Here is a 134,578-nt window from a genome sequence, read left to right as displayed (position 1 = left end):
TGAGCCTGATGGAGATGTGAGGGTGTGTGTGAGAGTTAATGGCGTTGTTCCTTGAGGTGTGAGATCCCTTTGGATGTGTGATGGGTTTGTGAGTGTGAGTTGAGAGTGATGTGAAGAGTGAGTTAACCTGGTGGAATGGATGAGACCATTCATCCCGTAGCGACACTGGATGGCTGTCCTCTTTTGCAGAGCATTGACACTGATTAGCACTGCCACAGCTTCCAAGCCTGGTTGGTAATGCTGCTGCCCATCCTGTGGTTAGAGTTGGGGTAGAGGACATAGCGGTGGGCCTCCACGGCACCCAAAAGGCGTTCCAGTGATGCGTCACTAAACCTGGGGTTCTGCAGTCTTCTTGCCTTTCGTGGACACCTTTCCTTCAGTAATCATGGCCTGGAAGCCCTGAGATGTGTGCGCGTAGCTGGACTTTAAATATGGTGCCCTGCATGATGAAGTGGCGAGGTGATGGCGTAGCAGGCGAATGAGAGCCCGCTCACCATGGAAGTGGCGTGTTTCCCAGGAATGCAGACATAGTGTGGCGGGATTTGGACAATACGGCATGAAAACCCGCCATTGTGGCCGCGGGTAAAGCGTCGTTTTACCCACTCAGTACCACACTTAGTGCAAATTTGGGGCGATTCCGTCCATTGTGTCTCAAAGGAATATACAGTAAATGTTGCCTTAAAAGAATGTAAATATGTCATCTCAATATACTTACAGGCATATATAGAAAATGCTAGCTGTAGAAAATGGAATTGACTCAACTTCACACTGTACCTAATAAGTGATTATTCTGTCAAAGGCATTGTGTTATTTTGACAGCAGGAAAAACGTACGTATGACCAGTAGGGTGGGAAGGCTGTTAGTGGATTCAGGGGAAAATCAAGAATACATCAGTACATCCTGAGTCAACTGCCTGGTACTTTTCAGTTCAGGCTGCTCCACTGGATAAGAATCTGTAGCTCATTCAAACAGCCAGAAAAGGCAATTTTGGCCAAATGGCCCCTTTCTTCACTGTAAAATTGTATGACTCTATCAGTAAAATGCAGCTAGCAATCGGTAAGTTAAGCAAGGTTGTTAGGAATCTCAGATATTTACCTCAGATGTCGGAAGCTCCAGTTTCCTGAGGGCCTCAGGTCTCCTGCGTAAGCAGCGGCCAGGTAGTGGCCGCACATGTGCAGTTGGTGTCTTTTACTGTGTTTAGGCTGGGAGTCAGCCCTGCGTGCCTGAGCAGAGGCAAGGAAGAACATAAGGCATGAAATACAGGTCAGGTGGCTTGAACTGGAGTGTTATTACTGAGGAAGGTGTCCCAAGGAGCGGGACATGCAGAGGGGGACTGGGAGAGGTCCCAGAAGAAAGTTCCAGGCAGGAACAAAGACAGGGGTCAGAACGAGGTCCCAGGAATCAAATTACAAGAAAGGAGCAGAGCAATAGGCTCCGGGTTAAAGACAGAGCTGCAAGGAGCAGACTTGAAGCAAAGTGGGCTTGCGAGAAGCCCTGAAGATTCAAGGAGGCAGCTGAAGGTTGGTGACTCCTTACTGCAGGTTTTTGGAGCAGTGGTGTTCTGCTTGGCACTATTGAGGATCTGAAATTGCCCTTGAAAGGTGAAATTTGAGTGTACTCAGAGATCCAGGGGAAAGAACCTTCAGAAGGCAAGATTAAAACCCTGCGTGGTGGGCCATTGTTGTAGCTGTCCGAGTGGAAGCAGTGTTTAGAGAAAATTCCAAGGTGAGTTCTTCAAATGTGGAGATTGGGAACCGTTGTGAGAAAGATAAAGTTTCCTTGAGACTGGTTGGCTCACAATGTGACAAATGTCTGGATGGGTTATTGAGGAATCCATGGAAGCTGCTTTGGTCGCATCTGTCATTTACTTTGGAGTATGGTGTCTGACCACAGTTCGCTTGCTAATTTACATGTCCCTCAAACTCACCCTGAATATTGGAGTGTAAGATAGATATTGTAAACTGTTTTATCTTTCTGAATTTGTATGTGTCTGTCAAGATATTGCTGGGATAAAGGAACAGAGAATACTTGAATCATCTTCTTGTGTTTGTATTGAGATATTTTCCAACCTTTTTTGTCTGGTGTAAAATAATTCATTTTTCTTGTTTAATAAATATTTTATTTTTTGTGTTAAAAGTTTATCAGCAGGGTCCTGTGAATTTGTTCAGTAACTTTCCTCCACGGTTTCTAAAAGAAAGTTAGGCTCTATCAAGCCAGTTTCACTCTGGGATCTGACTTGTAAAGTATTAACATCAGCTGGGATCACAACGAGGTGGTTCAGTAATGTGGGCAAGTATAGCATATTCATTGTTCCACAATAAAAACTGTACTGATGAAATTCATGTGTCCATAATCACAAAACTTGCTTTGTTTGTTTACTTGTTGTGAAGTAAGATATTGCAACAATTTCTATCTGGCCTCTTCTCACCTCTCCATAAAAAACACACACAGGAATAAATTTCCATCTTCACCCTATGGAAGTTAATTGCTGATTTTTAAAAAGTATTACATAAAGCGCATAATAAATACATAAATTACATAAATTACACCAGCAGCCAATTTAAGATTATCAGTTGGGTTTGCAATGTAGCTCACTTATGCTTGCTAGAAGCAGCATATGATCATATACAAGGACCTGTCCTCTGCAGGCAAAGGGAATATGATTAGGCATTGCACTATTTTTGAATAAACAAAAGCATGGGGGACAATAACTCATTGGTGCATTAACCATGGCAACATCTCGACCAGTCTGAGCTGACTTGCCAACCAATCAGCACTCCTTTTTTCATGCAGTATAAGTTGAGTATTGCTGAAAAAAATTAACGTTTTTTGTTCAAACATATCATCTTTCACTCATCAGGACAATTCGCAAGAATACCATAGGTAAAGGGGACAACAATTTATACTACATGAGTAAAGAGTGCTGATTGGTTGGCAAGTGGACTCTGATTGGTAGAGGCATTGCCATGGAGAATGCACTGGTTGATGTTGACTGACAGTTAACTGTCAAGCATTGTTCAAAATTTAAACCAGGCAGCTTGACTCTGACTGGTCAAGGCATTGCCTTGAGGACTGAATCAGAGGATGGCTGTCACTTATTTTGTTTAGCTGAAACATATTCTTTCTGTGTGCAAAGACCTGTGTATTAATATATGTAGCTTCCAGTACATGCATATGTGCCACACTGTGAGCCTGACTGACAATCTTAAGTTGGTTGTCAGCGTAATTCTTACCACTGAGGATTATTTGGCAAGTGTTGTCCAATTGCAGAATCACATCTAATGTTGGACACTGTGTTTTGAGATTTGCAAGCATGGTTGGATGGGTACAGTCTGTTCCTTGCCTGCTGTGAACAGCGGAAGGGGCATGCTGTTTGATACGATCCGCGAGTCTTTGGGGCGTACGGTCTACATACCTAGCATCACACTAACACTGAAATTCATATACCACAATACTCATTTGTGTGATAGACAGAACATCCTTCTGGCTTGACAGCAGCATCCCATTAGTGATGAATGCCATTCATGTTGCTACTGCATAGTAGCAGTGTGAAACAGCTAGTTTCATCTGTTGCTCAATTTTTTGAGATACCTTGCCCTTTTAGGGCAACCTGAGGTAGACTGGGCACTTTTCAGGGCCAAAGTAATGGCCTTAGGTCCCTTCATGAGTTGGCGTGACATACAGCATGAAATGATCTGATCAGGGTAGCCATTATCCTGCAGGGTGCCTTTGATGTGCCCTATTTTGGCATCAAGCTTGCATGGTGAGCAAATGGCTTGGGCCCAATTTGTGAGGTTGCCGATAAGACCAATCTAATAGCATGTGGAACTGTAAGAATTCCAACGCGTAGATTGACCAGTGAAGGTAGGCTTGTAGGATACTGTGGTAGGAAACCCCCTGGCAAACTTCTTAACTAGTATGTCAAGGAAAGGGAGTTCATTTGACTGCTCCATTTCAAAGGTGAATTTGAGCGCAGGATGGAGCCCATTAAGACATGCAAGGAAATTATTACATGCAGCTGCAGATTTAAATATTGTAAACATATCATCCGCATATTGGAAATATGCAAGGGGTAGGAGGTTAGGTGTCACTCCATCGCAGACATGTTTCTCATGGAACCAAAGAAAGATGTTTGTGAGAGCTGGGCCTAGAGGGGATCCCGGGCATACATGGTGTCATTAAAACTGAACTCGACTGTGCGAGTTGCCGAGTTCATAAGTTTGATGAATACTGATTTAAGCAATGGTGGCGGGTCTATATCGCCATGATATAGTGCTGCAGCACAAATATCTATGGGCTTCCTTAAGTAGAGCATTGGTGAATAGGCTAGCCATGTCAAATGAGCACATGGACACAGCATTGTTATCGATATGCAAGTCCTGTATAGTCTTCACAAATGTGAAGGAATCCTTCACCATGTGGAAAACTTGCTCAAAACTGGTTGTAACAATTTGCCCAACCATCTGGCCAATTCAGGTGCAAAGGAACGCAAGCTCCAACAACTCATCGACACCAACGCCCATCCAGGACCCTCCACCCCTGCTCGTCCCTCAGTCCCCATCCCGTCTTCCATTCCCAGCCCTGGCCGTGTATTCACCTTCCCCTCTCTGATGCTGAACGTTCAGTGCTCAGCAAAGGACTCAGTTTCATACCCTTACCTCAATGAATTTCGGGCTCGGCATGATGCTGAACTCTTCTTCCCCCGCCTTCGTCTCCGTGCTCATTTCTTTGGGCAGGAGTTCTCTCCCCATTCAAAGGATCCTTTTACCCGCCTCCAATATTTTCCCTCCACCTGGACCCCTCCCTCTGCATTTTTACCTGGTCTTGATCTTTTCATTGAGAACTGTCGGCGTGACATCAGTCGTCTCAATTTCTCTGCTCCTCTCACCCGCTCTAACCTGTCTCTTTCTGAACTTGCCGCACTCCGTTCTCTCAAGTTCAACCCTGACTTTGTCATCAAACCCGCTGACAAGGATGGTGCTGTTGTTGTCTGGCGCACTGACCTCTACCTCGCAGAGGCTGAGCGTCAACTCGCAGACACTTCCTCCTACCTCCCCCTGGACCATGACCCTACCACTGAACATCAAGCCATTGTTTCCAGGACTGTCACTGACCTCATCTCCTCTGGAGATCTTCCCTCCACAGCTTCCAACCTCATAGTTTCCCAACCTCAGACGGCCCGCTTCTACCTCCTACCCAAAATCCACAAACAGGACTGTCCCGGCAGACCGATCGTGTCAGCCTGTTCCTGCCCCACGGAACTCATTTCTTGCTATCTTGACTCCATTCTCTCTCCCCTTGTCCGGTCTCTTCCCACCTACATCCACGATTCCTCTCACACCCTATATCATATTAACAATTTCCAGTTCCCTAGCCCCAACTGCCTCCTCTTCACCATGGACATCCAATCCCTCTACACCTCCATCCCCCACCAGGATGGTCTGAGGGCTCTCCGCTTCTTCCTCGAATAGAGGCCCGAACAATCCCCATCCAACACTACTCTCCTCTGTCTGGCTGAACTTGTTTTCTCACTGAACAATTTTTCCTTAAACTCGTCTCACTTCCTCCAAATAAAAGGTGTGGCTATGGGTACCCGCATGGGCCCCAGTTATGCCTGTCTCTTTATGGGGTATGTGGAACATTCCTTTTTCCAGTCCTACTCAGGCCCCCTTCCACAACTCTTTCTCTGGTACATCGATGACTGCTTTGGTGCCAATTCATGCTCTCGTCTGGATCTGGAAAAATTTATTAATTTTGCTTCCAATTTCCACCCCTCCATCATTTTCACATGGTCCATCACTGACACTTCCCTTCCCTTCCTTGACCTCTCAGTCTCAATTTCTGGTGATAGACTGTCCACCAATATTCATTACAAGCCTACCAACTCCCACAGCTACCTTGACTACACCTCCTCACACCCCGCTTCCTGTAAGGACTCCATCTCATTCTCTCAGTTCCTTCACCTCCGTCGCATCTGATGATGCCACTTTCAAAAACAGTTCCTCTGACATGTCCTCCTTCTTCCTTAACCGAGGTTTTCCACCTACGGTAGTTGATAAGGCCCTCAACCGTGTCCGGCCCATCTCCCGCGCATCCGCTCTCACACCTTTCTCTCCCTCCCAGAACCATGATAGGGTCCCCCTTGTCCTCACTTATCACTCCACCAGCCTCCGCATTCAAAGGATCATCCTCCGCCATTTCCGCCAATCCCAGCATGATGCCACCACCAAACACATCTTCCCTTCACCCCCCCGGCAGCATTTCACAGGGATCGTTCCCTCTGGGACACCCTGGTCCACTCCTCCATCACCCCCTACACCTCAACCCCCTCCCACGGCACCTTCCCATGCAACCGCAGAAGGTGCAACACCTGCCTCTTTACTTCCCCCCTCCTCACCATCCAAGGGCCTAAACACTCCTTTCAAGTGAAGCAGCATTTTACTTGCACTTCTCTCAATTTAGACTACTGCATTCACTGCTCCCAATGTGGTTTCCTCTACATTGGAGAGACCAAACGCAGACTGTGTGACTGCTTTGCAGAACACCTTTGGTCTGTCCGCAAGCATGACCCAGACCTCCCTGTCGCTTGCCATTTCAACACTCCACCCTGCTCTCATGCCCACATGTCCATCCTTGGCCTGCTGCAATGTTCCAGTGAAGCTCAATGCAAACTGGAGGGACAGCACCTCATCTTCCGACTAGGCACTTTACAGCCTTCTGGACTGAATATTGAGTTCAACAACTTTAGATCATGAACTCTCACCTCCTTCCTAACCCCTTTTCCAATCCCCCTTTTTCCAATAATTTATATAGATTTTTCTTTTCCCACCTCTTTCCATTATTTTTAAATGTATTTCCATCCATTGTTTTAACTCTATCTTTTAGCCTATTTCAATTCCACCCCCCCCCCCCACCCCACCCCTACTAGGGCTATCTGTACCTTGCTCGTCCTGCTTTCCACCCTTAATGTCACCTATTAGCACATTCCTTAGATAATATCACCACCGTCAACACCTCTTTGTCCTTTTGTCTATGACACCTTTTGGCAATCTCCACCTATCACCAGCCCTCTATCCATCTCTGCCTGTCCCGCCCCCCCTTAAACCAGCTTATATTTCACCTCTTCTCTATTTTTCCTTAGTTCTGATGAAGAGTCATACGGACTCAAAACGTTAATTGTGCTCCTCTCCTCAGATGCTGTCAGGCCTGCTGAGTTTTTCCAGGTATTTTTGTTTTTGGCAAATTCATGTTGTGCAGAGCTGGTCATAGGTAAGATAGGACAAAAGGGACCTTTGTGTATCTTGGGCAGCCCATATATATGTGGTTGCAGCGAGCTGTGAGGACGAACCCTATCATATATATCCCGTGGCAGCTCATCGCTCTTACACAAGTCCAGCAAGCATTTTTAGCTTACTTTTGAGCAAGGCAGTCCTGTCATGTTAAGAATGGCATGCATTTTGTTGATACAGTCACACTTGTTTAGGATGACTATTCCCGTCCCTTTGACAGGTTTACTGATGTGTATGTCTGTGTTGGTCAATGCTGTAAGGCATTCATGTTGCATGTGAAAATCAGATAGGTCATTCAGAATCCCGTAACATGCATGCACTAGATCAGCTAGGCGCACTTTCAAGGATTCAGTGTCTTCAGTGGATGCTAGTTTGTGACGGGATAGTTAGGAGCAGAGGAGTTCAAACTCAGCAAATACCTCTTCCTGTTTGATTTGGGATGAAGGCACACCAAAATTGAAACCATGTGCAGGGACAAACTCCTTGCTTTGTGAGAATACATGGTCAGAGAGTTTAGTTACGTGTTTAGTGGCATCGTTAATTGCGTTGCCAAACTGCTTCTGCTTAAGTGAGTTTATGGTGTGGATGTGTTTCAAATGGGTATTGTTTATGGTGCAGTCATCTATTGAAGCAATATACTGGTATAAACGGATCAAATCAAAAAATGAAAACAAGGTACTCTTGTGAATTGTCTCTTTTTTTCAGCAATACTCAAGTTCTGTACTACCAAACGACTAGCAGTATAAATTGTTGTTCCTTTTGAAATTTGGCATTCTTGCATCTGTCCTGATGAGTGCAAGATGAAAAGCTTTGACAGCATGTCTCTTTTTTCAGCAATACTCAAGTTCTGTAATACCAATAACTATTAGTTCTGCAGTCTAAATCTATTGTTCTAGTTCTCTGTCCCAGCCTGACTTGTTTTCTGAAAGAAAGGATGAAGTGTTGTTAATTAAAGATTTTGTCAAATTCATAATTGAAATTAATGGAATGGAAATGAAAATCAGCTGTGTTGTATAATGGAGGCAATCTACTTCACAATTCACTGAATTTATCCCATGATCTTTCAAATGAATATCTAGTTCAGATGCCAAGGGAGTATTTCTGTAATAAACTGGGTTACATTATCATATAAACATTGGACAGTATGGGAACTCCCCTTAAATGTAAGACACTCAGGCCACTTACAGAAGTGATTTGCATTACTCTATCTGAGAGAATACCAAAGGCAAAAACTCCTAAGTGGTATTAAGCTGCATTGGGACTGAGTAGGATGAATCTTTTTTCCACCTTTTGATTTTACATGTATTACATTTAGCTTGGTAAAATTTTTGTGGCCTTTTGCATTTGTATTGTTTATTGAGGGATAAATGTTTGTCAGGACACAGGACACCAGGAGAAACATTGCCATGGTGTCATTTTACATTCAACTGAAAAGGCTAATGGGATCCTCAATATCTGATGCAACACACAGCATCTTCAATAGTTCAACATTCCCTCAGTACTGCACTGAAGTAGAATGTGTACTCAAGTCTCATTTGAACCCACAACCTTTTAACCCTGTGTAGCAAGCACTACCTATCACTGACACATGGCAGGAACTCCTGCACATCAACATGCAGCAAGCAGCTGGGTTGTGTTATAATTACTTGTGATGCCCTTGGAAACGTGGCAAGGCTTTCAATTGTACAGTGCATCTGGGGGGTGTGCCTACCTAAGTCTCCTTGTGTATGAAATGCAAGATAAGGCCTGGTGGTTTGTGTGATGGCATGGCTTGGGTGAGAAGTAAATATGGAACAGTTTGTCATGCAATGTCTTGTGGGATGTAGTCCTGAGTTGTACCCCATATATGATACAGTTGGATAGCCTTAGCAGGAAAGATTCCTTAAAATTTGCAGTCTTCTTGTGCACCTCTTCCTAGTCTCTGGAGGCAGTGTACACAGCACTGAATCTGCTTGCCACTTGATACTTGGAATGGTGTACTCTTGTCCTTTGGGGATGGTGCGCTGAAGTCCCAAACTGGCCATTCACTTCATACGGCTGCACATCCATTTTGCCAGCCATTAAACAGTGGACAGAGTACATGCTGCATGTTGATTTGGATAGGGTACTATACTACTTTATCTTTCTTCACAGCACCCAGTTTGATCCTCTACCTCGAAGTAAATTATGCTTTATTTTTTCCTGGCATGTCATCTCTCCTACCTCACTTCTTCTCAAGGTTATCAAATGCTGACACATTTTTGTATTTCATTTTGAAACTTGAATGAAGCTTGGAACAATATTTGACCCCATACATGGCCAAGAATTCAAATGCACAAAATTCATTTGTGCAGCACATATGCAGGCTTACCTTCATTCCACAAAGGCTGCTACCTGCGTGTTTTGAAGTTGTTTTGGTCTATTTGCTGAGAGTGTAGGACAGGGATGACAGAGGAGTAGTTGACCTGTCTGCACAAAGCCTGCAATAACTATGGGGACAACAGTGATTGCCTCTGGGTCTGCAGCATGGCAGGGAGATGGAGCAGGGACTGCAGAGAAGGCAAGCTCTGTGCCATACCCACTGCTGGGTTTATCCATGCTCATTGACAGGGCCAGGAAGCTACTTGGCAGGCCAGACAAGGCACCCTGCATATCAGTATGCCTGCCCATTCAGCGGTCTCCTGTATGTCACTCTGTCATGGTTCGCATTTTAGTCCTACCCATCTGCCACCTTGCACAATGGTAAGCTGGCACACAAACTATCCTTCAACCCCAGCCTGCATGCAGCCCTTTTGTGCCAGTTGACTCATCAAATGTTGAACTCTATAGTACTCTCTAAAGTAAGTGCAATGTCAGTATCTGAGCTGGTGGCTGGTGGGACGAGGCCTTCTTCATTAGTGCTGTGCTGTTCTTGAGTATCTGACAGCAGGAAATCAGAAGGGGAATGCTGCTACGAAGGAAGAGGGTTGATGTGGGAAGCAATCGGCCCATCGGCGCATCACTAGCAACATGCTCATCATGTCAAATAGCAGAATGAGTTTGTGCTGGGAGTTGGGAAGGGGCCTAAGGCAGAAAATTGCCCTCATCCTCAATGTTCTCAGCAATGCAGATGCCGAAGGCACCGTTGCAGTCACCCCATAATGCAGAGACCTATCCCCTCCATAGGGCTTAGGAGATGCAGACGACCTTGTCCCCTGCTAGCTTTGCTCTGTTCCCTTCTAATGTATGCTACCTTGTTCTGCAAGAGAGAAGGCAGAATGCCAATGATTGTATAGCACTGTATTTGGGTGAGGTGCATGCCATTGCTGAAGGCTGGAGGCTTGTGGAAGCAGTGCAATGTGGGTGAGAGGCAGGGAGTGTTGGTAGGTGCATGAGGGAAAAATGGAGTACCTGGGAGTTAGGAATGAGTCCTGAGTGCCAGGGAGTGCTCTTGGATGACTGGTGGGGTGTTGTGCATTGAACAGTAAGAAAGGTTGCTGCAGAAGTGAGCAGGAGATGTTACATGAAGATGCGTTCACTGACATTGACCACTCTTGTGAAGTCATCGAAACTGTTATGACACTGCTGCCAGGTACTTGGGTCCAGGCACCAGCAGTTGACCTTCCTGTTCACCTGCTACCACTCCCACCTGATGATGATTCTCCAGGATCTCCTGCCACCTCTCCACCTCTTCTCGAGACTGTGGCATCTCTACTCCGGCCAATCGGCACCACGAATGGCTCCAGCGATGCACCTGTCAGTATTGATTCCTCTGTGTGCCCTGGTGTTCACTTTGCAAGAATTTATAATGCATCAATTTTTTCACCTCCTCTTTAAAGGGATACCTGCCTTTAAAGTAAATCACCCACTTGCAAGAGACATGACAACAGATTATAAACTTTTCTATAGTTATCTAAATAGAAAACGATTAGTGAAGGTAAACATGGGCCTATTAAGGCAGAGGCAAGTAAAATAATAATGGGAAATAAGGAAATTCCAGGAACATTAAAAAATTACTTTGCACTGAATTTTGCCATCCCGATGTGGGGCAAACCGGAAATTTGAAAATTGTGACCTGATTACCGCCAGCCACCAATTTGATTGGTGCAGGAAACATGGAGGATCACGACCCCACATGCAGGCAAACAGATGTCAGGTCTTCCATGCTGCTGTCTAACTCTATTTTCTATTTCCTGGAGTCTGAAAATTTCAATGAGGCAAGTTGTTTTCTGAAGCCTGAATGAACCACATCAGGTCTGATGTTCATGAGCCATGGAGGAAGACTGTTCTGAAATTTGGAATCTTTTGACAGGTAAGTTAAAAAGTTTTTAGCAACATCAGGTCATAATTAGATGCTGTATGATAGGGCAGAATTTTTCTGGTGTTGTGCAGGGGGCAGGATCCGCACACCATCGCGATATTTTGCTGGGCAGGTGCGCAACGATGTCCGTTGCGCGCCCGCCAGTAATTACCGGGCCAATTAAGGTAGTTGAGACTCCAATTATCGTGCAATAAGGCGCCCGTGCGATATTCGGCTCGCTGCACGGGCACAATGGGCTTGCGGCTATCCGAAACTTCAATGATCCTCATGCACCAGTGGGAAAGAAGGATCATTGCTTTTGCAAATCCAGACATTTAACAGTTAGTGCTCAGAAGTTATTGAAAGTTGCGTGTGTGAGGTGGAGAAGTCTCAAATGCAAAGCAACTGCTTGGACTGCACTCATTACCTTCAGATCAGCACTTTTCAGTGAGGATTTGTTTTGGGGCCTGTAGGTTTCAGCAAGCCTCCCTGAGCCTGGGAATGGGAGGTGATCTTTTCACTGAAGGCACCTTGCCTGAGGAGGAAGGGTGGGTTGTAGCGGGAGGAGGCCAGGAGTGCTCATTCAGCCTCCAGGGGAGCCACCTTTGGGAGGTCAGGCGCAGGCACAAGGGGTGCAGGGCCAAGAGGTAGTCCAAGGTGGAAGGGGCTGCAGAAGACGCCACTATCCTGCTGCCAGGGTCTACAGAGCACGAAGCATCTACCTCAATATGTCTGAGGTGCGGTGCCGAAGGAGGCTCCGTCTGTCAAGGGAGACAGTCAACACAATCTGTCAGATGATTGGTCCAGAAATATCAGCTAACTGTGTGGGTGGACACCGCATGCCCATGTCTCTAAAGGTCACAGCTGCCCTGAACTTCTATGCCTCCGGCTCTTTCCAGGGCTCAGTGGGTGATCTCTGCAGCGTCTTCCAATCGGCTGTCCACACTTGTATCAAGCAGGTTACAGACGCTCTGTTCAGGCATGCACTGACCTTCATCCACTACCGCTGGGACAGGGCCAGCCAGATACAGAGAGCCAGAGGCTTCGTGGCCATTGCTGGCTTCCCTCATGTCCAGGGTGCAATAGACTGCACACATGTGGCCATCAAGGTGCCAGCAGGTGAGCCTGGTGCCTTCATCAACAGGAAGGGATTCCACTCCATGTACGTGCAGATAGTGTGTGATCACAGGATGCTGATTATACAAGCCTGTGCAAGGTACCCAGGCAGCCCTCACGACGCCTACATCCTCAAATGCTCCCAGGTGTCAGGGCTCTTCAGTGCTCCAGCCCGGCTAGATGGATGGCTGCTGGGAGACAAGGGATATCCCCTCAGACGGTGGCTCTTGGCGCCTCTCCGCCATCCAAGAACAGAAGCTGAGCAGCGGTATAATAGAAGTCATGTCTCCACAAGGGCTGTGGTGGAGAGAGCCATCAGTCTTCTCAAAATGCGCTTCAGGTGCCTGGACCTGGGTGCACTCCAGTACCCCCAGATTAAGTGTCGCTTATAGTAGTTGCATGCTGCGCTCAGCACAATTTAGCTCTGCAAAGGGGGGACACTGTGGGTGAAGAAGATGTAGACGGAGTGGCTGGGGCTGAGCACGATGAGTCCAGCAGTGAGTCTGAGGATGAGCATGCACAGGGAAATGCTCAGGGGGCACAGGCTGACCCGGGCATGTTCCAGGGAGGCAGGGATACCCAGGGCGCTCTAATCCAAGGAACCTTTAGCTAGCACAGCACATATGGATCGGCAACACAAGCCTGGCATGTATCCTCCATCCTGGAGACCTCATCTGTCTGGATAGGAGGATTGGCGATGGGCGCAGTGAATAAATCTGAAAGGCACACAAATCAGCCATCAAACCTCAGGAATCCATGCACCATTCCAAAAAAAGAGGCACCCACAGCTATCTGAAACGACATAAATTTAATATTGTAACCAAAGTCTCTTCACATAACAGAAATAAAATGGTGTTGGACTTCACACAAAGTCCGAAACAACTCTTGGGGCTGGTGGGCAACAGAAAAGCACCAGTGATGAACCTGGGGTGTGCCTAAGGTGCCTTCATCTTTCATTTGCGAGTGCTACGTCTTTGTGGTGCCCCGTCGCTGGCAATGGCATCTGAGACAGCCTGCTCTCTCTGCTGCCCTGTTGGCCTCGATGGCCTTGGCGGACGTCCTCTGGCCCGTTGAGCCTGTGATGGACCCGCCTGGGAGGGAGCTGTCAGATCCACAGCTGGTATTTCCCCAGTCGTTGCAGCCTCATTGGGTGCCGCAGTCACTGGGCGAGGGGCGGAGGAGCTGCTGCCCTCATCTGCAGCGCCCTGAGAGGCGCCAGCAGAGACGACAGGCAGCTGCTCCACCGACGTGAGGTCCATTTGGCCCTCCCTGCTCACCGTAGATGGATGGGCAACGAGGTGGGGGTACCTGGTGGCCAAACCACCACCCACACGGGCACTGACCAGACGAGGTCAATGCCCCTGTGAGGGCGTGCAGGTCTGAGCGCAGCCCCAGGGAGCTCTGATCCTGTCCCTGGAGCTGCTTCTCCATGAGAGTCGCCAATCTCTCCACGGAGGAAGCTTGGCGCTCAGCCATGATGCTCAATGCATCGGCCACGGCCCGCGTAGACTCGTCCACCACTGACACCAAGCCAAGCAGAGCCTCATGTATCTCCACCAGATGTTCCCGAGCACCCGGCCGCATGTCAGCACTTGGCTGCATCGCCCACGACTCCAGAGGCTCATCATCTGCCACGGACTGAGCATGTGCCTGGGCTCCTTTAGTCCTCCGACTGCAGGCGCCATTGGCACTCTCTGTCTCCGCCAGTTGCTCCAGCGACTGTGAAGTGCCCTCACTGCTGTGACCCGGGACACTAGCCAAAGATATGATGCCCACCGAGGTGCCAGTGTCTGTGCTGGTGCCTGCCTGGCAGAGATGGTGTGATGCTTCTAAAGGTGCAACTTCATGGCCCTCAGCTGTCAGAGGGGGCCCCTGCTGCTCTGGGCCCCGGCCCTGCGCCGAAGATGCTGAAAGGAAGGGTAAGGAAATTCGATCAGTTAGCCTGCAGACAATGTCAATGTACATGCCTGTACCCTGGCTCATTATGCACTCATCATTCCACATGCACTGGGCAAGCCATGTTGGTAACATCACTCACTGAATAATCAGCAATGGCATGGATGTTGGGAGACTACTGGTGACATGAGCGCTGGCCATACATACCTGCCCGTGGAACGCCAACCTCTCCGGCTCCAGTGGACCTGGGCGCGTGCCACCTCTCCGGGTCCAGTGCCTCCTGCTCAAAGCAGCTGAGCATCAACATCTGGGCTGTCAGTCCTCAGCCGCTCGGCGCTGTTATGAGAATTGTTCTCCTGCAAATGAAAAAATTGCATTGATAAGTGATACTTCTACTGCCAATCTCCTCGCGGCCGGCCCATCCCAAGCCCAGTTGGCCATTGCAGGTCTGCAGTGTATCCTTCCCCCGTTGGTGGCTGACACTCACACAAATGCCTGGTATGTCCTTTCCCCAGCCACCCCCCCCACCCCGCCCACATGCTGCCCTCATCACAGTTGGCAGCACACAGTTGTACCAGCCATTGCAAGGAGGCACAATGACGTGGAGCTCAGAGGGCAGCACATCCACCTGTGCCATAGCACCTTGAAGATCACCTCACACCATGTCATCACCCTGACTTACACATGTCGTGGAGTTCAACCAGTGCACCTGGGTGTAGCTCCTCCAGGTTGAACCCACCACAATCATGTGGGTGTCACTGCACCACATCCTGTGGGTGCAGAACCCATCTCATCTCAACCCTCTCATGCTGATGAACGCATAGGCAATATCTGGTGGGCCCCCTAGCTAAGGACACATGCCGTCACTGACTTATTGCACTCAGGCCACTCAGACATGGGTGGTCTGCCAGCGGGGGAGGAGGTTGATGGGTGCAGTGAACGATGCCAACATGCTACTCACCCTTCCCCTGCGCAGCAGGTCGTTGAAGTGCTTGTGGCACTGGGTCCATGAGTGCCGCACCATGTCGTGGGAGCTCATGACCTCTGCAGCCTCCTCCCGCGCACGCTTGGTTAAGTGGGGTGGCCTCCTCCTCCCGTCCTCGGGGACAAGCACATCCCGCCGTGCTGCCACCTATTCGAGGAGGGCAGCAAGGCACTCATCGTAAAACCTGGGTGCAGAGTGACCACCCGCCCTACCCTCCTGCATGGCTATTTCAGATTTGCCTTGCCCCTAACCTCTGGCCATGTACAGCAGCCTTGGTGCGGCTGCAGCTTGGCCTTTAAACAAGCTGCCGGGTCGCCATTGGACCCGGCGGCGATTGCCGTTCCGCCTGCATCCACCCACTCCTGCCGTCTCTGGGAGTTCCCAAACACACTGGGCAGGCCTTAATTGGCCAGCCCGCACAAAATGGCGGCATGATCCCGATCACTGGCGGCGATCAGGACCGCGACTGCCAGCGTCTGCTCTTGCATGCTCCGCCCGATATGGGGAAAATTCTCCCCATAATTACCTCCACCACTGAAGGTGGACAAAGATAATGTTTTTGCTTGTTAGTCTGTTTGAGAACAATAAATCTCAAAAACTGATGGACAGATTTCAATGAAATTTGGAGCACAGGTAGGATATGGCCCAAGGATGGACTAATGAGTCTTTAGTGAAAATGCAGATCCAGATCTGGATCTTGGAATCTTTTAGAGAATCCATCAATGTTGGGAGATAGGACAAATTGACTTTTTTAGAATGTTGTTTTTTCTGTTTAGAATGTTGTTGATTGCTTCAGAACACTTTGGATTGTCTCAAATGCTGTGTTGGAATTTGTCAAAGATGTCAAAGCATGAGCAGAGTTTTCAGAGCAGGTTGTTGGATGTGGATTTGCCTGAAACCTCTTCAGTGAGATGAAAGGTCTTAATTAAAGAAAATTCTCTTTTCAGCTTTGTAGTTACAAAGCATCAACCAGGCAGGGAAAAGCCTCGAGGAAGATGTTGACGTTGAGTTAATACAGCATGGTGGAGATGTGCACTCTGCTGAGCGCCCTTTGCATTTGTTTAAATGTTTTTAATGCAATGATTGATGATTCAACTTTCAAATGCTTTATTATTTCTATTATGATTTTCAAGGTCATTTCAGGTGGTGGTGTTCCCATCTATCTGCTGCCCTTGTCCTTCTGGATGGTAGTGGTTGTGGGTTTGGAAGGTACTAAGGAGCCTTGGTGAATTCCTGCACTGCATCTTGTAGATGGTGCACACTGCTGCTACTGTGTGTCGGTGGTGGAGGGAGTGAATGTTTGCGGATGTGGTGCCAATCAAGCGGGCTGCTTTGTCATGGATGATGTCAAGCTTCTTGATTATTGTTGGAGTGCACTCATCCAGGCAAGTGGGGAGCATTCCACCACACTCCTGACTTGTGCCTTGTAGATGGTGGTCAGGCTTTGGGAAGTCAGGGTTATGTCCAATTCTGGGCACCACACCTTCAGAAGGATGTGAAGGCATTTGAGAGGATGCAGAGAAGATTTACTAGAATGGTTCCAGGAATGAGGGACTTCAGTTACGTAGATAGATTTGAGAAGCTGGGGATGTTCTCCTTCAAGAGAAGGCCAAGAAGGGATTTTAATGGAGGAGTTCAAAATCGTTAGGGGACAGGACAGAAGGCTTAAGAACCAGAGGACACTGCTTTAAGGCGAATGATGAATGACATGAGGAAACACTTTTTTGCACTTCAAGTGGTTAAAATCTGGAATGCACTGCCTCAAGAGTGTGTTGGAGGCACATTCAATCATGTCTATCAAAGGGAATTGGATAATTATCTGAAGAGAAAAAAAATTGCAGGGCTTTGGGAGAAGGTCAGGGAAGTGGGACTATCTGATTCAGCATGGACACATTAGGCTGAAAGGTCTCCTTCTTGCTTTAACTATTGTATGATTTTAGCAAACAGGTTACAGTTTGCACGTATGGAGCTTTCCAAGCTCCGGCTCCACCAGCAAAGTCTAGCAAACGGTGATGGACTGTTAGACAATTACAAATACTTTGCCTGCAATTTTCCATCCATTCAATTTAATAGATGAAAAATCAAGGGCAATATACTCAATTTTCTGATCAGCTACCCAATGTGTGTGCAGCCTTGTGGGTGAAAATTTCTGCTATTCTGAGTTCCTAGTTAAATGTCTGCTATTTTGAGCAAGAAGCTTAACAGTGCCTATAGTTTTTAATATTCTTTTGCACTCCCCCTCCCACCACCGATATTTCACAATATGACCTGGATAAAATAGATTACTAATGGATATGATTCTATTAGTATGCAGGTAGTGAACCCACACCTCCCCTCTTATACTCCTAACTCTAAGGTTCGGCCTGAACCTGTCCGTGTGGAGAAAATGGTCAAGGCTCACAACTCTTCTTAATAATTTATTGTGACATTGATACATGTACAGACATCAGTACCCTGCTACCTTTAAGTTAAACTGGCACCATACATTGTTCCCACAACTTCTGAGCTGCACTCACATTGCTAACCCTTAAAGAAAATGGTTGCTGAAAAGTTGCTGCTTCAGTCCCTGTTGTTCCTTTAGCTTCCTTCATCCAATCCCCTTATTAAACTTATTTTCTGAGAAGCTCCAGACTGTGCAGTTCTGCCACTGCCCTTTCTGCTACTGCCTTTTCTGATGTCTGTTAGTCCTGTTACTGCTATCTGCTACTAAACACGTTTCTTAAAACTACTACAAAATCACACCCTTGACAATGATTACCACAAACCTCCTCAAATCTGTGCCTTCTTACATAGTGTAACAATCTCACATCCTGGCGCATGAATAGTCCATTAACATATGAAGGTGATTTCAAAAGGGAGGACCCTGGTTATCATGTCAGACACTGTAATCAAAAGTTCTCTGGGATTTGCATTTCCTAGGAATGTGGGGATACATTCAGACAGTGGCTCCAAATCTACAGGTATTATTTACAGTTCTATAGTTTGGCCACAGGAGTTCAATGGTTAAGACAAGTCATTTAACTGGATATGCACTGACCCATTGCTGTGGTCTAATGGCTTCATTAGTTGTCTCTTGACTAGTACATTGAAAAATGTATTGTGTTCAAGTCAGGTTTCAATGTAATGTGGAATGCTCGGAGGCAAAGTTTGGCCAATTTCTGAAAATGGTCCATTACAAACGGCATTTTTGCCGTACCTTCTTTTGAGCTTTTAAATGTTGGCTTCTTTTAAATTAAATGCGTTCTTGCTGAAGTACTGACTACAAGTATTAGACTGCCAGTAAACAGTATTACATGTCACTGGATCGAGAATTCATTTGGTCCTTGTAAATGCATTCATAAATATTTCCTCTGATATTTGTAGCAAAGTTCTGTCTTGTTGAAATACTTAACAAGGATCATCTTCACAACTCCATTTGAGGTTAATATGCAAAGCAACCAGAGGGGTTGTTACCCTTATGTTGTACTCACCTTAATATAACAATCAAGATATTCTCTCTACTTCCCACTCTGCGACTTGAGGCATTTGCTCCAATGTGGGTAAAGCAGCTTTCTCGGAAGTTGCAGGAGTTTCAAACACACTGCAGATCTCATTAAACAGAACATAACTAATGATACTTGAAGTAAAATGATATTCAGAATTTTTGAAATCAATCCTTTATTACTGCGATCTTGCAAGTATATTTTTATCTGCGTACCAATTAAAAAAAAAACCAAGGATCACACTACTTATATGTTGTTAATGAGGATTCACTCAGGACATGCAACCCTAGTAGGAAAAGAAAACATGAATTAAAAATACTGCGGTTTGGTGAAGGGTCTGCAAAAAACAGCAGTACAAATCAGACAAAAGAAATGGGCAGAGTCTCAACTCCCACAATACATAACTTGCAAGTGACATTCTTCCATTGAGCAACATGCCAGAAGTACAGTATATACTTACAAAAACTAAGGGTGGAATTGTCCCAGATTTGCATCAAGTAGCGGGTGGTAAAACGACGTTTTATCCGGCAGCTGGGATGGCAGATTTTCATGCCGTATTGTCCCAAACCCACCACATTATTTATGCATTCCCGGGAAACATGCCGTTTCCACATTGGGCGGGCTCTCATTTGCCCGCCCACCATCACCTCGCCGCTTCAACACGCTGGGCGTTATATTTAAAGCCCAGCCGCGCACACATCTGTGCTTCCAGCCCACGGCTACTGTAGAGAAGACATCCACAATTGGTAAAAAGACTGCAGCCCCCAGGTTTAATGACGAATCACTGGAATGCCATTTGGATACCGTGGAGGCCCACCGTGATGTCTTCTACCCCGGCTCTGGCTGCAGGACGGGCAGCAGCAACACCAATCCAGTATGGCAGACAGTAGCATCAGTGTTCAGTTCCAATGCTGCACAGAAGAGATTGGCCATCCAATGCAGATAGAGGATGAATGATCTCATCCGTGCAGCCAGGGTATGGCACCCATCTCATCACCCTAAACTCTCACACTCAAGCCCATCACACATTCACTGGCATCTCACTCACTGCCAGCTCAAGGGCCATCACCACCCACTCTCACACACCTCTTACAATACATAACTTCACATCTGGTGGTTTCAACTTAACTCTCACTATCTTGAGGCCACTTGTACAGCTCAACATGTGCCCCCACATACCCTGGCTTACCGTCCTTCCCCAGTACAGCTCTTTTTCTGCAGCCTCTTCTCTTGCCTAAGGCCACTTCTCCCCCTTCCCCAAGCAAGTCCTAGCCCTGCAGCCATTGAAAAGCTAGCCACATATGGCTGATTTAGTAGGTAGAGACCTGCCTGTGAGCCCTCCCTAAAAGTGATGTGGTGCTGCCTGTGAAGCTTGGCGCTGGTGACTGCGAGTGCTAATCGAAGCAAAGTAAGCAAACAAACCTTGAAGCCCCGAGCGAAGTATGGCCTGTCAAGTGCACGTCGCTTATTTTCTGTTGTGAAACGCTTTGGTGTCTTTTCCCGCCAACGTGGGTGGACAATCCGGGGGGGTGGGTGCGGGGATGAGTCCGGTGGGCTGGCCTTATTATATGCTGATGTATTACAATGAGGTTCCTGATTTCTGATTGCAGGAAACGTGGCCCGCCATCGGTGGGCGGAGCAGACGATCGCAAGCTGGTTTCATGCTGTCATGAAACTGATTTTTGGCCTTCTTGCCATATTGTTTGCTCATGCCACCGAACACGCCAGACGCCGACAGGCAGGGAAAATCCCAGCCTAAAATTCTGTGGATGCTGAAAATCTGAAATATTAACAGAAAATGCTGGAAACACTTAGGAAGTCAGGCATTGAGCGAGGAACAAATGCAATGTTTCAGGTTGATGATCAGCCTGGGTATTTCCAGCTTCTGTTTTTATTACAGTATATGATTTTTTGTTAAGCTCTTTGAATGAAATTTTCTTGGTGTAATTGCATTTGTAATCTTTGTGAAGATGTTCAAGAATTCTACAGTTATTGTAAATACAGTTGTATCACCTACATACTTGGCAAATTTGGATATTGCTTTGAAAAGTTAGCTTCAGTTGACTGAGCCAGACTACAGAGGAAAGCACGTCTTAAACTGTGCCTTCAAGTAGGGAAAATACTGGTTCATGGCTAGTTCATGACTTCAGCTATGCAACAGTCACTCAGCTTGGTCAGAGTCGTTAAAAGACAAGAGTTATGTTTTTAGATTCTCATACTGAATACTTCCCTTGGATTCAGCATCACCACCCACTTCCGTAAGTGGACTTTGCATTTCCCAATAACTAGGGTGTGTATTCATTTGCTCAATATTTGGGTAAATGTAGCATGATGCCAGGATCAAAATAAAAAGAGAATGTTTGTCACAATGCCTTCCATAACCAAAAAAATGTCAGGCTATAAATTAGCAGAAAAATGTATCTATCATTAAACAGCTGAATGAACTATATTCTGCACAAGCAGTACATTTACAGTAATTACAAATTAGACTATTTTCTTTAATGTCTATATAACAGACATTTCAGCTGTGCTCTCACCATAAAGTAGTTTCTTGAAACATGATTGCTCACGTTTTCTGTGTTAAAATGTTATCTTTGAGCCACTGATTTTGGCTAGCCATTCTGCTGGCTTTGGAATGATTGCTGTTTGGGATAGACTCAGCAGATGACCTGAGACTGAGGCGGGGATGGAAGCATTTTTTTTACACAAGGAATAGAAGGCGAATGGAATTCTCTCCCCGTAAAGCCTGTGAATGCAGGATTATTTGAAATTTTCAAACAGATTTATAGATATTTGTTAGGTAATGGATATGAGTAGAAAAGTTAGTTAAAGAGATCAACCATGATTTACAGAATGAGGGAGGTGCTGAATATAGCCTACTCCTGTTTTTAAGCCTTCTATGTTTCTATCTCTGTAAACTCCTCCCATTCTACAGCTCCCCCCAAATGTTCTATTTCTCCGAATCTGTCCTTTTGCTCATCTTCATGCTTCTTGCCCCAATGGCAGCCTTGCCATCAATCATCTAGGTTCTATACTCTAGAATCTTCCTCCCTGAATCCCTTTGCTTCTTCACATCTGTCCCTTACCATAAGGCTCTTCCTAAAACCCATCTCCTTAACCAACCATTATTTGTGCTAATATTTCCTTTGTTTCAGCATTCATTTCTTTGAATACACCTCTGTGAAGTGCCTTGAGAAATTTTTCAGTGTTAAAGAAACTGTAGAAATGCATGGTGTCGTTAGATGCTGGTACATACAGCACTGAAATTCATTCAAATAGTCACTTGGTAGTACAGAACTTGAGTATTGCTGAAAAAAAGACATGTCTTAGCTTTTCGTCTTGCACTCAGGATGCTCGCAAGATTACCAACATAAGGGGAAAGCAACAATTTATACTATATGTGAAGAGAGTGCTGATTGGTTGGCAAGTGGCATTGCCATGGAGAAAGCACCAGTGATGGTGACTGAAAATTAACTGCCAAGCATTTGTTCAAAACCCTTGGAAACCTGTGGTGTTATTCTCTTAGTGAGTGTCTTGGATCTCAAATTTTGTCTACTTTAAACAAAAATTTACTAGTCCCTAACCAGATCGTACCAAAAACTTTGGAGTCTGGTCTTAGAAGTGCTTAATATTGGGCACAACAGCTTCCATTTAAAGTTGGGTGAAAGCAACTTGTAATCTCAAAAAGAAAAGATCGAGCACACTTCCACTGCTTCACTCCCATTTCTTCCTATCAAGATTTGTATCCCCAATTATAAATGCAAAGTATTGTTTAAGATGAATTATCTGAGGTCAATTAATCCAAGGTTTTCTTGGATTTTATTTTTCCACGTCACTAAAGTATAATAATTTTCATAATATCATTGTGACTTATTATAAAAGTAGGTTAATAGTGGGATTTGGATAGTTTCTGTGAGTGTGTGTGGGATTTAATTGAATTGGAGGCAGCTGCTCTGGAGGTTTGGAAACATCAAAAGAAGTTAGGTAGAGAGGGGTTTGAAATGCTAAATACGTCAACATGGCTGGTCTTAGAATGTGAGGAGAATTTGCATTTTTAGATAAATTGGGGCAGTTTGAATTTCGAAGAGATAGTAGGATGTTTACATCTAACAAGCGAAGCTAGGCCAAGCAGTGTGTTTATTTTTCAGAAAGGTAACTGACAATATTAGCACCATGGAAAGTTTTATATTATGGGAAAGTGCACTTTCAAGGACATATGGAACAATGGAATTTACAGATTAAAAGAGAGAAAACGTATATTATACGGGAGAATGAAAGGCTATGGAGACAGGCCCGGTGACATCCAGCAAAACATCCTCAGGAACGCCTCCAGCCATTTCTGCATGGGCAGAAATTTTGGGTCGGCAGGCGGCCGTGATCAGCGGGGCCCGGGGGTGTCCGGGGAACGGGCCGCTGACAGCAATCGGCCCCCGACTGGGATTTCATTCTGGTTGGCCAATTAACGGCTAGCCAGTTTGCAAGTCGCGCTGAAAGGCTCAGCGCTGCCGGGGTGGGAGGAGGGCGAGCGCTGAAGTCAGCGCGGGCGCCGGGGAGTGCGGAATGAAAGCCCCCTGAAGGCAGGGAGCTGACAAATTTAAAATCAATAGAAACAGAATGTAAAATTGGGAAAAAATGTTCATGCGTCAGAATGAGACACCTCAACATACGGAGGATGAAAATTTTTTCAAAACATTTTAATCTTTTTTTTAAGTTAATCACAGAAACCACATCACACCCTTGGGTGAGGTTTCCCCAAAAATGCAAAGGCCGCCTGGCAGATTCGCCCGCCCGCCATCCATTACGTTGGACGAGCAGTGAAAAATCACCATCAGTTGCTACTTTAATGGCCTTAGTAGGCCTCTTAATTTTCAGTGGGTGTGCTGCCGACTCTCACATGCGTGTGCTTGCTGACAGAAATATCGTGCAAGTGTGTGATGATGTTGGGACGCTCGCCCGACGTCATTGCGCGCTATTTCACGCTTCAGCATGTTGAGCACGTGCCCGCACACCGAGCAGAAAATTCTACCTCTCGAGTCTGTTGCTTCCAGCCCTTAAATGTGATAATTGTGCAGGCCTTTTTTTTTTTACTTTAAAGTCTAGTTTGGACTGTTGCCTTACAAAGGGGTGCATTTGGGAGTCAGGTTAGGTTGGAATTTTAGTATTGACTATAGTATTAAGTAACTGGAATCTTACGTATGTGTTTGACATCTTTTCTTTTATTGATAAATATTTTAATTTAGTTTACAAAAAAATCTCTAAAGGTCTCAGTGGATTTATCACTTCTGAATTCAATGCACACATTTCGAAATAAACACAAATTGTAAAATCGTTGCGATAGCGGGATCAAGTCTCCCTCATGGATTTGATCTGCCTGCCACGTCATAACACACAAAAGTACCTGTTTCTAGGCTAGCACCATAACCTTCTCAGCAGATGCACTTAATAATATTGGATCAGAAATGGTTTACAATTCCTCTTAAAGGAGACACCTCATATTTTGAGCATCCAGGAGGGACAGCAATATTAATATAGATTTGAACTGGGAATATGTATTTTCTGTGCCTTAAAAAAATGGAGGCACTTGAAATTTGGGAATACATATTTTAGGAAGCCTTAAGGAACGTGAGCAAAAGCAGGACATAATCATTGCATGGCTGTAATTTTGTTTGTACCTACCTTCGCCTGCAGACACTAGAAAGGCTATGATTTTCACTTGGATGCTTTCTACTTTCTCTGCTACCTGATGGAATTCATTATTAAAGGATCTCATGGTCCCAAGTATTTAAGTTCTGCTTTTCAACGAAACTGACACTCTGTCATCAGTATATGTAGCCACCGTGAGTGCAATAATTAAAACACATTGATATTATCAGGTCTTTAAGACCAATAGCAAATATAAGTGTGGACAATGGGCATATTAAGAGATTTTCTAAGTTATAAAAATGTGTCGACTTATTTAAGAATTGTATTACTTTGCAAATGGTAAAAGTAATTTTTGTAGCCGTTATATATTGGAGATAACTTACATTACAATGTTATGCTCAAGGATGCTTGGAATATTCAACATAGATCCATTAAATTTATGGATATAATTTTGACTTTAAGTAAATAAAGGCATGCAGCCCAGCGGCGCAGTGACAGCAATCTGTTCAAACAGCAAATGGCGGGATTCTGGTACTGAGCCTTCTGGATCTTTTCCCAGTTGGTTGAAAGACTTAATTAGGTTGCTTTTCTTTCTCCCCCTAGAGATCCCACGGAAATAAAGAAGGGCTGAAACATGCTCTTCGCTGTAAATTAGAGGGAACACCAAAAATTAGGAGAATCTATACATAAACTATGGCGAACAAAAAAAATTTACAGCTTGGCTGAAAATACACTTATCAAGGTACAAAGGGTAACAGTTCAAAGGAAATTCAAGGTGATGGCAGCAGAAGTAGTAAAGGAAGCTAAGTTGGAGTGGGATAGGAATTGGGTGGAGCAAACACCTGAAAGGAGAACTGAAAGGTGGCATAGAGATGAGCAAGGGTAAGGGTAAGTCAAAAGAGAAGCCTATCGTGGGAAGAGGGGAGGAGGTGGCGTAGTGGTAATATCACTAGACTAGTAATCCAGAGGCCCAAGAAAATGGTCTGGGAATAGGGGTTCAAATCTCACCATGGCAGCTGGTGGAATTTAAATTCAATTAATAAATCTGGAATTAAAAGCTACTCTCAGTAAGGTCGATCTTGAAACCATTGTTGATTGTCGTAAAAACCTAATGCCCTTTAGGGAAGAAAATCTGTAGCCCTTACCTGGTAATGCCTACATGTGACTCCAAACCCAAAGCACTGTGGTTGACTCCTGAAATGACCTAGCCAGCCACTCAGTTGTATCAAACTGATACGGAAGAGTCAATAGGGAGTGAAACTGGACGGACCACCTGGCATCATTTAGTCACCAAAAATGACAATGGCAAAGTCTTCCTTAGTAACATCTGGGGGCTTGTGCCAAAATTCCTAGTCAAGCAACAGCCTGACAGAGTTATATTCACTGAATCATACCTTACAGACAATGTCCCAGACACCATCACCATCATCTCTGGGTAAATCCTGTCCCAATGACAGAACAGACCCACCAGAGGTGCAGGCACAGTGGTGTACAGGTTAGAGGGAGTTGCCCTGTGAGTTATCAACATTAACTCTGGGCCTCATGAAGTTCAGGGCATCAGGTCAAACATGGACAAGGAAACCTCCTGCTGATTACCACCTACCGCTCCCATCCCTTCAGCTGATGAATCAGTATTCTTCCACGTTGAACGTCACTTGGAAGAAGGGTGGTAAGGGCACAGAATGTACCCTGAGTGGGGGACTTCAATGTCTATTGCCAAGAGTGGCTCGGTAGCACCATTACTGATTGAGCTAGCAGAGTCCTAAAGGACACAGCTGCTAGACTGGTTCTGTGGTAGGTGGTGAGGGACCAACAAGTGGGAAAAACCTACTTGGCTCAATGCAAACTGGAGGAACAGCACCTCATCTTCTGACCAGGCACTTTACAGTCTTCTGGACTTAATATTGAGTTCAACAATTTCAGATCATGAACTCTCTCCTCCATCCCCACCCCCTTTCCGATCCCCCCTTTTCCAATAGTTTATCATTTTTTTTACAAATATATTTTTCTTTTCCCACCTATTTTTAAATTTATTTCGATCTATTGTTTCATCTCCACCTTTTAGCCCATTTCGATCCCTTCCCCCCACCCCATCCCCACTAGGGCCATCTGCCACTAGCTTGTCCTGCTTGCTACCCTTAATGTCCCCATTAGCACATCCTTTAGATAATATCACCACCGTCAACACCCCTTTGTCCTTTTGTCTATGATATCTTCAGCAGTCTCTTCTTGGCCTCCACCTATCACTGGCCCCCTATCCAGCTCTACCTGTCCTACCCCCTCTACCAGCTTATATTTCATCTCATTTCTATATTTTTTAGTTCTGATGAAGGGTCATACGGACTCGAAACATCAACTGTATCCCTCTCCGCAGATGCTGTCAGACCTGCTGAGTTTTTCCAGGTATTTTTGTTTTTGTTCTACTTGGCCTCATCCTTACCACCTACCCATCGCAGAGTCATCTGTCCATGACAATATTGGTAGGAATGACTCTCCTTGCAGAGATGACATCATGTCTTCACACTGAGGATACTCCATTGAGCATGGTGGCAGTGCCAAGCAACACAAAGGGATATATTCGGAACAGATCTAGCAACTCAAGATTGGGTATCCATGAGGCGCTGGGCCATCAGCAGCAGCAGAATTGTACTGAGACACAACTTGTAACCTCATGGGCTTCACTCTATCATAACCATCAAGCGAGGGGGCCAACCCTGGGTCAAAGAAGATTGCAGGAGAGCATGTCAGGAGCAAAACAGGTCATAGCCAAAAATGAGGTGCCAACCTGATGAAGCTACAACACAAGACTGCACAAGGGGAGCAAGGTGCAATAGACAGAGCTAACCAATTCCACAAGTAATGAATCAGGTCAAAGGTCTGCAGTCCTGCCACATCCATTCATGAATGGTGGTGAGTAATTAAACAACTAACCGAGGAATGTGTCGTCATAAATATCCCCAACCACAAAAATGAGGGAGCCCAACATATCTGTGCAAAAGATAAGACTGAAGCATTTTTATCCATCTTCTGCCAGAAGTGCCCATGGATGATCCATCTTTGCCCTTGTCTTCACACTGAGGATACCCTCCATTGTGTTGTGTGGCATTAGCGGCGTGCTAAATGGGAACAGATTTCGAACAGATCTAGCAACTCAAAACTGGGCATCTATGAGGCACCATGAGTCATCATCAGCAGCAGAATTATATTCAACCACAATCGGTAACCTCATGGCCCTGCATATCCCTCATTCTACTACTGCCATCTAGCCAGGAGGTCAGCCCTAGTGCAGGAGGGCATGCCAGGAGCAGCACCAGACATACCTAAAAATAAGATGTCAACCTGGTGAAGCCAAAACACAGGACTACTTGCATGCCAAGCAGCGGAAGCAGCATGCGATAGACAGAGCCAAGCAATCCCACAGCTAATGGATCAGATCTAAGTTCTGCATTCCTATCACATTCAGTCGTGAATGGTGGTGGACAATTTAATAACCAACAGGAGGAGAAGGCTCCACAAATATCCACATTATCAATGATGGGGTAGCCCAACACATCAGTGCAAAAGACAAGGCTGAAGCATTTGCAACCATCTTCAGCTAGAAGTGCTGAGTTGATGACCCATCTCAACATTGATACCAGTGATTCACTCCATGTGATATCATGAAACAGCTGAAGGCACTGCATACTGCAAAAGCTATGGACCTTGATGACATTTTGACAGTAGACCTAAAGACTTGTGCTCCAGAAATAGCCGTGTTCCTAGCCAAGCTGTTCCAGTACAGGTATAACACTGGCATCTAGCCAGCAACGTGGAAAATTGCCCAGGCATGTTCTGTCCACAAAAACCCGGCCAATTACCACTCCATCAGTCTATTCTTGATCATCAGCAAAATGATGGGAGGGATTGTTGACAGTGCTATCAAGTGACACTTACTTAGCAATAGCCTGCTCATTGATGTTCAATTTGAGTTCTGCCAGGGTCACTTGACTCCTAACAGTCTTGGTCCAAACATGGACAAAAGTATTGAACTATGAGGTGAGGTGAGAGCCTTTGCTGCCTTTGACATCAAGGCAACATTTGATCGAGTGTGGCATCAAGGAGCCCTAGTAAAACTGAAATCAATGGAAATCAGGGGGGAAACTCTCCATTGGCTGAAGTTACACCTAGCACAGAGGAAGATGGTTGTGGTTGTTGAAGGTCAATCATCTCAGTCCCAGGTCATCACTGCAGGAGTTCCTCAGGGTAGTATCCTAGGCTCAACCATCTTCAGCTGCTTCATCAATGGTCTTCTCTCCATCATAAGGTCAGAAGTGGGGATGTTCGCTGATGATTGCACAATGTTCGACATCACTCATGACTCCTCAGGTACTGAAGCGTATCCATATGCAGCAAGACCTGGACAACAATCAGGCCCAGGCTGACAAGTGGCAAGTAACATTTGCACCACACAAATGCCAGGCAATGACCATCTCCAACAAGAGAGACTCTAAGTTCTCCCTTTGACATTCAATGGCATTACACATTGCTGAATCCCTCACTATCAACATCCTGGGTGTGATTATTGACCAGAAACTGAACTAGACCAGCCATATAAATACTGTGGTTTCAAGATCAGGTCAGAGTCCGGGAATTCTGTGGCAAGGAACTCACCTCCTGACTCCTCAAAACCTGTTCACCATCTACAAGCCACGAGTCAGGAGTGTGATCGAACACCCTCCACTTGCCCGAATGAGTGAAGCTCCAACAACACTCAAGAAGCTCGACACCATCCAGCACAAAGCAGCTTGCTTGACTAGCACCGCATTCACCAGGTTAAACATTCATTCCCTCCACTATTGGTGTACAGTGGCAACAGTCTGTACCATCTACAAGATACACTTCAGCAACTCACCAAGGTTGCTTCGCCAGCATCTTCCAAACTTGTCCTTTTCGGTGGTAGAATTGCAAGGGCAGCAGATGCGTGGGAACACCACTAACTGCAAGTTCCCCTCCAAACCACACATCATCCTGGCTTGGAATTATATTGAAATTCCTTCAGCGTTGCTGGATCAAAATCCTGGAACCTCCTTCCTAACAGCACTGTGGGTGTACATACGCCACATGGGCTGCAGCAGTTTATGAAGGCAGCTCACCACCACCAGGGCAATTAGGGATGGATGTTAAATTCTGGCCTAGCTAGTGATGCCCACATCCCATGAAAGAACAAGTGAAGAAAAAGAGAGAAAAGTATTGGGCTCAGGTTCAGCGCAGCAGCCAAAAACACATGCAAAGGAAGTTCAGGCTACGTGACAGAGATTAGGTGCAGTGTTAATAACCAGAGGGCAGGAAGGAGACAACATGAAACCTTACCTATATGAGAATGTTTATGATTAATTATTTATTAGCAAAAATGATCATAAATAATTTAAACAAATCTACGGTTTAAAATTGATGCGGGGACATTCCAGGGTCCATGAATCAAACATGTGCCTAAATTCTCAATATAAACTTTCAGCATACAAATTTCCATGTTGGGAGAGCTAAAGACAAAGAAATCATTAAAAACCCTCAAGTCTTAAAAGCATGTAAAGATGAATGGTACTATGCAGACCAATTTACCCGATATCTGGAAAGTCCATATATAATTTGTTCAGTTTTGTCTCAAGTTCATTTTCGTTTGAACCAATAAAATCAGACAAATCTTGAGTTACCGGAAAAAGCCACAAAGCAGTACTGCCCTGGAAAACAAAAAAGGTTTAGTTCACACATCCACACCCTAAAATTTATTACTTGTACAGATGCACTCTATAAACAATTTTTAAAAATTTGGCTTCTATCACACAGCTACTGATGATACTAAAACTTACAAGGCAGTAATTTATACGTTTCTGAATCAACATGACGAATATCTATATTTTTAGAATCAGCTTTTTAACCAGAAGTTGTCACGTGACTACTATGCTTTTTAGTTAACTGAATCATTTCCAAAAATAGTTATTTTATTCTGAGGAAGTATATTTATATATTTGTTCACTTCCTAACAACTCACTTGTTACTGTATTGTAATGATCAAATCTGCAAAGATATCCCTATTTTCCTTTAGTTGTCTGATACATTCTTTTGGAATTTGAGACAGATGTCTTTGAACAGTCAATATTTGCTTGGGATCTTTAAAAGCATGTTAATATTTTGCAAGGAATTCCCCAAACAAAAACGTTCATAAACTACACCTTTCATCAGGTTTGGCTAAATTTAGGAATGGTTTAATTTCAAAAATTAAAGGAACAATCAGTTATACAAAACTAGCAAATTATAAATAAGGCTAGAGTTTAGAACAGTATGAATATGTGAGCTAAATACAGGTTAGATCATTTAAAGCACTGTTTATTAATTACTTCATAATGCAGCTAACTGAATATCGATAGCCATCATAAATACCTAGAAAAACTCAGCAGGTCTGACAGCATCTGCGGAGAGGAATACAGTTAACGTTTCGAGTCCGTATGACTCTTCATCAGAACTAAGGAAATAGAGAAACGAGGTGAAATATAAGCTGGTAGAGGGGGGTGGGAGAGGTAGAGCTGGATAGGGGGCCAGTGATAGGTGGAGGCAAAGAAAAGATTTCCAAAGATGTCATAGACAAAAGGACAAAGGGGTGTTGACGGTGGTGATATTATCTAAAGGATGTGCTAATGGGGACATTAAGAGTAGCAAGCAGGACAAGCTAGTGGCAGATAGCCCTAGTGGGGGTGGGGTAGGGGAAAGGGATCGAAATGGGCTAAAAGGTGGAGATAAAACAATAGATCAAAATAAATTTAAAAATAGGTGGGAAAAGAAATATATATTTTTTAAAAAATGATAAATTATTGGAAAAAGGGGGATCGGAAAGGGGGTGGGGATGGAGGAGAGAGTTCATGATCTGAAATTGTTGAATTCAATATTAAGTCCAGAAGGCTGTTAAGTGCCTAGTCGGAAGATGAGGTGCTGTTCCTCCAGTTTGCGTTGAGCTTCACTGGAACATTGCAGCAGGCCAAGGACGGACATGTGGGCATGAGAGCAGGTTGGTGTGTTGAAATGGCAAGCGACAGGGAGGTCTGGGTCATGCTTGCGGACAGACCGAAGGAGTTCGGCAAAGCGGTCACCCAGTCTGCGTTTGGTCTCTCCAATGTAGAGGAGACCGCATTGGGAGCAGTGAATGCAGTAGACTAAATTGAGGGAAGTGCAAGTGAAGTGCTGCTTCACTTGAAAGGAGATTTTGGGCCCTTGGACGGTGAGGAGGGGGCAAGTAAAGGGGCAGGTGTTGCACCTTCTGCGGTTGCATGGGAAGGTGCCGTGGGAGGGGGTTGAGGTGTAGGGGTTGATGCAGGAGTTGACCAGTGTGTCCCAGAGGGAATGATCCCTGCAGAAAGCTACCGGGGGGGGGCGAAGGAATGATGTGTTTGGTGGTGTCATCATGCTGGAGTTGGTGGAAATGGCGGAGGATGATCCTTTGAACGCGGAGGCTGGTGGGGTGATAAGTGAGGACAAGGGGGACCCTATCATGGTTCTGGGAGGGAGAGAAAGGTGTGAGGGCAGATGCGCGGGAGATAGGCTGGACACGGTTGAGGGCCCTGTCAACCACCGGGGGTAGAAAACCTCGATTAAGGAAGAAGCAAGACATGTCAGAGGAACTGTTTTTGAAAGTGGCACCATCAGAACAGATGCGACGGAGGCGAAGGAACTGAGAGAATAGGATGGAGTCCTTACAGGAAGTGGGGTGTGAGGAGCTGTAGTCAAGGTAGCTGTGGGAGTCGATAGGCTTGTAATTAATATTGGTGGACAGTCTAACACCAGAAATTGAGACTGAGAGGTCAAGGAAGGGAAGGGAAGTGTCAGTGATGGACCATGTGAAAATGAAGGAGGGGTGGAAATTGGAAACAAAATTAATAAATATTTCCAGATCCAGATGAGAGCATGAAGCGGCATCGAAGCAGTTATCAATGCACTGGAGAAAGAGTTGTGGGAGGGGGCCTGAGTAGGACTGGAACAAGAAATGTTCTACATACCCCACAAAGAGACAGGCATAACTGGGGCCCATTCGGGTACCCATAGCCACACCTTTTATTTTATTTCTGGTGATAGACTGTCCACCAATATTCATTACAAGCCTATCGACTCCCACAGCTACCTCGACTACAATTCCTCACACCCCACTTCCTGTAAGGACTCCATCCCATTCTCTCAGTTCCTTCGCCTCCGTCGCATCTGTTCTGATGATGCCACTTTCAAAAACAGTTTCTCTGACATGTCTTCCTTCTTCCTTAACCGAGGTTTTCCACCCACGGTGGTTGATAGGGCCCTCAACCGTGTCTAACCCATCTCCCGCGCATCCGCCCTCACACCTTCCTCTCCCTCCCAGAACCATGATAGGGTCCCCCTTGTCCTCACTTATCACTCCACCAGCCTCCGCATTCAAAGGATTATCCTCTGCCATTTCCACCTACTCCAGCATGATGACACCACCAAACACATCATTCCTTCACCCCCCGACGGCTTTCCGCAGGGATCGTTCCCTCCGGGACACCCTGGTCCACTCCTGCATCACCCCCTACACCTCAACCCCCTCCCACGGCACCTTCCCATGCAACCGCAGAAGGTGCAACACCTGCCCCTTTACATCCCCCCTCCTCACCGTCCAAGGGCCCAAACACTCCTTTCAAGTAAAGCAACACTTCACTTGCACTTCCCTCAATTTAATCTACTGCATTCACTGCTCCTAATGCGGTTTCCTCTACATTGAAGAGACCAAACGTAGACTGGGTGACTGCTTTGCCGAACACCTTCGGTCTGTCCACAAGCATGACCCAGACCTCCCTGTCGCTTGTCATTTTAACACACCACCCTGCTCTCATGCCCACATGTCCGTCCTTGGCCTGCTGCAATGTTCCAGTGAAGCTCAACGCAAACTGGAAGAACAGCACCTCATCTTCCGACTAGGCACTTAACTGCCTTCTGGACTTAACGTTGAGTTCAACAATTCAGATCATGAACTCTCTCCTCCATCCCCACCCCCTTTCCGATCCCCCTTTTTCCAATAATTTATAATTTAAAAAAATTTTTTTTCTTTTCCCACCTATTTTTAAATTTATTTTGATTGATTGTTTTATCTCCACCTTTTAGCCCATTTCGTTCCCTTCCCCCCACCCCACCCCGACTAGGGCCATCTGCCACTAGCTTGTCCTGCTTGCTACCCTTAATGTCCCCATTAGCACATCCTTAGATAATATCACCACCGTCAACACCCCTTTGTCCTTTTGTCTATGACATCTTTGGAAATCTTTTCTTTGCCTCCACCTATCACTGGCCCTCTATCCAGCTCTACCTGTCCCACCCCCCTTTGCCAGCTTATATTTCACCTCATTTCTCTATTTCCTTAGTTCTGATGAAGAGTCATACGGACTCGAAATGTCAACTGCATTCCTCTCTGCAGATGCTGTCAGACCTGCTGAGTTTTTCCAGGTATTTTTGCTTTTGTTTTGGATTTCCAGCATCCTCAGTATTTTGCTTTTATCTATAGCCATCATGCCTGTTTTTGCCAACAACCAGAGATTGTTTTTTTTTACATGAAGAAAATGAGATGGAGGACACATACCTGGCTTTCAGCTGTACAGTCTGAGAGAATGTGATTTCATTTGTAGCAAAACTATTAACAGGATATCATGTTGAACCTTTAATAAAAGTCTATTTATGCTTGTCAAAGGAATAATAAAGCACTTTACCTCTGTAAATGTCAAGCCTTGAAAATCAAGTTGCGTAGTGAACCATTGTTTAGGAAAATGGCCGAACGCTGACAAGAAGGATATTTTGCTACTTCTAAGCACAGTAATGGAACATTACAAATATATTTTAGATAAGGGAGGAGGACTTCAGCATGCAAAGAGGATGCAAAGTACATGAATATATGACAGACAGGGTCACTGCTATATTTCTGACTGGTAGGTGTTCTGAAGGAAGGTTCATCCTTGAAAGTAAACAAAGATGAGGCATAAACTGGCCTGTACATGGTGGATGAGTAGCATTTGAAGAGGCTTTGGTTCACCAGGGGAAGTTAGGACGGAGGCATGCCAATTGGTGCATAAAATCTTTCAATGACTACTCAACAATAAAAACAAACATAAAATAGTTTATGTTACTTACATGTTCTTTATACATGCTCTGTATTGCTCCCAATTCTTCCCTTATCTTATTTGCTGCTGTGTCACGTTGTCCAGATGATTTGCAGTAAATATGCTGTTTCATGATTTGTGTAATGTACTCCTTAACAAACTGATAGTGGACACTAGATATCAGGACCTTTTATTTAAACAGAGATAATTAATTTGTACTTATTTATTATAGTCATTCTTTTTACAACATTTATTAATTGAAGTGTTCGATATTTGAAATATTAGCAGTATACCTGGCAATTGGCTTGTTTCATTTTCCTGAACTCTTCGCAATACTTTTCAGCAATGCTTATTATCTGATTAAAATCCTGATTACTGGAAAGCCATTTCTTTGTCATGAGTTTCTTAAAACAAAGCTAGAAAATAAAATTTCCAGTGCAGTAGCATATTATTGATGTATGAATGATTTGAGAACCCCGTTCCCAACATACCTTCGCTTGAAGCAGAATATCATCCGAGAGAATTTTATTGAGTTCTTGTACAACATTGTTCAATGTTTCTTCTACTTTGCCTGCGTGTACAGCATTGTTCTGCTTAAGTGACTTGACATATTCCCTGTGGTGGAGAAGAAGGGAGATAAAGACAATAAGAATTTCATGTGTAAAAATGACCATAAATGAGAGTTCAGTTGTTGGGTGTGGAGAATGAAATGTAAAATCTAATGGGTAGGCTTTATCCAATAGGTAGTTTTAGGTGTCAGCCTATGCTTTTGAGTGCCACCTGGTGTACATATTATGTTGCAACACCAGGTCAGATTTTCCTCTGCCTTTCTGCTAGTTCTTCCAACATGCACATTTTATTGCTTTTGTTTGAGATTAAGGGGCAATTTGGTCGAGGTATTTAAAATTATGAAGGTACGTGTTGGATCTTGTGGATCCTCGCCGCATGTTTGTTGTAAGTGATGGCCGAGTTGGTACTATAGACAGAGTTGATCAGCAGACACTTCTTAGGCGGAAAACAATATGTTTATTTACCAAGGTACTCAGCAGCAACTACTTGTGTGCTTTCATTTCTAACCCTATCTCTAAACTACTGACTACTAACTACAGAGATAGCCCGCACTACTCTTCTATTGGTTACTAAAGATCATCTGAACTTCCTTAGCAGCATTCTCCTTAAAGGTATATTACACACTAGATAAACCCATAATTACCAGTGTGTGGAACAGGGTAGATAGAAACAGAATGCTTCCAGTAATTGAAAAAATGAGAACAAGAGGACATAGATATGTTAACTGTAAGAGATTTAGAACAACAGCAAGAGGAACATTTTTACAGGCAGTGTGATAAAGTTGTGGAACATACTACCAGAATTAGTGCTGAAGCAAAGACCTAGTCAACATTTAATAGGTTATATGGCTACTTGAAAAATAGAGGATAAAAAGAATGACAACAAAGTTGGCACATGGGATTCTGACTACTGTTCATTTGGAAGATAAAGACCAGCATAAAGTGGTTAGGGTCAAAGGACCTGCAATGTTTTTAGGTATAAATGGGAAGGTAGCAGCAAGATGAAAATTTCCCTGGAGACATCCAAGACCTGTATACAGTCCAGAGAAGAACTGTACCACTGATCCTAGTGTTATTCAGCTGAGAAATGAGGGAAGATTAGAAAAACTTAGACTCTTCTGTTTTAAAAGGAGACAAGGAGGGAACCTTTTAAAAACAAATGGAATAAATTAGGCTAATCTGAAAACTGTTTCATTATACACCACAACTGCAGGACTTGGGGATATACATGCAAACAGGTAATAGGTAAGTTCAGGACTGATGTCTGGAAGTATTTTGTCACTTCTTCACACAAAGAAAGAGCTGGAATGGCCTTTCAGGTAGAATAATGGAAATAAAACCTTTGGAGTCAATAAAAAGACATGCTATAATGGGGGATTGTAGTTTTCTCCAGAAGAATGGACTACATGGATTGAATAGCATCATTCGTCTACACCTATCTACAAGAGCTTTATCTTTGTAATACACGACATGCACAACATTGGCATCTACATGACAATGTGGAAAATTGCCCAGGTATAGCTGTATACAAAAGCAGGACAAGTCTAATTCAGCCAATTATCACTCCATCAGCCTACCTTCAATCATCAAAGTAATGGAAGGTGTGGCTAACAGTGCTATCATGAGGCATTTACTGAGAAACAACCGGTTGACTGATGCTCAGTTTGGGTTCCACCCAGGCCACTTGGCTCCAGGCCTCATTTTGGCTTTGGTCCAAACATGGACAAAAGAACTGAATTCCAGAAGTGAGGCAAGAACAACTGAATTGACATCATGGCAGCATTTGACCAAATGTGGAATCAAGCAGCCTTAGCAAAACTGAAGTCAATGGGAATCGGCTAAAATTCTCCACTGGTTAGAGCCATGCTTAGCACAGAAGGAAGATGATTGTGGTTATTGGATCATTTCAGCCCCAGGATATCCCTGCAGAAGTTCCTCAGGGTGGTTTCCTAGACCCAACCATCTTCAGTTGCTTCATCAACAACCTTCCCTCCAAGATAAGATCAGAGGTGGCAATATTCACTGATGATTGCAAAGTGTTCAGAACCATTAACAAATTTTCAGTGCTTAAGCAGCCTGTGCCTATATGCAGCAAAACCCGGGCAGCATTCCAGCTTGGCTGATAAATGACAAGTAACATTCATGCCATGCAAGTGCCAGGCAATGGTCATCTCCAACGAGAATCTAACCAGCTCACCTTGAGTTCCTCTCTTTGACGTTCAATGGCATGAGCTTTGCTGAATTCTCCACCATTAACGCTGACCAGAAACATAACTGGACCTGTGCATAACTACAGTGACTACAAGAGCAGGTCAAAGGCTGGGAATTCTGCAGCAGGTAACTCATCTCCTAATTCCTGTCTACAAGACACAAGTCAGGAGTGTGATGGAATACTCTCCACTTGACTGGATGGGTGCAACAACACTCAAGAAGCTTGACTCTATCCAGGACAAAATGGCCTGATTGACATCCCATCCACAACCGTAAACATTTACTCTCTCCACCACCAGCACATAGTGTCAGGGTGTACCATCTACAAGATGCACTGCAGCAGCGTGGCAAGGCTCCTTCGGTAGCACTTTGCAAACCCGTGGCCTCTACCACATAGAAGGACAAGGTCTGCAGGCGCATGGGAACACCACCACTTGCAAGTTTCCCTCCAAGTCACACATCATCTTGACTTGGAACAATATCGCTGCCCCTTCACTGTTGCTGGGTTAAAATTGTGGAACTTCCTGCCTAACAGCACTGAGGGTATACCTACACCACATGGAGTGCAGCAGTGCAAAAAGGTAGCTCACCGTTACCTTCTAAAGGGCAATTAGAGATTGGGAACAAATGCAGGTCTTGCCAGCGATGCTCAAAAAAATTAAGCACTGCTCCAGGATTTGTAAAGACTATAGGTCATGCCTGGCAAACCTAATTGAATTATTTGAAAAGGTGAACAGAGCAGTAGACAGAGGAATATCTATGTATGTAATTTATATGGACTTCCAGAAGGCGGTTGAGAAAAGTCCCTCATAAGAGACTGTTAGCCAACATTGAAGCTCATGAATTTGAGGGCAATTTGTGATCTGGTTAGGAAATTCTTTGATTGGCAGAAGACAAAAAGTAGAGATAACAGGTAGGCACTCTAATTGGCAGGATGTAATTAGCGGTGTCCTGCAAGGATCTGTGTTGGGCCCCAACAATTCACCATATTTACTAATTATGTAAATGAAGAAATAGAAATACACATATGCAAATTTTCTGATGATACAATGATGGGAGTCATCGTAAGCAGTATTGGGAAACATGAAATGATGATGAAATATTGAAAGACTTAGTGAATGGGCAAAATTGTGAAAAATAGATTTCAATGTAGGAAAAAGTAAGGGAAAATAGAACAAAGTATTTTCTAAATGGTGAAAAGCTAGAAACAGTGGAGCTCAAAAGGGACTTGGAGGTCCAGGCATATATATCATTAAAATTTCATGAAAAGTTACATAAAATAATCATGAAAACGAATGGAATTTTGGCCTTTGTATTTAGAAGACTAGAATGTAAGTGGGGCAAAAGTCATGCTTCAGCTGTACCATGTCCTGGTTAGGCCACACATGGAATACTGAGAGTAGTTCTGGGCACCACACCTTAAGAAGGATATATTAACCTTGAAGTGAGTGCAGCGAAGGTTTACCAGGATGATACCTGGGCTCCAAGGGTTAAATTACAAGGAGAGATCTCGCAAATAGGATTGTATTCCCTGGAAGTTAGACGTTTTCAAGGTATTAAGGGGAACAAATTAGATAGAGAAAAATTATTTCCATTGTTTGGGGAGTGTAGGGCTAGGGGACTCAGTCTAAAAATTAGAGGTAGACATTTCAAGAGTGAAATTAGGAAACAGTTCTACATACAAAGGATAGCAGAAATTTGGAACAACAAACCGCAACAATTGATGATCGATAGTTTTTTGTTAACCAAAGGTAATAAGAGATATGAAGCAATGGATATATTGAATGAAGTTGCAGATCAACCATAATCTCACTGAATGATGGAACAAGTTTGAGGGGCTAAATGTTCCCATGTTCCTAGAGGCTTGATCATATAATCCTGACAGACAATCCAGTGCAGGACTTGGGGAGCGTTATATTCTTGGAGGTCCAATATGCTCTCTCAATTAGACGTAAAAGATTCCAAGGTACTATCTGGAGCAGAGGAAAGACGTTCTACCAGTGTCCTGGCAATACTTATCCCTCAATCAATATCAGCAAAAATGAATTATCGGGCATATATTTCATCACTCTTTGTTGGACCTAATAGTGCTAACTTTTCTCCTACATTGGAACTGCAACTATATTTCAAAAGTAATAAAAACAGAAAATTCCGGAAAAACTCAGCAGGTCTGCCAGCATCTATGAAGAGAGAAACAGAGTTAATGTTTTGAGCCCGTATGACTCTTCTTCACAGCTGAAGAGGGGTAGAAATGTTTTTTTTTCCATTCATGGAATGGGGGCGTCGCTGGCTAGGCCAGCATTTATTGCCCTCGAGAACTGAGTGGCTTGCTAGGACATTTAAGAGTCAACCACATTGCTGTGGGCCTGGAGTCACATGTAGGTCAGATCAGGTAAGGACAGCAGATTTCCTTCTCATTAGTGCACCAGATGAATTGACAATGGTTTCACGCTCATCGTTAGGCTTTTAATTCCAGATTTTTTATTCACCATCTTCCGTGGTGCGATTCGAACCCGGTTCCCCAGAGCATTACCCTTGGTCTCTGGATTACTAGTCCTGTGACAATACCGCTATGCCAATGGATTTTATACTGTTTAGGAGGGAGTGGAGCAGGTGGAGCAGAAAAGAAGGTCAGGGATAGGTGGGAGCTCAGAAGAGATTTGACAAAGATGTCATGGACACAAGGCGAAGGGAATGTTAATGGTAGTGTTAAAGAATAAAGAAGGCACCGATAGTGGCATAAACATAAAGCTACGGAATGTGTTAATAGCAGAACAAGGGTCAGCGCTCTGTGAAAACACAATGTAGAAACAAGTGACAGATGGCCCTGTCGGGGTATTTAATTGACCATGAAGTGCTTTGGGATGTCCTTAAATCTTCCTTTCTTTAAAACTGCATCTAACATGAATATATTAGAAAATTGTTTATGCTGTTTATATTAATCGTTAAAAAGATTTACCTTAAGTCAATGCAGCTGTTGATGCCTACTATCAAAAGTGGCAGCGGGTTTGAAATGCTCTTTTTTTTGTCCTTCAGATGCTGTTGATAGCTTCAAAAAATGTCCAAATTAGTCATTGTTTAATTCTAATGAAAATATATTAAGTGTAAAGTATAAGTAATAATCACGTATAAATAAAATTTCACTCAAGTTCACTCATCTTTAATAAGGTTCTAATTCACTAATAACAACCCTTATAAAAGTGAAATAAATTATATAAACATAAATAAGTGATTAAATGGAATACTACTATTCTGATAGCTGGAAACACTTATTTAATTCCAATATAGAATGGGTTAAAAATCCTGAATCTATATCTTTTTCCCCCTTTTCACAAGAATAATTGGTGTTAAGTTTTGTTTGATAACACTCCTAAGAAGTAGCTTAGGATATTTTATTACATTAAAAGCATTATATAAATTAAAGCGGTTGTTGATGACGATATTACCAAGGCCATAAACATGCAAACAAAGCAATTGAGGTTCATTTCTGGAGGAACAGAATTGAAAAGCAGGAAAGTAATGTTAAACCTGTATAGGCCTTTTGTTAGACCACACTTACTGTATACAGTTCTGGAATCCATATTAAAAAAGGATAAAGCGGCACTGAAGCTGGTGCAAAAAAAGATGATACCAAAACTGAGAGGTTCTAACTATCTGGAAAGGCTGGATGGTTTGCGCTAGAAAAATTAAAGGTGACCTACTGGAGGTCTTTAAAATTATGAAGGGGTTTGATAGGGTAGATGTAGAGAAGGTGTTACCCACTTGTGGAAGAACCAAATCTAGGTGCCATAAAAATAGGACAGTCACTCATAAACCCAATAGAAAATTCAGGAGGAAAACTTTACCCAGAAAAAGTGGTTAGAATGTGGAACTTAAGCTGAATAGCATAGATGTCTGTAAAGGAAAGTAACTACATAATGGAGAACGGAATAGAAGAATATGCAGACAGGTTTAGATGAATTAGGGTAGGAGGAGGCTCGTGTGGACCATAACACCAGTACAGACCAGTTGACCAAAGGGCCTGTTTCTGTGCTATAAATTTATTTCATAGAAACATAGAAATAGAGAAAGATTTATGTGCCCATACCAGCCAAAAAGACATAGCCTGAATAATCCCACCTTCCAGCTCTTGAGAGGAATGGCACCTCAAATGCATATACAAGTGTCTTTTTAAATGTGATGCAGGTTTCCACCTCTGCCACCCTTTGGACAGTGAGTTGCAGATCCCCACCACATTCTGGTGAAAAAAACACTCAAACGTCATAGCACTCAAATGTGATTCCATTATTTAATGAAGTTAAGGCATTGTCCACAAAAGGGGAGTAACATAAAAATGATAATAAGACTGAAAGTATGCAATCAGGATTAAAAAGCATTCAATAAGAGTATTCAAGATTTCCTGTGTTTCTAGCAGGGTAGCCACACTCATAGGGAGTATGGGTCAGCGATAGGGCTACAGGATTTTCACCTTAATTCTTTTCCCGTGTAGGAGTACAACCTCTCTCCTTTCTGTCCTTTAGGAACTGCTGCAAAGTCCCTGGCTGAACTTCCATACTGGTTCAGTAGCAGCATACGCTAATCATTGTGGTTTGAACAAGCACCTTGTGAAAACTTATTGGAGTTATACTGGTACAAAATCTCCAGGGCCATTGATGGTTGTAAACTTATGACTGTAAAGCAGGCTACAATGGACTTAATGTTATTATAAACATTACCAGTGTAGTAAATTTGTTAATTCATCCAAGGAGATTTGTAAAGCTTTGTCCTTCAGTTTATTGCTGATGTCGCCCGATTTATTCACATATTCATGAATCATCTGCAAAATAAAATCACAAAGGAATTAAATTACATATTATTGTGCAACCATACATTACCTTAATAGAGCTCACTAAAATCACAAACTTACATACATATTTATTGATTTTGTGGATCAAACTTAAAACTTTTGACTACTATACGAGAAACCAGACTCACACTCATTATGCTGGCACTAAATTGCATTAACAGCATTTTCTATATTGCATTCCATCAGTATAAGGTGAACGAGTCAGTCTCATGTGACACAAATAATTTAAGTAATAGGAAAAGAGAAACAGGAGAAAAACACTAATGACCTTGGAGGCATGTTGAAACCATTGGTTCCATGAGGTTTCACCTGACTTTGCCCATCTCAGCTCATCTGCTGCTGAAACCCTCATCCATGCCTTCATTACCTCTAGACTTAACTATTCCAATTCACTCCTGGCTGGCTTCCCACATTCTACCCTCTGTAAACTTGGTCATTAAAGCTCTGCTGCCCATGTCTTTACTCACAGCAAGTCCCACCCCCTTATCACCCCCATGCTTACTGGCCTACATTGACTCCCAGTCAAGCAACATCTTGGATTTTAAAATTCTCATCCATGTTTTCAAATTGCTCAATGGACTTGCCCCTTGCTATCTCTATAATCTCCAACCCCACAACCTTCTAAGATATCTGTACCCCTCTAATTCTGGCCTCCTGTGCACTCCCAGTTATAATTACTCCACCATTGGTGGTCATGCTTCAGTGGCCTAGGTCCCAAGCTCTGGAATTCCCTCCCTGCACCTCTCAGCCTCTCTACCTCGTTTCCTCTTTTAAGAGGCTTCTTAAAACATACCAGTTTGGCCAAGCTGTTGGTCATCTGACCTAATATGTCCTTATGTGGCTCAATGTCATACTTTGTTTTATAATGCTCCTGTGAAGCACCTTGGGCCGTTTCAGTATGTTAAAGACGCTACATATATATAAGTTGTTGGTGTTGTTCAAGATAAAATCCTCCCTTTGCTCGGTTGTGCTACTTTTATTTCACTCCTAGATGGCACTGTGGTGTTGTAGATTTTAGTTAGTTTGACCAAAAATGAATAAATTTATACTGGCAGCCTTTTAGGTGCCGAGTTAATATTGCCTCTGCTTCCCAAATGCTGCACATCACAAACATTTGAGAGAAAGGTGTTAAAAATAGGGTAGATACATTTAACTGCAGAATTAAAACAGAGAATGCTAGAAAACATTCAACAGGTCAAGTCTCATCTGTGGAGAGTCAATGACCTTTTATCAGAGCTGGAAGATGTTAGAGATTAACAGACTTTAAGCACAATGCAATGGAAAAGTGAGAGTGGAGGAGAAGCAAGGGCAAGAGCATTAAATAAACAAAAAGCGATGATGGTGCAGGGTAAAAGGGGTTCGCAATGGGACAAGTAAACAATCACAGAATCATGATAGTGCAGGAGGTCATTCGGCCCATCAAGTCTGCACTGGCTCTCTGAAAGAGCGTTCTACCTAGTCCCACTCCCCTGCCTTACACATTTCCTCTTTTCAGATAGCAATCAAACTCCCTTTTGAATACCTTGATTGAGTCTGCCTCCGTCACCCTCTCAGGAAGTTTGTTCCAGACTCCAATCACCCTCTGGGTGAAAAAAACTTTTCCTCACATCACTTCTACCCCTTTTGCCAATTGTTTTGAATCCGTGTCCTCTAGTTCTTGAGCTCTCTTGAGTGGGAACAGTTTCTCACTATTTACCCTGTCTATACCCCTCAGGATCTTCAATTCCTCTATCAAGTCTCCTCTCAGCCATCTTTTCTCCAAGCAAAGCAGTCCCAACCTCTCCAATCTATCCTCATAGCTACAGTTCTTCATCCCTGGATAAAGAAACAAAAGAGCTGTAAGTGACAACAGCAGAAGAGCAGAGGGGAGGGAAACATGGAAAATTGGGCCGTTTAACCTGGAATGTTAACCTGGGTCATCAACCTGGAATGTTACTGCTTCTCTCACTGCAGATTCTGCCTGATATAACTTATTCTTTCATGGAATATGGACATCGCTGGCAAGGTCAGCATTTATTGCCCATGCTAGTTACTCTTGAACTGACTGGCTTGCTAGGCAGTTAAGAGTCAATCACATTACTGTGGATCTGGAATCACATGTGGGCCAGCCCAGGTAAGGATGGCAGATTTCCTTCCCTTCAGGGCATTAGTGAACCAGATGGGTTTTTGCAACAACTGATAATAGTTTCATGGTCACCATTACTGGGACTAGATTTTATTAATTGAATTTACATTCCACCAGCTGCCACGTTGGGATTTGAACCCAGAGCATTAGTCTGGGCCTCTGGATTATTAGTCCAGTGACATTACCAGTTCAACAACCTCAGGCCATGAATTCTGTCCTCCCATTTTGTATGTTTCTTCCCTCCCCCTCCTCCCCCCCAAGTGCCAGTCTGCACCTTGTTTTCATGTTTTGCTTTCAAACAGCACTGATCTTTATCCTGCCATTAACATCTACTCTGGACCAATGCTTCGTTCCTTTATTACTACCATTCCCACTCCCTCTGTCATTTGTTCCAAGACATCTTTATAATTTAATCCCCCCTGCTCTCCAACCTATTCCTGACCCTCCCTCCTTTTCCAACAGCATTTTCCATCACACTTCTGCCTCTCTTCAGTTCCGATGAAGAATCGTATTGGACTTGAAACTTAACTCTGTTTCTCTAGCCCACAGATGTTGCCAGACTTGAGTTTTTCCAGCACTTCTGTTTTTATTTCAGTGACATTACCACTGTGCTACCATCTCCTCTCTGCCGAGTGCTTTCCAGCATTTGCTTTTGCTTTCATTTAAGTATAAACTTTTTTCTCTGGTGGGGGATGCAGAACAAGTCAAGTACAGCATGCCATTATGCTCCCCCAATCAGCTTTCTCCCACCAAAAGAAATGGCTCCTATTCACTTACCCTATTGGATTTCTTAATCATTTTAAACTTTGACCAGGGAAAGCCCTAAGATATGGAGTTAATAGTCAAGGACGAAAGGTTCCCAATGTTTGACTTCAGGAAATGACATCTCATCTAAGACTGGATATTGGAAGTTGGTCCTTCTAGGACACCTATTTTTATGTAATGAAAATAATATTGGTCCTCTAAACCATTCTAGCCACCCAGCTCTTAATCATATGTCACTCAGGAAGCATTTAGATTAGCAGTAGATTAAGTGTATGAACAAGTTACATAAATGGTCGACACAGTGTTAAGGAGTAGTCATGGATAGGGTGGTGGTGATTTTTGGCACTTGTTGAGATAATATGCGAAGTTAACATAGCTGGTGCACATAGTTTGAAGTTCAATTCTGTGTATTTTTTTCAGTTTTTGCAGGTTGAGATGATGGCACAGGAAATGTAGACTCGTATCACATGAAGTAACTTGTCAGAAATCTTTGACAGTGATGAATTTTGTGACGGCAGTGATAGAAAACAGGCAGCTGAGAATTATTTCATCTGGTGACTAAATATGTGGTTATTGAAAGCACCGGGCTATCAGTTGTACTCTCCTTTCTCTGGCTACTGTCTGTCCTTTCTCAGTATCTTTCTCATGCTGAACCAGCAGAAAAAGTCTTGACTGAACTTTCAAAGAAATATATTTGCTAACAAAATAACACCTACCTTCAGCAGTAAATCAGAAAATGGCGTTCCCAAATCATATACACCTCAAGGAAACCTCCTGCTGTTCCTACTGTCACTTATACACTGGTGGTAATTATTTGGGGAGGAAGTTGGGGAAAATGACACTACACCCTGGGTAGTAATGCAAAAGAAAATTCGGGCTAATATCTTGGCTTTGAGTATTAGAAGTATTAGTAATACCTAACATACTGAAATTTGAAACATGATAAAATTAAAATTAAGGAAATGGTGGACTTTTTGAATAATTATTTTGGGCAGGATTTTCACAACCAAGACTGGTAGCTTTCCCAACTCAGCACGCCTGCTTTGGTTTAAAGGGCCCTGTTAGACCCGTTATTCACTCCGGGCAGGCAGGGGTGGGATAGAACCAGGCCTGCCAACCTCAGAAAGAGATTCTAGGTGGCAAATGGGGCAGGCTAGTGGTGAGCTGGGCAGGTTAGAAGATCTGCCTTGGTTCTCTGGGTCTTCAGCCCAGTTGTTTTATACATTGTTAGACCTTCTACCCCTCATCCACCACCCCCCGACCCATAGCCACTCATTCACCCTGCCACCTCCATAGGCACTCACCCAGTATCCACCATAGGCAGACCTCAGAGGTCTTGTGGAGATGAAAAACAAACTTCCAACAATCGAATACAGCTCTCATACAAACTTGATAGTGAAATAACCTCTCAGTCAAGAGAATCATTCAAAGCTTTTAAATCTAATTAAGTGGTTAATCTCTTATAAAAATAAACTTTTATTCAGAACCCATAATAAAGACAGCTAATCCTTTAATCACCTCTTTAAATTGTCAATTAAACTGTGAACTCAGAATGCCTCTGTTGGGATAGTTGTACATTTTAAAACTCAGCCAAGCATTCACAATGACATAATAATAGCCATTGGGGAAATGGCTACAAAGACCTCTATTGAAACTGCATAATCAGATGGTAATATTTTATTCTAACTTATACCAGATGGCCTGTCAATCAAAGCAATCAAGCAGAGGGTTTTTTAAAAAACTCTCACTGACAGCTTCAGCCTTTTCTTCACATTTAAAAAGTGGGGTATTTAAAAAACTTCAAATCATGACACTTAAACAGGCCTTACCCACCCTTTTAAGAGTATTTATGTCTACTCCTACACTGCTGGTTAAGGCCCTTGCAACACCAAAATGTGGTCTGTTGGAACTCAGCACTAAGTTCAAATGGCTCTGCTGAGTTCAGGCTTCTCTCCTTTGTGAGTCACACCCTGCCCCCTCCCCCTGCTAGCAAAAATTGGATCTGTCAAAAATGGGAGCAAGGCTTCCAAATCCAGATCCTGTCAGCCATTTTTAAAGTCTGTGGAGTCTTCCCAATTCTGCGAAAGTTTGGCTCTCTGTGTCTGTCTTCACAGTATAGGAAGAGGGTAAAATACAGTTATTCCCTTGAAATTAATAACAATTCAAGGACTGGAACTCACTAAAGTTAATGCTAGCATGAAAATAGTATTAAAAAACTAATGGCACTAGAGATTGAAAAAATGCCCCAGATCTGTTGGTTTCCAGTTAATGGTTTTAAAGGAAATAGGTGTGGAAATTGCAGTGGCTTTAACCATGATCTTCCAAAGTTCTCACAATTCAAGAATTGTTTCTTTAGATTAGAAAACTGTAGCAAATGTAGCTCCATTATTTAAGAATGGCGAGAGGGATAATCCAAGAAATTATAGACTAGTTAGTCTAACATTTGTTTTGGGGAAGTTATTGGAATCTACAATTAAAAAAAGGGTGACTGAGTACTTAGAGAAATGAGAGCTGATTAGACAGTGCTCTAAAGGATAACATAAAGCATAGAACATGTCTAAGAAACCTATTTGAATATTTGAGGAAGTAACTAAGCAAGCCAAGGAATTGTCTATACGTGTATTTTATAACAGCAGGGCCCAAACTGCAGCTTGCAGACTGCTGGGGTGCTGTAGAGACTTTCCTGGGATCCACAAAATAATGTGAAAGTGCTCACTGAGCAAGTGCAACCTTGCAGGTGTATGACGCAGATGGCCACTCTGGGCACTGTGGTTAGGAGTAAGTGAATGATCAGCAACTGGAAGCAGGCTTGGTGCGAGCCACGAAGCAGGAGCATAGTGTGGCCACAACATGTTCAGCACAGAGTGAACTAGCTGTCTCACACAGGAATGGAGCTTGCATGCTTACACAGGGTGATATGAAAATCAGCAGAAAGACCCATAGTTACCAAGGCTGGTGGTGGGCACCTCACGAATTTAGCCTTGCTTGGGAGAGTGTTTCTTTAAATACTACATGCTTAAACTCAAAGAAAGGATACCAAAATAGAGGCCAGTTGACCCAACATGCTCCATTCAAATCTATAGTCTTTCCAAATTTAAATCTACCATCATAACTCTCTATTCCTCTCTCCCTCACATGCTTATCTAGCTTACCCTTAAATGTATCTATAGTATTCGCTTCAAGCACTCCCTGATGTAGTGAGTTCCACATTCTCACCATTCTTTGGGTAAATAAGTTTCTTCTGAACCCCCTACTGGATTTCTTAGTGACTACTGTATACTGATGGCCCCTACTTAGGCTCTTACCCACAAGAGGAAACATTCTCTCCTAATTTAATTAGTAATGGGTTGAAAGGTTATGGGGAAAGGGCGGGAAATTGGAGTTGAGGTCAAAATGAGATCAGCCATGATCGTAATGAATGGCGGGGCAGGCTCGAGGGGCTGAATTGCCTACTCCTAGTTCTTATGTTCTAATCAGCTCTATCAAAGCCTTTCATAATTTTAAAGACCTCTACTAGTTCACCCCTCAGCCTGCTTATTTTAAGAGAAAAGAGATCCAGCTGGTCAATCCTTTCTTGATACGTATACCCAAGCAATTCTGGTATCGTCCTTGTAAACCTCCTCTGCACCCTCTCCAGTGCCCCTATATCCTTTTTATAATATGTGACCAGGACTGCATGCAATACTCTAAGTGTGGTCTAACCAAGGTTCGGAACCGCTTTCGCATAACTTCCTCAAGATGATGAATGGAAACAGCTCTGTAATCAGATTGTCAAGATTCAATAGATGCCAAGACTGGTTGGATGAGAATAATGAAAACATCTCTCATCTTTTCAAACAGAAACCATTTGGCGCATGCAAATCTTCTAGCAGCCCCACAGTCATCAACTATCAAGCCTATAAAAATGCTAAACACAAGCTCCAGCATGCCTTAAGAGAAATGCAGAATAACTGTTGGAACACAAAAGCTGATGAGCTGCAACATCTAGCTGAGAGGCAAGATTCATGTTTTTACAATGTAGACTGTATATGGCCCACCTATGAGAAAATTATGCCTTAAGAACTACAATTTATAGAAGAATTAAACCATGTATTCAAATATGTAGCTTCACATGTCTATATGAGTTTAAACACTATAATGTAGAATTTAAGTGACCTTTTGTAACCATGCCTTGCATACTTGCTTTTAACTACATTAAGCTGCACCAAGCTAGTTAGAGCTGCTATAACTTGATAAGGTGTTCTGGATGCGTGAGAATCTTCTTAGGAATGTAATAGATTAGGGGCTAACATTAGATGCTCAGGCACAATTTCATGTCAATTATGTGCCCTAGTAACTGGTCAACTGGCTCAAATGGTTTGTAGAGGAGGGAACTAATTACAGTTTAGAGTATAAGAAGAGGTCGAAACCATGTCCTTTGCAGTGAAGAGAAAATAGAATGAGCAAGAAATACCTCTACCTAGGATCTAAGAAGTACAAGAAACTCCAACAGGATACAGAAATCCGAAGAGACTACAAAAATTTAAGAAGATGTCAGAGTCCAGGAAGGACAAGAGAGAGAAATTTACAAGATAAATCCAGTCCTGGTTTTTGTCCGCTCCATTGTCCATAGATGGGACAGGAAGTATAACTTGTTAATCTGTGTTAATTACTGCCTATGCTTTCTCTGGAAGGCATTCAGTAGCGTGTTGATGCTTTGCCCTTGCCTCAGGACACTTTGGCCTGACAATAAGTATGAAGGAGATAGAGGTCCTTTATCAAGCCGCTCCTGGCCACAAACACCAAGACCCCACAGTTACCATCAACAACACCACCATTCCATTCAGTACAGAAGTTTTGTTATCTTGAGAGTATCCTCTCCAATAACACTATGCTGGATGATGAAATCAACCAATTGCCTGGCAAAAGCAAGCTAGTATTTGGCCGACTCACTCACCGACTTTGGAAAGAACATGGAGTTTGTCTCAGAACAAATTGCCACAGTCTTTCAGGCAGTGGTTCTTATATCACTTTTATGTTGGTGCAAGGCTTGGACAACCAACCGGCATCACACAAAGCAGCTAGAGGCGTTCCATCTTTGTTGTCTGAGATCTATTTACAACATCAGGTGGCAGAACAAAATCCCCAAGATTGAGGTTCTTGCGAAGTCTGCATATCTGGCATCAACAGCATGCTCATCAGAGCTCAGCTTTGCTAGATTGGTCATATGGTTCGCATGGAGGAATATTTGTAATTATATCTTTGTTCCCAGATGATCTTCTATTCTCTCCTTTAGTAGGAATTCTATTATTTTTCCTACCACCGATGTTAAGTTGACTAGCCTAGAGTTCTCTGGGCATGTTCTATCTCCCTGCTTAAAAACAGGAATTATTTAGCTATCTGTAAATCACCTGGGCACTGCACGTTTGTCTAACAAGTTATTAAATATTTGTAGTGATACCTCTGCTATCTTTTCCCTACATTCTTTTAAAATACGAGGATGCAATCCACTTGGATCGGGGGTTTTATCCTCTTCGAGTTTGTGTAGTTTATTTGATACATCACCCTTTTTTATTATAAATGCGCTTGTCTCATTGTGCATCTCATTACAGTACAGTCCTGCCATTCACGGGGGTTACATTCCCGTGATTTCTCGCAAAGGGCGAAATCACAAACAACGAACACACTTTATAATGGGAAGGAATTAGATAGGTTCCAGTCATTGCAAAATTACTTGCCTGCTGTACATCTGAGCTTTGCTCTTCCACATGCGGAAAGCTCTACAACTCTTTACCTATCTCTCCTGAGCAGTGACAACCCTCAAATTCACACCCCAAACATTAAAAAAAGCATGTCCTTGAATGCAGTCATCATAAACAAAAATGCCATTGCAATTAGAGTCTTAACTTTACTCAGCATATAATTGTTCTGCAGTGCCAGCATGTTCTTTAGCAGCTTGGCTTTGAGCTTATTCACACTTCATAAAGAGCTTGATGCACGTTTAACCCTTTCACCCAAACAAGTCTAATTTCTGTTTCAACAAATTAAAACCTGCAAAGCATTAATCTAGGAAGTAGTTTACCAGCTGACAGCCCTCCCCCGCAATCTACTTCATTTTTCAAATTCGACCACTGACTACAGTGACAATCAGGCCAATCTATCTAGGAAGTCAAACCCTTGCTTTTACGCTTTTCCTCATTTGTAATCCCTTGAAGATGATAAGCAGATATTTTAAAATGAACCTCAATAGAAATCTTTCCAATTTCTGACAATATTTTGGGACTAATACCACGGATGAGTGAAGATTTGGGCCAGGATGGGCCATTAGGTGTACAAGCACATTCGCGAAGGTAAACGAATTCGCGAAAGGAAGCCATAAATGGCGGGAAGTTTACTGTATTCAATTTTAGGTCTACCTGTTCTCTCTCCATGGTAAATACTGAAGTAAAATGATCATTTAATGCTTCTGCCATTTCCAAATGGTCCTTTTCCATCACAGCCTTCCTTTTTTATTGATCTGCCTGTAAAATATTTTACTATTTTGTGTTGTTGATAATTTAATTTCATAGCTTTTCTTTACCTAATTGTTTTTTCTTTCCTAATCTCTGTATTCTCTTCTTTCATGTACTCCTTTGCTGTCTATATACTTAAGGTATACCTCTTTCCTAACCCTCAATTTTTCTCATGTCTTTATTCATCCATGGAATCCCACAAGAGTTTAATTTGTTATTTTCTTTTAGTGGAATATAATTTTCCTCATTCTGTTGAGCACCATTTTAAATGTTTCCCATTGTTGTTCTATATTGCTGTTTGTCAATGTAATTACCCATTTTACTTTCTGAAATTCTATTCTCTGCCCCATAAAATCAGTTTTTTGCCAAACTATTAATCTTGTTTTCATTATGCTTATGTTCTACTCCATCATCATCTTAAATCATATTATATTATGGTCACTAGTGCCTAGATGTTCCCTTACTTTTACTTCTCTATTCTGCTCAGGTCCATCCCCCATCAATAATAGATTCAATAGCAAATCTTCCCTTATTGGGCTTTTAATATACAGTATGCCCCATTTTACATTGTTTCACTTTAATGGTCAAGTAATGGGGCCTGTATTCTCATTTCATGTTGCAAGATTCGTTTTAATGTTGTTTTGTGCCTGTCTGACATTGGGCCACATGACTCTGTTTGTGCCATTTTGGAGCAGCCTCTCCTGCTCCCAAACCTACCTGCTCGCCGTCGACCTTTCAACTTGCAGCCTCTCGCGCTCCCTGACTCACCCTCTCCTCGATCCTTACTCTCGTTAAACCTCCTGTTCCCCAAATTTCCCCCTCACCGCTTCCGTGCCCTGAGCGTGCATTCTCATTCAAGGTCCAGATCTGATCCAAAGCTGGAGTTCTGAGGTTGTGAAAGTGTGGGTCCCAACGATGCAGAAGTACTGAGTTGGGGCTGTTATAATTGAATTTTTTTTAAAAACGTCCCCGTTTGGTGCTTTCCTCTCCTGACTCTCACTGTGACCAAGGGCTCTGGAGAGAGCCGCGAGAGACAGGAGGAACAGCTTTGACAATCGAAGCTTGCAGTGAGGGTTGAGGAGAGGGAGTCAGCAATTGGGAGAGTTGGGGAATGGGAGGATCGGAAAGAGGAAGAATATGCGAGGGGGTTGTCAGTGTGCGGGTGAGGCCACAAGTCGGAGGGTTGGCGGCAAGAGCATGGGTTACAGACCGGGAGAGGCCTCAAACTGGAGAGTGGATGGGAGGAAGAGTCCATAATGACTAGGAGGGTCAGGGAGCAGGATGTGGGTGAGTGGGAGGTTCAGGAAGCAGGGTTGGCAGCGAGCGGGAGGTACTGCAAATAGAAAGTTACCATATTTCTTACATATTTTAAAACTTATTTTAAAAGTTATTTCATGTAGGAATTTATCAATGTGAAGTATTTCAACTTAAAAGGTATAATGTTTATTGTTTCTTTCTCTGTTGAGGAAGGTCCTGCAGAACCTACAGATTTTACATTGGTTTTAATGGGAAAATATTATTTGCTTAATCTCCCAGTTTTCAGGAACGGAACTACAACTTTAAGTGAGGATGTTGCTATTGGGTTAGAAAGGAGCCCTGTACACATTGTAGGAACTTCATTCCTTTTTTATCTTTACCTAACTCTTCTGACAATTAATATCAGGGTAGTTGAATTCCCCCATGGTTATTATTCTATGTTTTATACTCAATTCCCTAATTTGTCTGCATTTTTCTTCCTCTACTTCCCTTCCATGGGTAGGTATTCTGTAGACCACAGATGGATCCTTCATTATCTCATCTCTATCCATATGGATCCTCTTGTTGTCCTGCTACATTGTCAAATGTCACATCAAAACAGACTGCAGTGAGAAGTAGGGACATCCATCTCACTGATATCTGGAAGTAAATAAATGTTTTCTTAAAAACATTATTAAAAGACTCTTAACATACGTGACTTCTATCATGTGAGTATTATAATTTAGATGGAAGATGTGTGTGATCACTGATTTATTTGAAAGGGGTCTTTCAACCAAAAGCTTAAGAACCAAAGAGTCCACATGAGAAACTATTAATTAACACACATGGAATTTAAAGGCAAATTATTGACTTGGTTAGGAAATTGGTTAGGTGGGAGAAATAGAAAGTAGGGATAACAGGTATGTACTCAAATTGATAGGAAGTGATGAGTGATGTCCCATAAAGGTCTGTGCTGGGACCTCAACTACTCATTATATTAATAACTAAGATAACACAATAGACAAATATCTAAGGATGCTGATGTCACAAAGATTGGTGGTATAGTAAATAGTGTAGGCAGGAGCACAAAATTACTAAGAGAAATTGATATATTAAGTGAGTGGGCAAAACTATGGCAGAGGGATTTCAATACAGGTAAGTAAATCATCCATTTAAGACCAAAAAAAGATGGATTTGAGTTTCACTTAAATGGTAAAAAGTTAGGAACAGTAGAGGCCCAAAGAAATTTGTGCACCTATACACAGATCATTATAGTAGTCAGGTACAAATCATAATCAAAAAGGCTAATGGAATGTTAGTCTTCATAACTAGGGGCTAGAATATAAAAGGGGTGAAAGTGTTGCTGCTGCAGCCATACAAAATCCTGGTATACTCCAAGGCCGTTTTTTCATAAAATAAGTAGCTCTTCCTGAATACCACAAAACTGTCCCACAGATTATTATAACTGTTGTTAACACAATGCAGCATGAACAACCAAGGTAGCTGATAAATTGGTAATTTATTACATGTAAATGCTGTACAGCACTTGAATATTGTGTATAGTTCTGGGCATCACACCTTAGAGGATATATTGACCTTGGAAGGGTGCAACCCAGATTCAAAAGCATGTTTTTATTTATTCTTTCACAGAATGTAGGTGTTGACAGCTAGGCCAACATTTATTGCCAATCCCCAATTGCCCTTGGAAAGGTGGTGGTGAGCTGCAGTCTATGTGATGTAGGTACACCCACAGTGCTGTTAGGGATGGAGTTCCAGGATTTTGAGCCAACGACAGTGAAGTAACAGTGATATAGCTGCAAGTAAGTATGGTGTGTAGCTTGGAGGGGAACTGGCAGGCGGTGGTGTTCCCATGCATCTGCTGCTTGTCCTTCTAGGTGGTAGAGTTTGCGGGTTTGGAAGGTGTTGTCAAAGGGGCCTTGGCGAGATGCTACAGTGCATCTTGTAAATGGTACACACTGCTGCCACTGTCTTTGGTGGTGGAGGGAGTGAATGTTTAATGTGTGGAAGGGGTCTCAATCAATTGGCCTGTTTTACCCTGGATGTTGAAATTCTTGTTGGAGCCGCACTCATCCAGGCAAGTGGAGAGTATTTCATCACACTCCTGATTTGTGGCTTGTAGATGGTGGACAGGCTTTGCAGAGACAGGAGATGCGTCACTCTCTGCAGAATTCCCAGCCTCTGACCTGCTCTTGTAGCAACAGTATTGATATACCTGGTCCACTTCAGTTTCTGGGCAATGGTAATGCCCAGGGTGTTGATTGTGGGCAATTCAACAATGGTAAGTCTATTGAATACAAAGGGGGGATGGTTTGATTCTCTATCGGCAGAATTTTGCTCTTGATGGGCGGGTGGGCAGCCAATCACCGCCGCCTAAACGGGCCCCGCTGCCATTTTAAGTGGGAGGGCCAATTAAGGCCTGTGACGGGAAGTGCAATGCGCTTCCTGTGCGGGGTGGGGGGGGGGTGGGGGGGGGGGAGAGATTCCCCGACTGTCAGAGTGCGCTCTTTCGCGCGTGCACGCACATCTCCCTGAGACTAAGTGCGGCATCAGGGAGAGCGCTGACAGTGTTTCAAACTTTAAAAATAGATTAATTAAAAAATTAACATGTCCCTCTCATGTGACAATGTCACACGAGATGGGACATGTTAATAAATATCACAAAAACTTTATTAAACTTTTTTAAAACAGACATGAAACCTCATCCCACCGGTGGATGAGGTTTCATGTTTTTTCAGAAGCCCGTAGGGGTCCCGGCCTGCCCATCAACCTTAAGGTTGGACGGGCAGGGCCTTTGATTGCCTTAATTATCCTGTCAATGGCCTCAATTGGCCATTGATAGGTCAGCAGGCGGACAGCTGATCGTGCTGTCCGCCCGCCTTCCTAAATATTTAAATGGGGCGGGATGACGTCGGGGGTTCCTCCTGACGTCATCCTGCGTCATTTTCGTGTCGGCGAGCGGGCCCCGCCCCCAGCTCGCCAATGGAAAAATTCTGCCCCATGTTACTAGTGCTCCAAGGGTTAGGACATGGAGAGATTACGTAAATTTGTTTATAATCCCTGGAATTATTTAGAAGGTTAAGATCTGATTTTATTGAGGTTTTTAGAATTATGAAAGTAATTTGTAGAGTAGATAAAAATAAACTTTTCTAGTGGTGAGGAGTTGAGGACAAACTAAAAGGCCATAACCATAAAAATCAGAGCCAAGCCATTTAGAAGAGAAATTAGGAAACATTTATTGCAGCATAGATGGAAGAAGCGTAGACCTTTTTCTCACAAAAAGGGGTAGATGCAGTAGATTGCAGATGTAGTAGATTGATACCAACCTGACAACATGAAAAATTGCCCAGGAATGCTCTGTTCACAAAAAGCAGGACAAATCCAACCTAGCCCTATTACTTCGCCATCAATATGCTCTGAATCAAAATGATGGAAGGTGGAGTTGACAGTGCTATCACGCAACACTTACAAAGCAATTACCTGCTCATTGATGGTCATTTTGGATTTTGTCAAGGCCCGTCAGCTCGACACCTAATAACAGCCTTGATCCAAACACGGACGAAAGAGCTGAATTCTAGAAGAGAAGTGAGGCATGACATCAAGGAGCCCTAGCAACACTGAAGTCAATAGGAACTAGGGAAAACTCTCCAATGGTTGGAGTCATACCTAGCACAAAGGAAGATGGTTGTGGTTGCTGGAGGTCAATCATCTCAGTTCCAGGACATCTCTGCAGGTGTTCCTGAGGGTAGTATCCTTGGTCCAACTATCTCCAGCTGCTTCATCAGGTACCTTTCGTCCATCATGAGGTCAGAAATGGGGATGTTTGCTGATGATTTTACAGTGTTCAGTACCATTCGCAACTTCTCAGAAATTGAAGCTGTACATACTCGCATGCAGCAAGATCTGAACAACATTCAGGCTTGGGCTGATATGTGGCATGAATGTTACTTGCCATTTAAGTGCCAGGCAATGATCATCTTCAACAAGGGAGAATTTAACCATCTCATTTTGATGTTCAGATTACTAAACATTACTAAATTCCCCTGCCATCAACATCCTGGGGAACTACCATTGATCAGAAACTTAACTGGCCCAGCCATATAAATTCTGTAGCTACAAGAGTAGGTCAGAAGCTGGGAATTCTTTAGTGAGCAACTCACCTCCTGACTTCCCAAAACCTGTCCACCATGTACAAGGCATAAGTCAAGAGTATGATGCAATACCCTTCCCTTTTCGGACAAATGCAGCTCCAAGGAGCTCGATACAATCCAGTACAAAGCAGCCCCCTTGATTGGCACCTCATCCACCACCTTAAACATTCACTTCCTCCATCAAAGGTGCACAGTAGCAGCAATACATACCATTAATGAATTGGGCTGCAGTAACTCGCCAAGTCTCCTTTGATAGTACCTTCCAAAGCCATGATCTCTACCACTTAGGCGAATAGGGCAGCTGATGCATGGAAACACCTACAGGTTGCCCTCCAAGCCACACACTATCCTGGCTTGGACATATAATCACCATTCCTTCACTGTTGTTGCAGCAAAATCCTGGAAGTTCATCCCTAACAGCACTACAGGCATTTCTGCCACGTAGACTGCAGCAGTTCAAAAAGGTGGCTCACCATCACTTTGAAAGGTAATTTGGGATGAGCAATAAATACTGGCCTTTCCAGTGATGCTCATGTCCCATGGCTAAATAAAGGCAGCTCAATTAATAATTTAAAATCTGAGATCGATAGATTTTTGCTGAACAAGCGATACGAAGACGAGACCAGGGATGGAATTAAGGTACTGATCAGCCATAATCTCACTGAATGATGCAATAGACTAGAGGGGCTAAATGGCTTTGTCCTGTTCCAATGTACTGAAATATATTCAGAACATTGAGATATTTACCTGAATTATGTGAAAGGCCATATCAGAATGGTAGTGACCCATCATTAATTCTGGTTCTTGTGCTTCAAATTCATGCCATTTTTTCTTCTCTTCCTCCAAAGTGTTTTTCATCAAGTTTGAAATTACTATCTGTAAATTCAAAAAAGACAGAAGTTATCTCGCTTAAAAACCTTGATTTTTGTAAGTGATTTTGTGAGTGAAATACTGCATATTCAATAATTTCAGATGATTATTTTTAAATTTGAGATTAGGTTGTCGAACACTGACTTTTTTTCATTTAGTGCCATAGCCTGCATACATAACTACTACTACTATCCTCTTATGAGCATACCTTACATTTCTCACCGGAACATCTCAGTATTAGAGCAGTTGAGCTGCAATGGCAGCCTATTACAAATGAGCAGCCCTTTAAAAATTAAGGTTTTTGGCCTTAGAAAAATAACTTAAAAATCTGGAATGATAGATCAAGAGGGGTGTGTTAGATTACAATAAGCATAAAAGGATGGGACTTAAAGAATCTCTTAAATATAAACACCCAATAGCTTCTGTTGCATTCTTCTTTTCTTCGGTGTAAACATGCCAATCACGCACAAAGATTGGTGAAACAATAATGTAGCTTCTTTACTTTTATTTGACACTGTGCCGTTCAATTGGGGGGAGCAAAAAGGAATGTAGTGGTAGTAGAGGGACAATATAGTGAAGGGGATTGACACTGTTCTCTACAGCACAGAGCCAGAGTCCAGGCGGCTATGTTGTCTGCCTGGTGCCAGGGTTTGGGATATCTGTTCAGGTCTGGAGAAGAACTTGTAGTGGGAGGAGGAGGATCCAGTTGACATGGTCCATGTAGGTACCTATGACATAGATAGAACTAGGAAAGAGGTTCTGTGAAGTCAGTATGAGGGGCTAGGTACCAAATTAAGAAGCAGAACCTCAAAGGTAATAATCTCTGGATTATTACTTGAGCCACGTGCAAATTTGCATAGGGCAAATAAGATTACAGAGGTGAATGCGTGGCTCAAAGACTGGTGTGGGAGAAGTGGGTCCCGGTTTGTGAGGCACTGGCATCAGTACGGGCAAAGAGGAGGCTGTACCATTGGGACAGTTTACATCTGAACCATGGTGGGATGAGTCCTCGCAAATCGCATAACTAGGGAAGTAGAGAGGGCTTTAGACTAAACAAGAGGGGTGAGGGATCAAGCTTGGGTAGAGGTAGCAATTCAATGTCTAGAGTCAAGACAGGAGAGCAAAATAGTAATATGAGAAATGAGGATTAGAGAATGGCAGGAAGGGACAGAGAGAAAAACCTAAGAATGCATCAATATTCAGGACTAGATGTTACAAAGATAACAAAAAGGCAAAACTGAAGGCTCTCTAATGCTATGTGCATTCAGAAAAGTAAAGAAATTGATGGCCCATATTAAAGTAAATAAATATGATCTGATATCAATTACGGAGAGATGGCTGCAGGACGACAAACATTGGGTCCTTAATATTGAAGGGTATATGACATACAAGAAGAATAGGAAACTATGTATAGGTGGAGGGGTAACATTGTTAATCAAAGAGGGCATTGGTGCAACAGTTAGAGATGGACTTGGTTCAGGAGATCAGGATGTAGTATCGATTTGAAAAGAGATGAGGAAAAGTAGGAGAAAAAAGTCATTAGTGGGAGTGGTCTACAGGCCCCCAAACAGTAGCCACAGTGTAGGACGAAGTATTCAGGAGAAAATATTGTGTGCTTATGATAAAGGGACAGCAATAATCATGGGTGATTTTAATCTACACATAAACTGGAAAAATCAGATTGGCAGTAGTAGCCTGGATGAGGAATTCTTAGAATGCTATCAAGATAGTTTCTTAGAGCAGCATGTTCTGGAACCAACCAGAGAGCAGGTTATATTAGACTTGGTATTGTGTAATGTGACAAGATCAACTAATGACCGAGAGTAAAGACACCACTAGGTAGCAGCGACCACAATACGGTTGAATTTTACATCCAGTTTGAAAGGGAGAAGAGTGGGTCTAAGACTAGTACCTTAAATTTAAATATGGGCAACTACGTGAGGATGAAAGCTGAGCCAGCTAAAGTGAACTGGGAAATTAGGCTAGAGGATAGATCAATAGAGAAGCAATGGCAGGCATTTAAGGGGATATTTTAGAGTATTCAGAATAAGTACATTCCTACTATAAAGATAAATTCTAAGGGGAGGACCCACCAACCGTGGTTAACTAAAGAAGTTAAGGAAAGCATCAAGCTTAAGGAAAAAGCATACAACTCCACAAAGATGACTGGCAGGACAGATGATTGGACAGAATATAAAGAACGGCAGAGAATGGCTAAAAGGTTAATCAAGAGAAAGAAATTAGAGTATGAGAGGGAGCTAGCTAGAAATGTAAAAATGGATAGCAAGAGTTTCAACAGGTACTTAAAAAGGAAAAGAGTAAGTAAAGTGAGTGTTGGTCCTCTAGAGAGTGGGGCAGTGGGGAGTTAATAGTACATAATGAGGAAATGGCAGAAGAAATGAACAAATATTTTGCTTGTGTTCACTGCAGAGGATACAAAAACATTCCAGTAATAGCTGCAAATCAGGAGGTGAATGGGAGAAGGGAACTTGGTGAAATTGAAATCACTAGGGAAATGGTACTGAGCAAATTCATGGAGCTGCAGGCTGGCAAGTCTCCGGGTCCCGATACACTACATCCTAGGGTCTTAAAAGAGGTGGCTAATGAGGTAGTCGATGCACTTGTGTTAATTTTCCAAAATTTGCTAGATTCTGGAAAGGTTCCATCAGATTGGAAAGTGGCAAATATAGCCCTTCTAATCGAGAAGGGAGGGAGGCAGAAAACAGGAAACTATAGGCCAATTAGGTTGACATCTGTCAAGGGGAAGATATTAGAATCGATCATTAAGGAGGGTATAGCTGGGCATTTAGAAGAGCTCAAGGCAATTGTGAAGAGCCAGCATGTTTTTGTGAAAGGAAAATCATGTTTAGCCAATTTATTGGAGTTTTTTGAAGGAGTAACATGCGCAGTGGCTAAAGGAAAGAACGTAGACGTACTGTACTTGGATTCCCAGAAGGCATTTGATAAGGTACCACATCAAAGATTATTACGGAAAATAAAAGCGCATGGTGTAGGGGGTAACATATTAGCATGGATAGAATATTGGCTGGCAGGCAGAAAGTAGAGAGTATGCATAAAAGGGTCTTTTTCTGATTGGAGGGACTTGATAAGTGGAGTCCCACAGGGGTCTGTACTTGGACCTCAACTTTTTACAATTTATATCAATTACTTAGATGAGGGGAGTGAAGACATGGTAGCTAAATTTGTAGATGACACAAAGATGGGTAGGAAAGTATGTTGTGAAGAGGACATGAGGAGGTTGCAGACGGATATAGATTGGCTGAGTGAGTGGGCAAAGATCTGGCAAATGGAGTTTAATGTGGGAAAAATGAAGCTGTTCACTTTGGCAGGAAGAACAGAAAAGCAGAATATTACTTAAATGGAGAATGGCTGCATAATTCTGAGGTGCAGAGGGATCTAGGTGTTCTAATACATGAGTCACAAAAAGTTAATCTGCAGGTACAGCAAGTAATTAAGAAGGCTAATGGAATGCTATCCTTTATTGCGAGAGGGATTGAACATAAAAGGAAGGACGTTATGCTTCAGTTGTACAGGGTATTGGTGAAGACCGCACCTCGAATACTGTGAGAAATTTTGGGCTCCTTACTTAAGGAAGGGTGTAATGCACTGAGGCAGTTCAAAGCAAGTTTACTAGATGGATACCTGGAATGAGTGGGTTGTCTTATGAGGAAAGGTTGGACAGGCTGGGCTTGTTTCCACTGGAGTTTAGAAGAGCAAGGGATGATTTCATTGAAGTATACAAGATCCTGAACGGCCTTGACAAGATAGACGTCGAAAAGATGTTTCCTCTTGTGGGCGAGTCCAGAACTAGGGGTCACTGTTTTAAAATTAGGAGTCACCCTTTTAGGACAGAGATGAGGAAAAACTTTTTCTCTCAGAGGGTTGTACGACTTTGGAACTCTCTGCCTCAGAGGTGGAGGAGGCGAGCTCATTGAATATTTTTAAGGCAGAGGTAGATTGATTCTTTTGCCTAACAAGAATCTAAGGTTATTGGGGTTAGATGGGAATGTTGAAATCGAAACATAAGATGATCAGCCATGATCTTATTGAATGGCAGAGCAGGCTCAAGGGGCCGAATGGTCTACTCCTGTTCCTATTTCTTATGTTTATTTGAAGATAAGACAATATAAAGATAGATTGACTAGGAGGCTAAGTATAGTACATCTGGGCCCATAACTGCCGATCCCCAGAGCATCATGCCTGAGGTGGGGGGTTGGGAGGGAAATGGGGTGTAATCCAAAGATGCGCTGGAGGACCACCCAGGAAGTCCCCACCTAAGGAGTGCACGACAATTATCCGGGAAGTTCAAACTTCCATTGGGCAATTGCCCTGCACTGGGAACCATCTGATACTCCGATTTAAATTGCATATTAAATCTGATGGTTCCAACTGTCTTACAGGAATAGTTACCCAAGAAAAGTTAGAAGAATTAGAATGACATCTAATTACTGGGTAACTACATTATTGACACCAACTTCCTCCGCGCCCCACTCTGCTCCACCCACCAACCCCCGACTACCTCCCCCCCCAACACATCCGACTATCCTGCTGACATTCCACAGGACTTAACCTGACTACTCGCTCTCCCCTCGCCCCCCACCACAACTATCCCCCCAACTCCATGACCACCCTCCCATCCCCTTGACTACCCTTTTAAGATACACACCCAAACCCCCACAGGACCTCCTCCCCCGACCACCCTCCCAACCCCTCGCTGGACCTCCCCAATACCTTTCCCACCCCTTGACCAACCCCAACCCCCCTAGATTACCCTCTTAGACCAGCCCCCGATTGATCACTCCACTACTGACCACCCAACACCCCCCCCACACTGACCAACCTCATTCATTGACCATCTGACCCCCCCACCCAATACACCAACTGAACCCCCCACTGACCAGCCCCTCCCCCCTGACCACCTGACCCATCCCCCATTGATCAACCCCTCCCACTGACCACTCAAAACCCCTCCTCCACACACCTCCCCCCGCCCTATGCTACCCACTTAGCTTACATGCATACCTTCTCCCTAGCTTCTCAAAGTGACTGGACCTTTAAACCTATCTGTTTTACAGCAGCTGGTGCTGTAACAAAGGGGGGTATGTCTTCCTGACCCTTGACCCCCATGCCCTCAACTGAAGGCCTCGGGAACCCGCTGTAGTGGACTGTTCTCACCCAGCCTGAGTTGGAAGGCTGGGCAAGAAAGGTACCCCTGCACTTCAGGGTAAGTAACTAGGAGCAGAGTGGAAATCTCAACTGAAGATTCGACCTTAATCTCTACCCTGCTTGCAGACTACATGCAAGTCACAGGAATATTCCATCGCATCCTGTTGAGGTGTGTAATGATTGACAGTAGTTTAAGATACGTGCCTTTAAAGGTTTATGCACACCATATCACAACAGCTTCTGCCATATATCACCCATATTCCTCAGTGATGAGAAATCAACTATTATAGAATTGTTTATTACTCCTACAACACAGGATAACTGCAAACATGTAAAAGCATTCATTACCCTTTCCATGTATTTATTTAAATAGCTTGACTGAAATGCAGAAGATGCAATTATCAAAGTGCTACTATTGTGGTTAATTCATTCTTCCAACAGTGCCACCATCTGTGGCACATTCTGAGACACTATGCTCAGTTGCCCGTACGAATATTTAATGTTCTATAAGCAACCTACTTTTAAATATAAATCCCCTAAGATATGGACAAGTGCCATCGGCGGAGAGTAGATATCTTCTTACACTTGGGCCAACGAGTGCCTCCTCACCCTTGACCTCCAGCACTTAAGTGACTCATACTCTGTGCGACACCTCATCTTCTTCAGGATTCAGGCTTACTTCCTATACTACCTGGATATCTGATAGAACTTGGAAGTGAGAGCAAATAGCAGCATATATACAAATATGTGAAGAGGGGGTGTGCAGCCCTGAAGCAGAGGAAGATTCCTCTTTCTGCTTTTCCTCTGCTTGTTGCTGTGACACATCTACAAGTGAAGGAAGCATGCGCAGCACAATGACCATAGCACTTTCAGAGCAGGGGATGACCATGTATTGTGCTGAAAGATTATGGACGGATTTTTGCCACGATGGAGAGGCTCTCCATCTCAGCAAAGATCCTGGAATTGGCCAAAAATTCTAGTCCCGCTCCTGAACCTGGCACTTCCCATCTTTGTGAGGGCAGAGCAGGAGTCAGGGGGGCATTTGTGCATGTGCGATTTGCGGAGGCAGCTGGCCATTTAAGTCACCAGCTGCCTTTACTGAAGTGATATTTTGAAAGAACAGGAGTGTGGAATCCAGAGTGTGCAGATTAGAACAGTAATAGGAGGTCCTGAACTAGGTGGATTCTTATGGAGAGCCAGGAGAGGCAAAGTACGACTTTGGATAGTGTCACAGGTCACCTTTAGGAGAGGTAAGGCACCCTTTGGGATTGTTAAATGTGAACATGATTATGTACTTTTTACAGAACTGTCCAGCTGTCAAACCTGTCAAAGTTATCCAGGAATTGTCAAAGAACTGTTCAAGGATGCTAGGTGAGTTGGCAAGAGCAAAGGGTTGTGGGTAGGGGGCATAAGTTGGCACTGAGTTGGCATAGGGATATGGGGGCAATGTGGACAGACAGAGAGGCACTAAGTTGGCATGGGGGTTGGGTGGGGACATGGGTTGGCATAGGGAGTGTGTGTAGGGGGAGGTGAAAAAGGTGAGGGCTGGAGGAATATTTTTTATTTTATTATTATTTAAACAGTGCTGGAGCACAGAGGCGGGCCTTGCACCCAGTAGCCTTCACGCTTGTTCCGGGGTTGCCTGCCCTGACTCTAGTTTCACGCCCAATCCCCCACCCCCATCCCCAGCCAGGAAATCTCCCAATTCTGCGAACCCAACCGGGGTAAAAAATCGGGCCTATGTTTATCCTCCAGAAGCTGAAGAGCACAAGACTAAGATGTTTAGAATTAACTTGCGTATTTGCCCAAATGTACCAGGGCTTTCTTTTCATTTGGGGAAAAAGGTTAAAAGTTAGTGGTTCCATCGCCAATAGTTTTGTTTTGTGCAGTTGGTAATGGGTCACTCTCTCCAAGAAGAATGTAGATGTCTGAAACATCTCTACTTGACAATATATGGAATTCAATCCAGCTATCAGTAATTATTTCTCAATGTGGATGATAATTGACGCAGGTTACGTGCTAATACCAATCGTGCAAAAGCGTTCAGTACTTTTTTTCATGTTAGGCTGTGAGTGAAGGAACACCTGCACAAGAAAAGGAGTGTGATGGGTTTCACGGCATCTTATGCACATCCATGATAAGGTGTAAAAGTTGGCGCTCAATGCAGTGAAGGTATGGTATCTACAAATGTGTGCTTATTAAGCTATGTCATTACAAGGTGGTCTGTCCCCAATTATTTTGGCTACACTGGTGACAGTATTTAATTTCTTCTGGTCACTAAATGTCAGGCAAGAGTTGGAAGAGATGGCAATGACTACTGAATTTTTGCTATACTGGAACATTCATAACATTTAGCTCGCTTCCCTCAATTGTAGATTACTCCATTGTTATTATTTTCCATTGTTTTAGCCAATGAAACCTCTGCGAAGAAGTGTGAAAATTGGCAGTTTCTGGGTCCTGTTGCACCATCCACAGATATAAAAGTATTTAATTGGATGTTAAGCATTTTGGGACATACTCAAGTTGTGAAACAGACCATATAAATGCCATTATTTCTTCATTACAGTCACTCTCCAACGTCCTTGTGCCCTCATGTAATAGAGGCAACTCACTCTTTGAAATTGTTGCAGACTTAAATTATGAAGCCGTGCTGGTTTCCTATCCCCACTACAATGCAAACTCCAGAGCATGAATAGTACGGAGTTCTCATGACCTTGATCAAAGAAAACACAATGGAGTCAGAGTGGAGATTGCATTGGATGCCAGACTTCCCACTCCAAAACACTGCAGATCCCTCATCCCCTACATGCCTTTAAGAAAATGCTTTTTTGCTGGTGACCTGCCTTTAATTCAAAGTTCAGTCAAGCTGAGAACAAACCACTCTTGCTCTGCTCATTGACCCACACCAGCAAGCCTTCCTCCAATTGCAGAAGAGCTGCCTAAAAAGAAATTGTGTCATGCCTTGTGCATGAGGGATCAGGTTTGGGAACAAAAGTACAGTAATCTGTTATGTAAAGGATTGTGACCAAAAAGGGGAAGACATTTTATACAATGTGTGAGGGACTCAATCTAAAACATATGGCACTTGTGTCAATGATTGCAGAATGTAGTTCACCTTCATTAAATCAGTTGATTAGTACCATTCATCACTTAATTCATACCTTCAATTCTTTAGCATATTTGTCCATGACATTTTCTATAACCTTTTGGTCTAACAAAGGACCAAGTTCTTGTACGTTTACTTCTGGTGAAAGATCAGGATGACTCATAACATCACCACTGCAACAAAATGGAATATTTTAGACACCTGATTTTCAGAATATGATACTCTTAAGCTGGTATACTATAAAATTACAATAGCTCTTTTTGAAGAACAAAGAGCTTAATTAATTTCAAGATTGAAGCAAAATAATGCAGATGTTTTAAATTAAAAATAGAAAGTGCTGGAAATAGTCAGCAGGTCTGGGAGCATCTGTGGAGTGAAGAATATGACTCTTCTTCAGAACTGAAGGAAGGTAGCTGCAGTGTTTCAGTGAAGCTCAAAACAAGCTTGAGGGATAGCACCTCATTTTCCGATTAAGCACTTTACAGCCTTCTGGACTCAATGAGTTCAACAATTTCAGACCAGGAACTCTGTCCCCCATTTCAAATCTTTTTTTTTGCCATGTGCTGGTCTGAATTTTGTTTTTCGTATTTTTGCTTTCGGACAGAGCTGTTCATTATCCTGCCATCTATGATCACTCTGGACAAATGCTTTGTTTCTATTTTTTTTACAACCATTATCACTCCCTTTGCCTTTTGTTCCATGGCACCTTTGTCATTTTATCTCTCCAACTCTCTATCCTATCCCAGACCTTCCCTTTTGTTCTTCCTCCCTGCACCCCCCAGCCCCCTTTCAACAACACAGCTCAAAACCTATTACATTGCTACCTTCTTCAGTTCTGAAGAAGAATTTCAAGATGTCGGCTGACATTTGAAATTAAATCTTTTGTGGCGGAAACAAGATTTGTTCCCACGGGTGAGAAGTATTAAGATGACAAGTCATCCTCGGCTACACTGACTCCCTTATTGTTGGCCACGTAATACAATTGGTCATGATCACGAAGTGGTTTCCCTACCCAGTTTCCTAGCCAAAGCATGATGGGGTGGGGTTAGAGGGTAAAATATTAGGATATGAAAAAGTACCATAACTAAAATAATAAAAGAAAGAAAACACACCTTCTTGAGGTGTTGTTATTAACCAGGTGTAACTAAAGTACATGCTTATTTTACCATTAAAAATATACTGAGTGCAAAATCAGAGACAATAGTGAAGTCAATGAAAAAGGAAATTCATCTACAGGAAAAAATATTTTTGATAAGAACAGACCAGAAACATTGTTCCTATAAGTGATAAAACGAATTTTAAAAAAATCAACATCAGATTCTCAAGCATACTTGCTGAGCCAACAAGTTTGCAAGTTTAGCTTCTTAAAGCAGCGAGACCAGTTATATATCGATTTACTTATACAAATTCAGTGCTGTCCTCCAGTGGTATTCTGTATAATAACTGTTCTGATGAAAGGCCATTGACCTGAAATGTTTACACTGCTTCTCTCTCCACAGATCTGTCTGACCTGCTGAGTGTTTCCAGCATTTTCTGTTTTCCTTTCCAGTTTCCAGCACCTGCCATATTTTGTTTTAATGATAATTGTAGCAGTTTTGTTATGGTTGTCATATAATTTCATGAACAATGCAATATTTTGAGTGTCAAATAATTGTTTCTCCTCATCATTTAATAAACCAATACAAAACAAAAATATTTAATATACCTTTTGTAGGTGTTAATAATCCAATTGAGAAATGCATAAAGTTCATTCAATTCAAGGTGTTTCTGTTGGATGCATTCCAGGTGAGATGATACACTTTCATGATAGCATTTTGTATACATGTTAAAAATATTGTATTTTTCTGGGTAACATTTTTGTACCAAATCTTTCACAATTTTCAGGTCTTCCAAAATAGTTTGTTGAAGATGTGCTAAGTGTAATGCAAGCCATGATGTCTCCTGCTCCTTTGTAGGTAAAAACACTTTGGCTATCCTTTCCTCCACACTTTTTCTAACTGTTTCTCTCCACAAATCTTGCCACTTCCGAGGTCTTCTGAAACAGTTAATGCTAGAATGATTCATCCTTTCTTGCCACTTTTTATCTGCTGCTTCTTCCAGTTCAACAACTTTCAATGCTAAACATAGAATGCTACTGTTTTGTTTAGATATAGTGAGTGAATTAGTGAATATGGACATTATTTGTTTAGCAAGCTCATCACAGAGCAAGTTGAAATCTCGAACACTTTTTATGTATTCTTGGTACGTCTCTTTATCTTTTTCAGGCTCTCTCTCATTGAGCAACTCTTCTTCCAATTTATTTATATTTTCATTTGCCTCCAATAAGTCGTTTTTGGAGATTAACTGGTTTATTTCCATTACTGCAAAACATTTAAACAGAATAAATAGATCAAAAACATGATATTTCATGCATTGTTTGCATCAACTTGTATTTTTCTAATTTTTATCTTTCTGTTGGGTTTCAGGGATATAACATACAGAATATACTACTGGAATGAAGGCCACAAAACATTTCAAATGATGAAATTTTCTACTGAATTAGAAACTATTTTCTATATGTAAATATGAAGTCATGAGTGAGTTCTTTAATGATGAAATTAGCAGGTTCCCTCAATGGCTTGATTTGTAAATGTGTGGTGTGGCGTTAAGTCTTAGAAACCAGTAAAAATCGAGGTTCAATTCTCAATTAAATAGTCATATTCAGGCAACACTGTGGTTTTGAAGTTATAACTAACTTCAGTGACCTTGAACTACAGGAAGGGGAGGGGGAAAATTACCCAGGGTTCCTGCATTTGATTCTTCAACCTTATAGAGGTTGAATAATTTCATATTCCACTTAAATGAGATAAGTATTTATTTCTACGCTGTTCTGAGGCACCTACGCCATATAGAAAGAATTCATTAGAATGTTGAAGGACACAGTCCAAACAGTCGATTACAAATCAGAAGAATGTGTGACCATGGTATACTACTTTGGTCAGAACACATTTCAAGAAGTCTCTGTTTCTTTGGCAACCAGAAATAAAGGAAACACTTCAGCGTTTTGGGCACTGCAAGGAAAAGTCACAAGACTGATTTGTGGGGGTTGAAATTGCTTCATATCCATGCATGCTAACAGTGCATGCTCAACCCAAGATTGGTCCTTGGGCTTCATTCATATTCTCCTACACATTTTTCATTGCACAATTTAATCATGAGGACTGTGGTATTGGTTGCACTCCTCCTCCTGGCTCCACAGGAATGCTTCTTCCAATTTAAAAAGAAATTAAACTTATTTTTTGTTGGTGGCATTGCTTTGTAACTTCAGATATTATGGCTAGCTATAGTGTTTAAGTTAATTGAAGAGATGAAAGATTATAAGAAAAATCTAAAGTAAGTAATGTGATGGCAACCCTGTTTTGATACAAATCATATGCAACACTTTGGTATGAGATTCTGAAATTAATTTCAAATGTAAATCCATGCAGAATTCTTTAACATTTCTGTCTCTTACCTGACAGTGGCAACTTGTTCTCAATTGTCCCTTTAACATCTTCGTTTTCTACTGCATTGCACTCTTCTTCCTGTTCTTTCAAGTTGTTTACTGTATTTCCAGCTGACACAGTCACTGTTTTATTTTTGTCTGTATAGGGAGAAGCTGAAAAACTAAACCTTTTGCTTAATCGCATTATACTTCTAAATATTCCAGGCTGTTCTCTTGGATTTGAATCAGGCACATTAACTTCCATGTTACTAGATTCTTGTGATATTTTCTTACTATTTCTGTGGAAGCCATGTTTCTTACTGGTCATCCCAGTTTCAACATCTGAATTATTATAGGCAGTCTGACTTCCATCAGGTGCATCTTCGCCTCCATGTAAATCATCATTTAACGCTATTTTTGGACTCAACATCTTTCAGGTGTTTTTTTCTGTTGTACTTCTTAATGAGAGCAATAGTGCAATGTCTCTTCTGTGTTTCAGAGAATAAAATTTAATATTTAAAAAAATAAATATATAGCTTGATACTCAATATATACTATATATATATATCAGTCAAATAATAACTTTAAATGGCAATACTGTATACTTGAACAAGCTTTTACAACTCAAAAGAAATGGAAAAAAGATCTATCATGGATAAAATATTTACTTCTAAGATGGTGGATTTGAAAGTAGTGTATTGGATTGTAATTCAGTAGTACTGCTACTGATTTCTCTGCAAGATAGGACAGTAACTATAACAAGCAAACTGTACAATCAATCATTGCTATATCAATTATATTCCATATATTTTTCACCAGTTTATCTGCCCAAATCAAAGCACTAGTATTTGAAACAGTTAGAATTATATGCAATGATTCTGACCAACCTTTGAGCTTATGGAGAAAAGCCAAAAAAGATTAAATCAACAGGTTTAATTAAAAGAGAAGATACAGTCTGAAGACTATTAATTGTACAACAAAACTGATCAATGTTTTTGTATTTAGCACAACAGTCACAGCTGACTGTGTCAAGCCTGAACTTCTGACTACTAACTCCACTTAATGATTGGGATTCTGATATTGAATAAGACAAATCAAAGACCCTGACATACTTTGCTCTACCAGTGGATTCTATGATGCCAGCAAACTTTCAGTTTCTTTGTGATTTCCACTTTCTGACGAAAGGAGGCTTATATGCTCTCCTTTTGTCAGATTTCTTCTTTCAAGCAAATATTCTACATGGCACTAATGGAGTCATTCTCCAATCTTCACCAGATATGTGAACATATGTAGTTTCTTTGCAACAATTCCAATCACATACTTCTTATCACCTAAGTGGTTTTTCACCATGACCTTCTGATAGCATTGAACTCTCTAAGTTGCATGCCTCATGTATCATGACTCATTTTCACTTTGTCTGCTTTTCTCTTACTTATCTCCATGTCAGGCTTAAGAAAACTAAACATTGCCCTGTGAGCATGTTTAAACACTAACCCATAAGGTGAGCAACCTGTTGTAGACAGTGGGGTTATTCTGTAAGTGAACAGAAAATTGTCTAGCCTTGTTGAAGAGAAATATGGAATTACTGCCTAGCTGGTCACCCAAAATATTTCGGCAAACTCTTCTTCACAATCTGCATACTTCTTTTTACAGCACCATTCAATGTTGGGTGATATGGTGATCTTAAAGTGTGTTTGACTCCATTCTTACTCAGAAATATTTCAAACTCTTCTGATGTAAACTGTGGCCCATTTTCTGAGACCAACACCTCTGGCAACCCATAAATTGCAAACTAACTTCTCAAAACCTCATTAATTTTGGCACTTGTGGTATTGGGCACAGACTCAAAATTTAGCCACTTGCTATAGCTATCAACTAAAACAAGGTACTCTTATCCTTCCACTTCAAAGAAATCAACCATGTACTCGTTCACATGGTTTTCTTGTGTTTGACCATGGAATGAAAGGACCCATGGTTGGATCATTTGTATTGAGACATACTTCGCAACTTTTCACCAACTCTTCAATATCTCTATCTACCATTGGATACGAAAAATAGCTTCTTGCTAATGCTTTCATTTGGACCATTGCTGTGTGCTCTTGATAAAGTTCCTCTAACAATCTCTCTCTTGGCAGAATAATGACTCTTAAACCCCATCGAATACAGCCTTGACCTACACTCAGTTCATTTCTACATTTAAAATACTCTTGCAATTTCTCATCATCACACTCTTTAAGCCAGCCATTCATGAGCATTTTACTGAGTACCATACCTTGCGAGTTTCTTCACTAATTTCTCTGGCAGACACTGGCATGCCATTTGTGTATGTAAAGTAATTCACAGGTAACTCTGTGGCTAAAAATTAATCAGTCTTCACAGGAAATCTTGAATGTCCACTTTTGTATCACCTGACTTACGATATTCAATCTCGTACCGATGGGCCATCAAAGTCAATGCCCATCTCTGAAGATGTGCTTCCCTTCTTTGAACCAAATATGATCATAAGGGCTTCTTGGTCAATCAACAAAGTGAACTTCCTACTGTACAAGTATTTATGGCATTTAGTCACACTGTATATGATTGAAAATGTTTCTTCTCAATTTGTGGGTAATTTTGCTCTGACTTCGTTAAAATGTGTGAAGCATATGCTACAGGCTCCTCCACACCTTCCATTATGTGAGATGACACCACACCTAACCCTGTGGTGAAGCATCGCACATTAAAACCAACAGTTTCTTGGGATCATAATGGGTCAAAACAGCATCATTAGTCCGTACTTTCTTCACTTTTTCAAATGCTTTGACACTCCACAGGCCATTCTCAATCTAATCCATCTTTGAACAGTTGATTCAATGGAGCTAATGTATTAGTTAAATCAGAGACAAACTTTAATAGAACATTCATCGGGATTGTTGCGCAAGTTCTTCTTTGTTCAACCTTCTCCTGTGTTGGGTGGATGCCATCACCATCTATTTGGTGGCCCAGGTATGTTACACTTGACACCATGAAGCAACACGTGTGCTTTTTAGCTTTGAGGCCATACTCTGGAAGCCAATCTAGGACTTTTAAAAACTTTATAATGTGCTCTTTCTCTGTCTTACTGCCAATTAGAATGTCATCTAAATCGTTCTGTTGTGTACTGCACTGAGTAAGACTAACACACGCTCCACTGCAGGTAACCATTATAGATTAACTTTATTTACACCTCTCCAACAGAGAGGGTAACAGAAAGGGTTCTACACTACGGAGAGGAAGACATCAGGTAAAAGGCTTTGAAACCTTGCATGAGAAATTGCCTCATGTATTTCTGTTTGTAGTGGTGCTGCTGAGGCCTTGCACCACTCTACCTGTGTTCCCATGCCGCTGACTGCTTCTTGCAGTCTGTACGACAGGTGTGTCCCTGTGTGCACCAAAAAATTTTGATTCGCCACTATATTGGTGCCACACTGGCTGATGGTGATGCCAGAATCCCAAACTTAGGCAATGAATGTCCAGGCAGTGTTGTGTTTTTGTTGTTTACGCGAGAAAAAACAAGCGTGAAGCTATAAATAGGGATTTTTCCACTATTGCAAAGTGTTAGTAATACTCTAAAATATTTTGAAAGTGTTTTGGTGAGTTTTTGGTTTTGCCTGTGTTGCCTCATCCTCACAGCAGTGGTGGGGGGAGGGGTGGCGAGGGAGGAGTAGCTGACAAGGGCACAAAGGCTGCATTATGTATGGGAGCTGCAGTAGCAATCCTCTGGGTCTGCAGAATGACAGGGAGATGGAAAGGAAACTGCAGAGAGTGCAAGCTCTGCATCATGCCTTCTTCCAAGTTGGAGCCAGTCTCCTTGACCATAACAGGAGATTGTCTGACAGGCCAGCCAATGCATCCAGCATCCTGGTGTGCATGCCCATTCACTGTTCTTCTGCAAGCTGCCGCATCATGGTCTTCATCCAGTCTTCTGCTGTAGTACTTGTCTGCAACCTCACCCTCCACACCCTTCAGTGAGCTAGCAAGTTAACCATCCTCTACCTTTGACCTGGCTGAAGCCATTCGTGCCTGCATGAGTCACCATGTGATCCCAACTCAATACAAAAGGTGCCTGCAGTATCTCAGCTGGTAACTAAGTGTCAGAGTTATGGAGCCTCTTTATTAATGCTGTACTTGCTCTCTTTCTTTCTCCTGGGGCTCCTGTGATTGAGCAGGTAACAGTGTCTGAAACCAGGATCTCAGAAGGGGAAAGTTACTGTGAGGGAAGTGGGGTGGGGTGGGAAGCAAAATGCCCAAGGTCACATCATGAACATGCTCATCATGACAGCTGGCAGGATGAGGGTGAACTGAGAGTCGATAATGCAGGAACATGCCATCATCTTCAATGTTTTCAGTGGAATTTCATGGCTCAATTGCAGCCTTCCCCATGACGCTGAGAACCATCTCCTCTGTAGGGCTCAGGAGATTCAGAAATCTTTGCCCCCAGCTGGCTTTGCTCTGCTGCCTTGTGTTGTGTGCCACCTTATCCTGCAGGACAGCGAGCAGATTGTCAATGATCGTGTGGTACTAGGTTTGGGTAATGTGCCTGCCATGGCTGAATATCTCCAAGTATGTGAGAGGTGGAGTGAGGCTAGGGGCATTGGTCCATGTGTAGGGGTGAGGGGAATATCTGGATGTTAGATGCAAGTCCCGGTAGTAATATCTGCCCTCACTTTGCAATAACTTACTTTGTAGCAATACTGTTGAATGTAGCTTCTCTTTAAAAGGTACTGCCTGCCTTAAAGAAGGGCAGGCTGGCTGCACCACATTGTCTGCAAACAATGTTGCCAGGCCCTCCTGTTGGGCGCAGGAGCTGCAGGCAGCATTTGGGAGCAGGCAGCTGTGCTGATGCTATTCAGGCCAATGCTAGAATGAGATTGGAATGGGTACATAAAGTTTGCATGGACATAGACTGGTTCTGAATTGCAACCCCTATGCCCTAAAAGTATGGCTAATCAATCTCTAACATGTTGCCACTAATGACAAACTTCTACAGGAAGGAGGTTGATTTTACCTTAGCTGATATACAAAGATGGTCTGGGACAAAGTCTTTAATAGTGCCAAATTTAGTTTCTGATTTGCCTTGCTCTGGCCTATTGATTATTACAGCCCTGAACACTCCCTAAAGTTCAAGCAGTGTTTATTCCCAGTTTAACCACCAAGTGATGGGCCAGAAGATCTAAGAACTGGATAAATTTGTAATAACGTTACAAATCCAGCAATTTAACTTCATGATCACCATTAAGTTGAATAAGGGGTCTCATGGCAAAAACAACAGTTACCTGGCTTTGCCTACACTCTTGGCAGTACAGCACTAGGCATCCCACAATTAACGGAGGATCATAGAGCATCTTTTGATATCTTACTAACAATGATGTGCAACATTAATGCATAATTCTGACTGTGCAGCTTCAGTGCAATTTCTTGCCCAGTCAAAATAATTGGGCTAGATTTTACAGTTAATTCTGAAGCAATGGTGTTTGCCACTGACCTTTGAGAAAGCTGTCCACAAAGATCTTGCGATCCCTGTGATGCTGACTTCCTCTATCCTGACAACATTGGAAATCTGGGAATCTCCAGGTGTCTGGCAACTGTGATATCAGTAAGTGGGGTAAGCAATCAATTACATCAATATCTTCTCACACACAATAAACCAAGAAGTTAAAAGCCCTGAATCCCTTCACTTTTAAATTTAAAATTTCAGATAGTGAAATAAATGATTATTTATCTTTGGATTTAGACATCTGCTAAAACAATCAAAGTTTTAAAATGGTAAAGCTCCACATTTAAAAAAAAAGAGATTTTGATACTCCACAAATAAAATTAGCTTTTCAGGGCCAGTATGTTTGGGAGTAATTATTTCACTACTATATCATTAAAAGCCCAGTTATACCTCACGCAATAAAGGTGTAACTTTTTCAGAGTTTTACAGTGTGACCATGTAAGAGCGGAAGTTTTCAAAAATTCACCGATTGATTCGGGGTTGCACTTTCGAAGGCATCAACAGCACAACCTCTGGAAAAGCATAGATTCAATGACAGTAACTTCTGAATTTCCACATACGCGGACTCCTGGAATTGCTGCTCATTTCAGTGGAGTAATGGTTGCAAAGGTAGGTGATTTCACTATCATCACCACCACAAAATCCAAGTCATTGTTAAGAATGCAAATACCCCACAAGCAACATATCACACTGGGTTGCAATGCCTCACATTAGTAATTCTCATTTAAAAAAATACAGCAAATTTCAATCAGTCACAACTTTTTTTTCCTTTTATGGTTATAATATTCACTACCGCCTTCTCAAGGGCAATTGGGGACGGGCAACAAATGCAGGCCTAGCAGGCGACGCCCACACCTTTATTTGTTAATTTGGAACAACACCTGGAAAATACACCAAGGGTCAATTCGCTTGTCAAAATTGCAAACAAATTCTTTTCAATAAACCTAAATGGAAGCTTTTAATGAAAATGAAACAAAAAGTGATCAACCAGGAAACAAAGAGGTAAGGTTGAACTTTTTTTAAAAACTTGCAGTTTAGAGGCAAAACAGAGAAAGAAAATGTAAACATACATAAAATGAGAACATTCGGCTTGGAGAGCGACGAGTTAAATTGAATCCCACTTACTGTGTTCTTCGGTGCCGGGCAAGGGTCGACGTCATTTAGGAAAACCGCCTGAGATCATCACCTGGGTCCCGAGATCACCTGGGCGGGTTCTGATTAACGTCCAGATGCTGATTGGACCGCGTGGAGCTTTGGGTGAGTGAGATTTGTGAGCGAACGGAGAAGGAAAGACGTATTTGTAACTACTGATGGTTTCAACCACCTTCAACGTCAAAGACCTTTCACCTTGGCCTCGATCTGGCAGGTTCAAAGAACAGGTAACGATGAAAAACAACACGAGATATGCACCGCTCAAATATTGACATTGCTGAGGTCGGGGACTGTAACTGGCTTTCACCTCACCATCAAAACATAAACGAGCCCTTTAAGTCGATACACTGTTACATCGCCTGTATAAGTATAACATAGAGTCATTATTGGCATAGGAGGTTATTCGATGCATAAACTTGTGTGAACTAAACAGGGAATGGGTGAATTATCAAAGGTGTATGCTTAAATATGTGAATTTCTTGACTAGTGTAAAAACGACTATTCAACTTTGGAAGTGTTGTTCTTAACCCACACAACTGAACGCCACCACATGACCGAAACAGGGAAATTCATGCATAACTTCAAGAATATACAAGTTTACAATATACAATATTTTCACTTTATATTATACTTGTGCACTCCCATTCAACTTAGTGCGCTGTTATATTGTCCACAAGTCCAAATATAAATTAAGATAATTTTAACGAGATATGTGCTTATTTTATACATCCTGCTTCTCAGGCAGGGGATTAATGCTTTATTGAGTTTTAATCATGTAAACCATCCAACTACAGTAAGGTCGTAATCCACTGGTAGGAGGGTCAGTGACCATGGACACAGAAGGGAAATGAGGAAAAACAAAAATACCTGGAAAAACTCAGCAAGTCTGGCAGCATCTGCGGAGAGGAACACAGTTAGCGTTTCGAGTCCAAATGACCCTTCAACAGAACTAAGTAAAAATAGAAGAGAGGTGCAATATAAGCTGGTTTAAGGGGGGGGGGTGGGGGGTGGGACAAGTAGAGCCAGTGATAGGTGGATATAACCAAAAGATGTCACAGACAAAAGGACAAAGGTGTTGAAGGTGGTGATATTATCTAAGGAATGTGCTAATTAAGAGTAGAAAGCAGGACAAGCATGGTACAGATAGCCCTAGTGGGGGTCGAGTGGGGTTAAGGAATCGAAAAAGGCTAAAAGGTAGAGATAAAACAATGGATGGAAATACATTTAAAAATAATGGAAATAGGTGGGAAAAGAAAAATCTATATAAATTATTGGAAAAAAAAAGGGGGATCGGAAAGGGGTGGGGATGGAGGAGAGAGTTCATGATCTAAAATTGTTGAACTCAATATTCAGTCCGGAAGGCTGTAAAGTGCCTAGTCGGAAGATGAGGTGCTGTTCCTCCAGTTTGCGTTGAGCTTCGCTGGAACAATGCAGCAGGCCAAGGGCGGACATGTGGGCATGAGCGCAGGGTGGAGTGTTGAAATGGCAAGCAACAGGGAGGTCTGGGTAATGCTTGCGGACAGACCGAAGGTGTTCTGCAAAGCGGTCACCCAGTTTGCGTTTGGTCTCTCCAATGTAGGGGAAACCGCATTGGGAGCAACGAATGCAGTAGACTAAATTGAGGGAAGTGCAAGTGAAATGCTGCTTCACTTGAAAGAAGTGTTTGGGTCCTTGGACAGTGAGGAGAGGGGAAGTGAAGGGGCAGGTGTTGCACCTTCTGCGGTTGCATGGGAAGGTGGCGTGGGAGGGGGTTGAGGTGTAGGGGGTGATGGAGGAGTGGACCAGCGTGTCCCGGAGGGAATGATCCCTGCGGAATGCTGCCGGGGGTGGGTGAAGGGAAGATGTGTTTGGTGGTGGCATCATGCTGGAGTTGGCGGAAATGGTGGAGGATGATCCTTTGAATGCGGAGGCTGGTGGGGAGATAAGTGAGGACAAGGGGGACCCTATCATGTTTCTGGGAGGGAGAGGAAGGTGTGAGGACGGATGCGCGGCAGATGGGCCGGACACGGTTGAGGGCCCTGTCAACCACTGTGGGTGGAAAACCTCAGTTAAAGAAGAAGGAAGACATGTCAGAGGAACTGTTTTTGAAAGTGGCATCATCAGAACAGATGCGACGGAGGCGAAGGAACTGAGAGAATTGGATGGAATCCTTACAGGAAGCGGGGTGTGAGGAGCTGTAGTCGAAGTAGCTGTGGGAGCCTGTAGGCTTGTAATGAATATTGGTGGACAGTCTATCACCAGAAATTGAGACAGAGAGGTCAAGGAAGGGAAGGGATGTGTCAGAGATGGACCATGTGAAAATGATGGAGGGGTGGAAATTGAAAGCAAAATTAATAAATTTTTCCAGGTCCAGACAAGAGCATGAAGCAGCACCGAAGTAATCATCGATGTACCGGAGAAAGAGTTGTGGGAGGGGCCGGAGTAGGACTGGAACAAGGAATGTTCCACATACCCCATAAAGAGACAGGCGTAACTGGGGCCCATGCTGTTACCCATAGCCACACCTTTTATTTGGAGGAAGTGAGAGGAGTTTAAGGAGAAATTGTTCAGTGTGAGAACAAGTTCAGCTAGACGGAGGAGAGTAGTGGTTGGTGGGGATTGTTCGGGCCTCTGTTTGAGGAAGAAGCGGAGAGCCATCAGACCATCCCGGTGGGGGATTGAGGTGTAGAGGGATTGGACGTCCATGTTGAAGAGGAGGCGGTTGGGGCCAGGGAACTGGAAATTGTTGATATGATGTAGGGTGTCAGAGGAATCACAGATGTAGGTGGGAAGGGACTGGACAAGGGGAGAGAGAATGGAGTCAAGATAGCAAGAAATGAGTTCCGTGGGGCAGGAACAGGCTGACACGATCAGTCTGCCGGGACAGTCCTGTTTGTGGATTTTGGGTAGGAGGTAGTCCGAGGTTGGGTGACTATCAGGTTGGAAGCTGTGGAAGGAAGATCTCCAGAGGAGATGAGGTCAGTAACAGTCCTGGAAATAATGGCTTGATGTTCAGTGGTGGGGTCATGGTCCAGGGGGAGGTAGGAGGAAGTGTCTGCAAGTTGACGCTCAGCCTCTGCGAGGGAGAAGTCAGTGCGCCAGACAACAACAGCACCACCCTTGTTAGCGGGTTTGATGACAATGTCAGGGTTGGACCTGAGAGTACGGAGTGCAGCAAGTTCAGAGAGAGACAGGTTAGAGTGGGTGAGAGGAGCAGAGAAATTGAGACGACTAATGTCAATGTTAATCTAATGTGCAGTAGGTTAGTCTGGCCATTGGGGACTTTCCTGGACTTGGAATGATGATGGACAAACCTGCTCCACAAAAAGACAAGAGCGATCACAGGTCAAATCAGAGTGGACTCAGGACCACGCTGTTCTGACTGGCTAATAATTGTGGTAGTCGTGACATCGTCTGCCATTTGGAGGAAGTTGAGGGCTACACAACCATCTCTGCTCAGAAGAGAGAGAGGCTGATTATGGACAATGTACATCAGTTCAACGATCTGTTTGCTGCTTCATATTGTATTTTCTCCATTGATCAGTTTTTCCTTTGCAGAATATAATTACCCTGTGCTACCTTTCAAGGTCGCATTCGATAATTGTGTTTCTGCCAATTGTTTTTGAAAGACCTCATGCTCTTTGGTGAGAACTTCTACCTTTGCTTGGTATTCCATGTTCTGGATTTTCTCCCCTTTGTATATCTCTTTGGGAATGTAGTGTTTTTCCAAGGTTCCTTCCAAATGTGCAACTGTTTGCTTCAGTGCTGCAGCCTCATTCTTGTACTTCTCAGCTCCCTCCCAGAATAGTGAACATTCCTCAGTCTTCTCTGAAAGCCGAGTTTAGAGTGGCACTCTTTTAGAGTGGCATTAAATTCATTTTGTCTCACTTTGTAAAGTTCCTGAAGGACAAACTTAGACCTGAAGGATCCTTGTAGCACATGATGGTCCTTCAACAAACAGGGTTTTCTTTTTGTTGCAAAGCTCAAGTGCTTCATTTTGAGTTTTCTTGTAATTTAGCAGAGTCTCGTTGAGTTAGTTCTGCCATTCTGCTGCTCAAGGTAACCTTTATTCCGTCATGTTGCCGAAGGGTTATATTTGAATAAAATTTATTTTTATTTTTAATTATTTTTATAATCATTATTTTTGAATCTGGTCCTGAAGGACAATTAACTGCTCTTTCAACTATTTAATTTCTTGTTCAGCTCCTGTTTTCTGAATGTGTGTGTCAGTGTATAGCTTTGTCATTGCTGATAGTTCCAACACCATTTTTTCCTGAAGTAGCATTCATCCTCTTTTCCCACTCCTCATGTTTTGCCAGGGGCACATGTTGGTTGGTCAAAGTGTCTTTCAAGGCAACGAGCCCTATGGATGCCTTTTTTGTCTGCTGTCATGCCTGGTTCTACTTGAGGTTAAGTTCATTCAACTCAGCTTTGATGAGACCATTTTCTGAGTGAATCTCTGCTTTTCCTTGGTCCTCCTGGCACAGAAACTTCTCCTTGTTATTCACTACCAGCCACTGATACAGTTCTGGAAAAGTGTCCACATCTTCGAAAAGTAAATTATTTGGGACTTCCGCCTAGGTCTTTACACATTTCTGTTCATCTCTAGATAGCTCCTGGCTCAGGGTCATGTACCCTCTTACATCACTGTGTGGGCAGTACTGTATTCAGTCCCACAATAACCCTATATGTACCAGACCCTACTATTATACTAATATCTCAACAACTTGCACTTCTACAGCACCTTTAATGTTGTAAAACATCCAGAGGCATTCTCAAACAATATTTGGCACTGAGCCATGTGAGATATTAGGGTAGTTAGAGGTTGGTTTTGAAGAGTGTCTTACAGGAGGAAAAAGGCACAGAGAGTTTTAAGGAGTGGTGGATTGAAATCGAGGGATTTGCAAAAGGCCAGATTTGGAGGAGTGCAGAGATCTCGGACGGGAAACTACAGAGATGGACTGTTGTGGTCAGGAAAGGATTTGAAAACAATAATGAGAATTTAAAATTGAGGCATTGCTGGACTATTGAAGTTCAATGAACGCAAGGGTAATGGGGAATGGGACTTGTTGTGAGTTAGAATATTGTAATGACTTGACGGACCAGACAAGTTTCAACAAGAAACAGATAAACATTATTACAGAGAGCTTTTCAGGTGCTACATACTCGATCAGGACTCTCTTCAGGAAGCCCCGCCCCTCTGAATTACCCACGCTTAGGGCTCATTGGTCAGAGCCTCCAAGAACATCACATGACCCCTAATAGACAGCAGGAGAGGCTAAACCTTCAGTTACTATATTTCCTCCCCCTTTAGTTTTTTTATGGTTTCTATTTACTGAGACTATTTGAATATCCAAAAACATATGTACAACTTCAGATGTTTAAAGATTAAGTCTCTGAGGTGCTTTCCTTATCCAGTTAGAGCAGTGTAGCTGAGGTTCCTCCACAGGATCAACATGATCAGGAACAGCAGCATAAGATATATCATTAGAAAGTGGCAGTTCTGGGTTAGGCAACTCTACAGAGACATCAGGCATGTCTATTTTAGGTCGATCTGTCACCTCAGAGATTGATGGTTCGATGTTAATCACTGGTGGGATAGTTGGTTGTTGGAATGTCTCTTTATCACAAATACGGTCCTTTTTTATTTTGAACAATTCTTTCTTCCACTTGGAAGGATAAGGGACCAGTCTCTGAGACAATGGTTTCAGGAACCCAACAAGGCCCACTCCCGAAATTCCGCATGAATATTGTGTCTCCTACAGTAAATGTGCGAGCTTTGCTATACATATCGTGATTCAATTTTTGATTAATCTAATTCCTCTCTCCCTTCTACTCTAAGTTTGGAAACACCAGACTTAATATTATACGTGGGCAGCGTTTCATCAATAATTCAGACGGTGTTGAACCTATAATCGAATGTGGCGTTGTACAATAACTGAAAAGAAAACAAGAAAGTCGAGTTTCTAGAGTACTTCTGATAACCTCTTCATTCCAGATTTGAAAGTTTGCACAACTTTCTCAGCTAAACCATTTGATGAGGGATCGTATGGGGCTGTTTTAAAATATGTCTGATTCCATTTAAATTCATGAATCTCTGAAACTCTGTATTGGTAAAGCCTTCACCATTATCAGAAACAATGCTTTCCAGTAGGCGTGTAATCTAAAACAATGACGCAGCTTCTCAATAGTTGCGCTTGATGTTGGTAACCTGACTTCATATGCATCCATCCATTTAGAATGTGCACCTACAATCAACAGAAGCGTGGTACCTTAGAATGGTCCTACATAATCAATATGTAGTCTAACCCAGGGTCGACCAGGCCACTTCCTTGGATGTAGTGGAGCTGAAACAGGCAACTTCTGTTGTTTCTGACAATGGAGGCAGTGCTTGACCATGCTTTCAATGTCACTGTCAATCAATGCCTGGCCACCAGATGTAGCTTGGCGCAAGCATTTTCATCTTCAATATGCCTGGATGCGCACTGTGGAGCTCTGTCAAGAGTGGTTCTCTTCCTTGCAAAGGGACGACAACTTTTGATCCCCACAACAAAATTCCATCCTGACAACTTAACTCTGTTTTTCAGACATGGAATGGTTTCATCTCTTCAGATACAGGTGAATTTGACCACCCTTGCAAAACGAAATATTTGACTTTCAAAAAATTGGATCTCTGTTCACCAAATTTCTAATTTGCTTCGCACACACAGGCAAAGAATCCAAGTAATTTAGTACTAGCACAGCTTCTTGTGGCACTGGAGCATGTACAGTGCTGTCTGGTAACGGGAAATGACTGAGTGCGTCTGCATTTGCAATATGTAAACCAGGACGGTGCATAAAGGTATATGCAGGTAATATCAAAGCCCAACGTTGTATTCTTGCTGATGCTATTGGCGGAATGGCTTTATCCTCACTGAATAAACCCATTAATGGTTTATAGTCTGACACTATGGTGAAATGTCATCCATGCAGACACAGGTGGAATTTCTTCACTCCGAATATCACCGATAAACCTTCCTTTTCTAGTTGGGAATAACCCTTCTCAGCTGTGGAGAGGGTTCTGGAGACATAGCCAATTGGACTTTCTGATTCATCTTCCGTTCTATGTGATAACATAGCTCCTACACCATAAGGAGAAGCATCGCATGTTAATACCAATTCTTTTGAGGGGGCGTAGTGTACCAATAGACACGATGAATGCAACAGTTTCTTTACTTTCACAAAGGCTTCTTCCTGTTGTGAATCCCACGACCGAAGGTGATTCTGTTTTAACAAGTGTAATGGTGCTAACACAGTTGATAAGTTTGGCAAGAAGTGGCCACAGTAGTTGATCATACCCAGGAAAGACTTGAGTTTGGTTACATTGGATGGTGAGGGTGTACCTTTGTTGCCCAAACATTCTCTTTTACCGTCTGCAAACCCATGGCATCCACCCTGTAACCCAGGTAAGTAACTTCAGGTGCTTGAAATGTACGTTTTTCTTTCTTTAATCATATTCTGGCTTCCATGAATCTTCTCAGCACCTCCTCCAGGTTGGCCAAGTGTTCGGTCTCAGTTGACCCTGTGATCAGAACATCATCTAGATATACTACCACTCAGGGAAGTCCTTTAAAAGACTTGTCATTGCACATGCAGATGACACTCCAAGGGTAGGCGAATATACTGATAAAGACCTTGTGTGTGTTGATAGTCACGTATCCTCTAGATGTGCTATCCAGCTCCAATTGTGGGTGAGCATGACTCATATCCAATTTTGTATAGGGTTTGCCTCCAGCTAGCTTTGTATATAAGCCGTCTGTCCTTGGAATGGGGTACTTATCTAGTTTGGCTTCTTTGTTTACAGTCAAATTACCCTGCAAATGCATATGGTTTGGTCAGGCTTAACCATTGGAACTATGTGTGCTGCCTATTCTGAGAATTGGACTGGCTGGAGCCCAGCTTTTCTAACTGGCACAATTCTGCGTCCACCTTCTCCTTCAATGCATAAGGCACAGGTCTGGCCTTAAAGAAACGTGGTGCCGCCTGAGGATCCACTTATATTTTTGCTTGCAAGCCTTTTAACTTCCCTAATTCATCCCGAAATACACTGTTGTATTTCCTTAGCAGTCCAGGAACTCCTCCGGCTTTCAGGTGAAATATTTCAGACCAGTCAAGCTTGGTTTTTTCTAACCAGTCTCGGCATGGAAGACTAGGTCCTTCCCCAGTCACTATTATCACTGGAAGCTGGGCTGTGTTGCCTATAAGACACTAGTACTGTGGCAATGCCCTTTACCTCAATAGATTCTCCAGTGTATGTCTTCAATTTAGTGGTTGTCTGCTCCAGATTCAATGGTTGGGTATCTTCATTTAGGTATTTAAATGTGTGCTCTCCCACCACTGTGGTTGAGGCTCCCAGTGCCAGAGGAATTGATGAGTGTTTCACCAACAGATGAGCTGAGATAGAGATGGAGAATGAACAGTGTTATAGAGGTGGAAATAGGGAGTGGAGCGGGTGTGGGTTTAGAAGCTTATCTCAGGGTCAAGTAGGATTTCAATGTTGTGAACAGTCAGGTCCAGAGGGATAGAGTCAGTGGCTAGGGAACCAAATTTGTGGTGGTGACTGAAAACAATGGCTTCAATCTATTCCACATTTAGTTGGAGAAAATTTCTGGTCATCCAGTACTAGATGTCACCTAAGCAGGGTGACAAATCAGAGGCAGATGAGGGATTGAGACCTTAATTTTCTTGGTGTTATTTTTTTGTCTGATTATGTTCCTGTGAAGTGCCCTTCAAACATTTTTGCTCTGTTAAAAATGCTATATATATGTAATTTATTGTTGTTGCTAACTCATGTTAAAAAGGTAGTAGGATCTCGTGCAGCTGAATCCAAAATGTCATAAAGGAACTCCGAACAGCTCAGTTGGATAACACGTATTTCAGGGGCAGGATTTTTAGTTTGGCGGGCGCCTGCGATCGGCGGGCCCGGGAGCGGTTGGGGAACGGACACCTGACCGCAATCGGCCCCCGACCGCAATCTCGCGCTGGCTAGCCAATTAACAGCCAGCGTGAAATATGCACTGAAAGGGTCAGCGCTGACTGGGTGGAGGCGGGAGGTGGGTGAGCGCTGAAGTCAGTGCAGGCACCGGGGAGCGCTCACAGAAAGCTCCCTGAAGGCAGAGAGCTGCCTCAGGGAGCTGAAGAATTTAAACGCAATAAAAAAAAGTAAAATCCAGTAAAATAAAAAATGCCCACGCAGCAGAATCAGTCACCAGAACATATACAAGATGAAAATTCTGTCCATACATTTTTGTTTTATTTAATAACGGAAACCTCATCCGGCTTGGATGAGGTTTCCTGAAAATGAAAGGGCTGCTTGGCCGATTCACCTGCCCACCAACCGTTATGGGCAACGAAAAATCTCCGTAAATTGCACCGTTTAATTGGCTTAATTGCCCTCTTAATTGTCGACGGGCGTGCTTCCGAGTTTAGCACATGCCCGCCAACCGAAGTACTGCACGAGTGCGTGATGATGTTGGGACACCGCCTGACGTCATCACGCACCATTTCACGCTGGAGTGGCTTGTACCCGAACATCAAGCGAAAAACTCTGCACCTGGAGTTTACTTTCAACTTCTTATACAATCTGATATTCTACCTTGGATTTCCGTTGCTTATATTTTTTGCTTTATTGGTATTTTGTCACTTCTACCATTGTCAAAGGCTTTCTGAAATCCACAATAAACTAAATCGTTGGAAGATGTACTTTATTTATCATTCCCCTAAGAAGTCTGATGAAATCTATGCTCGCTGTTTCTTAATAAGTTATTGCTATATAGGCTTTTTCCCTTTCTTAGAATGGTTTCTATTATTTTTCTTGCTAATGATCTTACACTATATTGGGTTATGTTACCAGGGTCAGGTTTCAAAGAAGCATTATTATTTGGGAGTGTTCCTTACAAAGCATTTGACTAGGATTATAATTTGAGGCATTTAATGATTTGAATGGTGATCAATGAAGTAATTGTATTTTGATCACATTTATGCAATAAATTAAAATTTTTGTTATATCAGAAATAGGGAGCTTAAAACATTTGTAAACATTTGAAGCTTGTATCAGTTATTGACATTTCTCATTTTTGGGTCAAAATGTTGTATCTTCGGGCATCACAAGGACTTGAATTTGTGAACTCAGTTGGCCTTTCAGTGCCAGATAATAAGAGTTTTTTAAAACAAAATTATGGTTACTTTGAATCTAAAGTTAAATATCAGGGACATAAGGAATTTTAACTTTTTCACCAGCTGGCAGTGTAGGAAATAGGGTAGGGGGGGGGGACGATGGGAAACCCAGAAGCCAGGGTTTTCCTGCATAATGTGGAGTTTTAACTCCACAGTTTATATGTGGATGTCACTGAGGTTCTCCGTTTGATCCAGGTTTGGCTTCCAATTAGGATAGGAATGCTGGAGAAAAGACCACAGGACCAGATAGGTCTGAGCCCTGAAGTGGGGTGGGAGTTGTGGGGCCTTTAATTCCTGACCCCAGTGGGAGGGGGTGGTGGGGGTGTGAGGGGGTATCCAGTCTTGTGGTGGAGGAGGTATCCAATCTTGTGATGGAGGAGGGGTTGGAGATCGGAGACCTAAGGAAACTGAGGCCCCCACAGTTTGGGGGGGGGAGATTGGGGGTCTCTGTGTAGCAGAGGTTGGGCAGGGACCTCAGGGAGATTGAAGGCCTTGGGCTGGGAATGGGGCCTAGTGGGTTAGGGGATAGGGAGTCAGAGTCCTCAGGAGTGAGGGGGGGGGCATACCGGATGGGTAGGGGAGGTATCGACCTCAGGAGGGGGGGTCGTGTTGACAGAGACCTCGGAAGGGCAAGGATATCTGAGGCCATGGAACAGAGAGGAGATAGCAGAAGCCTTGGGTGGGTATTGGAGGCCTCAGGAGGGAGGTTGCCGGGGGTGGGGGTGGTGGCTAGTGGTGTCTGATCGCGGTGGGTGGGAAGCAGACGTACAAGGTAAGTGGAAATGTGCTTTCCTGGATCCAGCAGTCCTTGCCCTCTTTTAATTGTTGGGTTTCCCAATGTTTGAAAAACACAGCTCCCCAGAGTTAAATGGGAAATGATGGATAAGTATGAGGCAGGCAGCCTCATTATAATATTTAAATTGCAAACCCACCTCTTGAAAGTGGGTTAAAAAAGGTGGGATGGGTGGTGGTGTTTGGAGGTGAGCTGGGATCTGGATTCAAATTTGTAAACACTTTTTAAGCTCCCACCTGAACCAAACTCACCTGTTTTCTTGGAATTAAAGCCCCTCACCACCCACACTTTTTACATAAAAGCTGATATTGTTGTTTAGGTTAAAATGAATGAAACTCTGGATGGCCTGACTGTGGTGGTGTTGTTGTTATCTTGTACAGAAATTGTACAGCAGTCAGTTCTAAAGTTTTAGAAAGATAAATTGTTCATGCCATATAATCTCAGGAAATGGGGCAGGCTAAGTGTTTTAGCTCTGTAACATTTGATGCTCAATAGTATTTTGTGTGTTTTGTCAGGAGTTTGGCTAAGGCTACTCTGTATTCATTTAGTCTGCATTGGTTCTTATCAGCTGGCACCACCTGCTGAAACCTTTCACTCTTGTGATGAGCTAGTATTCCCCTGCAATAATTATTTTTGATACGAAAACAAAAACAGCAAATACAGAACATAATTGTTTAATAGAATGCTTAACCTACACTGGCCTTAAAATAAAAAGTAAAAAAAAATTAAACAGCAAATGCAAATCTCAGGATGTCAATTTGGTAATGTTAAGTATAGCTAAAGGCAACAATACTTTTGGTACAGTGATTATGTTAGACTGTTGTTTGGAGTGAGGAAAAATAATGCAAACCCTGAACAATTAACAGTTTGATATTACATTTATTTAATGAACTTGAAAGTTAACATTTTTTTCTTTGCATTTCCACAGTCTAACCCTCCTTGCAGTTTTAGGTTCCCCATCATTACAGAAGGGTACAACAAAATATGCATCACACATGACAAATTGGTCACTAGATTAAAGTGTTTGTGTTTGAAGACTTTTAGCTCAAGCAGTGTAGAAACTCTCTTTCCTCATTATAATCATAACTGGCAATGCAGCTGCTAAGAGCAATTCTCAGCACCATGGTATTGAAATTCATTTCATTCAATAGCTCAAAGTTTTGCACCCTCAAAAAATGTTATGATTGAACTTGAAGCATCCTTTGCTCCAAAAGTGAATGTTGTAGTTTAAATGTTATTATTTCATACAAATAGAAGATGACTTTTCTGAATCTGTTAGTTGTGATGGGTAAATCTGAGGGCATACCAGCTCTAATAATTATGCAGCAATTCTGTGTTCAATACATGTGAGTGATTGTTAAGTACAGAACACAAAATGGCTTCTTTGGCCTAGTGCTAATACGCAATGGCATCTTGACCTTGTTAGCTTAGTACAGTGAATATAGTATGAAAATATCCTAAAAATGGTCAAGTTAAACCAAAATCTACTGCCAGGCCTACTTTCATATAGTCTTATCATATCTTCAGGACGTCCCAAAGCTCTTTACAACCATGGGATTACTTTTGAAGTGCAGTCACATTTGCTTTGCGACTGTTATCAAGCCATGCTTTATAAAAAATTGACTTTATGAATTTACTAATTCATAGGAAACCACTAAATGCATTTTGTAAAACACTAAAGCCACATTCCAATGACTTGAAGTCACAGTCAAAGATGGCTGAACATTTGCATTATTGCACCTTCTATGAACATAGAACAAACGAATTAGTCATACGGACTCAACGTCAACTGTGTTCCTCTCCACAGATGCTGTCAGACCTGCTGAGTTTTTCCAGCTATTTTTCTTTTTGTTTCAGATTTCTAGCATCTGCGGTATTTTGCTTATATCTTTTTGTAGCCTCTTTATGTTCTCTTTGCAACTTACTTTCCTACTAATCTTTGTGTCATCAGCAAATTTGGCAACCTTCCCATCCATCCCTTCATTCAAGTCGTTTATATAAATTGTAGACAGCTGAGGCCCCAGCACTGAGGCTCCCAGTCCCTGTGGCACACCACTCATTGCATCTTGCCAAGCTGAAAAAAGACCCATTTATGCCTACTCTCTGCTTCCTGTTAGCCAGCCAATCTTCTATCCATGCCAATATGTTACCCCCTATATCTCGAGATTTTATATTCTGCATTAACCTTTGATGTGGCACTTTATCAAATGCTCTCTGGAAATATAAGTACAGTACGTCCACTGCTTTCCCTTTATCCACAGCACATGTTACTCCCTCAAAGAACTCCAGTAAGTTAGTTAATCATGATTTCCCTTTCACAAAACCATGTTAACTCTGCCTGATTACTTTGAACTTATCCAAGTGCCCTGCTATAGCTTCTTTAATAATAGCTTCTAACATTTTCCCTATGACAGATGTTACGCTAACTGGTCTGTAGTTTCCCTCTTTCTGTCTCCCTTCATATTGAACAATGGAGTTACATTTGCTACCTTCCAATCTAATGGGACCTTCCCCAAATCTAGGGAGTTTTGGAACATTAAAACCAATGCATCAACTATCTCACTAGACACTTCTTTTAAGACCCTAGGATGAAGTCCATCCGTCGGCCCGCAGCTCCAACAATTTACTCAGTACCACTTCTCTGGTGATTGTAATTTTCCTGAGCTCCTCCCTCCCTTCCATTTTCTGATTTATAGCTGCTTCTGGGATGTTACTTGTATCCTCTATAGCGAAGACTGATGCAAAATACCTGTTCAATTCATTTGCCATTTCCTTGTTTTCCATTATCAATTCTCCAGACTCACTTTCTATAGGACCAACACTCACTTGAATCACAGAATCTTTACAGTGCAGAAAGAGGCCATTCGGCCCATCGAGTCTGCACTGGCTCAATTCCCTTTTCAATATACCTCAATCGAACCTGCCTCCATCACACTGTCAAGAAGTTCATTCCAGCTACCCTCAGGGTAAAAAAAAAATTCCTCGGATCACTTTTACTCCTTTTCCCAGTTATTTTGAATCCCTGCCCTCTAGTTCTTGATGCTCTCTTCAGTGGGAACAGTTTCTCACTATTTTACCCTGTCCATACCCCTCAGGATCTTGAATACCTCTATCAAGTCGCCTCTCAGCCTTCTTTTCTCCAAGGAAAACAGTCCCAACTTCTCCAATCTATCCTCATAGCTACAGTTCTTTATCCCTGGAATCATTCTTGTACCTCTGTATCTCCTCTGTACTCTCTCTCCACTGCCTTCACATCCTTCTCAAGTATGGCACCCAGAACCGGATGTAGTTCTCCAGATGAGGCCTAACTAGTGCCTCATACAATCGATTGCCCACAGATAAAATATACAAAAATACTTTCAGGTTCTGATGAATCAATCAATCTGATTTTGTTAACTTGTTTCTTTTAAAAAATATTTATAGAAACTCTAACTATCTGTTTTTATATTTCTGGCTAGCTTTCTCTAGTACTCTAATTTTTCCCCTATTATTAATCTTTTAGTCACTCTTTGCTGTTCCTTGTATTGTCCAATCCTCTGGCCTTTCATCTATCTTTGCACAATTATATACTTTTTCTTTAAGTTTGATACTACCTTTAACCTTTCTAGTTAACCACGGATGGTGGGTCCATCCCTTGGACTTTTTCTTACTCATTGGAATATATCTATTCTGCATCTCTATTGACGTATCCCTTACTCTAATTTGCCAATTCACTTTGCCAGCTCAGATTTCATGCTCTCATAATTGCCCTTATTTCAGTTTAAAAACATAGTCTTGGACCCACTCCTTTCTCCCTCAAACTGAATGTAAAATGCAATCATATTATGGTTGCTGCTACCTAGGGGTACCTGCACTATGAGGTCATTAATTAAACCCATCTTTTTGCACAATACCAGGTCTAGTATAGCCTGCTCTCTGGTTGGCTCCAGAATGTGCTGTTCTACGAAACTATCCCTGAAACATTTTATGAACTCCTCATCTAGGCTACCTTTGCCCATCTGACTTTTCCAGTCTATATGTAAATTGAAATCTCCCATGATTATTGCCATGCCTTTCTGACAAGCTCCCATTATTTCTTCCTTTATGCTCCATTCTACCATGTGTTAACTATTAGGGGGCCTGTACACGACAAGTGGCTTATTGCCTTTACTATTTCTCATCTGCACCCAAACTGTTTCTACACCCTGGTTTCCTGAACTTAGGTCATCCCTCTCTATTGTACTAATGCCATCATTAACAAACAGAGCCACCCCTCCACCTTTTCCTCACTTCCTGTCCTTCCAAAATGTCCTATAGCCTTTAATATTCAGGTCTCAACCCATGTCCTCCTGCAGCCATGTCTCCGTAATGGCTATCAAATCGTACTTATTTATTTCTGAGTGCTCTCAGTTCATCTGTTTTATTTCGAATGCTTTGTGCATTCAAATACAGAGCCTTTAGTTTTATCCTTTTATTCTTTTTGTAATCTCTAGTCTCACCTGTTGATTTACTATTAGATTTGTACTCTCTATCCCTTCTGTCACGGCCTGTTTTTCATTTCCCATAGTAATACCTTTCTCTTTTGTCTTGCCTCAACTCTTTGATTTACCACATCTTCCCAAATTTGTACCTTTGCCCCCACTACTTACTTCCCTAGTTATGCGACTCGCAAGAACACCTGTCTCAGCAACGTTCAGGTGTAGACCGTCCCAACGGTACAGATCCCACTTTCCCCAGTATTGGTGCCAGTGCCCATGAACTGAAACTCACTTCTCCCACACCAGGCTTTGAGCCACACACTCATCTCCCTAATCTGATTTGTCCTATGCCAATTTGCATGTGGCTCAGGTGATAATCCAAAGATTATGACCTTTGAGGTTCTGCTCCTTAATTTGGTGCCAAGCTCCTCATACTGACTATGCAGAACCTCCTCTTTTGTTCTGCCTATGTCGTTGGTACCAACATGGACCATGACGACTGGGTCCTCCCCGTCCCATTTCAAGTTCCTCTCCAGCCCCGAGCAGATGTCCCGAACCCTGGCACTGGGCAGGCAGCACAGCCGTCTGAACTCTTGCTGATTGCTGCAGAGAACGGTGTCAATCCCTCTGACTATACTGTCCCCTACTACCACTACATTCCTTGTAACTCCCGCTCACTTGAATAGCTTCCTGTACCACAGTGCTATGATCAGTTAGCTCACCAACCCTGCATCCCCCACTCTCACCCAAACAAGTTGAAAAAACCTTAAACCTGTTGGGCAATTGCTCCTGCGCTCCTGCCCTCTAGGTCCCCTTATCTGCCTCACTTGCAGTTACACCCTCCTGTCCCTGACCACTGACCAAATCAGAAGACCCTCTCGTCAGGGGTGTGACTGCCTCCTGGAATGAAGTGTCCAGGTAACTTTCCCCCTCCCTGATATGCCATTGTGTCTTCAGCTCCACTTCCAGCTCAATGACTCGGAGCCAAAGTCCCTGCAGCCACAAACACTTACTGCAGGTGTGTTTGCCCAGGATCACACCGGTATCCCCATAGCTTCCATCACAGCATATCACCTGCCCTGCTATCTCCAATATGTCTGAATTAATTAATAATTGCTAATTAATTAATTGTTAATTAACTAGTTATAATTAATAAAGCCTACAGCCCCCAATAGGTTTTGACACTGCCAGTAAATTTATAATACTGATAAACTAGTGACTGCTTTATTATTAGCTTTATCTGCTCCAATCAAATACTGGAGGCTTCACTAAACTCTCCACTCAGCACACTTCATTTATTGCAGTAAACCTTACCTAACACACATCTTTCCCACTATGCACCAACCAAATTCCCAAATATACTCTCTGAAGAAGGGTCATACAGACTTGAAACGTTAACTCTGTCCTTCTCTCCACAGATGCTGCTAGACCTGCTGAGTTTAACAGCATTTTCTGTTTTTGTCCCAGGTCTCTGTCTCACTCAAGCCGAAGCCTCCCCTCAGTGACCGTGTGCCTCTTACTGACCAAATTCATTGAAACGGAGACAACCTGTCTGCAAAGCCTCACCAGGAATAATTTGCCTTGAAGGAGTATGAAAGGGGGTATCTCCTGCTCCATTAGCAAAGCATTCAGATAATCACCAGGGTACTCAACTGAATGCGACAAACCATGAGACATAATCACTTGTACAATGGGGTCTGACTATGAAAGGAATTTTCCCAGATCTAATCCAGTCATGTAAGCCAGGCAACTGGAATTGACTAGCAATGACCATATTTGGGTCACTGGCCAGTTGGAGAGAGAGGGTCTTGTGACAAACCAGCTAACTCTTTGACACAAAAACAAATATTGCTGGAAAAACTCAGCAGGTATGACAGCATCTGTGGAGAGAAAGAGTTAACGTTTCGAATCCAGATGACCCTTCGTCATCTGGACTCGAAACGTTAACTCTTTCTCTCCACAGATGCTGTCATACCTGCTGAGTTTTTCCAGCAGTTTTTGTTTCAGATTTTCAGCATCCACAGTATTTTGCTTTTATCTCAGTTAACCCTTTGTGTACCTGTTTTCTCTGCAGACCAGAGCATAGGCAAATGAGACACTGAAGAAACATGACCCTGAGTGGGTTCACCCTTTCTCTCTCTCTTTCTCTCTCTGTCTCTGTCTCTTTGTCTCTCCATCGAACTTGCAAGTTTTGAACCCTGTCTGCTGAGTTTGACTATCCGTGTGCCAAAAGTAGAGATCTTTTTAAAGATCTCAACCCGGCAGCTGCTCTCTCCAGAAGAACAGATAAATCATCTGTCTACATCTTTAAACCGCCTCAACCCCAAACCCAGAAAGACCATTGAGTTCAGCCTGAAGCCAACCAAGGCACCAACCTTCCAGAATCTTGTGCCGGGGGCCGGCAATACCTGCCGTTAACTCATGGGGTTGAAAGTCCGGGTGCCATGGTTAGAGGGCGTCCAGACAGTTATCACTCACTGCAGGCCAGGAGCTTTAGTCTGGCTGTCACTGAACACTGAAGGAAAATGTCACAGAGAAGAAAACAACGTGTGGCCCCATGGTTCAGTGAAACTTCCCTGCAGACTCTCCTCCAAGCTGACCAGGAAAGGTGGGAGCTGCTGTTTCTCCAGGATGGCAGCAGGAGGTCCTCCAGTCTGGCCACAGCAGCCTGGACAGAGGTCGTAGTGGCGGTTAGCGCCCATGGGGCCCAACACAGAATTGCCCAGCAGCGCGGAAGAGGATGAATGATTTGCAGTTCACCAGGTTAAGTGCACCATCCACACTCGCTGCTCATAATGACACTCATAATGGCTTCAGGCAGTCTAAGTGTGCAAGTGCTCAGGGACGTCAGACAGGAGTTTGGATTGTAGCACTGACCAGCGGATGGGATATCCGCACTGAATATGTGCCAGCTACTTTGTGCTCTCAGTCTTCTATCAGTTGTAGGACATCTGGCTTCTCAATTGCTTACTGGGGAGAGCTAGGTGGTTGCCATAGGCATGTATGCTCCTGATCTGCTCATGCAATCATTGGGATGGCAATCAATCCTTCTGTCTTTCTGCAGGAGAAGAAAGCCCACAACAAGTGTGAGCACCCCCAGACAGGAGGTGGAATTCCAGATATTCAAGTCCCCGCTCTTTTTGAGGAACTGGCTGCATAGATAGCTGGGGAGGAGCAAGACTGTGCTTGTGCTGAGGGCGAGATGTGATTCCCCAGGAAGCCAGTAAGAATACCTCCAGTTAGCAGTTGTCAGCTGTGCCCACAGAGTGAGACATTGATTTATTAAGGATTCTGCTTTGTCAAACACTAAATTCTTTCTTTTCACTATTCCAGCCAGAAAAGGGGGAGGCCTACAAGGGAGACCAGCCACAGCCCCATCTCCAACTCCACCTCTGAGGAGGATGCCTCAGAAGCTGCAGAGGATGCAGACGTGGTCACCTGCACCCTCCACCAGTGCAGATATGCTCACCTCAATGGGTCAATGGTGGGCCATGAGTAGACTCAGGGATACAATCTGGTGAGCACATCACGGACACGGGTCCACAGCTGGCAGAGGAAGTGACAGCCAAGGTCTCTGACACCTGGAGGACTGCTGGAGGCCAGGCCGGGATGGGAGCAGCTGAATTCCTGGGGGTAGTGTCCTAGGTCCGAACATCTTCCATAAGGTGGGGATGTTCGCTGATGATTGCAAAATGTTCACCATTTGCAACTCCTCAGATGCTGAAGCGATCCATGTCCAAATGCAGCAAGACCTGGACAACACCCAGGCTTGGGTTGACAAGTGGCAAGTAACATTCAAGCCACACAAGTGCCAGGCAATGACCATCTCCAACAAGAGAGAATCTAACCATCGCCCCTTGACATTCAATGGCATTACCATCACCGAATCCACTATCAACATCCTGGGGTTTCCATTGACTATAAACTGAACTGGACGAGCCATATAAATACTGTGGCTACAAGAGCAGGTCAGAGGCTAAGAATCCTGCAGAGAGTAACTCGCCCCCTGACTCCCCAAAGCCTGTCTTCCATCTACAAGGCACAAGTCAGGGGTGTGATGGAATGGTCTCCACTTGCCTGGATGAGTGCATCTCCAACAGCACACAGGAAGCTTGACATCACCCAGGACAAAGCAGCCTGCTTGATTGGCACTCCATCCACAAGCATTCACTCTCTCCACCACTGGTGCACAGTGGCAGTCGTGTGTACCATCTACAAGATGCACTGCAGAAACTCACCAAGGTTCCTTAGACATCGCCTTCCAAACCCATGACCACTACCATCTAGAAGGACAAGGTCAGCAGATGCATGGGAACACCAGCATCTGTAAGTTCCCCTCCAAGCCTCTCATCATCCTGACTTGGAAATATATCACCGTTCCTTCACTATTGCTGGGTCAAAATCCTGGAAGTCCCTCCCTAACAGCACTGTGAGTGTACTTACAGCATATGGACTGCAGCGGTTCAAGAAGGCAGCTCACCACCACCTTCTCAAGGGCAATTAGGGATGGGCAATAAATTCTGGCCTAGCCAGTGATTCCCACATCCCATGAATGAACAAAAAAAAATGATCCGGATGATAATTGTGGCATTGTACTTACCTTTCTTAAATTTGTGATGTTTAGGCAATGGTGCTGGCTGCCTCAGAAAACCAATTTTGTAGCAGGAACTTGAGGCAATAGTCCTTTATTTTCATATGCAAAAGTTCTTATGCCTGATTCAGACTTTTGTTTGTCCTTGTCCATTCTTATTTTAAACACCTCTGTCTTAGATTTGACCACAAATCACCTATTTTTCATGTACTTTGTGGCTTCCCAAAGTCCCAAAGTGGTGGGCAGGCGAAGGAGAGGGAGCAAAGGAGTGAGGAGAGGGGAGTAGTGAAAGGGAGGGAGTGAGGGAGTCAGGAGAGGAAAGTGGTGAGTGGGAGGAAGTGAGGGGGCCCTCAATTATTTACAATCTTTATTAATGACTTGGATGAAGAGACTGTGACTGTATTGTAGCCAGGTTTGTTGAAGATATAAAGATAGGTAGGAAAGCAAGTTGTGAGGAGGGTACAAAGAGTGTGGAACTTTAGTTAAATGGTGAGAGACTGCAGAATGCTGCGGTAGAGAGGGGTCTGGGTGTCCTTGTACATGAATCGCTAAAAATTAGCATGCAGAGAGCAGTGGAGACTAGGTCATTGAATATGTCCAAGGCTGAATTACAAATTTTTGATCTACAGGGGTTATGGTGGGCCAGCAGGAAAGTGGAGTTAAAGCCATAATCTGATTAGGTATGATCTTATCGAATGGCGGCTCAGGCTTGAGGGACCAAATGGCCTATTCCTGCTCCTATTCCTTATGATCATATAAAAGAGATTTTTATTTAGCCTGTTTGTTTTGGTATGCCGTTTTAAGGAGCACATTAGGAGTGCTAAAGGAGAGATAGCTGTAGCTTCTGGGCAGTTGCAGAAAAACACTTCCTGACTGCAATATAGAATTTCTGAAGTGTATCTTGACTAAATTGTCATTAACAGCAATAAAAAGTTTAGCTTTAATGTCAACAATGTCTTATCTTTGTGACTCCTTAAATCTTGGAAATCAACCATGGGTACATCAGTGACACTGCTTAACATCAACCCAGGCTAATGCTCTGGGCACATGGGTTCAAATCCCACCCCAGCAGCTGGTGGAATTTAAATTCAATTAATAAATCTGGATTTAAAAAAACTACTTTCAGTAATAGTGACCATGAAATCATTGTCGATTTTTGTTAAAAGCCACCTGCTTCCTAAATGTCCTTCAGGGAAGGAAATCTGCTGCCCCTACCTGGTATGACCGACATGTGACTCCAGACCCACAGCACTGTGGTTGACTCTTGAAGTGACCTAGCAAGCCACTCAGTTGCATTAAACCGCCACGAAGTCTAAAACGAATAAAACCAGACGGACCACCCGGCATTGACCTAGGCACCTGAAATGACAACAGCACACCCTGCTCTGTTGACCCTGCAAACACCTCCTTACTAACATCTGGCTGCTTCTGCCAAAATTTGGAGAGCTGTCTCAGACTAGTCAACAGACACCACCATCACCATCCCTGGGCATGTCCTATGCCACCAACAGGACAGACCACCAGAGGTGGTGGCACAGTATACAGTCAGAAGGTTGTTGCCTATATTCCTGGATGGGTGCAGCTCCAACAACAATCAAGAAGTTTGACACCTTCTAGGACAAAGCAGCCTGCTTGATTGGCACCCCATCTACCATCTTAAACATTCACTTCCTTCACCACCGACGCATAGCAAAAAATGCACAAGATGATCTGCAACAACTCACAAAAGCTCCTTCAACAGCACCTTCCAAACCCACAAGCTCTATCACCTAGAAGGACAAGGGCAGCAGATCCATGGGAAAACCAAAACCTGAAAGTTCCCCTCCAAGGCACACCATCCTGACTTGAAACTATATTACCGTTCCTTCGCTGTTGCTGGGTCAAAGTCCTGGACCTTCCTAACAGCACTGTGGATGTACCTACACCACATGGACTGCAGTGGTTCAACAAGGTGGCTCACCACCAATTACTAATGGGCAATAAATGCTGGCCTAGGCAATAACACCCATATCCCGTGGAAGAATTAAAAAAAAGCACATTGACTTTACAAATCAATTGAACCTTGCCTTTATGCACTCCCGGTGGTCTCCCATATTCTGGTGAACTCTTGCCCATGCCTTAACTTGCACTAAGTCCCGTTCATCTATCGCCCTGTGCCCACTGACTTACATTGACTCTAAGCAAAGCAACAATTTGATTTTAAAATTCCCATTTTTGTTTTCAAATCTCTCGATGGCCTCATCCCTTTCTATCTCTGTAATCCCCTTCATCCTCGCCTTTGTCCGAGATATCTGTACTCTTCCAATTCTGGCCTCTTGAGCACCTCCAAAATGATTCAGTCTACCGTTGGTGGCCGTGCTTTCAGCTGTCTAGGTCCCCTGCTCTGTAGGTGTAAATGTACTGAATTTGGCCAGGTTGTTTTTCATTACTGCTTCCAAAATAAGTTTGAAGGGACTCCCACTTGATTGCTACTGCTCTGCTTTCAGCCTTGCCTCACCCTTTTCAGCTGCTCTGGATTATTATACAGGACTATCCAGGCCTTCACCTATATCCAATGCAGCCACCATCCAATGCTCAATCCCTCTGAGCAGCCAGAACTCACCTGAAAAGCTTGAGAGGACCAGCAGAGGCCCCACTCCCACCTTGGCCTGCAGTACTGGCAGAGCTCAATTTCCAGAAATGTTACACGTTCAGTGAATTGGAGGTGGCCTTCAAGTGCAACAACGTGGGAGGCTGAAGCACACTCACTGCAGGAAGGAGTTGCACAACCATCTGCTCTTCAGGAACCATGTGCGGAGTCAACATGCAGCCAGATCATGTCCTGTACACTGCGATCAGCGTAGTGGACCTAGGACTGTGACCTAGGCCTTCTCCCCTCTCCTGGCACAGGGCCACCATGCACTGCCAGAGCTGAAAAGTAAACCTGTGCACAGGATGCCTGGGCACAGGGTGCCAGCGCCAGAGCCACTCACACAAGCGCTCACTGCCAGTGGAAGGCCGAGCAGATCACCCTGAGGGGCAAGAAGCTAGCCAAGGCCACCAGTAGATTCCATTTGGTGATGAGGAGAACATCCAGATAAAGGAAGGGATTAATGGGGGTACATCCTGTACCAATACAGTGGCTGTCAAACGTTTTTGGTTGAAGGGCCTCTTTTAGTAATTATAGATTCCACATGAATTATAATACTATAAACTCCTTGCACATTTACATTTCTGCAGGATGTAAAGTTCATCAATACAAAAGCAAAATACTGCATCGCTGGAAATCTGAAATAAATGCAGAATATGCTGGAATTATCCTGCTGTTTACTGATGTAACATCCCTAATTTTTCCCAGTTCTGATGAAAGGTCATCAATCTGAAAGGTTAACTGTTTCTCTCTCCGCATCTGAGCACCTGAGTATTTCCAGCATTTTCTGTCATTATTAAAGTTAATCTATGTCCTGATGGAAGAACTTGTGTGAAAGTCTGCTAAGGATGTCTGATTTAATGAACATTGACATGATTGGTGATGTGAATGCTTTTATATTCCCTTCAGCTGAGTGTGACCCAGAGGTTCAGCAACCTGTCTTTTGAATACTGTACTTCACCAGACGACACCTCCCTGCTCTCCCTGGAGTGTGATCAGGCTTGGTGGCTCCTATTGGGAACACTGACATTGTTGAGGTGTAACCCTCTATCATCTGCCGAGTCACTGCACAGCCACTGAGGTGTTTTCCTCCTTTGCTATTTACTGGCCTGTCTGCACTGGAATATAGCTGACATGCAGCCTAGTGTATGACATTTCTGCCATCGGGACACACTGGTGACTGGGATAGGGACTTTAACCTGGGTGCGGTCACAGGCCCAGCTGCTGAACCCATTGAACAAAGCTCTGCCTGATCATCATTCCAGACCCCTAGACAAGTTGCTGTTGGGGCTCCCTCCTACCCTCCACCTACCCCAGCTCTGCAAATCAATCTCCTAAATTGAAGACACAGCTCGAGATCCCCTTAAAAGAACTTCCATTGCCAGACCTGATCGAACCTAGCCAGTTCACAAAAGGCTGAACAAAATTCAAAAAAGAAAAAAAAACACTGAAAGACAGCAGAAGAATAATCAGCTGTACAGATGGAAAGAAGAACCCAAGTGAATGCAGAGTCAAGGGACCAAGCCAGATCATAAAAAGGGTGAGCAAAATTCACTGAAAGGCTGAACTTGTCTTTTAAAAATCACCAGGGCATTCACCAAGCAGAGCCCACCAATAGTTTAAACAGTGCAGCTGAGGGAACACTGCAGCTGAGTGTGGAGTTGGTGCCTGAACAGGTGGCGGCTGAGCGCACAGATTGAAAAAAATTAAAATTCCAAAAGCTGGGAATCAAAGGGTTCATGATCAAAAAATGCTTAGGTACTGCGAGGAAGCCTCAAAAAAGTTGATCCAGGGAGTTGCTGCTGAAAAATTTAAAACACAGAAATCGCGAACACCATTACTGCGGGAGCCCACCAAAACTAGCAAGCACAGGAAACTTCATTGTGAAGAAAGGTATGGCAGAACCATCTTAGAAGAGAGAAAAAAATGGTTACTGCGGAGCCATCTTAGAAGAAAAAACAAATTTAAAGTTGGACTCTCCTGTGTGTAAAACAACCGCGGATAACAAAGTAACATTACCAAACCAATTTAGGCTAAGGCAAGGGCCAAATCTGGCGCAAAAGTAAAACAGGAAAGGTGGCCAAACCATGGCTTACAAGGGAAATTAGAGATAGTATTAGATCCAAGGAAGAGGCATACAACTTGGCCAGAAAAAACAACAGACCTGAGGATTGGGAGCACTTTAGAATTCAGCAAAGGAGGACCAAGGGATTGATTAAGGGGAAAATAGAGTACGAGAGTAAGCTTGTAGGGAATATAAAAACTGACTGTAAAAGTTTCTATAGCTATGTGAAGAGAAAAAGATTGGTGGAGACAAATGTAGGTCCCTTACAGTCAGAAATAGGGGAATTTATAATGGGGAACAAAGAAATGGCTGACCAACTAAATACATACTTTGGTTCTGTCTTCACAAAGGAGGACACAAATAACATACCAGAAATGTTGGGGAAGACAGGGTTTGGTGAAAGGGAGGAACTGAAATAAATCAATATTAGTAGGGAAATGGTGTTGGGGAAATTGATGGGAATGAAGGCCGATAAATCCCCAGGACCTGATAATCTACATCCCAGAGTACTTAAGGAAGTGGCCCTAGAAATAGTGGATGCATTAGTGGTCATCTTCCAAGATTCTATAGACTCTGGAACAGTTCCTACAGATTGGAGGGTAGCTAATGTGACCCCACTATTTAAAAAGGGAGGCAGAGGGAAAACAGGGAATTATAGACCAGTCAGCCTGACGTCAGTAGTTGGGAAAATTCTAGAGTCCATTATAAAAGATTTAATAGCTGAGCATTTGGAAAACAGTGGCAGAATCGGACAGAGTCAGCATGGATTTATGAAAGGGAAATCATGCTTGACAAATCTACAGGAATTTTTCGAGGATGTAACTAATAGAGGTGATGAGGGGGAGCCAGTGAATGTGGTTTATTTGGACTTTCAGAAGGCTTTCGACAAAGTCCCACATAAGAGATTGGCATGTAAAATTAAAGCGCATGGGATTGGGGGTAGTGTATTGAGATGGATAGAAAACTGGTTGGCAGACAGGAAACAAAGAGTCGGAATAAACGGGTCTTTTTCCGAATGGCAGGCAGTGACTACTGGGGTACTGGAGGGATCAGTGCTGGGACCCCAGTTATTCACAATATATATTAATGATTTAGATGAGGGAATTAAATGTAATATCTCCAAATTTGCAGATAACACAAAGCTGGGTGGGAGGGTGAGCTGTGAAGAGGATGCAGAGATGCTTCAGTGTGATTTGGACAAGCTGAGTGAGTGGGCAAATGCATGGCAGATGCAGTATAATGTGAATAAATGTGAGGTTATCCGTTTTGATAGCAAAAACAGGAAGGCAGATTATTATCTAAATGGCTATAAAGTGAGAGAGGGGAACTTGCAACGAGACCCAAGTGTTCTTGTGCACCAGTCACTGAAGGTAAGCATGCAGGTGCAGCAGGCGGTAAAGAAGGCAAATGGTGTGTTGGCCTTCATAGCCAGAGGATTCGAGTACAGGAACAGGGATGTCTTCCTGCAATTGTACAGGGCCTTGGTGAGACCACACCTGGAATATTTTGTGCAGTTTTGGTCGTCTTATCTGAGGAAGGATGTACTTGCTATAGAGGGAGTGCAGCGAAGGTTTACCTGACTGATTCCTGGGATGGCAGGACTGGCATATGAGGAGAGATTGAGTCGATTAGGATTATATTCGCTGGAGTTCAGAAGAATAAGGGGGGATCTCACAGAAACCTATAAAGTTCTAACAGGACTAGACAGGGTAGATGCAGGAAGGATGTTCCGGATGGTGGGGGAGTCCAGAACCAGGGGTCATAGTCTGAGGATATGGGGTAGATCATTTAGGACTGAGATGAGGAGAAATTTCTTCACCCAGAGAGTGGTGAGCTTGTGGAATTCGTTACCACAGAAAGTAGTTGGGACCAAAACATTGTATGCTTTCAAGAAGGAGTTAGATATAGCTCTTGAGGCGAAAGGGATCAAAGGGTATGGGGATCAAGCAGGAGCAGGCTATTGAGTTGGATGATCAGCCATGATGATAATGAATGGTGGAGCAGGCTCGAAGGGCTGAATGGCCTACTCATGCTCCTAGTTTCTATGTTTCTAAATCAGATGCAAAATTGGGCATCATGGAGAAGAAAATTTTTAGTTTGCAGGAGCACATCAGGATTAAGTAAGAAATCAGAAGAACTACAAGTTAATACGTTTTTATACTTTTTTGGTGTGTTTGCAGATGAAGTAATCCTAAGACAAGGTATAGATGAATCTTCAACCACATCTGGTGAGATATTAAAAGACTTTGATAAATGTTTTAAACTCCCAAGTCATGGAGAGTGCAGACCTTTTAAAAAAAAGATCTAGAATACTCACAATAAAGCCGCTAGCTTTGAATGAAGGAAAGCGACCTGATGTAACCAAAAAGAAACAAAGCCTGCTAAAAGAAAATGAAGCTGTTTCACAAGAAAATGTTCATATCAAAGCTGAGTTGGAAGAAATCAACCAGAAGTGCAACCAGGCAAAGCAGCAGCTGGAAAAGGTACTCAAAGAAGTCCATGCCCTGAAAGACTCTCTGAAGAATCAATATGTGGCCCTGGAAAAACATGAGTTAAAAAAGATGTTGAACCCTACTTCAGAAAAATCTGCATTGGACCTATCAGTCATGACGAAGCAATGCGCTGAAGTGCAGCATGAGTTGTCAAGAGATCAACAAGAAAATAAACAGTTAAAAGAACAGCTGATTGTCCTTCAAGATCAAATGCAAAAGGAGTACATAATCCTTCAGCAGCATGAAGAAATGAAGACTGCCTTGACAAGCAGAATGGAAGAACAGCGGAACAAAGTCAAGGAGACTCTGCTGAATTGCAAGAAAACTTGACGAAGCAATTGAGCTTCTCAAAGAAAAGGGAAACCTGTTGAAGGACATTCACACTCTACAAGGATCCCTCAGGTCAAAGTTTGTTCCTCTGGAAAATTACAAAGAGAAGCAAAGTGAATTTAATTTCACTCTGAACAAACTGAAGAACCAGTTGGCAGAGAAGACTCAGCAATGTTCTATATTCCAGGAGAAAGCCAAGACGCACAAGCAAGAAACTGAAGAGCTGAAGAATAAGCTAAATGGGAAAGAGGAGGCATTGAAAGAGAAAGCCATAGAGCTTTCCAATCGGCGAGCAGATACTGAAGCCACAAGTAGCACAATTACAGAACTGAAAAAAGTTAAGACTTCACTGGGGACAGACTTGGCCAACAGTGAAGCCAAAACAAAGGACAAGGACAAAACTCTGCTGCAAATGGAGAAAGAAAAGACAGAAATAAGATTGGAAAATATAAACCCCATGCTGAAACTCAAGGAACTAGAAGAAAAAGCATTGGATGCCTCAAACTTACTGAGAACTATTGAGTTGTTGAAAAATGACATGGCTGAAATGAAAACCAAGCACCTAGAATGTCAAGAAAAAGTTGAACAGTTGCAAGTAGAAGTTCAAAGTAGAAGTTCTCAAAAGAGTGTGAAGAGTCTCTGAAACCGCTAACAAAAGGAAAACTCAGGAATGACGAGCTTCAAACTAATATGAACAGCATGAAGTCGATGCTGAAACAGGAAAAGGAATTGCTGATGAATCAGGACAGGTGGTTGAATGCAGAATTAACAACCAAAACTGATTAAATTCCTGAACTTTGATTGAATATGAAGAACATGAAAGATGAGATGTGCAGTGTAGAAGAGCAAATTCAAGCTTTAAAAGCAGAAAAGGAAAATTCTAAAAAGCAGATTGACGGTTTAGCGAGTGAATTGAAAGCGTCTCAGGAGCAGTCAGTGACCATGGAAGAAATATTCCAAAAAGAACTGAATGCCCAAGTGAAGTTGTTAAACTTATATAAGCGTTCTGCCGATAACTTTGAAACATATACAACTGAACTCACCAGAGTAGTTGCTGAGCTGAATGAAAAGACAAATAAGCTAAAAAAAATTGGAAAGCAAGAGAGTAAACAAATATTTGGTTAAAATTGTGAAACAAGTGGAAATAAAGATTCCAGTTTTGAAACACCAACATCCAAGATGAAGAAGGTGGGCCCCAGAGAGGAAGAAAACCCCAGTCCACTCTATGAATTAATGGAGCGATATTCCCTTCAGGAGGAATGGGATGAACCCATGGTGTCCGAGCAAAGCAGATAGGCTGTTGATAAAGGGAAGCGCAACGCGAAGGAGTGCAAAAAGCGAATCAATTGGTGACACCCAAGCGCTGGAAACACAGAATACTGTGATTTCAACTCTGAATCAAGAAGGTCAACCCAAAGCAACTGACACTACCACTCCTCTGAATGTGAAAAGAATGAGGTCTGGAAGAATCGTCAAGATTCCAGACCATCTGAATTTATAAAATCAGAGACTTGAGATGGGGAGAAGGGGTAGCAAGTAAAGAAGATTGTATCGTAAATATATTTAGGTAAGGACTTGGGGCTAGGTGTGTACTATAAGGGTGCTTGGCAGAGCAAGAGTTAATGTGAGAGTGGGAAACCAGTGCCACCCACAATGTGATGTAAAGAGAGTCTCATGATAGTAGACTGAGTACAGTAGTAGTCCAACAGAAGCCAGCACGGAGACAGCACCCATGCAGGGCTATACCTTGGAGATGTATATAGTTGCAAGTTGTCAATGTTCAGCCATACAAGCCTCCAGACCTCTCCGTGAGACACCACAACCCTACCAACAGGCTCCAGTGTCCACGCAGCAATCACTTACCATTGTCTTAGTGCCTGTGTGCACCAGGCCCCTGCGGCTGACATCTAATTCCCTGGTGTGTGAACTGTTGGCTGAGCTAGCTCAAGCGGATGAAGGAAATCAAAGTAACGGCCAACCGTGCGCACCCAACCTACATTCTTACAGCAACAGGTCCTATTGACATTGCCTCACAGGCCCCTTGGAAAGTCTCTACAGATGCCCTTTTGAGAACCATTGAAATAGTAAATCCACCCGCCCACTGTTAGGTCTCATTGTGCTCTCCGTTTCTTCTCCAATTTTTTCCTGAATATGTTAAAGGAGGATCCTCCCTCTCACCATGATCACTATTGCTGAAACACGGTAGGATGAGACCTAACTATGCATCATAGTAGCAGTTGATTACAGCAGATGTGACAAAGATCAAGTTTTGGGACTTTCTACTGTGAGATCATGAGTGAGGCTACAGTTTCTTTACAAATTAAGCCTCCCTTGATCCATAAATCCCTTTGTTTTCAAAAGGCCTCTCCCTTCTTTTGTGCTTTCACTTCTCCTACACCCACACAATGTATACTTCCTCTTTCCACTATTATACCTGGCTTTTTCTTCCTTTCATGCTGTGAAGCACAATCAGACATTCTTTACATAGGATTACAGCACCGAAAGAGGCCCAACTAGCCCGTGCTGGCGTTAAGAGCTTGATCTTGGCTTACAAATGTCTTTTTTCTTTAGAATTTCAGCTAGAAGGTCTACCTCCTGATCCTTAAAACACTCTCTAATAATCTGACACCTTTATTTTCGTTTTCTAAGTAGGATCTATGCTGGCTCCTTTCTTATTCATTGTCACAACGTTATTAGTACTTATTAGTATTTCTTGCTTTAATTTATTATTTTACATTTTTTGTTTCCTAATTTAAAGAAAAGCATCCATCAGTTTTGCACTGAGATTAATGCTACTGTCAAGAATATATAAAGGGCATTGTACTTTTGACTCTCTGCCAGGTTGTTATGAACATCAATGGTTATCTATAGCAGTAGAAATACACAACAGAAGTAAAAATACCTGGAAAAACTCAGCAGGTCTGGCAACATCTGCGGAGGGGAACACAGTTAACGTTTCGAGTCCGCATGACTCTTCAACAGAGCTAAGTAAAGTAAGGATTTCCGGCATCTGCAGTTTTTTGCTTTTATCTTAGTAGAAATACACCTTGTGTTGACTTGAAATCAAAATCAAGTAATCAGTGCACATCACTGTTTCAAATTTGTGAGCAAAATGCCAACTGTGAGAAAAATGTAAGAAAGGTGATTTACAAAGTGATGCACTGACAGGTACTTTGTTACTATGGTAATCTGAAAAGTTCATGGGTATGTGACATCTGACTTGAATTCAGTGCCTTTAGATTAATTTGAAACATTGACAAAGACTCGTTACTTTAGCTGCTTTACTTAGAAAGTAATTGCAGCCAATTACATCCTTTGTGCAAAGCTGTTTTTTTCCAGTAAAGGGATGATAACTGTTATGTCACCATCCAATTGATCAACGTTCTATTTAATTAGCAGTTTAGTGAGTGGATGACATAGATGTTTCCTGGATTGCACTGAGACTCCGAGACTAAAAATTGTGCTTTTTCGGGTAGTGGAGTTGGCAGCAAGATGGGGTTTTTTTCTGTTCACCCTTTCTGTTCACCCTTCTTTTTCTTGATGTTATTTTTAGCGGCAGGGCTGGCCAATTATATCTCCTGTTTGACCCACAGTAATTCTACTTGAATGAATCAGGCACACTTGCCAATCAGAGCCATATGGCACTATTTAATGGCGGTGACACGGATCTTGCCCGCTAGCTGAAGGGTTGGCCTAGTGAGAACTCCGTATCGCCTCCTTTAGGATGTAGGAGGTATCATCAGTAAGTTCGCAGATGACATGAAAATTGCTGGTGTGGTAAATAGCGAGCAGGAAAGCCTTAGACTATAGGACAATATAGACGGGCTGGTCAGATGGGCAGAACAGTGGCAAATGGAATTTAATCCTGAAAAGTGTGCGATGATGCATTTTGGGAGGACTAACATGGCAAGGGATTACACGGTGAATGGTAGGACCCCAGGAAGTGCAGAGGATCAGAGGGACCTTGGTGTGCATGCCCATAGATCCTTGACGGCAGCAGGACAGATAGATAAGGTGGTTAAGAAGGCTATGGGATACTTGCCATTTTTAGTTGAGGCATTGAATACAAGAGCAGGGAGGTTATGATGGAGCAGTATAAAGCATTCGTTAGGCCACATCTGGAGTACTGTGTGCAGTTCTGGTCACCAAACTATAGGAAGGACGTGATTGCGCTGGAGAGGCGCAGAGGAGATTCACCAGGATGTTGCGTGGGCTGGAGCATTTCAACTATGAAGAGAGACTAGATAGGCTGGGGTTGTTTTCCTTAGAGCAGAGAAAGCTGAGATGGGACCTGACTAAGGTGTACAAAATGATGAGGGGCATAAATAGGGTAGATAGAAAGAAACTTTTCCCCTTAGTGGCATCAATACCCAGTGGGCATTAACTTAAGGTAAGGGGCAGGAGGGTTAGAGGGGATTTGAGGAAAAGTTTTTTCACCCAGAAGGTAGGGGGGGTATCTGGAACTCTCTGCCTGAAAGAGTGGTAGAGGTGGGAACCCTCACAACATTTAAGAAGTATTTAGATGAACACTTGACTCGTAGCCTTGTATGCTATGGCGTTTCAAGTGCTGGAAAATGGGATTAGAGTAGATAGGGGCTTGATGACTGGCGTGGACATGATGGGCTGAAGGGCCTCTTTCCCTGCTCTAAAACTCTGACTCTGTTGCACCAAGGCAGAAGCCTCACCAGCTGGCAGCTCTATTGAAAGGCAGCGCCACTCTGGAGGTGGTGGCTGCTGGGTACAGCACCCCTCGCGGGGTCCAGTATCGTCACTGGGTTCCAGGCCATAGGTAAGTGATGGCAGAAGGAGGGTTGTTGGGGTGAGGGGATCGGCAGCAAGAGCAGGAGGTGAGTTGCTCATTGTGGTCCTTCCCTACGCCGGGTCCCTCGACCAGGCACTGATTGCCTTTGAACAAAGATTCCCCCCCCGTTCCTCCCCCCCCCCCCCCCCCCCCCCACCACCGGGGAGCCCGCAAACAGGGTTGCTTGTCCCCACCTGTTTAATTGGTCTACTCACCACCAAACCCACCACAGGGGAGGGCATTAAATTCCGCCCATAATGTGGGTTCTACAAAGTGGTAAGGTGGTGTTCTAAAATCCCAAAATATGAGTAAGGTTGATGCTTCATTAGCTGCCACATGGATCCAGTGGGGTTTTGGGAGTGTCACTTTATTGCTTTGGGGGTCAAGACAATGGACAAAAGGGTAGACAGACTTCCTGCCCTATTGCACTTCCAGGAGTGGAATGGGGTATTTTACATTTTGTAGGCTCTTAGTATCAAAAAAAGGAAACACTAAATCAAAAATATAACAGATAGTTGCAGAAGGCTATAGTTAGCCTATGATTTGAATTGTATTCACATAGAAGACTCTGAATTATGAGAGGGCTCAGAAAGCATAAATAGGAGCGATTTAGTAGAGACCATGCAGTCATCTCATCAAATTGTTGCAGGTCCCAGAGATAGAGGAATGTTGGGAGCAAGGTCACAATTCTATTTTATTCTATAGTCAAGTTATAAATTGAGGTAAAAGCAAAATGTTGTCGATGATGGAAATCTGGAATAAAACAGAAAATGCTTGAAATGCTCAGCAGGCCAGGATGCACCTGTGCTGAGAGAAACCGAGTTAACGTTTCAGGTCAATGAAAGGTCATCAACCTGAAACATTATTCTGGTTCTTTCTCCACAAATGCTGCAGTAGGATCTGAGTGTTTTCAACATTTTCTGTTTTCATTATATATTGAGATGCTGCTTTCAACATCAATGCTGTTGGTTAGTCTCAACAATAAAATCTGGTCCATGATGTTCTCAATGCACTCACTAAGCATGCAATTTGATTGTATTGTTAATGACTTCTTGTACTATGCGAAGGTTTATACTCATTACAAATATAACGGTGACTCATAATGCACTGTCATCCATTCATTTGTACATCCCTGATATTTTAGAACTAAGGTTATGTATTAGGATCAAGGACATTTTACCGTGTGCAGTAAAAGCTCACTTCCTTTCAGTCATGAAGCTTAAGATGTCGGTTGAGGCTACAAGATTCAGAATCTTCTCAAATTAAACTATTGTTTACACTGTCACTGACAAAATCTGATATCTTAAAATCACAGTTTTATTACAGAAAAAGCAAAATGAAATGGCAACGTATGATTTGATATTGTACTTGTTTTATAATTAAATCAGGAAACCACAGTGTTAAATTTGTGGTTATTTGAACTGTTCTGTGGTTAACTGTAAAGTTTATTAGACAAGACAACTTTATGGTGTTTGGGGGGAGAAAATGTCCATGCACATTATAACACTGAACCAAATAGGATCAAACCCTAATCTACGCTGATCCATTCTCTAACTTCCCTTGAGAGAAACTTGTGCTCGGTGCTGTTCTGACGTTCACAGCACAAATCAGGAACTCGGCATAAGGAGATTTATGAATCTTCACCCATTATGTGAGCCTACCATTAACTCTGAAAAATTGTCAGAACCATTCCAAGGTTAAATCCCATTCTTAAAGAAAAATTAGGTTCAGAGTAAGGGTCACTGATGGAGAGTGGAGGTGTCACGAACCTCAGCAAAGACATCAGGGGAGGCGAATTCCAAAACATATTCCTACCAATTAAAAAATTTGTAAATAAACAGTCATCAAATAATCTAAAAAAAAAGTAATATTCCTTAAAAATATTTGAAACTTGTTTCTCCGCAAATAAATATTAAAATAAAAGGAGGAATATTATAAAAATGAACATGAATACTGCACTTGTGCTGACGTTTCCCTTCAGTTAAAAATGCTAAGTGAGAATCAGAAAGGATGGATGTTCCTAATACTGATTCCTCCCATGGGTACACCAGCTTACTGGAAAAGTGGTAATTCCAATTTGGAAAAAGCATGGAAGAGAATTTTATTAGTTTTAAAAATATCCTTTATCCCAGGAACAGATTTGTTTTAAAAAACACCTTTATGAATGATCTTAAATAATAACCACACTTAGTAGCTGGAACTGTATTTGTCAATTTGGACACATAATTTGAAGCATGAAAAGACAGTTTTACTTTGTTTCCCTCTTTGAGCAGTTGGCCTTGGATAGGAGTAGATATAATTTGATATTTGGGGTATAGTTTGAAATTTGAGCCTTTTTTATAGTTTAATTGTGAGGGTAACAACACTTGTATTTATATAGCACCTTTAACATCCTAAAGCATTATCAATAAAAATGTTGACACTTAGCCACAGAAGAAGATATCAGGATAGATGACTGAAAGCTTGGTCAAAGGTAGGTCTTAAGGACCATCTTGAATGAGGAGAGAGAAGGTAGAGAGGCACAACCAGAGCTTGGGGCCAAGGCAGCTGAAGGCATGGTCGCCAATGTTGGAGCAATTCAAATCAGGGATGTGCAAATTGCCAAAATTAGAGGAGCGCAGATATTTGAAGGCTTGTAGGATTGAAGCTGCCTCAGGGAGATTGAAGTGGTTTTTAAAAAAATAAATAAATGCAATAAAAATTTAATGAAACGTACCCCCATGTCACTGTTACATGAGAAGGGACATGTTTTTATTTTTCAAAAAAAGTTTTCACTTAATTTGTAAAAGCTTTAGAAAACCTCATCCTGTTCGTGGATGAGGTTTCCTAAAAAAACGTAAAGGCCGCTTGACCTTTTTGCCTGCGCGAAATTCAGGTTGATAACCTGGTTAGTGGTCTTAATAGGCCTATCAATTATTGGCGGGCTCGCAGCTGACTCTGGCGTGCACCCGCTGAACGAAATATCGCGTGACTTCATGATGACGTCGGGCTGCACACCTGACGTCATCACGCGTCAATTAGCATCCCGGCGTGTAGGGCGCATGCACGCACATCGAATGGAAAATTCTTCCCTAAGTTGTTGTTAGTGTCTGGCTCGGTACCGGTGTGTACAAGGCTGATTACTGCTGGGTCCATATTGTTAATAAAGCCAAAAATACAGTCCAAAACAAGTTGTTTGCAACAACTTGTGTGGTTTTAGTAAATGATTTGATGAAGAGACCATCCTTGTTATTTTTAACTTTGGAGGATTTCACATGTATTTATATACTTAAATCATGAATCAAAAATATATTAATTTTCATTGCTTATTTGAAGATCCCATATAAGCCCCAATTCTGCATTTCCATGAAAATCTGTGCTGGGAATGATGCAAAACCAGTTAAAAGCACATTGATAACAATTTTTGATGGAGGGGAGGGGTGGTGAGGTGATTTGAATAATTATCATAAACACCTAGTGTTTGAATGGAAGTTGTCTTAACTGGGGGGAGACATAAATTCTGGCTAGCAGCTCAGATTTAAAGGGCTAGTTATCCATATTTAAAAGGATGCAGTGCATTTGGGTGAAAATATTATTTTAACCATTATTAAGGTGGGTCTTGGCCAATTTACCCAGAGAAACAACAATTAACAAGTAAAATTCACTTTTGAGAAATCCAGCCTTACAAGATAGACTATTTATCACTGCTGCACCAGTTTCATATGGGTGAGCAGGTGCAGCAAGAAAACCTATATTTACAGCATATTTGCAGCTTTGATGAGGCTTGATCTGATCAGCAGCGCAGTCTCCAAAAAAGCTTGGCAATTTTCCTGGTTGCAAAATGCAGTGCACTGAGCCAATCTGCATGCTTGATTTCACAAGCTGTCCTTGCCTTTTAAGAGATTCCATGCTGCCAGTAGAGTTTTGCACAAATGGCAATGTCTTTTCAGCCTCTACTGGCAGAACTGTTTGAATGACCTGCAATTCACAAGGGCTAAATGACATTTTCATGACATTATTGTAATAGCTTAATGTATGGTGATTTATTTTTCTAATAAATAATAAGACTTCAGTTACATGGTGAAGCTGGGGCTATTCTCCTTAGAGAAAAGAAGGCTGACAGGAGATTTGATAGAAGTGTTCAAAATCAAGAGGGGCCTGGGTAGAGTAGATAGGGAGAAACTGTTCCCATTGACAGAAGGGTCGAGAACCAGAGGATTTAAGGTGATTGACCAAAGAACCAGAGGCAACACGAAGAAAAATATTTTTATGCAATGAGTGGTTAGGATCTAGAATAAACTGTCTGAGAGTGTGGTAGAGGAAGATTCAATTGTGGCTTTCAAAAGAAAATTTGATAATTATCTGAAGAAAAGAATTTGCAGGGCTACAGAGAAAAGGCACGGGAGTGGGACTAGCTGAATAGCTCTTAAGAGAACTGGCATGGGCATGACTGGCCAAAAGGCCTCCAGTGCTGTTACCATTCTGTGATTCTATGTAAGACTCTTCGAGCTATACCTTCCACTCAATTAATTTCATGTGATCTGAAGATGGAATTGGACACTACTTTCCTGACCCTGAGGGAGAAGGACAAGTTGGGTATAAAAGATAAGACCTAGTCTTGAGATAGAAGGGTGAACGTTTACATGCTTTGTGTTTCTGACTTGCACCATGGTAATTGCTCCTTATCAAATACACTCTTTAATCATCTCAAGAGTTTGAAAAAATTGGAAGTCCATTTTTCCAGTGCTGAGCATGGGTTAATGCCTGCACACTATAAAAATTGCACACTAGGGAGTGTAGCCCAAACATGTAAAATATGTGGACTTTGCTGATCGGGACTTTTATCTATTTCACATACTGGTGGCATGGTGTATCTTATCTAGAGATACTGTAGCCCTACTCACGTCGTTACTTCAAACTGGTTTATTTATGTACACTATATACATGATGAGCTACAAAGTAGGCACATCTCTCCTGAGTGCTGCCTGCTCTATCTGCTGTACAGAGTCTCTAGCACATGACTGCTGATGTCACTGTATCATCATGGTCTACATCACTTATTACCATAACTATTCTATTAACCTAATAAACTATAATACCTTTCTATTTTCTCCCTTTCTCTTTCCCTTTGCCGCTTCATAATGGTATATATAATACAATTGTCACTGATATCAGTCGATCAAATGGGTGATAAAATGTGAGGATTTTCAATTGTTTTACCCACAGCTAGTAGAGCACTACACTACACAGCAGTAGTGCTGATTGTGCTTTGTAACATTTAAACATTAGAAATACATTCCACTGTTTTATGATTTTTGAAACCCTTTTCCACAGACAGGAATTATTATTCAACACTGAGGTAGAAAAATAAGTTTTGAAAGAATTGAATCATTTTCATATTCTGCTCCCATCCCCTGTCTGTTATAGCACATCAGTCCTATTCAAGGCTTTCATCAAGTCATTGTGGATACACTTGCACACATAGGGAGGGGTAAATGTTCTGAGTCATACAGACAGCGAATCAACTTGCCTACCATCAGCACCTCTTGCAACATGGTAGTCATAGAATCAGAGAATGATTACAGCACAGTTGGGCATTCAGTCCTTTGTGTCCATGCAGGCTCTCTGCAAGAGCAACTCAGCTCGTCACAGTTCCCAACCCTTTCCCTGTAGCTCTACAAATTTTTTACCTTCAGATAATTATCCAATTCCCATTTGAAAGCCACACCTTGAGTCTGCCTTTACCGCATTCTCTCTCAGGCAGTGTATTCCAAGTCCCAACTACACAGTGCATGAAAAAAAAGGTTTATCCTCCCATGTTGCCTTTGATCCTTTTGTCATTCACCTTAAATTAGTGTCCTCTGGTTCTTGGCCCTTCCACCAATAGGAACAGTTTCTCTCCATCTACATTGTCCTGACCTCCCCCCACCCCTCATGATTTTGAATACCTCTGTCAAGCCTCTTCTCTTTATGGAGAACAGTCTCAGCTTCTTCAACCTATCCACTTAACTGAATTCCCTAATTCCTGGAATCATATTTGTGAATCTTTTCTGCACCATCTCTAATGCCTTCTCACCCTCACCAAAATATGGTGCCCAGAACTGAAAACACTAATCCAGTTGAGGATGAAGCAGTGTTTTATAGATGTTCACCATAACTCCTCGCTTTTCTTTATGCCTATATTTATAAAACCCAGGATTCCATATGCCTTGTTAACCACTTTTCCAACTGCCCTGCCACCTTCAACAATTTGCACACCTATACCTTCAGGTTCCTTTGCTCCTGCACTCCTTTTATAATTGTATCCTTTAATTTATATTATTTTAATTTAATTTTTAAATTATTATGATTTAATTTTATACATATGCAATTTTTATAATAAATGTTGTTGGCAATCGGCCATCTTGTAAAGTCAAAAATATGTTGTTCTTATTCCTGCCTATATAAATGTAAATCTTTATTTCCCTACCTCGAGAATAAAAAATTTAATAAACAGACAGATTTTATATGTGCTTGACCTCAATATGGCAGTGTTTTCTTTAGACAAATATATGCAAGAAACAATTTCCAGTTTTACCTCAAGGAATGATTAACCATAAAAGCCAATGAAATTTACTCATGTTTACACACCTCCTAATAATTTAACAAAACTGGTGCCCACAATGACACACATTAATGACGATCAGAACAATACTGTTCCATATCAAAATCAATATCAGCTACTCCATGAAACTAGCAAATTTCTGACATTTGATTCACTCTCTGGTTTCCAGTAAAGCAAAATTAAAAGAGAAAAGAAGCTCCATGCAAGACGAGATCAGGAGAATATTTTTCAAATAAAATAATGAAGTTATATAATGAACTTCTGACTAAAGCACCTTAATGCCCTGTCAATTAAATCTTTGAGATAACTTATTTTTAAAAATGAAGCGTTGTTAAATGACTATGCATTATTCCCAATGGAGAGGCACAAAGGAAATTTGCTACATGTCTCTTTCCAAGCTGTCATTAAGATAGCTGCTTGGGAAAGCATGACAGCACTGTATGTGTGTGTCTCCGTTTTTCTCCCTGTGAAGAAATATATTGCCTCTGATTGATACCTTCTTCAATAACTTTGTATGAAACAGACCTTGGTAGAACAAGAATTATAGTGCAGCCTATATGTATTTATTCCTGGCATAGAGCCCTGCAAACTGAGAGCGCATGTGGGGAACCCAGCTACAGAGAACAATAGAGCTTGCAGGATTTTCCAACCAACTGGATACAAAATCCTGTGGGGCCAGCTGATCTTTGCAGCTGATTCCTTAATATGAGTTCCTGGGGTGGAATTTAATAAGATGAGCGTGGCTCCCAAGCACAGGACAGGAAGTGGGCACCACATCCACTTACATGTCGGGAGCCCCAACATATGCAATCACAATGTAAATTTTAAGTGCGTATGATGGGCAGGTCCCATGTGCAATCACATGGCGGGGGGATCGCTTTCAGTAGGTTTCCGCCTCATCAGTTTCTGATGTCGGGTGGCAACAAGGCGCAGTGGTCATAAAAGAAAAATTAAGTGGCATTGACTGCACAATGGTGGCATGAGAACTGAGGCACTGTTATGGTATGCAGATGTATATAGACACCACAATATGTTTTGTTCACTTGACCATTGCGTGTGCATTTTGTGCATACGTTGCCCTCCTTCAGAGGGCATATTGCACTATTATGCTTCATGTTTAGCAGTTGTTGCTGAATGAAGGAGACTGTGGGACATCTCACCTGTGAAAGCAACAATATGCAGGTGGCCAATCTCTATTGGATGGTCATGTGTGGGAGTGAATTATATTCTCAAGGCAATGCGACGTGGCTCCACATGCAGCCTCTACTGGCCTCCCCATAAATAAATTGCCAAGCAGATTGGCTGAGGTCACAGACGAGTGCAAGAAGTGAGGTGCTGCTAGTGCAATCGTGGCCTTGACAATGTGAACAAGGAGCAGTGAGATGGCACACAATAGCTTCATTGATTTGAGTGCCAGTGCAAAGCTGGTATTCTCGGGGGTGGAGAGTCATCTTTTTTCATCTTGTGTGGGAATGCTCCATGATTGGGTAGCGACAGTAGTACAGAAATCTGGGAGAAATGCTATACCGGGAAGCCCACACCTGGGACATGGGACAGGAGGGCAAATTTCGGGACAGTCCCAGAAAATCCTGGACGGTCAGTTACCATGGCTTTCACATCACCTTGGCAAAATAATTGTGGACAGTTTGATTATTTTTCTGTAGCTTCCCAATAATCCATTAGAATTTTCATTGGGAAAAACCATGCACCAAATATTACCTCTGCACAGTCTACTAACACTAAACCCTTCTTGTATGACATAAATCAATGCTGCAGAGTGAGAAAGACACATTCAGTTTTTTTATGTCAGGAAACATTTTTACAGTTTTGATATACTTAAGTTATCCACGAAGTGAGCTCTCCTCTATTACAGTGGATAATAGGAATTCTGCTGTAGTTCACTGTATTATGAGAAGCCATGCCAGAGACTGCTTTATTTGGATTTTAGTCATCGGATTCTTAGAATGTGTTTAGATGGTCTTACCATTGCTGGTAAACTGGAGAGCTGCTTCTGTTGAATTGATTTTTGAGGGATAATGATAGAGTGATTTCTAATCTGTTTCCATGACTGATGGAGCAAAACAGGGTCAATGGGGGAAATATACATGCGGAGTTAGGAGTGGGTATGTGCAGGGAACGTCTGATCGGGATCCTGACTTCTGGGTTTCATCCCAGGGCGTTCAGAGATGAATGGGGAACCCCGGTGCTGCTGTCAGATAAGTCATTTAACTATTATAATAGGTGATGAAATACCGGGAGGAATTTTCCGTGCCCGCTGGCGTCGGGCGTGCTTGGCAGCGTGAGCGGACAATATAGCAAGAGGGCCACAAATCGGTTTCAAGACGTCGTGACACCAGTTTGTGATCGTCTGCTAAGCTCGTAGATGGCGGGCCGCATTCCCTGCCATCGGACGTTGGGAACCTCGCTGTAATAGATCTGCAAATCATTATAAGGCCAGCCTGACGGAATCATCTGCACCCCCCACCCCCCTCGCTGGATCATCCACCCACCATGCCGAAGTGTTTCACAACAGCACACATAAGGCGTGCATTTGACAGTCTTGAGGGGAACTCAGAGGTAAGTACACAGTAATGTTGCACAGCGCTCACCCAGTTCACCTGTTGGACTTCAAATGGAAGGCACGTTGGAGGGGTGGGGGCAAGGGCTGCCCTGCGGTTGAGGCGACTGGGGGGTGGGGGCAAGGGCTGCTCTGCGGTTGAAGGTAGTACACAAGCATATGCAGAGTGGGAGGAAAGGCGGACGGGCATTGGAGAAATTTTGTATAAAGTGACCATTGCTCTACAGCTGAGACAGTTCAGCCACAGCCACATTGACATGCGTAGAGTCGGGTCTCTAGCTTATCTGCCCACTCAAGCAACGCAGAGGCATCAAATTGCCACCAAGTGCTCCAGAGCTTTGCACCCCTTGGGCACAGACTGCGACTTAATAAGTGTTTTAGTGGGCTGCAGACCAGTTGGATGACAGGGCATGTTGTACAATCTCCTTGCTAAAGCTGGCCATGGAGTAGTCACTGGTGGAAGCGCTCACAGCCCCTCGCAAAGTCATCATCTCAGTTTGGACCAGTCTCCCTCATGGTTCCAGCTAACAGTGCAGCCATGCAGCATGGGTTAGGAGAATTACTGTACCTGAGCTGAGAGCACAGCATGCAGTCTAATGGGCAAGGCTGCCACCAATCAGTCAGGTAGAATGGGACGGAGGTGGTTGGAGTTTCGGGCTGCCATGCAGCACACTAAACTCTGGCCATCCAAGTGGTGGCCAGCACTCTCCAGGATGTGTTAAGGGGCCTTCAGACTTAACCAAGAGAGGTTCTTGGTATATCCAAGCTAACCCACATATCTCTCTCTTTCATCCTGCAAGAGGAGTACATCAGAAGTATGGAGCCTGGTGAACTAGCTGTACGCCTCGTGGCTTACAGAGAGTGAAGACAATGGAGAAGAGAATGACGGAGGTGCCTGGCTGTGCAGAGGGCGGAGCAGCACCCTCAGGAAGAAGGGGTGTCTGAGGGCTCTCGCATACGCTGCTGTAGAGCCACAATAAGCCGTCGTTGGTCGGCGCCTAGCGACATCCAGAGTTTGTAGATGGTGCCTTTCATTCCTGCAGATGATCGACAACCAGTGTCGCTGAAGACTGCGCATGTCTGGGGAACTGGTTGGTCACATCTGCCAGCTACTGCAGGATTTGGCGCCATGGAGACATGGAGGACATCCACTGCCAGTGGCTGTCAAAATGACCTTGGCACTCAATTTCTATGCCATTGGCTCCTTTCAGGGCTCCGCAGGTGACCTCTGTGAGATATCACAAGCCTCCACCCACAAATGCATCCATGAGGTCACAGATACCATCTTTGCAAAGGCACACAACTTTGTGAATTTCATCCGGGATCAAGAGAGCCAGGCTGCAAGAGTGATTAGATTTGCTCAGATCTCGGGTTTTCCACAGGTGCAGGGTGTGATCGGCTGCACTCACATGGCGCTCCGATCTCCACCGCAACAAGGGGTCAACTATGCAGCTAGTCTGCGACCACCACAAACGCATCCTGCATGTCTGTGCACAGTTTCCAGGAAATGTCCACGACTCCTACATTCTCAGTCAGTCTCAGATCCCTGGTGTCTTCCAGGGTCCACAGAGGCTGCAGAATTGGTTCCTAGGGGACAAGGGCTACCCGTAGAGGATGTGGCTGATGACACCCATGTGACGGTCTCAGACTGCAGCAAAGCTATAATAAGGCTTATGCTGCAACTCACAACTTAGTGAAGCAAACCATTGGGATGCTGAAAATGAGGTTCTGGTGCCTGGACTAACCTGTTGGAGCCCTGCAATATAGTCCACAGAAGGTGTCATGCATCGTCGTCGCCTGCTGAGTCCTTTACAACCTGGCACTCCAACGGGGAGACGAGCTGGCTGAGGAGGAGATGCAGGAGCTGGAGGTCTCCTCCGATGAGGGAGATGTCGACGATGACGAGGGTGGGGAGGTCCTCGAAGGTGACGATGATGGTGATGAGTCCCTCGCACTGGCTAGACGAGGCAGGCCCGCTTGGGAGGCCCTCATTGCTATTTGTAGAGGATGAGACGACATGCAGTGAGGTGTCCCCATAGATCCTCAAGTTGTATCTGTGAATGTTTGACTCCAGTCTGGCTTATGGCAGCGCACGTACCCTCTGCGATAATGCTCCTGTCATTGAAACACAATGGAGGCACTAATGGTCACTAGGTTGCATAAGGATGATGATGACATGCAGTGAGGACACTCCATAGATCTTCACATAGCCTCTGAGGATGTCTAACTCCTGTCTGACCGAGGACAGCTTGCTTGCGCTCTGTGATCAGGGTTATATCATGGAGACACAGCCATGAAACATTATAAGCACCTGATCCTTTGTCCGCCTTAAGCACCTGAACCTTCAGGAACACAGTCACTGGTTACAGATGCTGAGGAGATGGGGGCCAGCCCCACCTTAAAGGTGCTGAGAGCACAGAGAGAATGACGAAACTCTGTGATGCCTGCCCACAACATTCTGGCAGCAATGACAAGCACCGCCGAGATGCCAGCATCAGTAACATGCCCAGGGAGTTTAGTTACAATATTGAATAGTATGTACACAGGCTGTGTTTCCTGATTGGGCTCAGGTGCAGCTTGTCCCTGCCTGAGTGGGAGCTGTTGCTGTGTGCGGTGCACTGGCTGTGGCTGCTGCTAGTGGGAGAGGTACACCCTGCTGCTACTATTGCTTTTTCCAAAATACTTCTCTGAACTTTTACAAGCTGCTCTGGTTTTGCTGCTGCCCAAGGGACACTAGAATCTGACTGTTGTTATTGCTGCCAGGGCTGCATGAGCCTGGAGCCTGCAGGGCCTGAGGCCTGAAGAATTGGAGGAGAGAGAGAGAGGAGGTGCTGCAAGACAGGGAGGCCAGGAGGCAAGGACTTTTTTCATTATATCTGTGGTGGGTGTCTGGACTTCTGTCTGGTGGAGGTTGTGAAGACTGTGTTGCTTTGTCGGGGGAGGAGGACGACTACTGAAGGGACTCGGGGAGAAGGGGTGCGTGCGTGTGTCCATTTAACATCTTGCCTCTCCCCCTTCTCGCTCCATCCGTGTCCAAGTCCAGATAGCAGGGGCTGCCTGGTGAACACGGATGGACCTGACTTCCGTGTACCGGCTACCTGGCGAAGACATCACCCTCTCCCTATGGGAAGAACAGCTAGGCCCCCACCGCCCTGCACCACTCCACCCAGCGACACCCACCCACCCTGTACCCATTACCCTTTCCCCTTCTGTGCCTCCCTGTCCTTTTTTCCTCTCTCTTTCCTCCCCTTCTGTCTTTGCACACCATCAGGAGAGAGAGGGTAATCCTTCAGTCCCCCTCCCTCCCTTCCTAAATGCTGTTGCAACCACCGACAGAGCTCGGGGTGAGTGTGGCTCATCCCCCAATGGCTGCCGGGGGGATCACCGGTGGCCGGACCCTCTTGGGCAGCTATGGAGGCGGCGCTATCACCAGTGATGGGGCCCGCCAAGAAGGCCTATGCGGGAGCGACTGCTTCAGTGGCCTCCGCTGCTCCAGTGGCCCTGTCACCGTTCTGCCCCCTGACCAGGGCCATGGGGATAAAGAGCTACATTCACCCCTAGATGACTGTAGAAATGTGCATGAAGGTTTTGGCCGGGATTGTCAGCCCCTCGGCCACCGTCGTGGCCTCGCGCATGTATGGGAAGGTGATGTTCTTCCTGAGGTCCGAGCGGGCAGTACCCCTGTCCCTGGCCAAGGGGCTCACTGTAGGTGGGACCTATCTGGCGGAAGATCCTCTTGAGGCCATCGTGGGGAGGCTTGTTTTATCCAACGTCCTGCCCTTCGATCCCAGTGAGCTCCTCCTCCCCCCACTTCACCAACTGGGGGAGGTCAGGTCCGGGTTTGTGCCGATTCCGCTCGCCCTCTGGGAGCCCAGTCTCCACCACGTGTACTCCTTCCAGCACCAGGGCTTTGTTCGCCTGTCCCGGGAGGAGTGCACGGTGGGGGCGGTTTGATGTCACCTTTGAGGGGGCTGCCTACTGCGCCTTCTGGTCGGCGGACAGTGTACGGGGCACACCCGAAAGAGCTGCCCTGCCTCCAAGGCCGCCAATGTTACTCAGGCATCTGCGGCTGGCACTGCCATTCCCCCCCCCCCCACCCCGCCACCACTCCATCTTCCTCCCCGCAAGGTGAGGTGCCGCCGGCAGCCACCGCCATCTCGGGGGGAGTGACCCCACGCCGGAAGAAATGCCATGCGGAGGGGGCCCCCAAACCCCCTGAACCCCTCAAACCAACCCTGACCCCCAGACACCCAGGGACACCGGCTCGGGGAGGAAAACATCATCCGGCCCCGGCAACGTGGCTGCGCGTGCTTCCGGGCCTGTGTGCGCCTCAGCGCCATGTGCCGAGCCCAGCGTCGTTCATGCGCGGGCTCCTGGGTCCAGCAGCGATGGGGCGTGCGACCCTGAGCCGGTGGTTGTCCCAAAGAGAATAGACCAGCCAAAACCCCAGAGGGCGGAGCATCCAGAGGGGCTGGGGGAGGCGGTGGGTGCCTCGCAGATGGAGGCCTCACCAGTCCCCAGCCCCCCACAGAAGAGACGCCACCCCTCGGAAGGGGGAGGACCATGCGACTTATGAGGTCGGATGTGTCCCCTCCCCCAATGAAAAGGTAGTGGTGTCTCCGCCCCGTGAGTCCTCGCTCTGCCCTCTGGGGGAGCCCAGCTCCCCAACCTCTTGCTGCAGTTCCCTGAGCAGGGCCCCTCGGGAGTTGGTGAGGGTATTGTCCTTGTGGTGGTGCCCAGCCCGACCCACCTTGCACCCCCAAAATGCCACCTGGCCCGCCAGGGGACTGCGGCAGTCCATTCACAGCCCCAACTGCTGGGTCCTCGGGCGGCAGTGGTGAACAAGGCCTCGCTGCTCCCTCCCAACCTTCAGCGCTGGTCCGTAGCTTTTTCCGGACTTGACGGGCGACCCGGGGCCTGAGGGGGATTGAGGCTCTGAGCCGCCGCTGGCCTTTGGCCCAAATCTCCAAGGACCCCTCTGCCCATGCTCCTGGGGGTGGAGTCGAGGTGGAGGTGGAGCCAACTGGCAGCTCCGAACCAGCCCCCGTACTCAATACGGGGGAGGGGTTGAAGCTGGAGGCTGGAGGAGGATAGGGTTTCGGTGGTGAGCACCGGAAATGACTTAGAGCCATTATCGGGTGAGATGTGGAATCCCTGGTGCCCTCCACTGGTTCTCCCCTCATCCCTTTATCGGAAATCCAGGATTTTTTAACGAGTAATTGCAGTCGTCGATTTAGGGTCCAGTCGGCCCTGGACCGGTGGCATTCTTTCCCTCTTGTTTTCTGGTCTGCCCGCGAAGCCTTCAAGGCCCCTGGGCTAGACCAGAATGCTAAGAGGAGGGTCCACACATTTCTCGCTGGGCTTCTGAAGAAAGGAAGGATTAAAATAGTCCTCCTCTTCTTACACTTTGCATTAGGTGATGGTAGCACATCATTTCTGAGAACGAAGACTACCATAGCCAGCCTCAACATCCACGGCAGCAGGGACGCACAGCGCAGGTTCCAGAACTTCTTGGTCCTCAGGGACAGGAAGTATGCGGTGTGCTTCCTGCAGGAAACCCATACCACCCCGGGAGACAAAGCTCCGTGGCTCCTGGAGTGGCGAGGGGGGTTCTACATGAGTCATCTTGCCTCCAATTCTGGCGGGGTGGCTATCAAGTTGGTCATATATTTTCAGCTGGAGATCTTGGGGGTCAAGGAGCCGGTGCCAGGCCAGTTGCTGCACCTTACTGTGCGCCTGGGGGGCACAGTGCTTCACTTTGTGAATGTGTATACTCCCCTGGGTGTGCAGCAGCAAGCGAGCTTCTTTGAAGAAGTGTCTACTCATCTCAGCTCCATCGACGCGGGTGAGTGCATCATCCTCAGGGGACATTTCAACTGCACCCTCCCTCAGGAACCGGGACCGTATCGGTGCCCAACACCTCATGCCAGGTGTGAGTAAGTTGCGGGACCTGGTCAGGTCCTTCGACATGATGGACGTCTGGCGACATCTCCATCCTGACTCCAGCGTTTTCATTTTTGTGTCACCTGGAGTCAGAGCGTCCAGACTCGACCGCCTTTACGTTTCTAAGGCATTTGTGTCCTGCATTGCGCGGTGTCACTGCGGCAGGTGCCGTGCACGAACCACTGTCTGGTGTGGGCGGAACTTGTTCTGTTATGCGCTCGGACAGGGTCCGCGTACTGGCACTTTAACAACCTGCTGCTGGAGGATGAGCAGTTCCTGGAATTGTTCCATCATTTCTGGGCCGGCTGGAGAAGGAAGCGGGGAGGCTTCCCCTCCTTGAGGCTCTGGTGGGATGTGGGCAAGGCTCACGTCCGCGTTTTCTGTCAGGAGTACACGAGGGGGTCGACAAAGAGGCGGAAATCCAGGGTCAAGGAGTTGGAGAAGGAGGTGCTCGACCTGAAGGCACGTCTCCGTCAGCCTGACGTGGACCCGTCCCTGCAGCTGGTGAAGAGAAGAAAGGCGCTGGGGGATCTGCAATTTGTCGGGTCGAGCAGCGACTATGTGAGGTTGCGGACCCAGTTCCCCTGGGGCCTGCACCGTGGCTCCCCCTTCTTCTACTCACTGGAAAAGGGGGTCCGTCAGCAGCTACTTATGCTGCTGGTCGACAACGAATCCCTTGTCTCAGATCCAGAGGGCCATTGTCCAAGACTATCACACTGCCCTGTTCTCTCCAGATCCGTCCAGCGAGGATGCTCGCAGAGTTTTGTGGGAGGACCTGCTGCAGGTCGACCCGGAGAGCACCGGAAAGCTTGACGCCCCTATAAGTCTGGGGGAGCTGACCGGCGACCTCGTCAGCCTCCCCAGTGGCAAGTCCCCAGCGCTGGACGGGGTGACCGTGGAGTTCTTCAGGGTGTTTGGGACATCCTGGGGAACGACTATGCTGGGGTCCTGGGGGGAGTATCGCAATCGGGGAGAGGCCCCTCGCATAACGCAGGGCCGTGATTGCCCTGCTGCCGAAGAAGGGGGATTTCCGCTAGCTTAAGAACTGGCGTCCGGTCTCCCTCCTCAGCACAGATTACAAGATCTTTGCCAGGGCAATGTTTTCTCGCCTTGGCACCGTGCTGGACCTCAAGATCCACCCTAACCAGTCCTACACAGTCCCGGGCCACACCACCTTCGATAATATCCATCTGGTCTGGGATGTCATCCACTTTTCCCAGAGGACTGGTCTGTCGAGCGCTTTTCTGTCTCTTGACCAGGAGAAGATGTTCAACAGGGTGGATTACGAATATTTATTTGGGACTCTGCGAGCATTCGGGTTTGGGATGCATTTCGTCGCTCGGATCTGACTTCTGTACACTGCCGCAGAGTGTCTAGGTGAGGTTAATTGGTCCCTGATGGCGCCCCTTTGCTTTGAGAGAGGAGTGCGTCTGGCAAGTGTTCTGGTCCCACGGTCAGTCACTGGCAGATGGATACCCTAACTGAGGAGCTCAGGCCTTTCACCTGAAGCAGGACCAGCCTCCTCTACCTGGGAGTCCACCTCTGCTCTGCTGAAGAATTCTGACCAGCGAACTGGCAGGAGCTGGAGGCCAAAGTCACCACTCGCCTGCGGTGCTGGACAGGACTGCTCCAAGTGCTGTCTTACCAGGGTTGAGTTCTCGTCATAAACCAGCTGATTGCCACCATGTTGTGGTATTGGCTGGTCACCTTGACACCTCCGCCGGACTTTGTCACATAAATCCAGAGAATGCTCGTCAACTACTTCTGGGACAAAAGGCTGCACTGGGTCTCGGCTGAGTTTCTAGTCTCCCGCTTAGGGAGGGCGGTCAGGCGCTGGTGTGCCTACACACCCAGGTGGCGACCCTCTGCCTTCAGGCCCTGCAGCGATACCTTTACATCGAAACCCCTCCAAGATGGTGTGCCCTGGCGAAGTATTTCTTCCACCAGGTGCACGGCCTGAATTATGATGTGCAGCTCCTGTTTGTAGACCGAAGGGGCCGTCATGGCTCCTTGCAGGCGTTGCCCGTCTTTTACCAGGACCTGATCAAAGTCTGGAACATGGTTGCCTCGCGATGCAGCTCTCCCCCGTCAGGAGTAGCGGCTATCGACAGAGAGCTGCTGCTCAGGAATCTGCCCCTCCGCTCTTTTCAGTGGCTGGCGGAGAGGAGGGCTGTGGCTGCCGGGGTGTCTAGGATCGGGGACATGCTGGGTGACGGAGGAGTGGGCTGGATGCTTCCGCAGGAGTTGGCACAACGTGCGTAGGTGGATGTCCGGCTCGTGGCCAATGCCATCCAAGACATTAGGAGGTCGTGCTCAGCCCCAACATCATCCTGGGTCTCGAGGTGGCGCAGGTGAGCGGTGGTCTTCCGTCCGAGTGCACCCCTGTTCAGACAGAATTCCACATTAGCCCCAAGCCCCGAACCCTCTCTTGGGAGCCGGTGCCATGCAACCTAAGTCACCTCGTGGAAATGCCCTCTGTGCCCTTTAGCATGGCGCAGAGGGGTTTCCTGTATGGGCTGCTGCTGCACACCCTTCGCTCCCTTGCCCTCGCCCGCCGCTCGGACACGCCCTGGCGTACCTTATTGCCGTCCGGCATCGGAGGTCCCCAGTGGGGGGCCCTCAACGGAGGTGTCCTCCTGTTTCCATCAGGGACCTGGGGTGGAGCGTGTTGCATGCAGCAGTCCCATACAATCATAGGATGTGTTGGTTCATGGGCTCCCAAGATGCCTGCGTCTTTTGCGGCCTTGTGGAGTCCGTGGACCATGTGTATGTTGGTTGTAAGCTGCACCCCCGTTTTAGTTTCTTGAGAAACCTTTTACTGTTGTTTTGTTTGCACTTCAGCCCCACATTCCTGATCTATGGGCACCCGGAGGGGGGCCGGGGGGGAGGGGGGTGGGGGGGTGGCTGGTGGGAGGAAGACCTTCTCGTGAACCTGCTCATGGGCCTGGCCAAGTTGGCTATTAACAGGTCCAGGCAGCGGGCGATCGAAGGGGTTATCCAGCCCGACTATCTGCCCCTCTTCCATGGCTACGTTTGCGGCCGGGTGCCCCTGGTGAGGGAGCTGGCATCATCGAGCCCTTTTGTACAACAGGTGGACACCGCAGGGACTGAGGTGTTTTATCAGCCCCCTAATCACATTTTGATTTAATGTTGGTAAGTTTCCTTTAAATTTCTCTTTTGTTTTTGCCATTTCCCTTTAAGGAGCTGCCTTTTACTTTGTCCCTTGATTTGCTAATTTAGTTTATTTGTTTTGTAACAAAAGAGTTACACCCTCTTAACTTTCCTAACTCTGTTGCTACATTTTGGTGCTCCCCAGACATCCGCAGCAGAGGTGGAGGCAAATTGCTGACTGCTATGACCTGTTGATTGTGATGACCTTGGTGGGCCTCCTCTCGGGGTCCTGCTGTGTGGCAGTGGGACCCTCCTCAGCTTGTGGAACTAGAGCTGCTGAAGTCACAGGAAGATGGTCCAGACACTTCCGGAGTCACTTGGCTGAATGGCCTCCTGGGGGGGTGGGGGGTACACCTGCTGATCCTCCTTCCAATGGGTGCCTGAGGGCCCCTGGCTGGCTCCTTAAGGAGAAGTGGTAGTTGGAGTGAGATCACGCTGCCATGCACCCCTCTCGCTTACATACTGTTGGAGGCCAACTATGGTGTCGGTGATGGTGTTCAGTCCATGCAGCAGTGCAGGAGCAATGTCCTGGACCAAGGTCTCATGGTGGCTGCTATCCTACCAGTGTTGACCTCAGTACGTTGGCATGCTGGCGCTATCACCACAGCCTGAAGGCGGACAGACTCCTCCATCGTGCCTTGCAATCTGAGGAGTGGAGGGACATCCGTTCCTGATGTTCCCGAGCTTGCCTTTGCAGCTCCAGCAACTGTGACCTGACCTAGTCCAGAGGCTCATCATCTGACTTGGACTCAGCAAATTTCTAACCTCCAGCAGTCCCCTGAGTTCCAGACACCTGGGAAGTCCCTGCCGCTGCCTGCTGTGGATCAGAAAGTGTGATATGCTCACTAGATTGTGATCCCGAGACTACTCTAAAGCTAGGTCCCACCGAGGTGTGTATCTCTGCATTGGTTGAGGTTGTGGGTGTGACTGATCTTCAGGGAGGGTTTCAGTGGATTCCTCTTCTGAACTTCCCTCAGGGCTTGATTGGAGGACCTGGGTTTGGACTCTCTTGGTTGTTTCCCAGATGTGCCCGTGAAAGCAAGGAGAGATAATTAGTGCATGGCAGTGGCCTGTGAAACAGGACACATCACTCACAGCCTGGTTGTCTGCTGGATGTTGCACTGCTGGATCCTCAGTTGGTAGAGCACCGCTGACCTCATCGTCAGCACAGGACCAGGCCAGATCGTCGCCGGTCAGCTGGACGGCTCTGTTTTCAATATCCAAGAGGACCTTGATTTCAGGCATCCCTCCACCAGTCTGCAAGCTCTCCCTCTTGTGTGCTAGATTGTACTGCATGTATGGAGATGGAGAGAGTGTAAGCAGCATGCCTGCCAGGCCAGATGATAAGTATGCCTGGCATGTGTGGGTGGTGAGTGGTCCCATGGATGGGATGAGAACAATGATGGTGACTGTGAGAGAATGAATAGTGATGTCCCTTAAACTGGCAGTGAGTGAGGGCCCTGTGGATGTGTGATGGGTTTGTGAGTGTGTGAGATGAGAGTGATGAGAAGAGTGACTTACCCTGGCGGAACAAAGGAGATCATTCATCCTGTAGTGGCACTGGGTTCTCTTTTGCAGGGCGTTGTCGCTGACCGCTACTGCCACTGCCTTCCAAACTGGATTGGTGATGTTGCTGCCCAACCTGTGGCCAGAGCTGGGGTAGAGGACATCAGAGTGGGCCTCCACTACATCCAAAAGGCGCTCGAGGAATGGTCATTGAACCTGGAGGCTGTAGTCTTCTTGCCTTTTGGGGTCATGTCTTCTGTGCAGCATTCCTGGGCTGGAAGCACTGAGAGGTGTGTGGCTGCCCGGCGTGATGAAGCGGTGAGGTAATGGTGTGGGGGGTGAATAAGAGCCTGCCCTTCATGGAAATGCCGTGTTTCCCAGGAATGCATATTTTATGCGTTTGGTTTGGGACAATACCGCATGAGAAGCTGCCATTGCAGCCGGCGGGTAAAGCATCACACTTAGTGCTGATCTGGGATGATTCTGCCCACTGTTTTAACGCTGTATTCTGGCTTTAACAGCCAGTACTTCCACAAGTTGTCTGCATCTCACAAGGTGCAAGAAGCAAGAGTGCAAATGGAGTGATTGTTTATGGCAATTGACCTGGGAAGACTTAGGGCGGAATTGTCCCAGAATTCCACAAAGTGCGGTAGCAGGCGTGTAAAAAAACATTTTACCCGTCAGCTGCAATGGCGGGTTTTCGCGCCGTATCATCTGCTTCCCACCTCATTAATTTTGCAGCTACAGGAAACACACCATCTTGCTAGTGGGCAAACCCTAAATCATCTGCCACGCTGTCACCTCACCGTTTCCTCACTCCGGGTGCTATATCTAAACTGCAGCCGTGTACACAGTTCTCAATGCTTGTAGCCCAGGACTGCTCCAGTGAAGACATGGCACTTAAAGCCAAGAAAAGTTCAATGACCCGTCACTGGAATGCCTTTTGGAGGCCCGCCATGATGTCCTCCACTCATTCAGTGCAGAAAGAGGATGAATGATCTCATCTGTGCCGCCAAGGTAAGGCAACCACCTCATCACTTGAAACTCTCACACTCGCAATACCACCACACATTCACTGGCATCTCACTCACTGCCAGATTGAGGGAGATCATCACTCACTCTCTCACATACCCTCATGTCTCCATCTGGCCTCATCTCCTCTGGAGACTGCCTCCTCAGCCCTCACCATCTTGAGTCCACTTGCACAGAACAACATGTGCCCCCATACACACCCTGGGATACCCCCCTTCCCCAGTATAGCCCTTTCCCTGCAGCCTCTTCATTTCCCTGAGGCCCCTTCTCCCCCTTCCCCAAACAAGCCCTATCCCTGCAGCCATTGAAAAGCAATCCCCACCTTAAGGCTGGTCTGGTAGGTAGAAACCTGCCCTTGAGCCCCATAAAAGTGATGTGGTGCTGCATTCGAAGCCCGGTGCTGATGACTTGGAGTGCTGCCTGTAGCAAGGGAGGCAAACAATCCTTGAAGCCCTGACTGAAATGCTGCTCGTCAGGTGCATGTCACTTATGTACAGTTGTGAAACACGTTGGCGTGATTGCCCGGATGGTCTAGCATGGGGCCACGATTCTGGGGAGCAGGGCTTATAATGAGATGTTAAAGTATTGAAATTAGGTTCCCGACGTGTGGCCGTGGGAAACGCCGCCCGCCATTGACTTGTGGAGCGGACGATCGCAAACTGGGTTTACGACGAGGTGAAACTGATTTTTGCGATCTCCCAATATTTCCTGTTCCCACCCGCTCTGGTGCCCGCCACAAACAGGAGCGGATGAGTCTGCCCTTAGGGCACTGAAATCAGCAAGCTTGTGGTTAGCCACAATGAAAGGCTTGTGCTTATGGGATTTCATCTGTCAGGCAGAAATCACTTGTTCCACAGTCAATTGCCACTTTCTGCAGTAACTTTCAAGTGGCTTGCAGTATCCTCATGTGCATTTCAATTCCTTGCTGTCACCCTCTACTACAGCAAAGGAGCAACATATGCAGCAGAAGCCTGGAACTCTGAGGAGGAGGATCAGCCGCACCAGCAGAAACAACAAAGGTAGCACCAGCTGCCTTCTCCTCAGCCACATAATGCTCCACAGGGCAAAGGGGAAGGACTCGGAGGTCCAGCTCGAAGGAGGTAAGACCCCCAACACAGGGTGTACAGGCAGGGGATCAGCTCTCTTGACATCTCTGAACACCAGCGCCTCAGGGGGTTCAAACTTGTATAGCAGGTTATTGCTAACATCTGCAGCCTTCTGTAACAAGAGCTCCTTCCCAATGGGCCAGGTAGGACCGCAATGTCAGTGGCCGTCAAGTGTCAAGATGCCTCACTGGAATGCCACGTGTGTCTGTACCCTTCCCTACCGGGAGAGAAAGAAGAGAGTTATGAGTGTTCAAAATGGTTTGTGTGGAAACCAAGGAAGGACAACATTTGTGGACGGGGGATTGTGAGGTATGGATGTAAGAGGTTAATGGGTTGAGGGTGAATGTGAGTATTGGCTGTTCAACTAGGAATTTGAGGAGGTATTTGGAGAGAGAGGAATGCTGCTGCAAGGTGTGTTCTGAGGAGTACTGTGCAGGAGAATGCTGGGAACATCAGAGTATGGTATTTGGCATCCGAGTGTGTAATGCTACTCACCTTTCCTGTCTTCCTGAAGTCCTTGTTCTTCTTGGGGCACTGTCTCCGGTTTGGAGGGTCTGCACGTCTTCTGCTGACTTCCTCAGCCACTTCTATCCACAGCTGTTAGGTTGCAGAGAATGGCCTCTTCATCCCATCCTTGGCATAGATCACCTCACTTTCCAGATCTTGCAGCTGGACCTCCATGTAAGAGTGAGACCCCCAGGGAGTAGCCTTCCCAGGTCTCTTTCTCTATTCCTCCTGGTTGCTGCTATTCTGACTCATGCCTGGGTACCTTTAATCAGAAATCTTTCCTCTGACAGATTGGTGCGTGATCCCACACCCCTCCCTGCCCTTCCTGATTTGCTGGAAACCCGAAAGCAGGATGCTAAGGCCATGGATCAGTTCAAGAGCCTTGGCAAAGTCCACTGCAGATATCAATAGGTTCCCAACCTGCTATAGGTCCCATTGTCTGGCCAGGGCCAAGCAGTTTAAAATTCTGCCCAAAATGTTGTTAAATTTATAAACACCATAAATGTTCTTGAAGGAATGGAACAATGCATTCTAACAAAATATTCACCTTTATTTCTCCCAACCTTTTTATTAATGAAAACCGCCTTTGAGCGATAAATTTCCAGCAATAAAGCTCGTTACTTGATAAAGATGATTAGGGGGACTTTGAACGACATTTCACTGTTTTGGACTTCCCATGGCAAAGGTTTATCTCTCACCAATTTAGAACGGGTGTTAGAGCAGTGGAAGAAATGGAAGTGTGGAAAGTGAACTGAAACACACAAAAAAAGAGCATGTAGTGGGAAAGACAAATAGAAATTTAAAGATTGTCTCAAATGGTTCCATGTACAGTAAAAAGCACGTAGCCAACCAGGACTTTGCAAATAAAGCTGAATGTGGTTTGCAGCTGGGCTGATCAGTGACAATAAAGTTCAATCTACAGTAAAATCTTTATTATCTTGCATGCACAGTGTTACGACCGCAGCCAATGTTATTCGCTGAGCAAATCAAACCCCAGAAGGAAACTTCTCTTACTGAACATACGCTTTTTTTGTATTTTGGAAACGAGGGAAACTACTGACCCCAGAAGCATAGAATCACAGTACTGCTTTTATAATTTTAAAATTAAAAGATTTATTAACAAGAAGGAAACAAAACTTAAACACATAAGAGTAAAATTACACAGTTGAAACAGTCTTACAAAACATTCCCAAAATGACCCACTTAGTCAGAACACACAAGTAAACTATTTGGCAACAGTTCCCTTATTTCCAGCATCCACAGCATTTAACTTTTATTGAGTTGTTTCAGAACTTTAAGCATAAAAATCCAAGACAAAAACTGTTGCTGCTTTAATAAAGTATACCACACGACTTCTCACTCTCTTCCACTCTGCTGTGGAAATCCAGAAACAGACTGCTTTCTGAAAACAAAGACTTCTCTGGCTTGAAACTTGATAGCTGCTTCAAATTCACAACTTTTCTCAGCACAGAGCTGGTCTCAGGATATCTCCCGCACACAGCCAACATAACTCAGCTAAACATCTCCCTTAAATATCCTTTTCCTCTTTGATCTTGGACTCCATTGTTCTAAGCATTTCTTTGAACTCAACTGTTTCAAAATATAAAAAATCTTTCATGTCTTCCCGTTTCCTCCACTCATCCCCTCATGTCCATCCTTGGCTTGCTGCAACGTTCGAGTGAAGTCCAACACAAACTGGAGGAACAGCACCTCATCTTCCGATTAGGCACTTTACAGCCTTCCGGACTTAACATTGAGTTCAACAACTTCATGGACTCTATCCTCTGTTCTCACCCTATTTTTACACCCCACTTTTCAATATTCTTTTGTATTTTTTGTCCACTTATTTTTATGTATTTTCATTTTTATTCATTTATTCATTGTTTTATCCCCACTTTTTATCCTATTTTTGACCTTTTTTCCCCACCACCATCCCCTTCCCCCACCCCACCCCCACAAGGGCCATCTGTTACTAGTTCATGTTGTTCTTTTCAGAGTGCTTACCCTTGTCCTGCTATTATCACATTCTGCTTTCTTACCTTAATGCCACTATCAGCACCTCCTTTAGCCCTTACCACTAACATTAACACCCCCTTTGTCCTTATGTTCATGCCATTTTTGTCAATCTCTCCTTTGCTCCCACCTATCGCTGGCCTTCTATCCAGCTTCACCTGCTCCACCCCCTTAAACAGTATAAATTTCATCACATTTTTACTTCTCTTTAGCTCTGAAGAAGTCATATGGCCTTGAAACGTTAATTCTGTTTTTCTCTCCACAGATGCTGTTAGACTGCTGAGTTTTTCCAGCATTTTCTGTTTTTGTTTCAGATTTCCAGCATCCATTGCATTTTGCTTTTATCGTGTTGTTTCAGAACATTGACTCACTAATGTCTCCTGAATCAGATCGAGTGGTCCCCTTACCTCATGACCATTAATGAACAGAAAAGAACTAAACCCTGTTGACTCATTTAGGGGTGTCTCTAACAGCAAATAACAAGAATAAAATCTCTCAATCCCAATCATGTGGGTAGTCGTGACTATATGCTCTAATCATAGTCTCTAAAGTTTGATACCACCTTTCTAAAGCACTTTGTGATTCAGGGTGATAGGCTGATTACCTAAATTGCTTTATTCCTAGGCTGCTCATTACCTCTTTAAAAAGGTGTGACATAAAATTTGAATCCTGATCTGACTGTTTTTCTTTGGGTAACCTATATCTTGTAGAGAATTTGGTTAACTGCTCTACAATCACCTTTGCTGTGATTTTCCTTAAGGGTATCACTTTTGGAAATCTTATGGACACATACACGATTGTCAGTAAGTACTGATTTCCATTTTTAGTTTTAGGGAGGTGTCCTACACAATCAATCAGGACCCCACTAAAGGTTCCTCAGATGCTGGAATTGGAATTAAAGATGCAGGCTTAATTATTGCTTGAGCTTTTCCTATAACATGACATGTGTGGTATGTTTGACAGAATTTGACTACATCTTTATGTAGTCCAGGCCAATAGAAATGGTTTTGTATCTTAGCCTGAGTTTTCCTAATTCCCAAATATTCAGCCAAAGGGGTTTCATGAAACACTCTTAAAATTTCATCCTGGTACCCAGCTGCTATCACTACCTGGTGCATTATCATCCACTTTTCATCAGTCAGGACATGAGGTGGTCTCCACTTCCTCATTAACACATTGTCTGTGAGGTAATAACATTCTGGAATGTAATCTGCTTCAGTTTCACAATAAGGTGTCTGGTATGACTGTTTGAAGTCTGGATCCTGCTGATGTAACTCCACTCACTTCAA

The 134,578-nt window shown here is 44.0% G+C and overlaps 1 protein-coding gene across 5 annotated transcripts; it reads right to left on the bottom strand.

Moving 5' to 3' along the window:
- Window positions 1–23,740: 23,740 nt before the first annotated feature.
- LOC144693078 (exocyst complex component 3-like) lies at window positions 23,741–76,828 on the bottom strand. Of its 5 annotated transcripts, none has more exons than XM_078562428.1 (12): window positions 76,472–76,828; window positions 69,862–70,319; window positions 68,074–68,728; window positions 66,424–66,541; window positions 57,953–58,081; window positions 42,289–42,389; window positions 40,533–40,622; window positions 35,285–35,408; window positions 35,087–35,209; window positions 34,825–34,980; window positions 30,268–30,386; window positions 23,741–25,313 (listed from the first exon to the last, which is right to left on the bottom strand). In XM_078562428.1, exons 2-12 carry the CDS (start codon window positions 70,259–70,261, stop codon window positions 25,127–25,129), a joined length of 2,202 nt encoding a protein of 733 aa, XP_078418554.1. In that variant the 5' UTR covers window positions 70,262–70,319; window positions 76,472–76,828; the 3' UTR covers window positions 23,741–25,126. The 5 variants fall into 5 exon arrangements, with proteins under 5 accessions (XP_078418554.1, XP_078418556.1, XP_078418555.1 ...); XM_078562430.1 differs by having other exon boundaries at window positions 34,825–34,953; XM_078562429.1 differs by having other exon boundaries at window positions 35,087–35,197.
- Between the last annotated feature and the right edge of the window lie 57,750 nt (window positions 76,829–134,578).

Source organism: Cetorhinus maximus, chromosome 18 (assembly GCF_964194155.1).
Source record: "Cetorhinus maximus chromosome 18, sCetMax3.hap1.1, whole genome shotgun sequence".
NCBI classification, from domain to species: Eukaryota; Metazoa; Chordata; class Chondrichthyes; order Lamniformes; family Cetorhinidae; genus Cetorhinus; species Cetorhinus maximus.
Note: the sequence above shows the minus strand (reverse complement) of the source record. Positions and strands in the feature narration are given on the sequence as shown.

Coding starts and splice junctions, on each gene's coding strand:
- LOC144693078 (XM_078562428.1), bottom strand. CDS start 70,261: ATGTTGAGTCCAAAAATAGCGTTAAATGATGATTTACATGGAGGCGAA. Junction 68,729..69,861: donor GAACAAGTTGCCACTGTCAG/GTAAGAGACAGA, acceptor AATGTTTTGCAG/TAATGGAAATAAACCAGTTA. Junction 40,623..42,288: donor TTAACAAATTTACTACACTG/GTAATGTTTATA, acceptor CATTTTTTGAAG/CTATCAACAGCATCTGAAGG.